Raw genomic sequence first — 139763 nt, 5'->3', positions numbered from 1 at the left:
CTTTTCTCCCCCAACCCTTTCACACACAACACAGAGCTTATGCATCCTATGGAACAACTGTGTGAGCTGTGAAGCTCTTGGGAAGCCATGTTTTTTTCTGCTCCCACCATTGAAGAGGTTCTCAAGCTCTGTTTCTTGAGTTGAGGTGAGTAAAGTTCTGATATTCGTCATTTCGGGTAGTCGATGGAGCTCGGTTTCAGCCATTTCTTGCCGTTACTTCTCTTCCATCTGTTGGGGTTCGCTGTCTCGGTGTCTTCTTTGAGCTCCGATGGGCTCGCTCTGTTATCCCTCTCGAGGCACTGGACAACCATGCCTCCTTCCCTGAGCTCCACCTGGAATGCTTCTGATTCCACCCCATGTAGCTGGGTAGGCGTGGAATGCAACAGTGACCACTCCGCCGTGCTCTCGCTGAACCTCTCGGGTGCCGGAGTTTCGGGTCAGTTACGATCCGAAGTCGGGTACTTGTCCCAGTTGCAGACCATTGACCTTAGCTTCAACTACTTTACCGGCCAAATCCCTCCGCAGCTGGGCAACTGCAGTGGTCTCGAGTACTTGGACCTTTCCAGTAACGGGTTCACGGGAGAAATCCCGGGTGACTTGAAGAACCTGCAGAATTTGCTCCTGTTGAGCTTGTACAGCAACTCGCTCTCGGGGAAGATACCGCCTTCGTTGTTTGAGATCCCCCGATTGGAAATTGTGTACCTTCACCTGAATGATCTTAGCGGTTCGCTTCCCAGCAATGTGGGGAACATGAGCGAGCTTTCGTCTCTGTGGGTTTGGAGCAATCGGTTGTCGGGTATGGTCCCAGACTCCATTGGAAACTGCAGTAACTTGCAGGAGCTTTACCTGACCAATAACAGTTTCCAAGGAGTCTTACCGAAAAGTATAAGAAATCTCAAGAACCTTGTCAATGTGGACGTTAGCGAGAACCATTTCGAGGGCAACATCCCCTTCGAGTTGGGAGATTGCCGGAATTTGCAATCCTTGGTCTTGTCATTCAACGGTTTCAATGGAGGTCTTCCTCCGGAATTGGGCAACTGCAGTAACTTAACATTGTTAGCTGCAGTAAGCGCCAACCTCACTGGCAATATCCCGTCCACCTTGGGCCGTTTACCTAAGCTTGCGGGTCTTTATCTCTCTCAGAATCAGTTATCGGGGAAGATTCCTCCCGAGCTTGGAAATTGCGAGTCACTGATAAGGCTAGAGGCTTACGCAAACCAGCTTGAGGGGGAGATCCCAAAGGAGTTGGGGAGACTAAGCAAATTAAAAGGCCTTCTTCTGTTCTCCAATCACTTGGTCGGCGAAATCCCGATTCGCATTTGGAGGATTCAGACCCTCGAGAGTGTGCTTCTGTATAACAACAATCTATTCGGTGAGCTGCCTTCCAAGATAGTTGAACTGAGACAGTTGAAGAACCTTACTTTGTTTAACAATAATTTCTCCGGAATCATCCCTCAGGGTTTGGGATTTAACAGCAGCTTGACAGAATTGGATTTGACCAATAACAGCTTCAAAGGTACTATTCCGCCCAATCTTTGCCGAGGAAAGCAATTGAAGGTGCTGGACCTTGGTCTGAACCGACTATTGGGTTCCGTACCTTCAGGTATCGGAAGCTGTCCCAGTCTAACACGGCTAATCATTAAGGAGAACAGCTTGACTGGGGCTCTGCCCGACTTTGGTGGTGCCCAGAATCTTACCTTCATCGACATCAGCAAAAATTCCATAGCTGGAGCGATTCCCCGTAGCTTCGGAAAGTGTAAGAATCTTACTAGCATTAACCTGTCCTCCAACAAGTTCACGGGTTCTATACCATTGGAATTGGGCTATCTTCACAATCTTCAATCTTTGAATCTTTCCCACAATGTACTAGAAGGCCCACTTCCAGCGGAGCTTTCCAACTGCACTCTGATGGAGAAGTTCGATGTGGGGTTCAATTCCTTTAATGGATCGATTCCTTCAAGTCTAAGGAGCTTGACCAGCTTATCGACTTTGGTTTTGACAGGCAATCATTTCTCAGGGGAAATTCCACCTTTCTTAGCCGACTTTGAGAAGCTTTCGGTGCTACAAGTAGGTGGAAATATGTTCAAAGGTGAAATCCCTGATTTGATCGACACACTGAAAAGTCTAATGTATGATTTGGATTTGCGCAATAACGCTTTATCAGGCCAACTTCCAACGGAGATCGGGAGTCTCATCATGCTACAGAGGCTTGATATTTCCACTAATAACCTGTCAGGAAGTCTATCAGTTCTTGGAAATCTTCACTCGCTGACTGAGATCAATATCTCTTATAACCTGTTCACAGGTCCCGTACCGGAGAGACTATGGGACATACTAAACAAATCGCCGTCTTCCTTCTTGAGAAATCCTGGCCTATGTGTAAATTGTCTATCCTCAAATTCCTCCATTTGCCCGAGAAACTCCGTTCTCAGCCCTTGTGACAATCGGAGAAACAGACAGGGCCTCACAAAAGTCGATATCGTCGTGATATCACTGTTTTCATCTCTCTTTGTTATTATTGTGCTCGTTGGATTGGTTTGCTTGACTAAGTTGTTCAGAAAACCAGACGAAGACACCGAGATTTCTGCCCAGGACGGCCCGTCTTCTCTCCTAAACAAAGTGATGGAAGCCACAGAGAACCTAAATGAGCGGTACATCATAGGAAAAGGGGCTCATGGCACTGTGTTCAAGGCTTCTCTGGGCCCGAACAATGTCTATGCCGTGAAGAAACTGGTCTTTGGAGGGCCCAGGCAAGGAAGAATGAGCATGATTCGGGAAATTCAGACTGTGAAAGCTTTGAGACACCGGAACTTGGTCAAGTTGGAGGAGTTTTGGGTCCGGAAGGACTACGGTCTGCTTCTGTATCCTTACATGGAGGCTGGTAGTTTACATGGAGTTTTACATGAGAAGAATCCACCGACTGACTTGGAATGGCGTGTCCGGTACAAGATTGCTTTGGGGATAGCTCACGGACTGGCGTATCTCCATCACGATTGCGACCCCGCTGTGGTGCACAGAGACATAAAGCCCAACAACATACTCTTGGACTCAGATGAATCCTCATATATCTGATTTCGGGATCGCTAAGCTACTCGATCAGTCTTCTATTGCAACACCTTCTGTGTCCGTTGTGGGAACAATCGGCTATATTGCTCCAGGTAAAGCAGTTCTTGTAGATACTACTGGTTCTTTGATATTTCATTCAACTGGATGATTGAATCGATTCATTCACATGTTGTAGCTTTCTGAAACTCAGATGCACCAGTAGTCTAATACACTGTCTCATTGCCACTTTTCAAAACTAGGAAGATGCTAACTCATTTTCTTGTCGACAATTTAATTTAAAAGTGATTTTCAATTTCTCTGTACCAGAAAATGCATTCATGACTACGAAGACCAGGGAGTCCGACGTGTACAGTTACGGGGTGTTGCTGCTCGAGCTGATCACGAGGAAAAGAGCATTGGATCCTTCGTTCACTGAGGAGGGCACTGATATTGTTGGCTGGGCTAGGTCGGTCTGGAATAGAACAAGATACATCAAAAGACTTGTTGATTCGGGCCTTGCTGAGGAGTTCTTCGATTCGGGCATTATGGAACAAGTCAAAGATGTTTTCTCGATCGCTTTCAGATGCGTCGAGCCAGACCCGAGCAAGAGACCCAATATGAGGTCGGTAGTGAACCAATTGTTAGATGCAAATGCCCAGAGCATGAGCAAATAAGTTAGCCTTTTGTTTTTGTTTTTTTTAATGAATATTTTTCCACTCCTTGAAATTAAACATAGTATCAAAGAATATTACAAGGATGTAGTGAAATTAAGATATACAATCTCAGGTTCTGGAGACACCATAAAAAGAATTCCTAGGCAGAGTCTCATCAATCTACAATCTAAGACGAGGCAAAGAAAATGCAGAAGAATTATGAGGGGAAAACTGCTTGATATGAATACAAGAAACTGCCCTATCAATGACTATCCGACAACTTTTTTTTTCTTTTCCTTTCGTTTAATTTCTAATTTACAGATGCGGAGCAGCTGTTCCTAGGAACTTCCATGAGATCGGACTGATGAGATCGATTGGGCTGAAACAGAGGCGGTCGGGCTGTTGAGGTCTCTCTCCCCATTGATGGCTTTCGGTTTACCACTCAACCGTTCGATTGCTTCTTGGCAAACTTCATAAAACCAGTCATCTTCCGGTAGCACGCTGTTGAACAAAAGCAGAGAAAGATTATAACCAGGAAAACCAGTGTTTGATTTATCCATGATAGACATACCAAAGCAAAACAAGCACAGCAAAATGCCCATCATAGTTGCATACCTGTACGGGTCTATTCCTGTGGCAGAAAATGCTGTTATGGCTTTTGATACGATCTCATTCACAACCCTTTGCAAATTCCGGGATAAGTACCGGCTTTGGGAAGCAAAGCATACGACAAACTTCATATCCAAGTACAACTGCATAAACAAAGAAAGAGTCATGAGCAGATATCATCACTATATATATGGTAAAAGAATGAGTAAGAGGAAGTCGGTAGTTAAGTTACTTGTTGCAGGCCAAGAGGTCCTAGTGGCCTTTGCCCATCTTCAATGTCATCCCAAAAGCTTTGGTCTTCAGAGAGCCATAAGACAACAGTTTCAGTTAGTTTCATCAATAGCAATATTGCGAATCTTTCCCTGCCCACAAACATTTCCGAGGCTATACTGTGAATCCTAGTAAGCATCATGAAAAGTTCCTGCCACAGAGTCAACAAATAGTCAAACCACCGAATACAGTAAAAGCAAAAAAACCTAACACATAAAAGAGCCATCTAGGCAACTTCCTTTTGGGTCTTCCTCTGTCCATAGAATGATCTGTGAAGACAGATTTACTTCCTCGGTTGAAAAGAAATATACCGGAGAGATACCTGAAATATCATAGACGGGAACCAATCAATCTCATCAGCATTTCTGTCCATGTTTATGTACATATCCGCAGTAAGATGGCTGTCTCCTTCCTCAGTAAAAATGAGATCGAGAACATGTTGACGGCAAAATGTATTTCTCAGTCTCTCAACTGATACAGCAAGCCGTCTCTTCCACTCTCTTTGCTCAGGATAACGATTTTGTCTATCTGTAGGTCTGCGGTGCATATCATCCTTATAGTAAGACTGATTCGCAGGCGAAAGTTTCATCGCCGCACGAGGGAGAAGCTCATCGGCCAATAATGATGCATTTGCGACCAAAGCAATCTGTTGGGTCTCAGTTTCTGCTAATCGTACAATTTTATTTTCAGAGCCTTCAAAATCTGCTTCGTCTTCCATTGAACCAGGTAAGGCTTTGATGAGCATGCTCACATAAGAGTTGAATACTCGGAAAAGACCTTCCAGTGTCTGGCCTCCCAACTGCATACTTAGGAGCGGCCCTACATCCTCAAAGAAGTCCTGCATGAGCAAGCAGCATACATCAGAACAAACAATGGGACTCGCTAATCAATAAAATAAAAATCAAAGATCATAACCAATTGACGACCCAAAGAATCTTAAAGAATGATATTCGAGTAAAAAGCTGAGAAAAAAATTCTCCACAATCAACAGAATTAAATAACTACAGAAACAAAATGAGTTCAGGAAGATCAGTAGGCAGTGGCTGATTTAGCAAAATTTATATAACCACCTATGACACTATAATATCACGAAAGGTAAAAAATAAAACTTCCAAGGAGCATCAAATGAATGTTTCAGAAAGCAACAAAATCTTGTACTAGTCTCTTGGTTTATGCTGGATAAATTTGAGACATGCTCCTCTTGGGATAGGTCTACACTATCTCCTAAGATAAAACTTGACCAAAATAAATATGTCAAGAAAAGAAAGTGCATCAACTGATATTCTGACCTAGATACAATTATTCTTGCATGCTTTACAAAACTGTGATTCAGAGAAATCCTCACCTGGACCATGAAGTTGAACCGATGGGCACTGCTAGTAAGTTTATGTTGGAAGGCAGTAGTACTTCCAACAGTACTTGTAAGCCTGCCAGATTGACGTGTGCCAGTTGGAGGGTATGTAAGAACCCAATCATCGGCAGCTGCAAGCGCAGCAGTGCTCTCTTCAATACGTTTCAAATTAGCTTGGAGGGCTTGCTCGACACTAGGCCTAAACAATTTCAAGAGGGTGGGGCATAAAGCAAGGCCTCGAGCTTCCAGCAAAGAACAATGTCCTAGAGCTATTTGGACACATTCTGCAGCAGCTCTTAGACCTCCTGCAGCTGCAGATGATGCCAAGGCATGCCTTTTAACAAGAAGAGCAAAAGCCTCGATTTGTTTAGTAGCCCAAATGACAAGTTCAGAAGTATAAGCTGGCTCCTTCCCAAATATTGCTAAGGAATCAGTAGCGGCCTGTGCAATGGCAGAGAATACCAGTTGTGAGAGAGCAGCTGTATATGCCCCTCCATAGGAAGTGCTCGATGGACGGAGGCTCTGCATGTTGTATTGATACCTCTGCAAATGTGCATTAAGAAGCAACGTATGAGCTCGAGGCCCATCCCCGAGCTTCTTAAGAGCTGATATAGCAGCACGGAGTTCACTGCCACGAGTTGAAGGTTGACAAGCAGATTCAGAAAGTTGATCTGCCAATTTTTGTCGGCGTTCAGTTATGGCTGTCTGCAGTGAAGTGAGTACAGCTGAGTTCAATGCTTTTGTTTCCTTCGCTTCTTCAACTACATGCTCTCCTTTGTCAAGGGCTGAAAGAGCTTCATCAACTCTCCTCTCAGCTAATAAAACATCAAGAAGATCAGGAAATTCTGTTGCCCATTTCTCCAAATCTGAAGGCTCTCCATCTTCGATATATGAGAGCATGTTCTCATCAGAGCCTTCAATGCCATTGACAGATAAGGAATCAAGGTTGACCCCCTCGGCTAAACCATGAATTAAGGTAGACTGCATTGATAGCAGGTTCCGGATGGAAAAAAGTTCCCCCTCTAAATCCGATATTTCTTTTGATGTACTGCATTAAGAGAAGTTGCAAAATCAGAGAAATCAAATTAATGGATCATCAAGTGAGAAGAAATGTGTCGGTTCCCTTATATTAGTAAGGATTTCGGTGCGGCAGAAGAAAACAAAAACAAAATATCCAAAAACATATTGTTGCTAATTAAAACTGAAGGACTGGAGCTTCTACTTTCATGCAGGGTGTAAAGTGAGTAATCATTTTGTGAGACAAATATCACTCATTCAAAATGGATCTGAGCTAGGAAAAATGCATGCAAGAGACCACTGGTGAAGTCACTCGAGCAAACAGTCGGGGGCATAAAAGAGTTCGTAGGGGTTAGCTAGCTCGGACAGATGTTAGCTTACATACAACAGCGCTTACCGTATAAAGGCTGCATAATTAGCATATACACTTTTTCGCATTTCCTCAGCAGAAGCTTTCTTCAAATCCAACAGACACGAACATAATTGCTTTATTTCCTGCAAGAAAAGCAACAATTTCTAATGAGTCCTGTAAATGGCAACATAGTTCTATTGCAAACATCACAAAATACGACCTGCAAAACTAAACATGCCTGTTGATACGCAGGATTGCAGAAAGGAACAAGCTTCCACAAATAAAAAAGCAAGATGCCACCTTTCTAAAAGGAGCAAATCTAGCAGTCAGAAAATATGCTGTAGCAAGCACAGACTCTGCAGAGACCAGAGGAGTAATCGATGCAAGACAATGTTCAAGACCTAGCTCTATTATGCTTCCACACACCAAGAATACACTATACGACTGAATTTGTTGAATCTCCTCTGCAACAGAGCACTTCAATCAAACGAAATCTAGCCGACTACTGACTATCCCGTCAACGACAATTCAACGTATGCTCAAGAGATGGAGAGAATCACGCGCCAAATAAGATACATAGTCAAGCAACCGCTGCTAGTGCAAACTCGAGCATGTGCAGAGGGATAGAGGGAATGATCGGTTGAGCCGAGGAGGAACCTTCTCGTTGAGAGAGCATTTAGACTGGACGTAAGCTTCGGCGTCGAACTTGTCGGACTTGAAGACCCCGAGGCCTTCCTCGAGCTTCACCCCGTTCTCCTTCACCGGGGCGCCGCGCGTTCGGGCGGTCTTCGCCGTCGCCATTCCAACAAGATCGGATCAGCTAGGGATCTCACTCGCACGCTCCTAGATCTAAGGACCAAACCCGAATATCTACAGAACCAGCAACGATTCCGCCATCACAGCTGATTAAGAAACGGAGAAGGAGGAGGAGGAGGAGTTAGTGAAGGGAACGGAGACGAAGGAAACCGTGTCGCCGCCGTGAGAAGCAGAGGAGGAGGAGGAGGAGGAGGAGGAAGAGGAAGAAGAAAAAGAAGAAGACGACTCGGCTGAGGGGACGGAAGTAATCGTATCTCAGCGGTGAGATGTCTGCGGGAGTTTTTGACTGTGGTTGACGGCGGTAATAACATTCAAGGAAGGGGTAGGGAGGGGATTCTACCTTTCATTGCTGGCCGTCGTCCCGATTCAATCTTTGTATTTTTATTTTTATTTTGTATAATTATGATCCGATGATTTTGCGCGATATTGTTGTTGGTCAATTCAATTCACTGATTTCCCTTTTCCATTTTGGTTAACATATAATGTTGTGCGCTCTGAGTAATGTCGATGGAGCACGGTATCGAGAGGAAAATGGACAATTTATTTCAGTCGGGTAAAGAAAATCTTTATGATTACTCGATTTATCATCGCAAAAAAGAATTACATACCGTGTTGCACTGTGCTCTAGATGTTATTGTTGGCCATTAATGAAGTCCTCCTTTTTACGGAATGCGTATTGCGTTTGTCGCACTCTACCGTTATCGAAGACCGATTGCCTGATCAGGATCTGATGCATTCGCAGGTACTAAGCGGAGACAGCATCAACTGTGATATTGAGAATTCAAGCTCGCCTTGCAGGTTTTACCTATCTTCCTGGCATTATAATTGAATGAATGCATATAAAAATATTCATTATTTTCTATAGGAATTTTCTATTAACTGATTAAGGAGTGCAGATATCTTAAATTATTAAATCACCAAAAATTAGATAACCTTCCACCTGTACGGTGCGCAATATAAAATTAGAATTGAATTATTTATTTTCCCCTGATGCTTATGTTTTGGTTGCGAAAAATTAATGGCATCTGATCCTACCAACACAAACCATGCCATGGCCCCAAAATTCTTTTTCTTTTTTAATGACCGGCGGTGTCCAAGTTTTGCGCAACTAATCTCCGGATCCTATGCAATTCCTATGACACAAGGAATGAATAAATATGATAAGTCATGAAAGATAACCTCAAGGGGACTCGAACCCAAGATTGGATATTAGCCCAAAATACAACTGATTAAAAGTGCAGTAGCCTCCCACTGGTTCCAAATTTATAATACGATAATTGAGGACATGATTAGGAGGCCATCTAGCTGTGATTAGGGGACCATCTAGCTGGTTCCAACTTGCAACACCCCCAACCCCATTAGCGTTACGTCCAGGGGAGGCTTAGTTTCGTTCGGTATTTGGTCTCTGCCCGTGCTCCTTTGAGGTCGGTTTTGCTTGGCAGCGGCGCGGTCTTTTTATTACTAATAACAAAATTTAACTAGTTGAACCGGTAACTTCACTGTGTGTGTTTTGTAGGTAGTTTGTGGATTAGATAAGGAATAGCTTTGAAGGAAAACTTTCGTGCCACATCCGACCAGTAGTTGTTGGAAAACCCACATGGTGGTCACCAAAAAGGGAAAAAGCTATAAGTGGGTGGTCGGATCAACATCATTGTCTGGTCGAGATGCTTACCAAAAGCCAAACGACATGAAACACAAGCGGAAATTCATATAAATACAACTAGCCTAATCCACGGACCGAGCGGTCAAGTCGGTAACTCCCCGTAAAGTGTTAACCTCGCTTCATCAGAGTCCAAGCCGCCGCTCATATGCGAGCAATGTGTGCAGATCAGTATGTTGGTGGGCATTGCTGTATTGACTACCAACATTGGTACGGATTGGAGTTGATGTCCGACCAATAAAGAGGATCCCAATCCCTTTGCAACCAGCCCAGGCAAACATCGCCAGTTGTACGCGCAACTTGCATCGAGAGCTTTGTAACCCTTATGAGACTTTGAAAAGGTTATCAGGAATAGTAAGGTCTAAATATCTAATGCTAATAGCAACCCGAGAGCAGATGAAAACTCTTGTGGTGCAGGCAATACATGACCACATACCATACGACAAGGCTAAGATGAAGCAAGAGAGAGTGAATGAATAAGGAGCAAGTTACGTATTGGATAGGTCGAAAACGCTCTTCCAGTTGTGCAAGTGCTGGTATGCGTGAGATAAATGTTCAATGGGTATAATCAGTAGGACAACAGGCTTGAGTCAACTCTGGAAGGGAGTGTTGAAAAATCTCACTGCATTCTGAGAATGAGACGGCACTGATTACATTATTCCAAGCTCCAACCAAATCCACAAAGTACAAATTTCATCTGTCCAGGCATCATCAAGACATGCAGTGACAAATCTACGGAACTGAAACGAGATAAACCTTCATAAAGAAGCCGACTTCCTTTAAGACGATCCGATGACTCTATCACTCTTCTGGGGTGTCTGAACGAATCACTGTTAACACAAAGGGAAAGAGTGACATCAGGCCATTTAGATGAGAAACTTAGTTCAGTCGACAGAAAGCTACAGACATAAAGCAATTGGTCAGTTAATGTTCCGAACAGCTCGTTCACTCACTGCCTTGCCGGATTATCACAAAACATTTGAAACATAGTGGCAGAAGCTGAAACAAATCAATCTCTTAGCTCAATAGACGTTTAGATGAGGAATCAACTCAGCTCAATCGACAGAAAGCTATAGACATTAAAGCAGACATTGGATCAGTTCTGAAACAAGTAGTACACATCAAAGGATGAATGTCAACAAACATGAAGTTATAATGGTTAATGCTCCGAACAGCTCATTTACTGCCTCGCTGAATTATCACAGAACATTTGAAATATAGTAGCACATGCTGAAATACATCAATCTCTTCAAGAGCAAAATGGTATTGTGCCACAAATAAAAACAAATTAGATTGTAATCTAAGCGGCCCCGTCAAGAGGAAAGTAACTAGAAACAACCCCCAGCGGAATAGGAGTTCAGTTCCTTCATCCGAATTTGTCAAAGAAACTCGAGAATCAAACCAACAGCCCTCAACTCACTGAAAAATCCAAATGTGAACTACAGGAATCTCAAAGTGTTTCGGCGCCATTGTTGAAGAACCGTATTCACCTCGTTTATACTATTGTTTAGGGGTACATCAAAGCTTTTAACTTGATAAATTGCAATAACAGTCTCTCTACAGAAAACTCGACTGGCAACAACAAAATTTTAAACGTTCCGAAGCCTCGAATAGGAAGGCATTGCCAAAGCAACAAATGCCCATTTCTGAGTAACAGTCAGCCGACAGTTCAACAGTCAACTCACAAACAACAGACATTGGGATCAAATTACAGCTAAATTAGTTCATATCAGTCTCCAGTGACATGATCAGACCCCGAGAGTCAAACACATCACATATCGGCACAATGTCAGTAGAAACCCCAACAATTTCAACACGGACTCCGACATCGAAGGAATCGAATCAGGATACAGTAAAATCAACGCGATCGGATGTTCTAGAGAGAGGACAATTACCGGGCTTCTCAGGCTTCCCTTCCTTCCATGTCGCGATGGAAAAGTGGACCTTCTCGCGGGTCAGGGCTTCGGTCTTGTACGGCTCCTTGAGGCAGTTCCTCACCAGATTCGCGCATATGTTCGAGTAGGTTATGTACGTCATCCCTGCCGCCCTCCAGAACGGAACTGCTGCGTTCGACGCCATTTTCTCTCCTCTCTGTCTCTCTCTCTCTCTGCGAGTCCCAATCGATGAAGACGACGAGCTGAGACTAGACTGGATCTGAAGAAACCTAGTGGAAGTAACGGCGATTGCCCATTGGTAAATGGGCCTTTCAGGGCCATTTGTGGGCCGGGCCTGTTTGATTGATCATCCATTACTGGGCCGGGCTATAATGTTTTAATTATTTGTCAACAATATTTGTTTTTCTTAGTAAAATTTTATAATTTATATAAACCCAGTAATCCTTTTTCTCCTTTTTTTTCCTTTTCCCTCCAGTAAGTACTAACTAGAGGTGACTCGCACTGTACGCGGAGTTAAATCATACGCATGTTAAGTGTGATGTTGTTAAATTATATTTTGTTAGTTATATGTAAATTCAAGGAAAGTGCATAATTACTAATTTAGAAATAAGTATGAGTTAGTTTTGTACCCGTGAGAATTGGGTGGAATAAATATGAATTAGTTTTGTACCCGTTGAGAATTGGGTGGATAGTCCCATGAACATCAAAGGATAATATGTAAAATGAATTTTCGAATCCTCTATTTATAAGATGTTTAAAACATTGAATTTGGAAAATCACATATCTCGTGGAGTTCTATTGAGTAATCGAAAAAACTTTTCGATATCCTCCATACATTGAATGTAGAAAATGTCTTCTCAATATTTTACATACGTAGATTAGAGATAATGTACTTACAAAATATTAATATAAAATGGAAAAATATACGAATCTCTGATTTAGAATTAAATTCTCCGAGCAGTCAAAAAGATGATCAACCGTGAGCTGAGAGTTTGCTAATGGAGTTCTCATGATATCGCTGCTCAGTTTTTATATATTGTAAATAGATAGATATGTAGATTAGAGATAATGCACTTACGAAATATTAATATAAAATGGACAAATACAAGAATATACAATTTAGAATTAAATTTTCCGAACAGTCGAAAGGACAATCAACCATGAGTTGGGGGTTTGCTAATGAAGCTCTCATGACATCGTTGCTCAGCTTTTATATATTATAAATAGATTAAAATAAAAAATAACAATATTTAAAATTAAATTTAATTGATCTAATATTACGTAGAAATGTTGATATTTTTTAATTTAAAAATAATATATTATAAGTAGTTGATTTTTGCTTGTTGACGATAACTTTTTTTTTGTTTTTCTTTTATATAAAAATACATAATAAACAATATAACTTATAAATATATACATAAAAAAAGACAGCCAAATAAGTAAAATCATGATGACAATAAACAAATAAATATTCTAGACATATAAAGCAAGCAATATACTTATAGAGAGATCGTAATTCTATAATATGTATAAATACCTATGAAAAGTGGAGATACAATGTCAAGATGTAAGGACGCTGAATAAAATGAATTTTGTTACAAATTTATAGAGAATTCAATACACTAAACTTGGAGAATATTACGTAGTTTGAACAATTCTTTTAGATTATTGGGAAAAATTTTAATTTTTCAAATTTTTTAATTATATATTACTACATGCAAATTATCTACACATATTTCTAGCATTCATTAAATATAATAGCAATATATGCCAAATGCATGAATATCAATTAAGCTACTTTGAATTTCCATCAAATAGAGTAACTCAAGAAACGCATTAACTAGGAGTTGTGGATTATCGAATGAGCTGATTCGCGCCACTAACAGCATTTGACCAAGAGTTAGGAGTTCTCAAATCAAATGCTCACATTTCGCTTTTCCATTTTTATATATTATATATAGATATATAAAAGGCAATAAGTGATTATGTGAGGTCGTTCTTTTAAAACCGTTAGTTTGTGATTAATCGTCTTTTGACTGCTCGAATAATTTTATTTCGAACAAGGAGATTCAAGTATTTGCCTTTTCGAATTTTGGTTCAATGAACTTTTTCCATATTTTATTTTATGTATCATATTTAACGAATTATGAGCCTTTTTGAAAAATTAAAAGTTTTCTCAATTATTTAAAAAAATTCATCGAAATATGATATTTTTTTTTCAAATTCAATGTAACGAAAATTCCTATATATAGTGGACTTGAAAATTCATCTTATAGGTATATCTTTTATATGCTTAAGTTTTCTTGGACCTTTACTCTTACATAATATTTCTTTAAGGTAAATTTACTATATATATATATGTATGCATTTTTAAAATTAGTGGAAGTATTTAGTTATTTTTATTTATTCGACATCATATGTATTGATTATTTATATTTTGTTATAAAAGAATTGATAAAATATTAACACACAAAGTGCGGCTACCACCTAGTTATAATGGCTAAAATTAGATGGGTGAAGGAAACATTCCAAGGAGTTTTCTCGGAAAAAAGAGAGAGAGAGAAATATGAGAGAGAAGGGGGATTATGAGAAAAATAGAGAAGTGGATGTGGTAGTTATTTTTTAAAATTATAATTTCTTATCTTATGGCTGTTATAATTTGGAATTATTTTTGTAAGGACTTTTTGGGAAAGAAAAAGTGAGACGGAAGAGAGACTTTTCTCTTTGTTTTGTTTTTTTTTAAGCTCTCTTTGTATATATTTAGGGATGGCAGTGGGTTTATGTAAATGGGTATTTTTCTTGTCCCAAACCCTGATAGGTCATTAAAGGGTTTTACTCGTTCGATCGTGGGAAGGGTTTAAGATTTTTTGGTGAAAGTCCTATAGGGTTTGGGAAGGGTTCAAGATTTTATGCTAAAACCCGTCCCAAGCCCATGAAGCAATCAAATTACCAAAATGCCATTCATATTTATCCATATTTACAAAGCAACTTTGTCATCAACTTAGGTTTACAGTGTTTACTCGTCTCAATTGATTGCTCTATATCCTTCTAGTCGTGGTCCATGTTGGATATGTTGCATTTCGTTTTTAGCTTCTATTATTGCTATGCAGCTTGCTTTAAATGATGAACTCTATTATTGAAAGAATTTTATATCTCAATATTTCTATTTCATGTCTATAACTATGAGCAGTAAGCATATATTTCTTTCTTTTCATTTGGAATGCTTTTTATGTTTTCTTTATCTTTGTTTTCCTTCAGCTTTAGCTACTTGGCTCATTCTTCCTTGATAAGTTTGATACTGATGCTCTTCATTAGTGGAGCTCAATGTGTTTGTGAAATGTCTGAGCATTTGGATATCTCATTCCAATATAAATTTATGAAATTTTTGCCACATATTTTGGGAATGTCTAAGCACGGTGAGAATATAGGCCACGAAACTTATATATTGTACTTGAATACTTATTGTTATTTTAGACTATTTTATATGAGTATGATGCTATGATTAGTTCGTATAATAATTTTATTCTTTTACAATTTTTGCTAGTGGGCGAAAAGCGAGTACATAGTGAGAACCAGTTAAAATAGTGGAAAGGATTTGAGAATTTCCCTTCAAAATACTGACGGATTTGGAAAGGGTTTGAGATTACTTTTTCTTAATTGGCACGGGTATCGGATAGACTTGGCCGTGCCAAACCCTTCCTGTTGCCATCCCTATATATATTAGAGAATCACTCTGCTTCGCATAGTATTAACAAATATGAAAATTTAGGGTATATTTATTCATTAAAAAAGATTTCTATTAAATTGTTATTTAATCTATATTATTATATAAAGTCAAAACTTCTCTTTTGGTGTCACTTTTTATTTCTCAAAATGTCCGTGATTCATTCTCACTAATAATTACTTATAACCACTATGTATGGATAGTTTAGTAATTTCACCATGTAACTTCTAAGTTCACAAATTCACTTTCCTCTCCACCTCCCTCTCTTTCTCTATTTTTCTCACCCGTCCCCCTTCTTATTTTTCTTTTTATTTTTCCTAATCATTTCTCTCTTTTTCTTTTTTTGCCCGTAATTAATGTGGGTGCATTTGTGTAGTAGGTGATTAAGGAAAAGAAAGAAATGATATAATTGAATGACAGACTTCAAAAGAAAATGTTCTAGCTATCTAATCGGACTCTCGGCAGAAAGCTAGGAAGTGAGAGAGAAGAGGGGAGAGAGAGGGAAGAGGGGGTGTGGAAATGGGTGATTATTATTTTTATTTCACTTTTCTATCCCCCATCTAATGGCTCTTATTAATCAACATGTGTACGTAACGGATACTTTGGGAAAATAAAAGTGAGACCAAAAGTCTCACCTCTCTTTATATATTAGTATAGATTAGTAGATATATATATATATATATATAAAATATAATATATATAATATACACATAATAGTATATATGATACAGAATAGTGTAGATATATAATTACTATAAGTAATATTATAAATACCTGCCATACCGGAGACAGTACAGACACGGACCAAAGGTTGAAAAAGAAACACAATTATAATGGAAGAAACCAAAGGTTGAAAAAGAAAACTTCGGGTGTGTTTATTTTTGGAAAATTAATTTATCCAGTTTAAATGTGGTGGTTTCCATTTAATTAAGTAGATCGATCATCCAACATTTCATCCTCGCTCTTAGTAATGTAATCGCTTCGGTAATAATTTCATGCTATTTCTAATTTCAAACTTCTGTTCCTATGCTTTTTATTGTGTTTCGTCTATATTGGGTCAGCGCATCGGGTGGAATGAGTGGGCTGCTGATGCCTCTCAGATAAGAGAGAGAGTTAAAAATGTGGCATGGAGGGAAAAAGAACCTTGAAGTTGAAGGGGTTTTGAGATTTTTTTTTCTAGTATATATTTTGATATACGAAAGCTCAATAATGAATAAACTGATTAATTTAGTTTGAATCGAGTCTTTTTTTTTTCTCCTTTCCTAAACAAAGGGGAGTCATTTGCCTAGAAGAATAGAGGAAGAAGAAAAATTAATGGAGCATAATAAAAATAGAACTCAAAATTTCACAATCTCAAGTCAAGTAGATTAAAGTCACTGCACCAACCCCTTCTGAGGGTTTTGAGTTTTCATTACGTGACAAAAGTTAAAAATGTTATCCCCCCCAAACCAAATTTTCTTCTCGATAACCATCAATTTCCCCTTGTCCCATTTGGCATATAATTTAAAACTCACATCCTTCAAACAATTATTTTTAACCGGATAATAAATAGGGTACCCTATAACCCATATCACCATGTTTGAAATGAAACCTCTCATTGGTCACTTGGATTTCAATTTCCATGAAATGCTCATACAATTTTTCCTGGTAAATTAAAGATAAGAGTTAATAACCAAAAAAAATAAAATAAAATTTTTCATTTTAAAAATTTTAGCACAAACATTTTTCTTTAACTTAAAAATGCACACCAACTTTCAATTTGATAACAATTCTAGCATGACGTCAAATTTTTTTTTAATTTGGACGGAATTGAGGCTTTAAAGGGCACCAACGATCCAAATCAGGGGGAGGACGCCGCCGATCCCAATTAAGGGTCGGTGGTCGGAGCCGAGGCCCCCATCCCTAGAATCAGGAGAACTCTTAAATTGGAGATTCTCTTGATTCAGGTAGGTGGAGCCACGACCCCTCCCATCATTCCCGATTGGGATCGTCAGCACCCTCCCCCTCGATTAGGGTCGCCGATGGCTTCTATGACCTCGATTCTGTACAAATTAACAAAAATTTGACGTCGTGCTAAAATTGTTATCAAATCGAAAGTTTGTGCATCTCTAGGTTAAAGAAAAAAGTTCGTACTAGAATTATTAAAATTTGAAAAGTTTGTGTTTTTCTTTGTTATTAACCCTAAAGATAATTCATTTTCTATATATTTGGTAGTGTTTAATCAAAGCCAGCAAAACTCTTAGAAAGTGAATGTAATTAATTTCATTTATGTCTTTTTTTGCATGTAATTTGTCAGATTTTCCCCTCATTTACAACAAAGAAAACCCTTTGTAATAAGCCTTTTGCTTCAACCTTTTCCCCAGAGTGTTCAGACCTTTGTAACTGCGTGCAACCCTTCGGAAGCATCCAAAATGGCAGAGGCAAACGCACCTGCACATCCGATCGGAGCTCGATTGGCCGGCGAAAACGTGCCAGATAATACTGATCCGGCAACCCCGGAAGCAAGAGGTAACCCGCTCGAGGGCTACTATGCCGGAGATCATGTTGCTTCGACTTTGGCAGAGGGCACCAGCCATGATGCCCCCGATATTATCCCACCCGGTGCCGCATCTTTTCTCTATATAGTTTCATTCTCATATCATTTTTTTCATTGCTTAGTCCATTATTGCTTTTGTGGATAGGTTTTCATCCTTTTCCTTTTTCCATTAATCGGTTCACTTCAGATGTCCAGTGTACACTCATGCAACTCTTACTAAAACATCGAAGTTAATTTTTTTTTACGGTTTTAGGGTTTTAGGGCTCTGGATCTGAAGTTAGAGATGCAAAGATCTCTATCTATCTATCTATCTATCGTGATTTTCACTGAGATTTATCATTTGAGTGCAAGAAAAGAAAATTATCAAAATTTTAGAAATTATAATTTCTGATGGGCTATGCGATACTTATAAATTGATAAAGAAGAAAAAGAAAATAAAATAAAGGTCAAAATGCGGCAGTTTTATAGATAGAAGAGGAAATAGGAAATCTGAGACCTATTTTCAATAAGCCTAGCAATTTTATCAGCACTTAGGCTGGGCCCATTTGGTTCATGACATTTTGGCGTTGGAACTGGAAACGGAATGACAGACTCCCCTTCATATTTGGTTAGTATAGAATTGATATTCGGTTCCAGGTGATTCTGTTCGGTTACCATTTATTCCGAATGGAAATCGACATTGAAGTCTTGATCTCTGATGCATATCAACTTTCATTTTCAAGCATTGTTTGAGAATTTATTTAACCAAAATAAATTTGGATAAGGAATTAAAAAAAAAATTGTCTCAACAAAGATAGGCTTATTTATGGAATTTACATCCTTCAAAGCATAAAAAAGGGTGCACTTGGAAATTTTCAATTGTTTTTTCTTTGAAATCGTTAAAATTTTCCTTGGTTATTTTCTTCTAAACAAATAATAAACTTTGCTCCGTGTTATATATGCATATGAATATATAAAAATACTATTAGTTAAGAATGGAAGTGAAAAGACAAAACAAAAAAACCTACACTAGCCTGAAATACCTTCTTTTTTTTTGTGCTTAGAAGATAATTCACCTGGATACCATCTGACCGCAAATTAAAAAGCAAAAGGAAATTTTGTACACTTCACCACTTCGGATATATTTAAATTCTAGTTTCAATTGAACAGATGATCGTGGCTTCATTGCTTTCATCTCTTCTTATCTCCTTTTGCCAACCAAGTAATGGAAGAATAACATTATTTTGGTCATTTCGGATAATTTGATGTTTTATTCAGTGAGCAAGCATGTCAATGAATAAAATTATCACTCCAATTTTGGATAACTAATTTTTTTCCCTATTTTTATTTATTGTGATGGATTTTGTTTTTCTATCTACAGTCACGGATGAAGCCAAAGAGCAGGTACCATATATTATCGTCGTCAATGCTAACCAGGTTACTTCATCCGACCTTGATTCTCCTATCCTTAATTTGCTGTATGCATATTAAGTGAAAGTATGGTAGAATTTTGTTCTTGGATTGGTTAATTGTTGACTTAGAAGGAATATCCACAGAATACAGAGTTACCTCCACTTTGTATAAATATCAATTGAGCAATGACACGTTTGATACGTTAGAATGGAACCAGGGAACCAATTTCAAGATCTCATATAGGTCAATATGTTATTCCATTCAATACTTTTTAGGTTCCCTCTTGACAAAATGGCCAGACGCTCCTTATTTATCAGCTCCTACGTTGTATGCATGTTAAAGATTGCTTGCTCTTATATTGATGTTTGTCGGTGTCTGAGAATCTAGATAAAAGTACTTTATTAATGCATTTGAAAGTAGTTATGTGGCTCCATTGTATGTTTTGCGAGCCGTTCGCCAACTATAAGTGTCTTCTGGAGAGTTAATTGATAACTAAGTGAATAATGGTTACCATTTTTTTGGAACTTTTAAAAGAAAAAAAAAGGATATATATATATATATTATAGAGGAAATGGAGGGAATGAGGGAGTCGAGAGGCAGGGATTACAAGAATTTTCGACTTTTCCATTTCCGACAGAATTTTCCCTCGAAAGGAAAAGGAGACTTTTGATGGAGTTCAAAGGGTGGAAAAGTAGAACATATTATAGAAGCTACTATCCATAAGAATTGCTTCCTCTCCTATCAAAGGCACTGCCAAGAAATGTTTTCAAACTCGGACCGTAAGTTGTGGAAGAAAAAAGGACCGTGTGGCGAATTGGATTGGATTTTGATTCAGTCTCCGTCCAGTCCAACGGGATTACGGATTCAACGTTACTGAAATTTTAACTTGAAATAGTGCATCGTTCAGATCCTATCTAGCTACCTTAGCCTCTCTCTTGGATCCTTCCTTTATACTATAGCCCTCTTTGTCTCTCTTAGTCTCCACCTTCTCCAAGTTTTCGGACTATTTTATTGTCCTTAATATGGATCAGTTCCAACTTCATGGGGAGTAAAGTAGAATGGTATTTTGTTTTCATAATAATCAAGACTTCTTTTATAGGAGGCCTCTTTATTATAGGAGATAATGTTCCATAAGAATCAAGTATGTAAGAGTGTTCATGCTTTATGGCATTAAGGCTCTTTCCCTCCCTTTCAAGCCCTTGGGGCGCTGCTGACAATCTCTTGAAGTAAGTACAGCGTGCCGAGAAGAATTTGCTCACAGAGAAAAAAAGAAAGTGAAAAATCTGGTCATCTTTTGTGCCGTTGGATAAACTTGCTTTAGAACGATTATTCTGGTTACTCCTGGATCTCCCCCATTAGCTTAATCCACTTCCTTTGGCAGACTATGAAAGATCTAACACTTTAACAAGAACCAACCAAATTTTTTCAAGGACGACCCATTCCTATGATAAAACACGCCACCCTCGATTTCTTTTACCTATTGTCCTATCTAGACTTCGGGCAAAAAGGAACAGTAGTTGGGCTACGATCAAATAGCGATATTTCATATCTGCGTTGGTCACATTCTTTTATTTGATCTTCTACTCACGTGCCAAATAAGTCATGATTTAAGCAATATTCACCCCAAAAAAATAAAATGAAGCGATAATTGGGATAGATGACTGAAGTTGTCTTATTCGAGTAATCAATTCAAAGTTTTCAATTAAAGCTCATAATATGATGTGAGTGCTTCCTCTCGGATTCTTCTATAAGAGTTAATTTAATGGCGTTACCTAAACTCTTTCAACTTTATTGGATAAAGCTTATATAATATCGTGCTACTGAGGTTTCTTCATTATTGATTGAGATCTTCTAACTTAATGCACAGATTGATGTAATAACTAATAACACCAAATCTGGTTTTCAAACCTTCAATTTCATCTAAGTCGATCTCATATAGAACTAGTGTTCTACCCCGTGCGTTGCACGAGTTTGTTTTAACATAATTATTTACAACTTTTAAAAACAAATTTACTTTTAAGTATATTTAAAACGTTCAATGATAACTCAATATTTTGAATTACAAACCTAATATTAAACTAATTATAAATAGTTTAGTGCAAATTTGCTGCCAATGTCTTTCCTATATAATGGCATATATTTATTTAATCGTTAATATTATCCAGATTCACTCATAAATAAGATGAAGTGTAAGTATTCCAATTTAATTTTGTAAATATCTTTTTCAAATATTATATTGTTAAATCCTTACTTTCATTAGTTAATTTTTTACTCTTTCAGTTTTCTCATTCATAGAATTAGAATAATTTTTATTTAAGTAGTATTTTAATTTTAGTTTTGAAAATTTAAAATTAATTTTTCCTTTTATATACTGGTGAAGATATCACGTTTAGATAGATAAATTTTGTTTTGCACAAATTTTGAAATATTTCAATCAAAATCGTTATTTTCACATTATAAATTTTATATTTTATTCATATGTGATTATATTATATAAATAATATATCTTTAAGTAGCATATTAATTTTAATTTAAGAAAATTAAAATTAGTTTTTTCTGCTTTTCAATTACATGAATAGAAGAACATTTATTGAGTAGCATTTATTACTAAAGTAAATTTTAGTTATATATGTATTTGTATCTCTATGTTTGAGTAATCAAACATTTATGGAGTGATGTACGGCAGGTCTTTAGAATCGGGTGCACTGGCGCAAATAGGAAAGCCTTGACCTTAGGAATAGGAGTATATATGCATTCAACGCAGCTTAATCGGGTAGCAAAGAGACTTTGGGCTTGATTATTTTCGGCGGAATTTTTCATGCTCTTTTATTTTCTTTCCCCAATTTCTTTATTAGGCTTAAGAGTCTCCCCTATTACTAGGGATAAGTGCTAAATCTACTAACCAAGTCAAAATCCAAAAGAATAGAAGAGAACGAGAAGAGATGTTGGTAATTCTGTAGGAGTCAATGTTTAACATTAAAATTGCTATTGGTAGATTCTACAAACAATGCTCCCTTATACTGGGAAAGCAATAATGGAAATGATCAACTTGGTAGTATATTCTATAACTTTAACAGCGGAACCCAATGAAGCCAATATTGACCCATCATATCGTTTGAAGAAACAGAAAAGACCAAACTATTCAAGGTCGCAACTAATAAGAACGTTAATTGAATTGGCATTGACATATTAAGTACATGTTTTTCATAGAGAATGATTGCCCAAATACCTACAGTAGAGATGATGATCAAGTGAATTATTTAATAGTATCCACTTAGAGAATGTCAAGTATATAGTTGAGAAATGTTAATGTTGTAACATAAAGTAAATTAAATCAAGAACCAACATACATCAGTTACAACCCGAGCCGCCTTATCTATTCGTATAACTTTTTAATAGCATCATGTGTAATTCATTGTTGAAAGGCATGAATTTAATGAATGAACAAAATGCTTTTATGTTAGTTATGAGTCTATCAATGAGAAAGGGCCAAAAAATCTTGAAACCAATGCTACAGTGAGAATATAACTATAATTGAAATTATCGGGGAATTAGACATTTATATATAGATATTACTGTTCACAATTTCTTGAAACTCGATTTCTCTCTCGGATAAACCATATAGCGCAATAGGAATCATGAACTGGATTAGGAGAGTTTGCCACCCATAAGTGTGGGATTGGTTTCTGATTCAATTTTGAACACGAACAATTTATCATGCCCTGTAAAGGTCTCAACAAGACTTTCTATTAATTCAATGTATGTTGAGTTTCCCTAGTCTTCATACAAGCGTTTCATTAATCCAACATCGGTCCGATTCCCCTAGTCCTACTAATCCGTCTTAATATTATTCCTCTTCTTCACATAATTGTGATCCAAGTCAAGAGCTATGATGTAAACTTATTTTTTTGTAGAACACCTGAGTCGCCCATAAAAGTAACCAACTTGCCACCGATTAGAACAAAAAAATGTTACATTTCCAAGTAGCAATTCGAGAGATCTAGCCATTCTATTTATACATTTGATACGTATATACCTTTGCTTTTCTAATGAAATTGACATCTTTCAATGATCAAAACTTTTTGATGTGGTGAGTAATACCTCTAGTTATTCACTATTTTAAATTTATCAAAGAGGACGTAGTGTAGTGACATACATCATTGCGCGGGAACCAAGAGATTTTAAGTTTAATATTTAGTGAGACGACCGTACCTTTTATTAGTTATTGGGAATTCTGTTTCATTATACTAAATTCATGGGTCTTCCGAGTAACCGAAAATTTATCATATAGATTATTCATACTATTCTTACACAGTGCATGTGCATTCTAAAATTTCAATTCTTCTATCTTTCAACTAACATATCTATGGTTAATTAATTGGAGATGGGGTATAAATTGGGAAATGGCTACTATACCACTTAAAAAGTTTTTTTTAATTAACTAGGTTTTCATTTCGTCTAGGAGAAACCATTTTTTCTTCTCAAAATGTATATTATTTGATCTAACAATCTTTTGTTAGATAAGGAAAAAAATAGACCAACGTGGGTTAGTTCAAGTGATTTGGTACTTGTTTTCTTTAAGTAAGATATCGAGTTCAAGTCTTGAAAATGGAGAAAATCCATGTTGGGAAAGCTGATCTGGCTCAACTAAATTAGTCAAAACCCTATTAGACTTTCGGATATCAGAGTTTATATATAAAAAAAAAGGAGAGGAAGATAAAAGGAAAAAATATGATAAATACTGATATGGAGTAGTAGCTCTGAAAAATCTGTTACAGTGATCCTGAGGATCCACTTAAGATTGGAGACCCAGCTATCCTAATGACTTTCCTTTTGATTTGTCTTCTTGGGTTAATTGAAAGGCATTAGTCAACAATCTCAACATAAAAAGAAGTGGGTTGACCCCTTGATCATGAAACGAATCATGATTTGGGTCTTTTGGATCGGTTTTTTGGGACCAAAACTCAAGCTTGAAGTTCTAATATAAGAAACAAAATATTTACAACAAATTTTCCTGTATTGTGCCATCTCAGTATATAATCATAACAAGACCAACACAATATTAACGATGCAATAAAAAAGACAAATCAAATAAATGAATAATTTAAAGGAAGCGAGAATTAAAATTGTAGAGTAAAAAACATAGGATTTAAACTATAGACTGTGAAAGTTTAAAATAGAAATATACAATTACTAATTACTCGGGTAGGACTGAGCTTCGTCGGTCCTTTATTTCAGGCCCTACTTTTACTGAGTCGGTTTTTCCATGCCTAAGAAGCCGGCCAAGAACCATTTGAGGTCAGAAAACAAAAAAACAAAAAAACTTTCGTTTTGGGCTTGGTTCGATTTTTCCATTTTTGGGTGTTTTGCTAATTCCTCAAATAGAGTCTTCTTCGATTTTCTTCCAGCTTTTTCTTCGTATGCCCCTTATCATTTTCCATTACTCACGAGATACAATAAATCATGAGAATATCTATGCATATGTTTGACGGGTACATGTAGCCATGAAAATAGTATTATGTGATCATCGGGAATTATATGGGGCTAATGAGATTCTAAGCAATGACATTGTCAAATTTTCAGGATGTCATGAAAGCAGTAATGACTTTGCTTGAGCAGAACAATTGCTCTGGAGTTATACTTTCTGCGAGCGGATTAATTTCTCAAGCAGCAATAACTAATCAAACATCTGGAACAATTTATCACAGGGTTAGTGTTATTAACATTATTATTATATATCCAATTCCACTTTTTGTTACTTATAAAAAATCTACTTTTTGATAGGAATATCTATTTTAAATAGTCCAAAGAAGGAAAACTTCTTTTACAAGTTCATCTTTCTAGGTTTTCTCTCAAGGCTAGTAATGAGTTAAAAGATAGATTAATTGCACTGTTAATGATTCATTTATGGATTGTAGTTAATTGTGTAGCTGTATGGCAACAAATGTGACCTATCCATTCTTCAGATGAATCAAACTATTATGAGCCTCCAGCCTTGCTTTAATACAACATCTCATTGAATTTCATTCACGTCTTGACATGATCTCTCTAAGCATTTCATATGGCTTAATTGATCTTCTTAACCCCTTAACTTGTATTTCTAGGGACTTTTTGAAATTGTGTTGGTTCGAGGAATCTGCGATCCAATTAATGGCAACAAGGTCGAGATAATGCTTTCGAACGATGATGCTGTTGTCGTTGGCGGCATGTTAACTGGTTCCCTCATTGCAGCTCAACCAGTACAGGTTTTCTCTCCTTTCTCTCACATACAAACATTAAGTGCGTTTAGATTTAGAGTTGAGTTTTGATTTTAATTAGTTTGTAATGATTGTATTATTGAATTATGAGAAAAAGTGTAAAAAAAGTAATAAATAATTGAGAGAAAGTAATGATTGTGTTGTTGAATTGTGAAAAAATAATGAATAGTTGAGAGAATTTAATATTAAAAATTGAATTGAATTGTTAAAAAAAATTTAAAAATGAAAAAAAGTAATGATTGTGATGTTGAATTGAAGATAATTGGAGTTGAGTTGAGTTGAGTTAATAAATTTTTGAAAAACAAACACACCCTAACTATCCGCTTTCTTCGTTTTGGAGTCTTGATTAAGGAAATCATTCCATATTTCTCATACAGTGAAAGATTAATCTTAAAGAACTTTTGAAATAAAAAAGAGATTCTCAAAGAATCTGATTTTGATATTTTTTTTTTCCTGTTACAAAGAATGCCCATATACATAGTAAACAAAACAAGAAATATGAAAATAAAGAGATATGGAAAGTTCAACTGATGAGAATCAAATCTCTTGGTTTACAAGCAACGGCATGTGCTACTGCGCTACACTACATTTTTCTTTCACTTCCTTTTCAAAAGTGAGAAATCAATCTCTTATTGAGATGCTTCAAATCATTGCTATTTGACTCGAACTTGTTTTATAAAATAAGAGAATTGAATAACGATTGACTTCCCTAATATATCTTTGTGAATTTTGGTCAAAATTGATCTTTTATTAGTTTTTGCTCAATAAGTAATTACGCATTGCAAATGATGTATCACTAGGTTTAGTTGGGCTAGGATTGTTACAGGGGAGCTTCCTTTTTTTGTCATCACAATTCAGTGCTGAGTAATTTCTGAAAATTTTGACTTTCCTTGTTGACAAAAAAAAAAAAAAGCAACTTCACTCATATCGATGCTTATGATGTCCGTCGTTTGTTATCATGACCAGGATGCATAGAAATAACCTAGTTAAATGTTGATATATATTGTAGGTTGTTCTTCTTGCACAAGTTCCAGCTTGATCAATCATACTGCCCCTAAGATGTCTTCCTAGCTCAACAGAAAAAACCATTGCAAGCACTAGTGGTTTCGAAGCTGCTGAACTTCTCTTAATTTTTAAGCAAATACATATATGGATAAGCAGATGCTTTATCAGATATTTTCATTTTATTTAGATGTTTAAAGTGTGTTGACACTTGAAGTTGCTTAGTATATGTACGGTGAAGTGGGCTTCGAGATCACCTCTGCTAAGTGCAATCTCAGAGACAATTTTCTCTCTCTCTCTCTCTCTCGTTTAAGTAGTTTTTTTTTTCAACTAAGATAATATTAAGTTGACTGTAGTGAAGTGTTGTTCTATCACTTTTATTATGCAAGTTTCTCCCCAAATAATATTGCTTTCATTTTCTTTCTTTCTTTCTTTCTTTTTTTTTATTATATATATTTGCCTTTTAAACTGAGAATAAACAAAACATAAGAGAAAGAAACAGAATTAACAAATGTTGCTACCCAATCTTATGTCGTGTTCAATTGCCTGACCAAATGGCAAGATTTTTGACATGCACAATTGATCTTCTTATTGGTTCTTGTATGAAGATTGATAGATTGGAATTATTCTGTCCGCCTATTGGTTCTGCGACCACACCCTATTTTCAAACTAGAATTTTGTATGTGACTGACCGCTATATATTGGACTTGGTCCAACATAAAGCGAAGACATCTCTTATGCAGCCATCTATATTTTCCTATTCAAAGCTACAATTAAGCTAAATTCCAAAATAATTCATCCAAAGATTTATATTTTAATCCATCTCAATCCAATATATTTTCCATAGCAAGTATTACATTTTGTGGATCATACCAATCTAATAGATATTACATTTTACTTTGAAGTGGTCAAAGTTCGGGTAATCTTACTTTAATTTTAGTTTCATTTTTATGATTATCAATTGTAATCGCTAAGAATTCTTAATCAAATACATATTACATGAATTTACATGCTTTTCATTTTTAACTATATGTAGTAAATTGATTGAAAACTAAATAATACATAATTATTGTACCAATTCTCCTTTACCATTTGTGGGGTGTAAAAGTTAAGAATTCTTAATTAAAAACATATAACATGAATTTGGGTATTTTATTTTACTATATGTAATAATAAATTAAAAACTACATAATACATAATTAATGTACTAGTTATCCTTTACTATTTATCGAGCGTAATAGTTAAGAACTAGTCTTGAAGCTCGAGCATTGCACCGACGTTAGCGGTTGTTCAAATTTTTAACAATACGCCGAAACATAATTCCGAATTTTTATGAGAGAAAAGGATTTTCATAGGAAAATGTAAAATTGAAATTAATGAAATAATTTTCAAAATTCAAATCCATATTAAATAACAGAGACTCAAAGAGTTAGTTGATGGGAAATCGGAAATGCTTAAAAATCCTATGTGGAAGGCTCTCATGTATCGAATGGAGTGCTCTCATTCGCTAGAGACTAATCAATTCTCTTCACATAAAAGAAGACATAGAGAATTAAAAAATTAACTATCTCAATAATTTGAGGAATTAGTTGAGAAATATAATTTACAACTTGCTCGACCATGTAGTATTGGCAAAAGAAGATGCAGTAAAGCATCTAATATAAATAGAATATATTGAATTTTTAATCAATCATAAGTGTATCACATATCTATAACGTATAATAATCGTTTTACTCCATAGAGAGCTTGGGAAACACTCAAGAGTGAGAGGGCTAGAATTCTCGGTGTAGCGATCTTGAGTGGAAGTCGAATGAGACGGATTTCTGTAACTTGTAATGTCCATTCTTCATAGTGAATTATTCTCTAGCGCTGCCCATGGAGATTTATCCTTTCTCGTTTGAAGGGGTTTTACTAAGTAAATCAATCGTGTCTTGATTTCTCATTTTCTCTTCGTTTGATTGTTAACCGCATTAAGATCACGATATCCTCCTCCCCATGAAGCCATTAGGGGCACCCTAGCCATAAGGGAGAAGACGGTTGGTCAAAGAGTGGCGAGGAGGAGGAAGCGACAGAGCTGAACAAGTTGTTCTTGTTCATTTCTCGAAGGACGTACACAATCAAGCTTGAATTCAAGGAGGAGGCCAGAGATAAATGATAGATTCCCACTCTTAAAATTGTTGGTACTGTTGAATGCCATATTTAGTATGGGTTGGTAATGTTATACAAAGATTAATAATCTTGCTGGTAATCTAGATATCAGCCCCGTCTAAAAAAAAAATGTACTTTACGAACTGAGTGGGAAAGTAAATTACGTTGAGCATCCAGATATATCATCAGTAATTTGCTTCAGCCAAAATATGGTAATCCACGGGACAATGAACGATGCTGGACGTGCCTGTTCGGAGCCGGACTCGCCAGGGACGGTGGATGGAAACTAGTGTTTTGGGGTCTGTGGATAGGGAGGACGATGAAGGACGCAAGAGAGAGACATTTTAAATGATAATATGGAATTACGTGATTTTAACTTCTAAAAATAAAAATAAAAATATATTTGGGAAGAAGATGGACATTGATGATTCTCATAAATTGACGATATTCATCCACGTGGAAACTTTTATAAAGTGAACAACACAATTCATCAATTTTAGTTAAAAAAATAACGAAAATATAATGATAATATATAAAAATATAAGAAGAAATGAGTCTTTCGAAAAAATGACATAAGACATTGACTCGGAATCAAGAGGTTTTGAGTTCGATTCTCATCTGTCGTATTTATGGGCCCATTTATTTCAATTTATTTCTATTATTGTGCCAAATCCATAAACTTCTTTATGGTCGAAAAAAGAGCATAAATAAAAATATAAAGCAAGCAAAAGTACGTAACTTAAATGAATAAAATTAAATAGATTAAACAAATCAACATGCAAAATTATAGGACGAAAGTTGAAGAAAGAAAAAGGACTAGTATTCAAAATTATACGACTTCCACATATCTGAAAAATAAAAGAATGTGCTGAAATTACAGCAATATAACAAAGATAAGAGTCCCCATTTTTTTCCTTATCGGCAATAAAAGGGAAAAAAAAAAGAATACCCATTTTTCAGCTGAATTTGTAACACCACTAACTAGTTACTAGCAAAAGGGCTGCGTTGTGCTCCGGCCGGAACTGGGCCTGTATTATTGGTTTTGGGCCCAAAATTCATCGCCGAAGCCCATGGGCCTACGCTGTCATCACGTTCTGTCCTTGAGCCGATGAAGAAATGAGGGCGGAGATGACCGTGGCCGAAACCTTATTAAATATGAGACCCTCGTTTGCCTTCCATCTTCACTCCCTCAGTGCCTTCAAGAACCCCGTCGGCCTCCGCCGTCGCCCGCTTGGAACTAGCAGACGTTCACGGTGAGTTACTGAACCCTCGCCGGACCTGTTTTCGTCAATCCCATGCCATTGTTTATCTTCTGTTCAGTTTACTATCTGTTCACTTAATCTGCGGCTGATCCGTGCCCAAAGTGTAATGGCTCGGAGTTTTTATTTATTGCTGATTCGTAATTGCACGGAGCCTATCTCTGCTTTGAGCTTCCAATTCGCCTATGCCGTTTCTTTGGTTCATTTGGTGTTTGATTGATCTACGTACTCTTTTCGCTTATTGTTATGGTTATGTCGTACAGAACAAGCGGCATTTGTTTGTTCTTGCTTGTATGCTTGTTAGTAAATCAGGAAGTCGGATATTAGATCTATATAGAATGATAAGTTTTATGGCCAGTTTGGATAAATTCAGCTTGAGGCTGGAAGACGTTGATTTATATATATATATATACATACACACACACATACATATATATATATATATATTTGTGGAAATAAATGTCAAATTCTGATAATCTGTGAAAATGGGGAATGTTGCTTACAGAAGAGATGGGTGGACAAGAGGTTAAGGCAATAGTTCCTGAGTCGGTGTTGAAGAAGAGGAAGAGGAACGAGGAATGGGCATTGGCCAAGAAACAGGAGATCGAGGTCGCCAAGAAACAGGCCAGAGAGAAGAGGAAGGTGATTTACAAGCAAGCTGAGAAATTCAGCGCAGAGTACGAGGAGCAGGTTTGTTTGTCTTTCGTTGCTCTTTGCTTTTGTTTTTCGGGTCAAATCTTTTCTCGTTTATTTATTTATTTATTTCTTTTTAAATGTGATTGGTATTTGATATGTTCATCCCTCTGCTTAAATTTTATCTGCATTTGACTATGGTCCTTAGGCTAAGGAGCTGGTTCGCCTGAAGCGCGAGGCAAAGTTGAAGGGTGGTTTCTATGTTGAACCCGAAGCTAAGCTTCTGTTTATCATTCGCATTCGAGGGTATGTTTTTGTGCTTGCTGCACTATTAAGTCGGAATTTAATTTTTTTTTTTAATAGCATTAATCCTTGGAAATGTCAGGATCAACGCGGTGGACCCAAAGACCAGAAAGATCCTGCAGCTCCTGCGTCTGAGACAGGTATAATTGGAGCATCCAATTTCTTTGCTCAAACACTAATAAGATAAAAAAGGGCCGAGTTACACTGCAGAATGAATTTTATGAAACTTCGTGATAGGGATTATAGTTTTTTTGCCCCCAAAAACTAGGTTTTTTATGGTTCAAGAAGCATGAATTGTTTCTTATAATGTTGATTGATATCAATCAGTAGTGACGAGCTGTCCCGAGGATGGTGTAAAATGGCGGATGATTGACTTATTCCCGTTTGAACAGATCTTTAATGGCGTCTTCCTCAAGGTGAACAAAGCTACAATGAACATGCTTCATAGGGTTGAACCCTACGTTACCTATGGGTAAGTGGCGCTTTTTTTTGGAACCCTGTAATGTCATGTCCTTCAGGACTCTGTTTAACAACGTGCATGTAATGCATGTCATTCAGCTATCCCAACTTGAAGAGTGTGAGGGAACTCATCTACAAGAGGGGATACGGGAAGCTTAATCACCAGAGAATTGCCCTCACTAATAACTCGATCATCGAGGAGGTATTTTACGCTTTTGTATTCTGTTTGCTAGATTTTAATGTGGTTTTGGGAGGATCTTGCCAACTAATTAACTGTGGAATGAGAATGTGCAGGCTTTGGGGAAGTGCGGGATATTTTCCATGGAAGGTCTCATCCATGAGATAATGACCGTCGGACCTCATTTCAAGGAGGCAAACAACTTCTTGTGGCCGTTTAAGCTCAAGGCTCCCCTTGGAGGCCTGAAGAAGAAGAGGAATCACTACGTTGAGGGTGGAGATGCCGGAAACCGTGAGAACTACATCAACGAGCTCATCCGTAGGATGAACTGATCATATCTTACTCTTTCATATTTCGAAAAAACCATGATGACGAAAAAAATGAGGAAGTTAAATAGTGTTTCATTTGCAATTCATAAACAACCAACAATTAGATTCCCACAATTAAGAAAAATCACGGTAAGTATTTGAGTGAATAATATCCTTAATTTTTTTATTTGTTGTAATTTGATTGGTGTTTTCCTATTTCACCTTGTGAGTTTTTTTTCTTTTCTCAATTCAAGTTCTTCTAGTGAGGAACTCGACTCACTTTCCTTTGATAAAGATCAGATGGTGCAAACCACACACGTTACAAACTTGTCTCTAACACGCTTGCACCAAGTGACCTTCGCAATATTTTATTTCATGCATTGTTATTATGGCATGTGGGACGCCATGGAAAATCTTGACAATACCACCAGAAGACTATTCTATTACAAATCCATCAATCGATCGAAAACCAATAGCATGATTCGGTTTTCTCACTCTCAGTCGATGGATGCTAATGCGGTGAATTTCGAACAGACGAAAACTTTTTTTTTTTTTTGGGGTAATATGAGGCCATAGCCCTAAGACAGGCAATACTCAGTGAACGGAAACTATGGTCGCCAAATTCAAGCATTGTCCGGCAGGTGACGGCACAACACCTATGGTAGATCTCCATACATTTCACTCGGACTCCTCAAGAGGCGGGGCATTTCTAACCAACGGCGCCAACGAGTACTTCAACGTCCAATAGTTCAAACAGCTCAAGTTTCACTTGCCCTAACTCAATTTGCCAAAAAGGATTTGAGAAATCCATCTCAATGGCAATATCGACTTTCATCATCTTTTCACTAAATTGATACAATGGTATTACGTGGCGTTTGGTTCATTGGAATGTAATTAAAGGGATTAGAATTGACAGAGAATGAAATTTAATGGGAATAGAACTGAAATTCCGATTCAAAACCTTTGTTTGGTTGAGTCTCAAGAATTATCATGAAATGAAAGCAGATAAATTATGAAAAGACTAAAATGTCCTCTATTTTTTGAAAGTAAAAAAATAAATAAATTAAAGATTAAATTAAAAAAATAATGACTGTTCATCTTCTTCGCAAGAAAGAGGATGAACATTGCTGGTCTCTGTAACTCTTGGAACCTCATGGCTTCGGGAGCCACGAGGCTCGGGTGGGTTCATCGAGCCCTCGTGAACCCGGACCAAGGGTCCAAGCCACGGGTGGAGGCTCAAGAGCCTCTCGAAGCAACAATAAATCGGTACCGTTCCCTTTTTCCATATATTATGGTTCGCGAAAAAGTGGATGATTATCTGACAGTAATGTTTGAAGAAGACGGTCAGGTCTGCCAATAGTATATTCGTTCACTTGGCAAGCAAAATGCAATGATTCAAAGATATATATATATATAGAAACTGGCGCCCACAGCTTCCACGAAACCCAACAATACTGAAGATCAGGTACAGAGATAATCCAACTCCCCTCCTCCCAAAATCGAAAGGTGCTATATATATATATATATATGTATATATGTATATATGTATATGAGTGTGTGTGTGTGTGTATATATATATATATTCTATCTAATTTCATACTCATATCCGTCCTTTTCATTGCTTAATTTATTTACGTTTCCCCTTAATTAATACTTCAGGGTTTGTAAGAATTTACTTGAAATTTCATGATTTTAAAGATATTTATGCCTCAAAATTAAATTAGTTTTCATCTTTCAATTAACGATCATCAATAATATCTCAAGTATATATTATTATATCTTCTGAATATCGGATAATTAACTATTGTTATACATTAGAAAAAAAAGTCTATACTCTCTTTTTTCTAAATATAGTCAAAAACGAAAATTGTTATAAACTAAAGCACTTACATTAAAAATTGTCTGGTTTGTAGCTACTTTTAATCTCCGTTAACTTTCCGTGATTTTTTTTTAATTTTAAAAAAATTATGGAAAGACAAAATTTAGAAAATTAAAAAGAAAAAATAAAAATACGAATAAAAATAAAAAAGAAGATGCTTGAAGTGGAGATAGGAGCAGATTTAAAAAAATACCGGGTCTTACAAACTCGACGTCATTGCCTGCCTTTCTATTGAAAAGCTAAAAAATAGTTCTAACATGAAGTTCGTGGAGATTAGAGAGAGAGGAAGAGCGTTAATTAAGCTGATATATTTAGATGAATACCGCACTAGAAAATTAGTTGAAGAAGAAACCAAAACAAGAAAGAATTATACACTATTACCAGAAGGGGTATGAGGTAAGGGTCGGTGGTCGAGCCAGTCATTGCAAGGACTTGTTCTCTAGAACTATACTAGAGCCTTCGAGTCGATCAGCTCTCGCTTGTGATGTAGCTGGAAAATTATCTGGAGGGGTTCTTCAACCTTGCTCATCGTTCTGAACCTGAATCTGTGGATTAGTCCAAGAAGAACTTCTTTGTCCACCATTCTAGAACTTGTCTACCAACACGTCATTATATGTATATAATTAGATATAAGTGTTCAAAAGAAAGTATAGGATACTTGTATGAAGATTAGTTAGAATGATTGAGTGAGCATTAGTTAAGTTTTACGAAAGAATGATCATTCTATCAAGTTAAAGAAAGAAGAGTATCAAAAGTGGAATGCTCTTATTGGACCATCCCATTCTCTTTCTTCTCGTTCAGGTGTACCAAACGTAACCACATATATGATAATCAATATAATTCTCTCGAAAAATAAAACCAGAACATGGACCACCACCTTGGAAGGCCAAGATTCCCTTGCCATGGGAGATTCTTCCATGCAAATCACAAACATATGGAACATCAGCTTTTTCAAGTTCTCGAGCCAAATGTTTATTTAATTATAAGAGAACATCTTTTACTACGTATCACGAGAAAAGGAATAGAACTAGAATTCAAAAGTAGTAGACTACCAACCATAGACATATCAAATACGTATCCGTTCTCGATTTGCCTGCGGAGCATTTTCGATAACCACTGTCGTCTTCATGCATGTCCTGCACAATCCTTTGCTTCCTCTTACACATGCGTAATCAGCGATTTATGCACAAAGGATAAGTGCAGGTATAGAACACATAAAGCTCCCCTTCCACAGATTCTGCACATATGCCAGCCTAATAATAAAGCGACAGAGAAATGAAGAGAAACTTTTGATTAGAATAACGAAGCTGAAGAGAGATTCTATATCATTGCTCGCAGGAGGATATATAACCAAAAATAAAAGAAAATAGGTGCAAGTTGGAGCCATAAAAGGTGGAAAATCACCATCTACTGAAAAAAAAGTGGAAAATCACCAAATAACTTATTATATATATATATATATGTATATATTTTAAAAAAAAGGAAGAGAGATTCCATATCACTGCTTGCAGGAGCTAAGAAAAAAGAAATATGATAAGAAAGATCTTAAGTGACAAACTATTGATCAATCGGTATCTGACTTTGGGTAGTTTTATTTCATTATGAATTAGCTGTGTCAAAAGAAATGGATATTAGGTTAAACGAATAATGTTACTGGGTCCATACTTCATAGATAGAGATAAAATTTATGAGGGAATATTTCTAAAATCCTTGAAAGAATTAGAATGACCTTCTTTTTCATTTTTCTTTCAGAGATTGGTTTCATTGCATCTTAAATATATTATGCGAACAAGTGTATATATTAAACGTGTATCAGCTTTTTGTTCAAGGGCATTTCGGGTTTTTTTTTCAACACATCTTTTGATTTTTGATTATCTGGGGAGTAACAATTCCGTTCACGTCTACTTGGAGAATGAGATTTTACTCTGGGTGGTAACTGAACAATTACTAAAACTAAGGAGAAAGAAGTGGAAAATTTTGATCAACATGTAAAAATTTAGTACCTTGACGGGCATCATTACTTCCTCCGCCACATTTTAGGTTTCCTCCCTAAGATTATGGCCGACCGCCATTCCTGTATAGGAATTTTGTGAGTCGGATATCTGGGGGTGATGAACACATAAGGTTCAAGGGCAGTCTTGGCCACGGGGTGGAACCACTCCAGAGAATCCCACCATTCTCCATCTCCGTCTATTGATAGTAATATCTCCTTTAGAGAAGGCGGAGGAGAAGCGACTATCATTCCATCATGAACATCAAGCATTTCAATCCTTTTCAGCTTCGGACAGTTCTTTATATCAATGACATGTATGAGATCCCGAAGTCCAGCCCAACTGCATATGCTCTCCAACTCCTCAAGGTGGTACAGTTTCAAGGTCAGCTTTCTTGCACTTAATTGATCAGGAGATGCTGCAATTGGGTGCGACAACAAGCTGCTCGTATTGTTGGTTCCGAACGTGGCTCCGTGGTCTAATAATAATTCTTGGCCTATCACCTCCTTCATCTGTCCACATCTCTGGACAGTGATTTCCTGGAGGTTGGGGAGGATCATGAATAATTCAACACTTAGCACCCGCTTCATCTTTTCACTTCCCGAGACATATATGCTTGTAAGGAGAGGAAGAAGGGGGGACATGGCTGGAGGACGACGTGGGGATGGCATTACTATTATCTCATCCATATTGATGGCGCCATCAATGGATATCCACTGGAGGAAATGGAGATGAGGAAGCAATTCAGGCCCTATCAAATTCTTCATCTTTGGACAGTCAATGATGCGAATTGATTGGACTTGGGAGAATGCACCTGGTGGCAGCAGTGGTGGTGGTGGTGGTGATGATGATGATGATGATGCTTCTTCTGCTGCTACTATGCTCTCCAGCTCCTTGCAACCATGTATCCTAAACCATTTTAGTTTCTTAAGGTAGAAAGTACTACTGCAGCTACGTCCAAGCACCAACATATGCTTTAGTTTTGGCCATTTACGGATGACCAGCACCTTGAGATTGGGGCAATGGTCTCCAGGCTGTCCTCGACTTGCACTCCCACTGCCACTCAATGCCGTTACCTCACCGCAGTTTTCTATGTGTAGCACCTCTAGTTCTTCAAGCTGTGAAAAGCTGGACGTATTCCAGCTCCCAGAGAAACCATCAATCCGCAATGCCTTCATGTCTCTTGGGAGATGACAGACTTCTCCTATGTTGTACTGCCCTTCACCCATAATTACGACTTTCTTATCCCAAAGATTGTCATCATCATTATTATGTACAAACTGGCGCATATTATGCCAATACTTATGATTTGCATGAGGTCCTATGAGGAGAATGTATGACTTTATAGTTGTTGCTTGCTGCGCCTGTGTGTACTTGTTCAACTCCTTTACATTTAGAAAACGACATTGGAGTAGCTCCAACTTCTTCAATTTTCCAACTTCTTCTCCCTTCACTTCTATATACTCCACTCTAAGATACTGTAGCTTCTTTAACTCACTGATTACTCCATTTGAAATCCTCTCAATTCTTGTTTCTGATAAGTCGAGATATGTTAGATTAACCAACATTCCCAAACCATCTGGTACTTCTTCAATACCTTTACACCCTCGGAGGTCCAACTTCTTTAGCAATGTCAACTTCACCAGGGACGGAATACGAGATAATTTAGAGCATTTTCTGAGTAATAGTGCGTTCAACTTGTCCAGGTTTATGACAGATCCAAGCACTCTTGTGATGTGAGTATGGCTCAAATCAATAACCTTCAACTCCCGTATACGCTCAAAAAAACATTGTGGGATATCACATAGTCCCGAGCATCCCCTTAGCGATAGAGTTGAGAGCTGGGGACAGTTTGGTGACATGGATGGAACTACTTCTATTTTATTGTACATCAAGGAGACCTTTTGAAGACTAGGGAACCATTCATCCTCATTCGGCACATCTTCCAAACCTAAGCCAGATTTTACCATGCATGGGCTGTTTCCATTCATAATGTACAATGCCATATGTCGAACCACATCATGCATCCTAACTCTTCTCCGACCTCCATAAATATCATAAAAATGATAATTATAAGAGTAATGAGCTACCTCTTCTAAGAGACATGCCTTTACTAGTTCATCTAATACTTGGTGGCCTTCGTTGTACATCTTCCACCTGCTATCCCCACGAATCAACCCCTCATCAATATAAGATTCTATCAATTCTCCTGTATAGATTTTCCAATCCTCAGGATACAGAGCGCATTGTAAGAAGCACTGTTGCTTCTTTACATTCAAGCGGCTGTAACTGTGTAGTAGAATTGGGAAAACACCTGTTCGCATGTCCTCTTGCAGAGCTTCTGGTTTTTTTAGTTTTTCCAGTGTGTCTTCCCATCCATGATCACTGTCCACTCCCCTCATGCTTCCCGCCAAAACATTAATAGCGAGTGGCAGCCCCTTGCACTCCTTTACGATACTCTCTGCAATAGCTATCCGACTAGGAGATAGATCAGAATGAAGTGTCTCTAAAAACAAGTTCCACGATTCTTCATCAGATAGGGGCTTGACCCTAATTACCTCTTGGCACAACATCCTCTGACAAATACCAACATCACGAGTGGTCAATACAAGCTGAATGCCATCTTTCATCACTGGAATTCCTACCTCTTTGAGCTCAAAATGCTGCCAGATATCGTCTAAAATAATTAAAGATTTCATTTTCTTTCTCAAATGGTTGAACAACAATGTTGACCTCATCGCCTCGTCAACGTCCTTGAAAAGGTCCGGCACATTGAGTGCTTTCGCAACCTTGTTTTGAAGGTCATGGATTCTGCAATCTTTAGACACAGTAATCCATAATACATTAGCAAAGGCAGTACTTGCACATAATTTATTATATAGGTGCTTCATGGTTGTGGTTTTCCCCACTCCCCCCATCCCATAGACGCCAATGCGTAAAATATTATCTTTCATTAAGAAGTCCCAGAGCTTATCCACGATGAAATCCCGACCCGTTAATTTGGGTGCTAACATCTCATCTTGTTTAAAATCCGTTGCAGCTGAGATTGACCCAGAAGAAAGCTGTGGGAGAAGTGAAGCAATGCCCCCATTGTTGGGATCTAGATCGATTTGCATTGGATCAAAACGATCGGGTTGCATGATCATAGTGTTATTAGCTTTACATGCTTCAACTAATGGATCATGCTCGCCTTGCACTGGGTTGTCTTCACAGATATTAACCTCTGATGTTCTCACCTTGAGGGTGCTTTCAGAAAGAGGTGGCCGAGCCTTCACAGGTAGCAGAATGGGAGCATCTGGTTGCAAGGATTGGATCTCAGGTGATGGTGAGTTTGCATTTTCACCTTGCAAGTCACGTGCCATCGAACGACAGTGATCATCTGACACAAGGTGCAGCACTTGTTCTGGGAGAGTGCCATATTGATGCCAATCCGATCTGTCAACTGCGGCAGCATCAAAGATTGACCATGGCATGTTACTTTGGTCATTGATTTGAGCATTTGATGGACCTTCTACCAGTATTTCATCCCTGAATTCTTGCATCCTGGCACACATAGTAGATTCCCCAAAACCGGAGCAAGTCGAGATGTCGTCCAGATCCATCAGCTCACACTGCCTTGGCAAGCCGGTTCCATGAATTGCATCAGGACTCCCCTGCAGTAGTGAATCGAGGTTGCTCTGGCCAAGAAATGGCAGAGTAGGTTGCAGATCCGCCACTTGTGGGTTCACTGACGGTGAACTCATACCAGTCTCCAGCCTTCTTCTCTTTGTATTCTTTTTATTCGACTCCAGTCCTTCAAGTGCCTCCTTAGCTGCTTCCATTGTAGCTTCATCAACTGCTTCGCAAACTTTAATTCCTCCACCTCCGGCCTTACTCAAATGTGCTTTTATCCTAGAAGCTCCCCCGGAAAATATTTTGTTGCAGAACTTACACTTCCAACGAGGCCCTTCACCTTCATTAGATATAGCTTCAGCGTGATCCCAGAACTTGTCCCTTGGCTTACCCATGCCAGCTACAGATCCTTAGGCAACTGTAATATCAAAAATCACAGATCTTGTATTTAGAGACACTATGTAATGTTCCATAAGTCATGGCAACTGAAACATATTCTATGAATCTGATCATTGCATCCATGTCAAAAACTACGGGGACCAAAATGGAAACTGAAAAGAAAAGATCATCGCAAGTCGAAGAACCTTTACCTTCAATGGTCTACCACTGATGAATGAAGACTGGCAATAGCAGAGCTGCAATGTAGGAAAAGCCTCGCTAACTTCTCTTATCCCAAATGGTTTGAAATATTTGCAGAGAACATAGACATATTACAGCTCTAAAAACATGGTCCATTGCAAGCAGAAACGCAGTCGGCTGTAATACACAGCTTTATGCATATTCACGAGCAACTTAACTACTATTCTGATAGTACAACAGGATCACCATTAAGTCCCTATTGCTTACCTTAAAAAAGGGTTGTCCCGATCTCCAGACTGTAGATAGTTCTGGGTTATTTTGGAGCGGCATTTTGCAGCGACATGGACAAAGCAAACAATGAACAGCGACTCCACTGCTACTTACTCCCCTTTCATCCTTGTTCCATCCCCATCTGTCAGTGACTTGGTAGACCTCCCCTCACCTGAAAAACCATTTAAACAGAGTCAGAGCATGCCCACAAGATTCACCTCGGATTCCATAACTATTTGTATAAAGGAGCATTTTAGAACATTCACTTTGTTTAGCTTGGTTCCCTCAAGAACAATCTGTCACACCATGTCGTTCTCTACCCAACAAAATGGAAGCACTATCTGAGTTAAAAAATGTACAAAGTAGCCGTCCCAGTGGCTTAACACTCAACTATATAGTTCAATTGAACTATGAATGACTTCCAGAATAGCACATCGGTTCTCTGCAAGTAGCAATATAGGGAACTAAACAAAAAAGTAGCATGAGACGAACAAACCCAGAGCACCTCACCTTCAGCATACACTCTTCGACTGATGATCCCCAGACGCACTACCTGAGCTAAAATGTCGAGAAGCCCTCCAACCTTCGAGGCTTATAGTTTCTATAAATAAACCTCGAGATGCCTGAATATGCAAGAATGTTGGACCCGGAAAAAAATTGGTCCTGGCACAAGCAGTTAGATGCGCAGTACCAAACTTGTCCTTTTCAACGGTCAGGGTAGGTTCAGTTCCGATATCTTAGAACTATCCACTTCTAGATAGATTCAGGTTCCATTTGGATCTGCATAGTGAGACAAAGAAGGAAAAAAAGAGGGGGGAGTGAAAGGACGGCTTCAGGCACAAAAAGCATCACGGGAAGGGCATTAAAACATTTTATTCCTCTTGTGCTGGTGGAATTGCAGTTCTGTCGAGCAAGAAAGATCTATCTAAATCCTGATTACTTGGAAACAACTAGATTGCTCTGCCCAAGTTTGGATGCGTAACAGCACCGAACTTCAAATATTTTAGCCCTACTCCTTGTTCCTTAACAGTACCTATGACTGACCCAAAGGAATGATAAAAAAAACCATACAATGGAACTGGTTTAAGAGATACACGTACCCACGGTTTCCGCAGAGACTGGGCAAGTCGACCTCCATGATCTCGCAGATATGGTATGATCACGAGCGGGAAGACAACAAGCTAGCAGATAGCGGAATTTGGCAAAAGGAAAAAGCTCCAAAGCAGACGAGAAAAAGGACTCAACAAACTTCTGGATCGTTTCTTCTGAAAAGAAGTGAAAGTCTTCTGAGTCCACCCCGCGGCCCTTATTGTCAATGCTTGCACGCTGTAAAGGCAACTTGTGGGAAATGACTTGAAAATTTCTCCTAGTTCACACGTATAATCATATCTGTAGAGTGGGATTTGGCTCCGCTGCAGTCTCTATCTCCTTCCCATTCACATCGTTGCAATTCTCCTCTAGGACTGGGCTGTGTTGTAAGGCAACTTTATGAACTGCACCGGGGCTGCAATTCTCCTCAATCCGGTGCAACCTTCTTTTTTCTGTCATGCATTAGAGCGTAAATGTAACATTTTGCCACCGGCAATTGTTTTAGCTTCACAGTGAACGGTCATAGTCGACCATGGCTAATTGTCGTTCACAATTATGGAGACCATAGTTTTCGAAACTGGATTGAAACCGACCAATTTAAATGATCTAAGCGGGGAGGATGGACCATAACTCGATGTTTTGATTCGAAGGGGACTATTGAGGTGAGTAATTTACATCTAAATTAGTTATGTTATATTGACTAGTGATTTCACGGGTGCATGAAATACTATTTGATCAACTTAAAATACATAATACTAGAACGACAAAATCTATAATATATAATACATAATGTAAAGAAGAATTTGTACATTTTTTGATAAGCAGGAGAATTTGTACATTAATTGTGCACTAAATGCATTAATATAAATAAGTAAATTTCCTTTTTGTTAAATAATTCAATTTCTACATGAATCATTTTCTAGATAATATATAATTAATTTACTTTAACTAACTAATTACGTGTATCGATATATATAAGTTATTCAATTGTGATTTTATTATTTAGAAAATGATTCATATTTAAAATTTTAAAATCTTTCTACACCAAATGAATATAAATTTTTATAATAGAAGTTTCCACTTTAATATTTAAAGAGATGTTGCATGTAGGTTTTTCACTCTTATAAATATTATAGCAATTTAAGTATATATGCAGTTTTTTCATTTATAATGTAATAATGAAGGAATCTGTATGTATTATAATTTATTTTTTTGTCTTTTTCATTGTAGAAAATTTCAGACATTGATAATTCTCTTACAACAAATTTACATATGCGAAGTTATTCAAATATTGACTTTAGTAGGTAACTTAAATTTCTACAAATTACATGTCCATAAATATTATTGTATTATAATGTTGATTTGAACATTTTCATTTTAGAAAAGTTCATCACATATATATTTATTTATTTGTTATGTATATATTAAAAAAATAAAAATAAAAAGCAAATTTATATGATAACTGGTATAGTTGTGCGGACCATAAAAATTTGATTTATAATAAAAAATATCATCTATTAATTATAGAAATTACATGGTAAAATAACTAGAAGTAATTTTACAATAATTGTGTTTCTATATATAAAATTTATGACCTTAAATTACACATACAGTTTTATTATTCTATTAAATCTTAGAATACAAATTTATCAAACAACAAAAGCTTCAACTACATAATAACGTCTTTTGAAAATACTATAGTACAAATTTGATTAAAATAAATGTATGGAAAATCTGTGTATCGCAGGGTAGTAGGTTAGTACATAATCTACATAAGTAAAGAAGAATTGGTGTGTTTAATAAGATGCATTAATGGGAATAAAATTATAAATTAATTTGAATATATGAATAAATATATATAGAATTTTATGGTTGATATGTACAATATTATAAGTTATGATAAGTGCTCAAGGTATAGGATTATAGTATGAAATGTATGAAAACTAATTAAAATTTTTAAAGATTACTTTTATAAATTATATGAGATTTTATTCTTTACCCAAAAATAACATGTTTAAGTCTTTGTTTATTATATACAATATTTTATAATAAAATATAAGGATAGAAGGAGTTAAAAAATTTACCACTTAGTAGATCAATTTACTTACAAACTTACTACTATATATTGTAGAAGTAGCATGAATGGACTAATATTATCATTGGGATTGAGGTATCATATATTCTTATAATTAATTTTACAAAGTTGTATGTTTTATAATTATAGAAGTTTATATGATAATGAAGAATAAAGTATCAAGATATTGCTTCAAACTTATTGTTGCATGTAGTATCTAAAAGTAAAATCGGTGCATCACACGGGCTACTAAATAGAGATGGAATGCAAATTATTTTAAAGGAGAATTGGTATATCAATTAATTTTCAATTTATCATATACAAGATCTTCACCCACGCTATGCACGAAATACACAAAATTTCAATTTGTAATTTATATATCCAATCCAAGTGCATCATATCATAAAATATTTTTTATTTCTACTTTATATTTAAGAATACTAATTTTGGTGAATATATAATTTATTATTATTTTTAATGATGTTGAATTGCATTGGTGAGGAGAGAGAATAGAGGGTGCGAAAGGAGTTATCGTCATGGCATGAGAGAGAGATGAGAGATGGAGAAAATTGTGGGAAGGGAAGAAGTAGTGAGGTAGTTAAAACACGAAATTACGAGGGATTTTTTACTTTAAATGGCTCATGGTTTACTCATTTTGTCAAATATATCTCATAGTTTACTTTTTGCATCAAATCTATCCCGATGTTATCTTTTCCGTCAACATCTAACGGCCGTACTGACGTGGCAAGTGGAGGGATAGTGGGCCACACTTGCCACGTGGGCGCCACGTCAGTACGGCTATTAGATGTCGACGGAAAAAATAACGCCGGGATAGATTTGATGCAAAAGTAAATCATGTGATAGATTTGACCAAAAAAAGCATATGATATATTTGATAAAATAGATAAACCATGGGCCATTTTAGGTAAATTTCCCTAAATTACAATATAGCACCCATAATATAGTCGTTCATTTTTATTTTATATTTTTGAATGGGCATTTCTGGAAACTGAATGTTACACATTTAGGGCCTCTTCCAGTATAAGTAACATAGATAACTAAGAATAAAAAAAAAACATGTAATAGGTGTATTTGATCAAGAATTTTGAAAGAATCATAAAAATGAAAAAGTTAAAATACGACTACCGAAGGGACAACTCTGATCATTCAATTAACAAAAAAATAAATATAGTTGCTTAAATAAGTGAAAACTGAAACAACCAAACCATTTAAACATGAAGATAAAAGTTCAATCTTTTAATTTGATTAAAAGAGATATTTTATTTATTAATTATCAAGATATATTATCAATTTTATTTATAAAATATAAAATTCTAGTAATAAATATAAAGTAGAATTGATACATTAAGTGTACATTAAATGTATCAATATAAACAATTAATTCATTTTCTATAAAAATAATTCACTTTCTTTCTACATTATAGTTCATATTCTGTAAACAAGTAATTAAATGTATCAATACAAATAAGTTAATCAATTCTCATTTTATTATCTAGAAAATGATTCATTTAATGTAATTTGAAATTTTTTTTACACTGAATAAATATAAACTAGCCTATTACCCATGCACTGCATGGGCTTGTTGGTATATCTATTCTATTAAAATATGTACCAGAATATTTTTAAAAGATGAATGTTATGATTGAAGGAATAGTTTTAATAAAATTATGGTCATAAACAAAAATACTTGCATAATGAAAGATCATAAATAAACGTACGAAGAACAAACAATAATGAATAATTTACTTTTAACTCTTGTACAAAGTAATTTTTCTAATGAAAGTCAGACATATTTGCATAACTAAATTGGTTATCATATAAACTATTTAATTTAGTTTTATACAAGTATCATAGTAAATAAATAAATAACATAATAAACTTTTCTAAAATTAATCTCTTCCAATACCAAAAATTATACTATAAATTACAGTCAATAATTACATAACATTTCATATATAAATTTGCCACTCAAAAGTTATTAGTATTTTAAATTTATATAATGAACTATAAGAACAAAATTAAATAAATTATGATATATATGAATTTCTTCATTATTACCTTGTCGATGCAAACATAAATATTGAAATGCTGCAATATTAATAAGAACAAAAAAAAACTACTATAAATTCGATTACAATATTTTATATTTTGAACTTTTATAATAAAAACTTATATTTATTGGTGCATGAAAATTTCGAGATTTTTTTTATTATGAATCATTTCCTAGGAAATAAAATTTAAATTGATTAGCTTTTTATGGAAAATAAAATTATTTATTTATATTAATACATTTAATGCATAATTAATGTGCCAATTCTACTCGACATTATGTATTATTGATTTTTATAATAAAAGTTTACACTCTAAAATATTTAATAATCTATATTTATTTATATCTATATAGTAAAATTTTAGGTTATTTTGATTTTGGTCGGTGGGACCTCACTTCGCGATCCTGATTGGGCAGTAGAGGTAGCCGCAAGCCAAGGAGGCACCCACCACCGCCCCCTTCCCAACCTGTGAATTTTTTTTCTCAAAGTTTTTATTCTTATTGAATTTTGAATTTTTCTATTAAAAACATCAATTGGGCCCACATAGTCAGCTTCCGGGTTCCAGTGACATTGTCGAGTGCCGCATTGGGAAATTCATTCAAAATTGAGGGAAAAATTAACGACGTGCTAGACGCGTAACTAAATCGATAGCTCCTACTTTTCTATACAATTTTTTCGAACGTAGTACTTTTTTAGGTCACTAACTCTATATTAGAAATTTAACATTATACAATTCGAAACTAAAATTTCAAAACGTATCAAAAATTTGGAAATAATACTTATAAATTCCAAAAAATTTGACAATTATTTTAGGTTATTTAAGGGTTCAAAGAATTTAAAATATTTTGCAAATAACCAAATGTTATGAAAAAATATTTATTAACAATTAAAATCATAATTTATTAATAATATTATAAATATAAAAAAAATCTAGATTTATCCTTTAAAAATTGAAAATTTTACTAATTATGCAAATAAATCTTAAATATTAAAATATTCAAAAGCTACTATGAAAAAGCCATATTTATCCAAAAAATAAAATTTTGTTATTTGTGCGCACCCGAATTTAATCTCGTCGGGGCACGCGTACGCGCGCCTATGCAACGCGGCTTGGGAGTGTCCACCTTCCCGGGGACGCGCGACGGACGCACGTGAGAAGGAGTCGCCACTTGCCATTTTACGACCCGAAGGTCGAGGGCCGGCAAGTTACCCGGGTCTAGGGGTACAGGGTACACCTAATTGCTAAGGCATGTGGTCTACGAAACCCGAGGTTCCGAATTCGGGGGTTCTGTTACATGCGAGCCTATATCTCGCATGCCCTATCGGTACTCTAGCTTGTCTAGGCTTGCCATTTTAATTTAATTACCACTTAATTAAGTTCCACTCATCTTACGCGTTTTGACACCGTAAATTCGAAGGAACACTCCGACCGTCCACTCTCCGACCGGGATTCTTACATGAATGAATGTACAATATAAATCATTACATTGTCCTCTCAAATAAATAAAATACAAGTTACAACAACTGAATCCCGGTCGAATTGCATTCGGTTATTATTCCACTCGTGCTCACCGTGTGGTTTGAAAGGACCGAAATTGAAATTAAGATGCGCGCTCAGTGTTAGGGGAATTGAACCCCGTAATGTACGATAGGGGCGTTGGACCCCCTATGAATCGTGCCCTAAAGGATCGGGCTCGATCCGCATAACAAACAAGTGCAAGAATGTTAACAAGTGGACATAAATAAATAAACAATGGGATCTTGTTATTGCCGAATTTACGTGAATTAACCAATTATTAACCGGGGTATCTTGGCATACAAATCCTACCCTAAAGCAAACAAAGTAGGTACAAGGTGTGAATCGATCAAGGATCGCATCGGGAAGGTATTTCGCATTTGGCATTATTTTATGAGGACCTGACGTACGTGATGTCTGTTGTCAAGCCTTGTGTTTGTGGGTTGCTTTTAGAATTGTTCTATGTTGTGACACTACGGTTGTTACAGGTTATTACCGAACATTGATCCCGCCCGTACATCCTAAAACCTAGTGCCTATCCCACTGTTGCCCATTTTGTCTTAGCCAAGTATGCAATTAATCCGGTATTTGTATTTTGAGCCAATCCACCCGAACTAACTACCCGAGACTATGCTAGAATAACAAAAACTCATCGGTCGGATAGGGCGGGCTATGCAGATGAACCTGCGCCTAGATAGGTAGCCCATCTCTATCCTGATACCGTGATGTTTCTCTTATTCTAACCCTAGGGGTGTCGCTAAGTTGCAAATAGACGATTTTGCCCTTGAGGTAAAAATTATTTTCCGGAAAGAGAGATTACGCGGTGCGGGCCACCTCGGCCTGTGACCGGCGCTAACCGATCCCCTGGACCTTCCAGGGTTGTCAAGAACCCTAAAAGAGTCAAAAGATCGGTTAATCTATCCGGAAGTGATCTAAGAAAAATTTCCACGTCCTGACCTGAGTTTCCTGAAATCAGGTGAGGCCTCGAGTCGAGACGCGCAAGTCCTTCCTAGACATCCATGTCACATCGAACCACGTGTCTCGAGTTTTATTAAATTTGCAAGTTTTGAAAAGGGCACCAACGCATGTTTGCAACCTATCAACGCGTGTTACCGATTTATTATCAATTCGTGCAAAATTATTAGGGCCAAGTGTTTTAATTAATCGTGTGAACGTCCCAATTACCCGTTAGTGGAATTGTTGATTAAATTAATTAATATTTTTGCCAAATGCTCTGAATATACGGGTTTCAGACCGTCGATCCGATCATTGATAGATCGTCCGATGCGAATCCTAATTCCCAACTATCTTGGGATTAAAAAATTGATTTTAGGTCTAGTTTACATGATTAATCCGATTCATGCAAGGTTTCGATTAAAACGAGAAAATAAATCATTTAAACACGAATCAGGAGCACATTATCACGTCAAGCACAACAAACATGCAATTTTACACAATCGGTGCCGCCATGATAATGATAAACACATACAAGCATACGCAAACATAATGTTGATAGAATTGATAAAACGACACCGATTCATGGGAGAAAAAAATCATGCAAATGGCACACATCATTACGTTGTATACAAATAATTACAAGAACAAAATATTTAAATGGGGCACACACGTTGTCGATCGGGTATCCAAGTAGATAGGGGTTGGATATTTTTAGAAAATGCCCAGGGACTTATTTGAACGACTTTTAAAAAGCAGGGACTGATTTGAAAATTCGGATAAAGTTTCGGGGATTGATTTGGAAATTCTAGAAAATTGGGGACTGTGTAAGAATTATTGAAAATGCCCCAGGACTCCTTTGAAACGAATTTGAAAGTTCGGGCTGATCTGAAAAGTGAAAAAATGTCCCAAGGACTGAACTGAAACGACACGAAAAGTTCCGGAACTGATTTAGAAAATTCTGAAAATTTTAAGGACTGATCAGGAAATATTAAAATGGCCAGGACTTGACTGGAAATAGTTTTAAAATTCGGGGCAGATCTGAAAGAGGCAAAAATGACCCCGGGACTAAACTGAAACGACTTGAAAAGTTCCTTGGAGTGCTTGAAAAATTCCAAAAAATTCAAGGACTGAATGGGAAATGGTACAAATGACTGGGACTTGGCTGAAAAGAATTTTAAAATTTGGGGCGGATCTGGAAAAATAAAAATGCGTCCTCTGGACTGAAATGAGACAAAATGAAAAGTTCGTAAAATTGAGTTCGGAACGAATTTGATCACCCACACGACTCAATAACGCTCATTTCACATCATATTCATCAAGCAAACATTAATATTCAGAAATGGAGCCCTAATCATGCCACTAAGTCAAGAATTTACCTAGTTCGGGAAGTTGAGGGATGATTCTATAAATAAAAAAAATAAAAAAGATTAAAAATAATGCTGGACGAGTTGGGCCGGGCCGTGACGGGCCAAGACCCGGTGGTGTGGGCTGGGCCGGAATGGGCCGAGTGGGCTGAATTGAGTCGGACTTGGGCTGGGGCCGCTGCTGGACTGGGCCGTCTGCTGCTGGACTGGACCGGCTCTGCTGGACCGGGCTGCTAGTTGGGCTACGGGGCGACTCGCCTATTCAACCCGAAAGAAAAGAAATTGACCCGGTTAGCAGGACACGAAGTTCAGAGGGAGAGGGGAGGCGGTTGGGCGGTCGAGCTGAGGGCGTCGTGGAGCAGTGGCACCGGGGAGTTGAGGGCCGTGAGTTCGAGTGCCCGAAAATTCGAGCCGTCGGCCGAGGTGTGTGCTGGGGGCGAGCGAGAGAGTCGGAGCCGAAGGCAAAAAGGAGTGGATTCCGGGCTGGGGTGTCCGGACCGCGGGAGCTGAGGGCGAATGGAAGCTGCGGGATCAGGAGATGGGTGAGAGAGAACTGAGGGAAAATTTCTTGGTGAGCTCAGGGAGCCGAGTTGCGGGTGTTTCGGGATCGGGAAGCTGTGGGCGTCCGGACCGAACGAGCTCCGGGTTTCCGAGAAAATCAGCGAGCTCCGGGAGAATGTGTGAACTCAAAGCCGAATCCAACTCGAGCTGAGGGTTTTTCGTTTTTTTTTTTTTTTGCTGGAGAGTGTCGGCGAGCTCCCGGTTTTTTTCCGAGAGAATTCGTGAGCTGCCAGAGACCGTCCGAGAGTTCCCCTCTTTTTTCTTTTGAAAAACCGAGCGAAAGAGAGAGAGAGAGAGATGGCGTTTTCGTGTCGGAAATCGTTGGCGTGTGCAGAGAAGTCGAGTGCGCAGAGGAGTTGGCGTGCGGCAGAGGGAGGTCAGGCTCGGGTTCAATCGGCGCCGGGGGGACGAGCAGCAGAAAAAAAGAAAAAAAAAGAAGAAGAAAAGAAGAGGAAAGCTGAAAGGAAGAAGAAGAACAGGGGCCTGGGGGGTTGTCGAGTCAACGGTCAGAAGTCAGACGACTTCTAACCGGTTCAAACCACTTTTTTTTTTTTTTTTTGAATTCGATGCGCGTACAAAATTGAAAATTCTGCCTTCTTGATCAGATGTCGGAAAAATAATTCGAGACCATCATTGTGCTCAGAAAAATTCGTTGATCAATATTATGCGATAAAATTATTTTCAATCTCGAATTTTGTCCCAGATTTTGAAAATTGACGTCGATGTACGCGAGACCGAAAACATTTCAAATAGTATTATTTTTTGAAAAATCATAAAATTAGTGTTAAATTAGGCAAATTTGTTATTTTCAAAAAAGTCGTGAATACTCGAGTAATTAATCGGAAATACTTCCCTCACGAGTGGCAAAATGACGATTTTGCCCCTCTAGAGTCGGTGGGCCAAAATTGGGTGCTGACAGCTTGCCCCTCTTTGGTTGCGTGCTCGAATAGAGGATGTAACCAAAGATCATTAATAGCACCCCTTTTTGGTCCCGGCGACTATCCTGGTATCACTCTCTGTAGTCGCTTGCTCCTTTGCCTTGGATGTGCGGGGGAAATCGTGCAAGCGTACAGACCTGCCACGAAACAACAACGTGGTTGGGGGTGAAAATTATGAAAACGGTAGTTGAGAGGCCTAAGCCCGCAAAGCAATAAAGTGCTAAGCCGAAACCCGTGGAAAGCAGTAAAGTGCTAGGCCGAAACCCGTGGAAAGCTGTAAAGTGCTAGGCCGAAGCCCGTGGAAAGCAGTAAAGTGCTAGGCCGAAGCCCGTGGAAAGCAGTAAAATGCTAGGCCGAGGCCCGTGAAAAACAGTAAAGTGCTAGGCCGGAGCCCGTGGAAAGCAGTAAAGTGCTAGGCCGGAGCCCGTGGAAAGCAATAAAGTGCCAGGCCGAGGCTCGCGGAAAGCAGTAAAGTGCTAGGCCGAGGCCCGTGGAAAACTGTAAAATGCTAGGCCGGAGCCCGTGGAAAACAGTAAAGTGCTAGGCCGGAGCCCGTGGAAAGCAGTAAAGTGCTAGGCCGAGGCCCGTGGAAAACAGTAAAGTGCTAGGCCGGAGCCCGTGGAAAGCAGTAAAGTGCTAGGCTGGAGCCCGTGGAAAACAGTAAAGTGCTAGGCCGGAGCCCGTGGAAAGCAGTAAAGTGCTAGGCTGGAGCCCGTGGAAAACAGTAAAGTGCTAGGCCGGAGCCCGTGGAAAACAATAAAATGCTAGGCCGAGGCCCGTGGAAAACAGTAAAATGCTAGGCCGAGGCCCGTGGAAAGCAGTAAAGTGTTAGGCCGAGGCCCGTGGAAAACAGTAAAATGCTAGGCCGGAGCCCGTGGAAAGCAGTAAAGTGCTAGGCCGAGGCCCGTGGAAAGCAGTAAAGTGCTAGGCCGGGGCTCGCGGAAAGCAGTAAAATGCTAGGCCGAAGCCCGTGGAAAGCAGTAAAGCGCTAGGCCGGAGCCCGTGGAAATCAGTAAAGTGCTAGGCCGGAGCCCGTGGAAAACAATAAAATGCTAGGCCGAGGCCCGTGGAAAACAATAAAATGCTAGGCCGAAACCCGTGGAAAGCAGTAAAGTGCTAGGCCGGAGCCCGTGGAAAGCAGTAAAGTGCTAGGCCGGAGCCCGTGGAAAACAATAAAATGCTAGGCCGAGGCCCGTGGAAAACAGTAAAATGCTAGGCCGAGGCCGTGGAAAGCATAGGGAATGTGGGAGCAGAGTGTTGAAAGAAAAGCAGTTTGCTTGATGTCGAGTCGGGGTTATGAGCGGCCGACGTAGGCTGCCGATCATTGCGCACCGGGCGACCCCCCATAAGACCCTCTTCTTGATTCGAGATTGCGACCTGCCGCATGAGGCAGAAGTGAGCCCGCTAAGGAGGAGGCGCCCCCTAGGGTTCTATGCCGTATCTGCACACAGACGAACAATAGCTAACGGTGGGTATCAGCCGCGTAAAACCACTGAAATTGCGATGTATACAAGAGATCTATGTAAAGATGTTTCAGGGATTCCAACTAGATGACCGTTTGAGGGTGGCCGTGTCCATGAAAGAGAAAGGCTTTTCGTAGAACGGGCATGACCCGCAGAGTGTACGCATAAAGGTAAAGGGAGGGATCTTTTGGGATCCTCCAAATCAAGGATACGACGATTCGACCCCATTTCGAGGCGTGTCTTGAACCCGAAGAGTCGAAGAGAGTTTGCTTGCGTCGAAGACTGCCGAACCACTACTCGTTGTAGCTTTACGTGAAGTGCTGCTGTTCTTTCGTGGTCAAGTCGGTAGTTGCCCCTAATTTTTGCCTAGGCCATGAGATGCGTGACGACCTAGCGGGGTATTTTATTTGACTTTTCTCACATAAATGCTCACCTTTTGCTACGATCGCCCATGTTCGGGTCCGATCGCACCTCTCGGTTCCTCTAACTTTTGCCTAGACCGCCCTTTGCGGGTTTTCAGCCTAGCGAGGAATTGATTTGTGCTCCCATTTTGCCACGACTCCCCTTTGCTGGATTTTAAGTCGTGCCCCTCATTCCCTAACTTTTGCCTAGGCCGCCTCAAGGAGGTTTTCGACCTAGCGGGAAAATTATTCTTTTTCTCTCTGAAGTATCCTTAGACGAGAAGAATTGAATGGACAGGGCACGTGCAGGAAAAAATAGAAAATGTGATGAGGTGAAACGACTTGGAGCCCAAAGGGAAACAGAGGAAGATAAGGGCCTAGAATTTGCGAGAACGTAAAGAAATCGCCAGATGACAAGGAGGTCATTAAGGGTAGTACTTCTTAAAGGCATCGGCGTTGACCGGGAGCTCATTTTCGGTCCCGTCAATTGGTAAATGTCGGGTATTGGCCGGTTTGCAGAAATTGTTTGATGTCCTCGTACCATGGTTGTTCATCGGTCGCCTCGATTGCGTTGCAATGAGCCGGGCCTTTGGCAATCTCAATCTCAAGTGGCTCGATGAGGTTTTCTTTTGTGATGCTCACCATTGATGCCAGTGTCGCAAGTGCGTCTGCAAACTGATTCTTGATGCGTGGCGTGTATGTGAACGAAATTTTTTCGAAGTTCTCCGCTAACTCCTCGAGATACTCGTGGTATGGTACTAGTTTTGCGTCTTTCGTCTTCCATTGCCCTAGTATCTGGAAGATTGTGAGCATTGAATATCCGAACACTTCTAGCTCATTCACCTTGAAATCGTTCGCCGCCTGCAGGCCAATGATGCACGCCTCGTATTCGGCCACGTTGTTGGTGCAGTGAAAATCGACTTTTGCTGCAATCGGATAATAACGTCCGTCCGGGGATATCAGCACTGCGCCGATACCAGAACCGGTGGAATTCACCGCGCCGTCGAAGTACATCTTCCACGCGGTCCCATCCTCCTCCTCATCCACTTGGAGGATCTCTTCGTCTGGAAAGTCGAAGTTGATTGGTGTGTCATCCTCGATTGGAAATTCCGCCAAATGGTCTGCAATTGCTTGCCCCTTGACTGATGTGCGGGGTATGTACTCGACGTCATATTCCATCAGTTGATAGCGCCGCTTTGCGATGTTCCTCATGGAGGATGGGCTACCAAGTATATATTTCAGGGGACCCACTTTTGACAGCAAGCGGATAGTGTGATAGAGAGTGTACTGTCGAAGTCTCTGCATGACCCACACCAGCGCGCAACGCATCTTCTCAATCTCCGGATAATTGGATTCCCCTTCAGTAAACTTCTTGCTCAGATAGTAGATGGCATGTTCTGCGCGTGTGAACTCGTCCTCTTGCCCCAACATGCACCCCAAGGATTGCTGGCGCACCGTCAGGTAACGAATGAGAGGTCGACCTGGTGTGGGCGGGACCAACACCGACGACTGAACTAAGTATGTCTTAATATCGTCAATGGCCTTCTGGCAGTCGTCGTCCCATTCAATTGCTCGAGCACTGTTGATGGCGGAGGTAGCTCCCTAATCACTTTCACCTTATCAGGATCGACCTCGATGCCTCGCTCGTTGACCACAAATCCGAGTAGTTTTCCGAATTTCGCGCCGAATGTGCACTTGGCCGGGTTGAGCCTAAACTTGTACTTCTTGAGACGTTCGAAGAGACGCCTCAGATTGATGAGGTGATCCTCTCCCTCCTTGGACTTAGCGATCACGTCGTCGACGTAGACCTCGATCTCCTTATACATCATGTCGTGGAAGAGCGTGACCATTGCCCGTTGGTAGGTAGCCCCGACATTTTTAAGATCGAAGGGCATGACCTTGTAGCAAAATGTGCCCCACATCGTGATGAAAGTCGTTTTGATCTTGTCCTTCTTCAGCCATCCGGATTTGGTTATACCCCGAAAAACCATCCATGAAGGAGAACTGATTGTGGCGCGCGGTGTTGTCGACCAAGACGTCGATGTGAGGCAGAGTGAAGTTGTCGACGCAAACCCTGACCCTTCCGTCCTTCTTTTCCACGGGCATGATGTTTGCCACCCATTCAGAGTAATTGTAGACTTCTAAGAATCCCGCATCTATCTGCTTAGCGACTTCCTCCTTGATGCGGAGGAGGAGGCCGGCTCGCTGCCGTCGTAGGTGCTGCCGTTTGGGCGGGAAGTTCTCTGTATTGAGCGGAAGAAAGTGCTTGACTATCGATGGATCTAAGCCCGGCATATCAGCGTAGGATCAGGCGAAGACCTCTTGGTACTCCTTTAGGAAATCGATCATCTGGGCTCGTTGTGTTGGATCAAGGCCCGTCCCGATTTTTAGCATGCGGGGTTCTTCTTCAGTGCCCACGTTGATTTCTTCTGTCGGCTCGACTGAGGTGAGTTGACAGTTCTCGAGGCAGTGCAAACTCTCCTCTATCTCAGGCACTCAACCGTCCTCGTTGAGCCCCTCCCCGAAGTATATGGGTTAGAGCTCTTCAAGAAGTTCTTCGGATGGGTTCGAATCGACGCGTCGAAGATTTGGATTCGAGTGGAGCCTGGAAATTTAAATGAGTCGTCTTAGAAACAGTTAAAGTGCTGCGAATGAGTAAGAGAGAAGAGAACAAAGGAGACGCGGAAATTCAAAAATGCATTTAGGGATTTCATTGATAGTATGAACGTGAAGCCATAACAAAATCCCTCTTCCGTCGTGCGGCTTATGACTATGCCAACACGCGGGAAACATCGTATACATAGGTGGCCTTACACATCGGCGATCACAGCCGAATAGTGCGGGACTGAGGTCCAGTTGTCAAGCTCATCGTTCTCCTGCGCGAGGCGGATGTGAACCCCTGAGGGAGTCTCCTCGGTGGCGGTGCACACGGCTGGCAGAGCGTCAGGCGCGTTGTCAGAATCCGAGGAAGGGTAGTCAAGAGTGTCATCGACGATGTGCGGCGGTCCGGGGAAGAAATGGGAGAGCGGGAGGACCGTGATGCCCCTGTTGCCCCTGCGGGCTTTGACGATCTCGTAGCAGGAGGGGGAAGGGTATTCTTGTTCACTCTCGTCCTCCCCTAAGGTGCAAATGCTGATCATATTAATAGAGGGTCCTGAGCTCGACCCATGATCAGGGAGGGGATTGGCCTGCACATTCGGGGGCCTCACGGCATTGAACGAGAGCACCTTCGCATCGATCATCTCTTGGATTCTTTCACGTAACCTCCAGCAGTTATCCAAGGTATGCCCCGGCGCATCTTGATGATATTCACAACGCTTGCTCTGGTCTTGGACGGTTGGATCGAAGTTAGGGCCGGGCGCTATTGTTCCGATCTTGTCGCCAGTACGGAGTTGCCGGTATATGTGGGAGAGCGGGGCCGGCAAGGGTGCGTACTGCCTGCGCGGTTGCGGTTGTCCTATGCTGCCCTGTTGACCTTGCGGGGGCGGGACCTGTTGTGTCGGCTGAGGAGCTCTTGAAGCCGGGGGTCTGTACTGTTGGGCTTGAGGTGGAGCGGGAGTATAATGGTGGACGACCGGTTGTGAGGCTGTATAGTAGATAGGTTGAGCAGAAGGTTGAGGCTGATAATGCGCCGCCGGCGAAGCGTAGGCGGTAATAGAAGGCGGTGCAGGCGTGAAATTCACCGAATACTGTTGAGATCCCGCATGCGTTGGATTAACGGCGTTAACCGAGACTTCTTTCCCTCTTCTTCCGCCGGAAGAGGTCGCCGCTGCAGGGGTCTTCTTCGAGAGCTCCTCTCCCCTTCCCTTCGTAGGGCCTTCAAGTCTCCCCAACTTGATGTCGAGGTCCACTTGTTTCCCGGCCATGATTATTTCCGAGAAAGTGGACTTGTGGCCCATAAGGTGCGAGTAATAGACCCCTTTGAGGGTCCCTTGGAACATCTGAATTTGCTGCGCCTCGCAAATTGGGGGGTAGTGTTTTGCCGCCTCCGATCGCCAATTCGTGGCGTATTCTTCGAATTTCTGTCCCTCCGCCATTTCCATCGTGCTCAACTCGAGGAAGGACGGAGGTGTCTCCATGTTGTACTGGTACTGCTCAACGAATCTCTTAGATAGTTCGGCCCAAGAAGGAATGTCCTCGGCCTGGAGGGACATAAACCAATTCAGGGCAGGACCCGATAAACTCTCCTGGAAAGAGGCGACCACGAACTGCTCGTAGTCCCAATAGTTAAGCATCTTCGCGCGGTAATGGCGGAGGTGGTGTCGCGGGTCTTTAGTCCCATCATACTTTTGGAACTCGGGTACTTTGACCTTAGGGGGTAGCTGCATGCCGGGGAAGAGAGACGAATCCAGGTAGCTCGTGCTGTGGCGGGGGTCACTAGCCTGAAGGGCCCTGATGGTTTCCTCCATTTTCTTTATCCTCCTTTCCTGTTCAGTCTCTGCCTCAGGGAGGAAGTGTGTTGGTGGAGCAAAGGGTACCGCATGGATTGGCGTGCCCGGTTCTGGAAATGTGGTGTTTATGGGAGGTGGGGCTTGGTAGAGGAAGCCAATATGGGATTGTGGAGCTTGGGAAGGGAAATGTTCAGTCGTGTGTGCCGGTGCGTGGGTGGTCGGTGGTGGGACTGTGCATATCGGGGCCGAGGCCAACGTGGAGACAGGTGGGGGCACGGACATGGGCAGTCCTGATATTGCCGTTGGTGGGAAAGGGGCGACCGCCGGAGCATCAGACGGTTGAGGGAAAGCGGGCGGTACTGGGAGATTGCTAACCGGATAGGTCGCCGGTATATGCGCTGTTGTTGGGGCGGGTGCATCTCCGCTCTCCTGAGCAAAGGTCGGCAAGACCCATGGATTTGGGTCGACCGTTGGCCCGTACCCCGGAGGCGGGGTAGAGCTTGACGAAGCACGGTTTGGGCCTTTGAGTAGGGCCATGAGCTCGGCCATGTTGGTGGCCATGTTAGCGGCTAGTTGATTGACTGTGCCCTCGAGCGCTGCAATGCGCGCGTTATCATCGGGTATGGATGGCACTTGCACTGCTGGTGGTGGAACTCGAGGAAGAGGTGCCCCTGAATACGCTGGGGGTGTGCCTGAGGAAGCAGGTGGTGGAAGATGGGTCGAGGGAGCTCCATGATGTGCCAGTGGTACGCCTGCGGGGGTCAACGGTGGTGGCGCATGCATCGTTGGTGGTTGAGAATGAACCGGCGTCGGTGGTGTATTCTCCTCGAAGACAGCGAGTTGATTTTCTTCCACCATTCTTAACTGGAAGCGCGTGGGATACCGGTGCTGCGCCAGTTATAGTTACCTGTATTAACAAGTGTGTAAATATCTACGCAAACGAGTTACGTTCTAAAAATAAAACGTGTGACATAATAAATAAGAGGATGACGTGCATGAGATGCATGGATTTGAAAACTAATGTTGTCACTCGCATTGATTCAAAAGGTTTCTAAGATACAATGCAATTAAAAACAAGCCCTAAATCGTTCTTCCACCGCGCTCAGGGTGCGAGTGACTGTTGCCGTGGAGAGCACCGATTCAGGTGAGGGCCTGGTGGAGGCGTCTATCCTAAGGGGTGTGTGGACCTCCACGGGCTCTCTTCCTGAACCTCTCCAAGGCGACATTCGCTCGTGCCAGCTCCTGCTCGCGCCTCTGCAGCTCGGCGCGGGCCTGGGCGAGCTCTCTCTGTAATTGTCGTTGATCCCCAAGCTGCTCGTCTTTCTCTGCGACTTCCCGACGAAGGTGATCTCTCTCGGCCCTGAGGTTAGCAAGCTCTGCTTGAATGGCCACGTTCGGGGTGAGAAACGCTCCCGTTGGTCCGTTATCTTCAGCTCGTGGAGAGTCGACGAGATCCTCGTGTGCTGTAGGACCCCACCGATAGAAACGGAGGACATATTCCTCGGTAGCCTGGAAATCTTGTTCTTCAAGGGTTGGATGCTCGGGGAAATACGGACGCTCGATGACCACGGTTCGCCACGCGTCCAAAACCCGTTCGATGTCTCTTTGGCGATCCACGGATATCTGATCCTCCCGCCAAGTGTGTTCGAATTTAGCCCGTGCCGTGTCCTCGGGGACTGTCTGCAGGCTGCCAAACTGCCTCATCACTCGTGCCGGAAAATATGTGGTGGACCCCGCATGACTCACGAGTGGTACTCCGTTAAAATCAGGGCACCTAAGGGCCGCGGGTCCGGGTGGCATCCACGCGGCTCGCCACTTAAAGCCCCTAGGTGGTATTTCGCGAAAAATCTTGATCCACTCGGAAACCTTGCGTTCTTCCACACGTATCAGAGATAATAACTGCGAAATGATCGACCCCGAGCGACAGAAAAACAGGACTGGCCTCACGAGACCGAAGGGGTTTGCATGACTTTGAAGCCACATTTGTAAGAGAATTGGGGACCCTCTCAACCTACGTTCAGCTGTTCGTGTGATGCGATCGAGGGACCGGATAGTCTCGGCCACTAGGCCTACCTCATACTCGCGGCCTCCGACCACTTGGAGGACGACGCTAGCTAAAGTTGCGTCTATACGATCAGCTGCGCGAGGGAATAAAAGAGTCCCAAAAATCAAAAGTAAAACTGCATGACACAAATTCTTTTGGAAAAGATCCCCTCGGACCACGCGTGATTGTGAATCGATAAAACGGAGTAGTTTCGCAGTTATTATCTCTGTACCGCCGGAATATGCAAGTTCGGCCTGCAGCGAAGACCTTTGCACCCCGAGTAGGCGCGAAACTAGAACTGGTCGAGTAGTTTGGAAATTAGGCTCCATAATTCCGTGAGTGACTGTGGTCCGGCCGATGAGGGTCCTATACTCCTCAATAGTAGGCGCAAGCTCGGTGCCCTGGATGTTGAAGACGGCGTGTGATGGATCCTAAAACGTTACAGCAGCTCCGAGAAAATTTCAGTCTACCCGACGAGCGGACAACAGAGGTACATCTCCGACGAAGGTGGTGATGTAGTCCTGATCAATTCGGCGCAGGCTTATCCATATGCGGTTGATTTCGACCAGTGGTGGTGTGATCCTGTCGAGGCGCGGAAAGGAGGCCGGGCGCGACATCCCTTACCAAGATGAAAGGAAAATCGACTTAGGACTCATCAATGCGAGTGACACCCTAATTTTGAAAATTATATGATGTATGCATGCGGAAATGTAAATGCCCACGGCTTAATTGAATTACAAGGTGTATGTACATGTCTCTCGAAATTGGAAAAGACTCAAATGGCGCGCAGGCCGACTCAATGGACTGTCGTTGAAGCCGAGTTGGATGATGGCATGAAGCTCCTGCAGAATGCATGGTTTTAGTGCTACAGGGACCGTGCTACGTAAGGATGGGGGCTCTCGACTCAAGGGTGTTAATTCCTTGAAACCGAGCGGGATTCTTTTCAAGGCCTAAACGGCAGTCGAACTGCGCGCCGTACCCCTACTTCGAACCCCTATCTAACCTATGCTCCTATTACCGGTCGTGGGACGCGACCCATAGGTACCTAGAAACTAGTATGATATGCAATGCATGTGCGGGAAATAAAAGTGCGTTAAGTAGATAAGCGGGAAATGCGGAAAGCGGTAAATAAACAAGCAAACAAAGCAAGCGGGAACGAGCCCGAACCCTCTAAGTGTCCCCAGTGGAGTCGCCAAGCTGTGCGCACCCGAATTTAATCTCGTCGGGGCACGCGTACGCGCGCCTATGCAACGCGGCTTGGGAGTGTCCACCTTCCCGGGGACGCGCGACGGACGCACGTGAGAAGGAGTCGCCACTTGCCATTTTACGACCCGAAGGTCGAGGGCCGGCAAGTTACCCGGGTCTAGGGGTACAGGGTACACCTAATTGCTAAGGCATGTGGTCTACGAAACCCGAGGTTCCGAATTCGGGGGTTCTGTTACATGCGAGCCTATATCTCGCATGCCCTATCGGTACTCTAGCTTGTCTAGGCTTGCCATTTTAATTTAATTACCACTTAATTAAGTTCCACTCATCTTACGCGTTTTGACACCGTAAATTCGAAGGAACACTCCGACCGTCCACTCTCCGACCGGGATTCTTACATGAATGAATGTACAATATAAATCATTACATTGTCCTCTCAAATAAATAAAATACAAGTTACAACAACTGAATCCCGGTCGAATTGCATTCGGTTATTATTCCACTCGTGCTCACCGTGTGGTTTGAAAGGACCGAAATTGAAATTAAGATGCGCGCTCAGTGTTAGGGGAATTGAACCCCGTAATCTACGATAGGGGCGTTGGACCCCCTATGAATCGTGCCCTAAAGGATCGGGCTCGATCCGCATAACAAACAAGTGCAAGAATGTTAACAAGTGGACATAAATAAATAAACAATGGGATCTTGTTATTGCCGAATTTACGTGAATTAACCAATTATTAACCGGGGTATCTTGGCATACAAATCCTACCCTAAAGCAAACAAAGTAGGTACAAGGTGTGAATCGATCAAGGATCGCATCGGGAAGGTATTTCGCATTTGGCATTATTTTATGAGGACCTGACGTACGTGATGTCTGTTGTCAAGCCTTGTGTTTGTGGGTTGCTTTTAGAATTGTTCTATGTTGTGACACTACGGTTGTTACAGGTTATTACCGAACATTGATCCCGCCCGTACATCCTAAAACCTAGTGCCTATCCCACTGTTGCCCATTTTGTCTTAGCCAAGTATGCAATTAATCCGGTATTTGTATTTTGAGCCAATCCACCCGAACTAACTACCCGAGACTATGCTAGAATAACAAAAACTCATCGGTCGGATAGGGCGGGCTATGCAGATGAACCTGCGCCTAGATAGGTAGCCCATCTCTATCCTGATACCGTGATGTTTCTCTTATTCTAACCCTAGGGGTGTCGCTAAGTTGCAAATAGACGATTTTGCCCTTGAGGTAAAAATTATTTTCCGGAAAGAGAGATTACGCGGTGCGGGCCACCTCGGCCTGTGACCGGCGCTAACCGATCCCCTGGACCTTCCAGGGTTGTCAAGAACCCTAAAAGAGTCAAAAGATCGGTTAATCTATCCGGAAGTGATCTAAGAAAAATTTCCACGTCCTGACCTGAGTTTCCTGAAATCAGGTGAGGCCTCGAGTCGAGACGCGCAAGTCCTTCCTAGACATCCATGTCACATCGAACCACGTGTCTCGAGTTTTATTAAATTTGCAAGTTTTGAAAAGGGCACCAACGCATGTTTGCAACCTATCAACGCGTGTTACCGATTTATTATCAATTCGTGCAAAATTATTAGGGCCAAGTGTTTTAATTAATCGTGTGAACGTCCCAATTACCCGTTAGTGGAATTGTTGATTAAATTAATTAATATTTTTGCCAAATGCTCTGAATATACGGGTTTCAGACCGTCGAGCCGATCATTGATAGATCGTCCGATGCGAATCCTAATTCCCAACTATCTTGGGATTAAAAAATTGATTTTAGGTCTAGTTTACATGATTAATCCGATTCATGCAAGGTTTCGATTAAAACGAGAAAATAAATCATTTAAACACGAATCAGGAGCACATTATCACGTCAAGCACAACAAACATGCAATTTTACACAATCGGTGCCGCCATGATAATGATAAACACATACAAGCATACGCAAACATAATGTTGATAGAATTGATAAAACGACACCGATTCATGGGAGAAAAAAATCATGCAAATGGCACACATCATTACGTTGTATACAAATAATTACAAGAACAAAATATTTAAATGGGGCACACACGTTGTCGATCGGGTATCCAAGTAGATAGGGGTTGGATATTTTTAGAAAATGCCCAGGGACTTATTTGAACGACTTTTAAAAAGCAGGGACTGATTTGAAAATTCGGATAAAGTTTCGGGGATTGATTTGGAAATTCTAGAAAATTGGGGACTGTGTAAGAATTATTGAAAATGCCCCAGGACTCCTTTGAAACGAATTTGAAAGTTCGGGCTGATCTGAAAAGTGAAAAAATGTCCCAAGGACTGAACTGAAACGACACGAAAAGTTCCGGAACTGATTTAGAAAATTCTGAAAATTTTAAGGACTGATCAGGAAATATTAAAATGGCCAGGACTTGACTGGAAATAGTTTTAAAATTCGGGGCAGATCTGAAAGAGGCAAAAATGACCCCGGGACTAAACTGAAACGACTTGAAAAGTTCCTTGGAGTGCTTGAAAAATTCCAAAAAATTCAAGGACTGAATGGGAAATGGTACAAATGACTGGGACTTGGCTGAAAAGAATTTTAAAATTTGGGGCGGATCTGGAAAAATAAAAATGCGTCCTCTGGACTGAAATGAGACAAAATGAAAAGTTCGTAAAATTGAGTTCGGAACGAATTTGATCACCCACACGACTCAATAACGCTCATTTCACATCATATTCATCAAGCAAACATTAATATTCAGAAATGGAGCCCTAATCATGCCACTAAGTCAAGAATTTACCTAGTTCGGGAAGTTGAGGGATGATTCTATAAATAAAAAAAATAAAAAAGATTAAAAATAATGCTGGACGAGTTGGGCCGGGCCGTGACGGGCCAAGACCCGGTGGTGTGGGCTGGGCCGGAATGGGCCGAGTGGGCTGAATTGAGTCGGACTTGGGCTGGGGCCGCTGCTGGACTGGGCCGTCTGCTGCTGGACTGGACCGGCTCTGCTGGACCGGGCTGCTAGTTGGGCTACGGGGCGACTCGCCTATTCAACCCGAAAGAAAAGAAATTGACCCGGTTAGCAGGACACGAAGTTCAGAGGGAGAGGGGAGGCGGTTGGGCGGTCGAGCTGAGGGCGTCGTGGAGCAGTGGCACCGGGGAGTTGAGGGCCGTGAGTTCGAGTGCCCGAAAATTCGAGCCGTCGGCCGAGGTGTGTGCTGGGGGCGAGCGAGAGAGTCGGAGCCGAAGGCAAAAAGGAGTGGATTCCGGGCTGGGGTGTCCGGACCGCGGGAGCTGAGGGCGAATGGAAGCTGCGGGATCAGGAGATGGGTGAGAGAGAACTGAGGGAAAATTTCTTGGTGAGCTCAGGGAGCCGAGTTGCGGGTGTTTCGGGATCGGGAAGCTGTGGGCGTCCGGACCGAACGAGCTCCGGGTTTCCGAGAAAATCAGCGAGCTCCGGGAGAATGTGTGAACTCAAAGCCGAATCCAACTCGAGCTGAGGGTTTTTCGTTTTTTTTTTTTTTTGCTGGAGAGTGTCGGCGAGCTCCCGGTTTTTTTCCGAGAGAATTCGTGAGCTGCCAGAGACCGTCCGAGAGTTCCCCTCTTTTTTCTTTTGAAAAACCGAGCGAAAGAGAGAGAGAGAGAGATGGCGTTTTCGTGTCGGAAATCGTTGGCGTGTGCAGAGAAGTCGAGTGCGCAGAGGAGTTGGCGTGCGGCAGAGGGAGGTCAGGCTCGGGTTCAATCGGCGCCGGGGGGACGAGCAGCAGAAAAAAAGAAAAAAAAAGAAGAAGAAAAGAAGAGGAAAGCTGAAAGGAAGAAGAAGAACAGGGCCTGGGGGGTTGTCGAGTCAACGGTCAGAAGTCAGACGACTTCTAACCGGTTCAAACCACTTTTTTTTTTTTTTTTTGAATTCGATGCGCGTACAAAATTGAAAATTCTGCCTTCTTGATCAGATGTCGGAAAAATAATTCGAGACCATCATTGTGCTCAGAAAAATTCGTTGATCAATATTATGCGATAAAATTATTTTCAATCTCGAATTTTGTCCCAGATTTTGAAAATTGACGTCGATGTACGCGAGACCGAAAACATTTCAAATAGTATTATTTTTTGAAAAATCATAAAATTAGTGTTAAATTAGGCAAATTTGTTATTTTCAAAAAAGTCGTGAATACTCGAGTAATTAATCGGAAACACTTCCCTCACGAGTGGCAAAATGACGATTTTGCCCCTCTAGAGTCGGTGGGCCAAAATTGGGTGCTGACATTATTATTAAACGATCTTATAAAACTGAAAAAATTAGAAACTCAAGATTTATTTAATAAGGGTATATAATAAAATCTTATGAAATTCAAATTATATTCTGTTAAAAATTTATGACTTATTAAATATTCTATAACAAATTGCATCTCCTTTCAAAATATTCTTTGATCTAAGTCTTATAAGAAAATATTTATTCAAAACTTTAAAACTCGCGATCCCTTAAGAATTTTAAAATCTAAAAAATCTGAGAACATTTTATTTAGAAATCTATGCATTCTGTAGCATTGAAGCCATTAGTCCGTTCAAACAGTAGCTCCACTCTCAATACTAGGAATGGAGGCCACGCATTTCATAGAATAAAGGGTAAATTACAAAAAAAAAAAACTTTTGTAAAACGTCTCAGTTTTGTCCTAAATTTTACTTTGTAACAAAAAAATTACATGTTTTGATAATCATCTCAGATTTGACCTTCATTACTATTCTGTTAAGATTTCCGTCTATTTGCCTACGTGAACTTTATAGGACCCACCAAATTTGCACATCATTTGATCATATTTTCTTTTCTTTACAAAAATATCCTAAGTTTTCATAAAAGTCTCAATTTTATTCGATATTTTAATTTGTAATTTAAAAAAATACATGTTAGCACCCCGTTTTGATCCACCGACTCCAGGAGAGAACATCAACGGCATTTTATGCGATGCACGAGGATCGCAACACAAGAAAAAGTCGAAATCGACAACCTAGCATGATCACAAGGAGGAGGGGCAAAATTGCCATTTTTGTCATCCATCGGTGAGATGTAACTTGGCTAACCCAACTGTGAATAGTAATCTGAGATTTGCTAGGTCTTTTTCTGTAATAGTTTCTGGGTTATAGTCTTTTTTAGCTGAATGTTTCCGAGTTATAGTCAAGAATGCTGTTGATGTTCTCTCTTAGAGCTGGTGGATCAAAACAGGATACCAACATGTATTTTTTTAATCAAAATTTAGAACAAAATTGAGAGTTTTATGAAAACTTAAGTTATCTTTGTAAAGAAAAGAGAAGATGATCAAATAATGTGCAAATTTAGTGAGTCCCATAAAATCCACGTAAGCAAATAGACAAAAATCTTAAGGGAATAGTAACAGAAGCCAAATCTGGGACGATTATCAAAACATGTTGTTTTTTTGTTACAAAGTAAAATTTAGAGTAAAATTGAGACGTTTTACAAAATTTAGGTTTTTTTTTTTGTAATTTGCCCAATTGAAAATATAATCAAGTTTCCTTTTCATCAATTTTATTTTATAATATATGTATGTTTTTAATTGTTGAAAATTGTAATTAAAGAATTTACCGTTATGTCTTTGGGCAGCACTATTATCAAATGCTGGGTGATGATGATTTATGAGTATTTTTTTCTATCTGTAATGCGGTGATAGATCCAGCTTATAAACACATTAGAAAATATTTTTAAAAATTGTTTTATCCGGATATTATCAAAAAATATTTTTAAAAAAATTTGAAGTTTTATTTTTCCCAAAATTATTAAAAACTCACAAACCAAAAATATTTATTTAGCTGAAAAATTCAAAAAATAACATGCTTTATTAAAGATTTTTGTAACTAACAATGCCCTATGAAAAAAAATTAGGAAAATACTCCTTTCTATCTCGATCTTATCATAATATATTTTTAAAATTGAGAAAGAAAATTTTTTTATTAAAAATTATTACAAATTTAGAAAAAGCTCAAAAACTAAAAATATTTATTTAATTTAAAATTTAAAAAATATGCTTTGTTATGTATTTTCATTAATACTAACAGCATCTCATGAGAAAATTAGAAAAATATATTGTTTCGTACAGATTTTATCATAAAATTCTCTCATTTCAACTACTCAAGTATCATATATTTTCTTTTTAATTTTAAATATCTAAAAATATATACATATATATAATTATATTTTGATTAAGAACTCCAATGTTTTCGCGTACCAAACAAAACCTGAAATCCCGAGTTGGGATTGGATTAATACAAATGAGCTTTTCTTTTTTGATGAATAGATACAAATGGGCTTTTTTTTGTAGAGAGGAGATCTTCGTTCCTGGGTCCGTCCAGGGCACGTCCAGGACATGTCCTGGGGCACATCCACGGGTGCACACATACACGTCAAGGGGTGTGAAATCCGGATTTTGAATATCCCCGGGCTACATTGTGCTAAATACCTCGGGACTCGGGGAAGTACATGGGCGTGAAATTCGGATTTTGAATATCCAAGGGCCACGTGGTGCTAATTTCCCATCGTCCTGCTCGGGTAAGTCCTCAGGGCATGACCACGGGAATGACCAGGGTACTGTCACAGGCACATCCAAGGCACTAAGCCTTCACACGGCTTGTTTTCGATATGTATCACTTGGTATACAGAACTCGAATAGGTTTTGATTAATTATGGTCAAGCAGTATCAGTCTACTGGATAAAGCTCTCCGGTCATTATTTTTTCCATTTATAAAACTCGAATTACTTGAATCCGAAATCTTACTTAAGGAAAAAATAGCGTCGAACAACTAGAATGAAGCCGCGTTGATTACACAGGCTTTTAATGGTAAATAATATCCACATCAACCGGCATATTTTAATTGTAGAGTGATTACCATAAAGATATAAAACAAATATTTGCAAAAAAAATTAAATTTATAGAATCAGATGTTTGATTGTTTGTTTCATCCTCGGTTGACTTTTTTTTCGGTGAATCCGTTGACTTTTCACAATAAAGAAAATCTACAATCGCAATTACTTAAATCCAAATACAGCCAAGCTCGAAAAGCATATTTGATCAAATTCCATCTGACAGCTTGTATAAAGTTATTTAATCACTTGCGCAAAGTAAGATATTCTAGAAGCACAATTTAAGCCGAAATATCCTTAGTTTCCCTTACTCGCCGAATTTGACATACTTATATATTAATCTGATTAAATGCCTAATAATTAATAATACTAACTAATAATTGACTCAACTCCGTCAGAGGAGATGACTTTTGGGCGATATTAAACAATGGAGAAATTCTAGCATGAGACATGCTATCACATGGGACATACACTTTTTTACATTTTAGTAAAATTAACATTTTGACCCGCAATTTTTTTAATTTCGTTACAATATCATCGGATTACATTCCAAAACAATCAAATATGTTAGATTAATGATGTGTCGCATTTAGACGCCGACACGTGTCGCAATTACTATCCGACCTTTAACCGCTTTTGCCTGTACCACAAGAAACCCAAGCCGATATTTTTTAACCAAACGGTTTTTCAAGATAACCGGTTTTTTAGAAGGCGGTTTATAATTAAATGGGCTCGGATTTATTGGTGATTCGTAGACTCGGTTTAAACATTTAGTTATTCATATGAAACACCATCGTCGGCCATGCCTCCCATCATTGCCGGAGAATAGAGAGACAGACTTAGGTTTTCATTGGAGAATTATAGCTGAATGAAACAATACATAATCCAATGAATCAAACAAATGAGTTTAGTAATTTTATGATTTAGTTTCATGAACAATTTATGTCTAGCCATGCTCGTACATGCTAATGATGACCATTGGTTGTTGCCTTGTCATGCAATTGGACGAAGATCTGAATTCGACGGACACGGGCATGGCGGGACGTAAATTCATTAAACGACAACAAGATTATGGAAAGGAAACGAGATTGTTAAAATAACTGTTGACATATTTTAAAGATGATGAACAATGTCGTCGATGGTGGCTTCTGGTGAATAAATGGTTGCCTTTTTATTTCAATTGTCTGCAAAACAAATGGAAAAAAATAACTTCCCTAATTTAACTTCCTTAAAATACGGAATGACAGTTTTTTTACGGGGATCACTATCCCTAAAACTATGGAATTAAAAAAGTAAAATAAATTTAGGAAGAAAATGTAAAAAAAAAATGAATAATGCGCTTCTTGTAAACCGCCATTTTAGAATTACTTGTTGTTATCCCTTTATCTAGAATTGCTCTAGCAGATTGAAGAATTGGTCACGGCCAATACGAAGCTGTCAATTTTTTATCCGGGTCCTACAAATTGCCCAGGCGAACGACATAATTTGCCAGAGCCAATATATAAAGACTGCAACTGAGCTGTTTTTCATCAAGGTCCTTATGATGGCTGAAGCGAATTAAAAAAAAATTAGCCCATGCCAATATATAAATACACGAATTTAGCAGTTTTTCAACAGGGTACATAAAATGGCTTAAGCAGATTCAAGAATTAGTCATAGCCAATCTGTAAATGTACCTACTTGGTAGTTTTTTATCAGGTTCCACTTCAATGATGCTTTTGTTTTCCCTCTTAAAGAAATTCATATTACTAAGACTATTTATAATCCAAATAAGCTCTAGCAAACATTACAATTCGATGGAGCCAATATAATAAACAGAAGAAAAGTTAGTCTTATTCTAGATATTTATTTCTAACGGATGGTTGTCATCATTGCTCCATTCATCAACAGCATAGACTATAAACATGAAAAGAATATGAAGATCGGCTTTGGCAAGTCATTCAATCAACCAAAATCAATTTTGCTCGAAGTCTTTAAGATCAAATTTTACTCTCACAAACTAAAGAAATTTAGATCCATAACTTGTGTAGACTGAAACTGGGGAAGAAGAAATTTGAGTCATTAACATGTTGATGACCTATTTATTGAAAGGGGGAGAGGTAGAATGCCGTGGGATAGAGTTTATTGAAGAGATGTGTCATTTATCAATGTCTTTTCTGGAGCTTGGAATTTTTTTCTATGCGGGAATAATGAAGCGTTGTGATGCTTTGTGATAAAACCCCACAAATTGATTGATAGCTCGAGCCAACATCCTAAGTAACCCAAGCAAGACTGAAAAAGTATCAGACATAGAGTATTGGCCATGACGTGTTACATAATAAACCCGGACCAATTTATGATGAACATGTCCTGCCACTAACTCATTCACAAGGAATTATTATATGCACGCGGTGTCCAAATTTATATTTGTCATAATTATTATGTTAAACCATACAGTATTGAGAAATTGTAGTTTGGAGCAGATTGTGCTACGCGCCCGATCCAACAGTTATTATACTATTATAAGCTGTGATTTTTCCGTCAAAATGAAAATGAATCATTATTCATAATTTCTAATGGTTCGATCAATTTAGGCCCATGCATTAAAATATGAACTAATTTTTAAAAAATATCAAAATACAAGAGTAGTTCTTATTCATTGCCACTCAAGTGAACAACGGGGGTTTGAGCCTTAAAACTAGCTTATCCCCTTATGCTCCCATTACACAAAGAAAAGATTTACATATGTCGTCCTTTTTCTTCAAGTTCTCGATTAAGCAGTGACACTCCTTGATGCGGTATTTGAGGGCATGTGTTAGATTGTCGTATTGGGAAAGATATTTCTCAAGCCTCTTCTTTTGTTCAAGTGACTATGTTCTCTCTTGCCCAGTAGAACGTGCACCGGTCTTGCCCTTAAGTTTTCCCTTCACAGTAGAGATATATATCAGTCCAACTTATTTCCTTAAAATTTCCCTTGATTTTAGGGAATAAAATCGTGAGACGAACCAAACATGTTGTGGAATGCATTTCGTGAAGATATCCCATGATTTTAGGGAATATAGCCGGGAAGTTATACTGTGGGAAAGTGGACAAAAAAAAAGCTAAGGACTATATCGTGTTATTGATATACAATATTGGCTTGAGCCAATCAGTTAAACCAACAAGGCAAATAATACTATGATAATGATAAATTTGATTATTCTACAAGTCAATGTAGTTTACCCGAATGTAATGTGCATTTTAGCCTAAGCGAATAGTATAAAACAGTTTTTAAAAGAAAAATTAAATCAATAAACTAATGAAATATTCTTGGAAAATATCAACTCATCGAAAAAAAGGTTGCAAAATATTCCTTAATGTTGGGGAATCAAATAAGGAAATCATCGTTGCCAAAAGAAAAACTGATCCTTGCCGAAAAAAAGTTAGAAAAATCAACACAACTGGCCAACGTCGAACTCTCCAATAATAATATGAGAAGCTTTGGGCCACGGCGCGATTTGACAAAGTGAAGCAAAACATGTTGATAGGACTTGGCCATCATAATTCAAACTAGTTTCCAGTCGCAACAACGAGACGTCCGACAAGGGGGTTATTTTCATATCAAATGTATTGGGAAATTGATGAAGGAGTTAAAGTTTCAATTCCGGTAAAGAAAATTTTCAACTAAATATACAGAGGTGAGAAAACTGATTGTTTGTGGTAGCAATTTGATGATCGAAAAGGCGGAAACCTTTGTATCAACTACTAGATGATGATCAAACATGGTGATCGAAATTGAAAACAATAGGATGAATGGATGAAAGACCTGAAAAACCTGGTTTGCAAATGATATAATGAACCAATGGAAAACCGAACAAACTGGTTTATTAAATAATACCAAATTGGAGTTGCAAAAAATCAGTCTACTGGTTCGGTTTTAATCAGATTAATTAGGGTTGAGCTGTGCCCATTACCTTATTATATGTTGGCCGCGTGTGGACACGTGTGACAAACTATTATGGGCAAAAATCGCGAAATTAATAGTTGAAGGACTATAATTTAAGCGGCAAAATATGTATATTATGAATAATCAAGATTTCATGTTAAAATATCTAATGGATAAAATATATGTCTCACCATGAGACATTATTGAGTGTCCCGCTCTAGAGGCACTATAAACAATATATATGACCAATGGACTTTTTTGGATTACAAGAATAACTCATGAACCTAATACAATAAAATATAAATTTTAATAATTAATAAAAAGACACGGATAGTCAACTGATCGAATTTAAAATTCTTAATTCTCATCGCACACTTTTTTTTATACCACTAATTTAACAATAAAAAACTGGCTGTATATAAATCTCATCAAGAGAGAATCTCACACGCGTCGGAACGAGGATTACTTTGGCTAAGGCAAAGTAAAATTTTTGACCAGGCAAAACATAACTATAATACACGTCTTGGGCCTTTTTGGTTCAAGCTCTCCACGTTAAACATTAATAAATAACTAAACAAATAAATAAATAGTTATGTCATTTGTCATAATAATATTCGTTTCGGCTTTATTAATCCATCAATGGTATAAACAACATTTTTTCGGTTACAATAAGAGGCTCATGGCCTAATACAATGAAATGAAAATGAAATCTAAATAAAGAAATACATGTAGTCCCACTGATGAGAATCGAACCAAAAACATCTAGGTTACTAGGTGAGGATGTTAGCCACTACACTACACCCTCTTTCTCGGAGTACACAACGTTAAAAATACAAAACATTTAGTATATTATATATAATTTTCCTTGTGTATATACGTAAACACATAATCAATCCGCAGAGCCTGTGGATTGGTTCATTTGCATGAAAGGGACAACCATGACCAGCTATGTCATATTAACGCTGTTTCTATTTCTTTCGGCAGCTTTCCTCCCCGCTCAGAATGGTAAGGGTCTAAACATTTTCGAGATCGATTTTCACATAGTCATATACATAACATGTCATATACATATGATTTTCAGAGTTGATTGCAAGCATCAACTGTGGAGCGTCGGGCATGTACACTGATGAGAATTCCATTCCTTGGACTGGGGATGCCGACTTCATGCAGATTGGATTCCCCAAAGTTGTGCCTTCGATCAATGTTAATGATAATCTGCCACTCCCTATGAGGACGCTGAGGGTATTCCCGAATTCGGACAATTACCTTATTTGGAAAAAGTACTGTTATTCGATAGATATAGGCACTGCAGGCTCAGACTTGGTGCGGATTCTAGTTCGAGCGAGCTTCTATTACGGAAATTATGATGGACTATCGAACCCCCCCTCTTTCGAACTTATGTTTGATGGCAACTACTGGACCAAAGTGCAGACAACCTTAGATAATAAGCCCCTCTCTTACGAGACAATATACGTGGTCAAGGCCAAGGCCACAAACATATGCATTGCTCAAAGAGAACCGGGGATGAATCCTTTCATATCCACGCTCGAAGTGTGCAGGTTGCGTTACACGATGTACAATGCCGTCCCTGCAAATTATGCGTTGTTTGCCATGGCAAGGGGTGCTTTTGGAAGTAATAAGACCATCAGGTATGTACGCGAAAACATTATATTATGAGCTAGTTTCCAACTAACTAATATTCTTGTGATTGAGATATGTTTTGTGAGGCCAGGCCGTCGGGACATCATGGATTGTCCTGTGCGTGCGTGAAAACTAACATAGCTAGTGTTATATAATGCACTGTGATTGAATATGAGCATGTTTTGTGAGTACGTTGATCACCAGGTATCCAGACGATACTTATGACCGGATATGGTTCGAGGTGCCCAGCGCCAATGCAGTCACGAGCGATGCCCCATCGATCACAACGGGAACTACTTACAATGAACCTCCCATGGCCATCATGCAAAAAGCGATCACTGGAAGCAATTTAAGCTTCTGGGTACCCGACCCCTCTGCATTCAATGTGTACATGTACTTGTACTTCTCCGAAGTAACTTCCCTATCAGCAGGTGAGACACGATCATTCCTGCTTTACAGGGACAAGATCCTTATGAGCGCACACCGCATCAGCCCTCCGTATGAGTCTGTGCTTGAACTGTCCTACACTAACTTATATCTTTCCAACGACACCAAATTCTATTTGGTACCAACTGCGAATTCCACTCTCCCTCCCATCCTCAATGCCATGGAGACCTATTCCCTTAGCCAGGAACTGAACGAAGGGACCGATCCAAATGATGGTGAGTATATTATTATGCATGACTGGATATCGTTATTCTCGGTTAACAAAGCCAACAAATATATAGTATGTACTTTTCCTTTCTGGATGATCTCTGAATGTATGCAATTACGTATGATGCAGTTCAAGGGTTAGAAATGTTGAAGAAAGCATATTCTGTGCTACGTGATTGGACCGGCGATCCTTGCCGTCCAAGTTCATATTCCTGGATCTGGATCAGCTGTGATTTAAATGCTGATCCTCCTCGTGTAACAGCTCTGTAAGCACTTTGGTCATTGATCGACATTTCAGGAGACAGAATTAGAAACATATAGTTAAAGAATTTTCTTCAATTTTCTGTCTTTTCTCATTGGTCCAACTTATAATCTTAATCAGCTTAATTTTCATGCGTGCATATATAATTGGTTATCGTGCATTTTGAATTGAATGTACGAGTAAATTAAATCTCGTATTGATCGATCCTTGGGGGGTTTCACGGGAATGTGTTTCATGCGTCAGGAACCTGCGCAGCTTTGGTCTGGACGGCCAACTTCCAGATTTTAGTACAATGGATGCCTTAACAAGAATGTGAGTCGTTTGCCAAAATTAGTGCTTCAGATGCGTGTGTTTATATATATATATATATATATATCTTAATTTTACGCATAAACTAATTAATTATTCTTCGATTTTGGGTAGAGACATGTCAAATAATTCGATTTACGGAAACATACCTGATTTTCTGGGTACCAGCTTCCCTCATCTGGAACATCTGTGAGTTTTTCTCTTCTTTTCCTACTAGATCATAGATCGTTTTTTATTGCATGAGTCTCGATGTATATAGCATTGAGCATTCTATATAGTGCATTGTGTAAGTACGATCTAGTTTGATCTCTCAGCGATCAGATTTACATACCTCACCGAGAGCTGTACTTGTATAATAGTTGAACACACGCATATTTTAAGCTAGGCGATCCAAAGTAAAAACATTAGATTGTACCATAAGGTGAAGTGTGTGTACATTAATACGTAGCAGTATTTCCCTAGCTATCTTTAAATTTGCATACAACATAATTACTTTGTTGTGCGCCATCATTTCTCCCGTGTTTGACCTCAGAGACTTGTCGGACAACGATCTCTGTGGACCCGTACCTAGTTCCATCAAATCGAGCAACAACTACAGACTGTAAGTTCCGATAACACATGCTTCTCCGAATACAGAATCACTCCTCAAATAGTCATATTCTTCTATACATTTTGTACAGACAACAGGGGAATCCAAATATTGGCAAGTCATGTTCCCCAGGCAGTAATGGCAAGGACGCAACCGACACAGAGGTTAAGATTAAGATTCGCGTAAGGCGCGGGGGGATAATTAAGATTGGAGTGGGAATAGGAGCTGCCATCATTGGTTGTATCATCGTTACGGTTTTTGGATATTGCTTATGCTCCCCAGGGAAGAAGAAAAAAGGTAACATTCCTATCCCTTTGGAAAAATTACAAACTTTTTTTTTCTTTTTTTCTTTTCTTTAATAGCTCATGAGAAATTAAAATGAAGATACAAAATATAGTTCTGGAAAATCCCAAAGGACAAAACGTTTTCAAAAAAGAAGAAAAAGAAAGAAAGAAAGAAAGAAAGAAAGAAAGAAAGAACGGAAGCAAAGATACACGAAAAGAAAAGAAAACAAGGAAAATCCTAACGTGACGTCAAGTTACAGTAACACGCTTGGTATTTTAGCTCAAATGTTAGTATTTCAGATTAAGTGTTTAGTACTTTTACTATTTGTGATAAATTATAAAAGCTACTAAATACTTCAACCGTAATACTAAATACTTAAATTGAAAGTAGAAGTAAAAAACACTTGTGCTAATCACGATTACTAAAAATACTAAATACTTGAACTGAAATACTAAATGTTTGAATTAAAAGTATCAAATGTGCTATGGTAACTCGATGTCATGCTAAAGTTTTCCCAATATTTGTTGAGCACTTCCAAGCTACTCGCATAATGACTCAATTTGGTTTGGATTAATTCCGGCATCACAGTAAATGCAGCATGTGTTTATTTAAAGTGCAACCACGCTCGTTAAATCTTCCACGATATATGATATAATATGTAGACAATATAGTCCTACCGGATTTATTCCCAAGTAGAATCTGAGTGGCTCGAATTCTTGTTTAAATGTACGAAAATTGCGATTGGAATTTAGGAGACCAAGCCGGAGCAGAAAATGGAGCAAACCAGGAAGAGAGACAGAACCGCAATGCTGGAGCTGAGGAATCACATCAAGACAGAATTAATGGAACAACCTAGGATAGGAGCACAACCTGATATATAATTGAGGGGAAAATATTATTAATGCATGTAATAGAACCTGCATATATCAAAGATGATGTCATGTCATCGTTTCATATAATTTCTGTTCTTATGAGGATATGCATCGTCCTTGAAAATGCGACTCCTGTGTAATTATCTTATCTTATATTATTATTTGAGAGAATTTATTATATTTGTTATATATATAATTACCACTCTATTTTCTAGAATTCAACCTTATAATTAAAACAAAATCCTTTTATTATTTTTCTATTTTTAAGCGAAAGTTAAAAATAAAAATAAAAAGGAAAAAAAAAACTCATGTTCACATCCCCTCATCCACGTTGCTCACTATTTATTAATTTCTTTTTTTCTATCATGAGTATTGATCTCAAATTCTTTTAATTGTATAATAACAAATATTAACAGAAAATTACTCTACATGAATTCCTACATTTCAAATTATAATAATAAATATTAACAGAAAAATTACCCTACGCGAATTCATACATTTCAAATGTTCTATTCGCATTGATATGCTTTGCATGTATGTCTTATATATGTGATAATAAATATTAACAGAGTAGTTAATTTTTTTTCTTTTCTGGGGATTGGAGGAGGTTCATGATTTAATAAGGAAATAAAAATTAAAATAAAATGACATAGTATATAGTCCTACCGAGAATCCAATTTAAAACCTCTTGATTCTTAGATGAGGTCATGTGCCTCTGCATGAGCTTTTTTTCTCAAAAAGACCAGCTAATTAAGTTGCCGGTTAAACCAACCTCAAGTCATCAATTCATCAGTTACATATTACATACGAGCAGATTGCATGTAGAAACAAGCGAATCCTAATTTATTTGGCCAATTTTCAGCTGAAAATTGCAACTGCCTAGCTGCAATTTTCTGTTCATCAAGAGCCAGTCTTGCTCCAAGCTTAGCTAGATTACAATGATTTCCGAGCTAGCTAGGGAGACTTTCTTCGTTGTTATACGTAGTACATATATATTTATGTCGGAATGCCTAAAACCGGTTATTTTTTCCAATACGCGGTCCTGCTGTCTATAGCCAAGAACTTCTCCCCCAACGTACCAAGATAGATAGATATATATATATATATATATATACTCATCGAACCAACAGTATAAGGAATCTGGAAGCACATGCACTTGTGATCATCCCGATGATGATGCGACTTTAGTAATTGGCATGTAACTACCTTTGAAAAATCCTCATCTGTGATTGATTTAATTTCTAATCTAGAGAGCATAAGCAATTTATATGTATCGCAGATATGTTTGAAGAAAAATAGAATATAAGAAGGGAGAAGAGAAGAGAGAGGAGATATCGAAACATGGTAGCCGTAGGCCTAAACCATGGGAGTTCTCATTCTTTAAAAACTCGACTCATCGAATGCATAGTATGAATAGCCTATTTATAGGTTCAAGAGAAACCAAACTTGAAAACAAATAATATCATAATAAAACCTAAATCAAATATTAAAAAATTCTAAAATATCAATTAACCAAATTCATTAATACGATCTTATTTTTAATATTCTATTTCCTAATATGATAAATTAATATCTCCAAGAATGTTTCTGTTGCTGAAAGATGACGTGAGTGCCATGAAGTTTCCACATTTAGCTTATCACCTTCTTTCTTTGAAGTGCTGATCACTTTTCTTTTGTGCTGCTTTACTCCAAAAGCTTAGCTTGATTGAGAAATTAAGGGGGGTTTGGTGCAGAGACTTCGTCATCAATGTGAGACTAATGAGTTAGTTTCTTTCTTTTTACTTTCACTTCAAATTTAAAAGGAACGCACGTGAGTTTTTACAATAAAATTAAATTTTAATAATTAATAAAGGGTACGAGTAGTGTTACCACGAGAATCGAACGTAGAACCTCTCAATTGCTAGGTGAGAGTGTGCACTACTGCATTACACGTTCTTTCTATAGTGAGTTAGATTTTCACTGATGAGACTCCTTACACCAGCGACTCCTTTAATATCCCTTTCCTTCCTCTTTTACATCCATGCGACTTTTTTTTTTCGGTGTGCACTATAGTATTCGAAAATACAACAGGGACCTCGATTATCACTTCATGGTTCGAGCTGGATCGTCCCACCAAAGAGTAATATTCTCACAAATCATGAATTTTCTCTATTAACAAGATTCGAATATAAACTCATTTTGGTCATGCCAACCTCTTTAATAATCGGTAGCTTGGTTCAATTGATTTGAACGGGAGACTTGTGTTTAATTTTATAGTTAAGTAAAGTTAAGTTTTTATTTTAATTGAGTTTTAATGATTGTATTGTTGAATTATGAGAAAAAATAAAAATAATAATGAATAGTTGAGAAAAAGTAATGATTGTATTGTTGAATCATGGAAAAACTAATGGATAGTTGCTAAAATTTAGTATTAAAAATTGAATTGAATGGTTAAAAAAATTGAAGAAAAATGGAAAAATGATAATTGTATTGTTGACTTTTGTTGTATAATGAGTAGAGTTAAAATTAGAGTTAAAATTTTAAAAATATGATTATAAAACCAAACGGATAGCATTTTTATAGGTTCTCTCTCTCCATCTCTCTCCAGCTCTCACATATAGAGTCAAAGTCAACTAATCCAGCAGCATCGGTATCAATTGACCAACTCGTTAACAGTTGGCTAGGCACTTATAAACGATGTCAATAATTCGCTCAATTGAGCTAGAAAATCTTAATTAGCAACAAAAAACCACTTTCTTGGATCTCTTTTGCCGTTATACGCACATATGGATCGCTCTATATCTAGACTAATCATGTTGTGAATATGTGTAGTCGGCTCTATGTTTGGCAAGACAATTTTTAAAGAGTTTTTTGCGAGAGATATGATGCCGAGTATTTTTTAATCAATGGATGTGTTTCGCATAGGTTTAAGCAAATCCTCTTTTTAGCGTCGGTTTGGTGAATCTCTCACGGGATTGGGTTGCCAGACATCCTAGGGTGCAGTTCCAAGGATTATCATGAAACACCAGCCATCCTTACCGTACTAGTGCGTAGCGCCACGGTTCCGGAGATTCGTAGGACTAGTCGGCGGCTAGGTTTAGAAGGAGTAGTATATTGAGTCGTTGAACGTTATGATCGGATCATAATGCGACCTGTGGATTTAGCCGCTAAGGTTCTCCCACATACGAGTGCTAACAACCAAAATGTAATGTCGAGATGGCCCGAGAGCCAATCTAGGATGACAATGGGTCACAGCCCTTGTTGGTCTGCGAAACGATAAAGGATGACAGTGGCTCACAGCCCGAGTTGGCATGTGACTGATAAGGTAGCAAAAAGATAAAGGATCGGTAGGCACAAAGTGCTTTCGAAAGATAAAAGGATGGGTAGGCACAGAGCTCTTCCTGCAAAATAATAAAAAGTGCAGTAAAAGATAAAGTGCGATAAATGTAGAGGTTAAGTAAACGTGATTGATGTATTGGTCGGGACCTTTTATAACAAGTGTCTTACCGATACTTGTAGCCTTAATCTAGAATTGGCAGTAAATACTAAGCTTGACTAATTACTAAGAACTTGTTCTTCCTATGGAAACTCCTAGAATCTGTGGCCACTTGTTTAGCCATGCTAGTTAATAGAAGCAAACTAAAAAGGAATGAAGCGTAAACAAAATAAAGAGCAGTAAAACTGAATCACAACTAATACGGAAAAGGCTTAATGACTGGCCAAGATTGAAGCAACCCGTTGGCCTATCTTTGTTCATGGCATTCGACCACAGATTGACGTCCTGCCATTACTCAAGCCCTTCATCAGCATTGATTCTTCCACGATCGCTTCTGCCGTGATCTTCTTTGACTGGCCGACCATTAATGCCTATCAATTCCTTCATCAATTATTTCCCTTTGGTGCACATCCATTCCTTAGCTGATTTGGAATCTTTCATCAATCTTGTCCAGCTTGCAAGATACCAAAAATCAGTTGCCGATTGCTGCTTTGCCCAATTCTCTGCTTTCCTACAATGGGTTGTGCCATGGGCCTTGGGCTTTGGCTTTGCAAATGCCTTTAATTACTGGCCTCTTACCACTGGCCACCTCTTTGCCTCACCAAATTCGTTTAGATTGTAATTCCTGCGCCTTCCTCTCCTCTTGGGCTTCATTCGCCAATCTCACATGCTTGGCCCACATTTACCGTATGCAGAAAATGAGTGTAAACATGATGATTTGTTCAGTCGATTTGAGTCGACCAATTACTAATTAATAATCAAGATTTGTAATAAGTAATATGATCTATATATTTCGGCCTTCTCGGAGGAAGATAAAGGAACTGGGTCGGAACAACTGAATCTGAGTTAAAATTCCAGTCAGCCACTCGTGTGACAGCCACGGACCACATGCACAAGCTCGCTGACTCTGATATACCATGTTCAAATTTCACTAGACTTACAAGTGGTAGAACCCATATTCAACCCAAAAAGTTTAACTATTAGGTTGTGATACTAAACCCTATTGTACCTAGGATTTCGTCCATAATTAATGAGATGTTATACATATTGATTGTTGTTAATTATGCGATGAGATGGTAGCCGACTGATCAGAGACTCGCTCCTTGGTTTACTAGGGAGTCTTAGAAATCGTAGTCCGGGGCCTATGCAATCTGGTGAATTAAAACAAGGTAAAACTTATATTCGCGAAAGAAAATAAATATGCTATCTTCGGAGACATATTATATGGCCCTTTAATTTCTGCCAGACCCTTGCATTTGTTGCAAAGAAATAATCTACATGCTATATGGAGCTTAACATATCAACGAGATATATGCAACTCTCCACAATAGACGGGACAAAAAAAATTGACCTATTGATTAATTTTGGGTTCATCGGAAGACAAGAAATAGATAAATTGTAAGTGGTAGCGTAAAGGCCCAACTTATGACATTGATATATTGTAATCAAGGACTAGAAATTTTAACGGCATACTTAATTAATTATAAATCAAGTGAAGGCATAGATAAGGAAACTGAAAGTCTAAAAGAATCGACCAACAGAGAAAGAGTGTTTAGTATAGTACACTTTCACCTATCAATCATTAGATTACAATTAATTCTCACTATGGAGCTATCTATGTCACTTTATTAAATACTAGTTATTTGTCCGCGCTTTACATTGATTGATTAGATAAATTTGTTTCGCAAGTTCATTTTTAATATTAAAAATTAATTTAATTTTTTCACTTTTTATTCATGTGCATCGAGAAATGTGAGTATGGTACATTCTTTAGAATGTATTTAATTCAAAAGTTAGAAGAGGGTAATGTATGATATATTGGGATTAATAATTAACTAATTTATAATATTATATCAATTAACAAACCTAATTTCCCACATTCAATGAATCAAAAAATTAAAAAAGAAGCTTGATTTACTAATTATAAATCATGACGTTTTAATATAAATATATATATACATATTTGGAAAAGAAAAAAAAATATAGTAGTAAAACTTAAATATGTTGATAGTCATATAGATATGATGAAGTTTTTAAAAACAATTGGCTATATTTTATTTATTAATCCTAAAGTTGAATTTCTGTAATATTTACCTCTACCAATTTCATGGGAGTAAAACTATTATACATTGATAGATTTATAGATATGATGAAATTTTTAAAAGTAATTGACTATATTTCATTTACTAGGTCCTAAGATTGAATCTTTTTTTTACCTATATATATTTATTATAAAATAAAATTAAAATTATATTAAAATAATTTTTCATATAGTTATTTTTCTTTCAATATTCTATTAAACTTTTGCATTTAATGCATTATCTAAAATAGAATTTATATTTTCCTTAATACTATTTATGAAGGCATTGACTTTTTAATCCTACATTATTTGAATATTTACCTTTTTAACCATTATTTTTATCTCGTTGTCAAGTTCATATATATACTAGTTTTCGGGACCCGTGTATTGAAGTGATTTATAAAGAAAATTATATTGTGAAAGTTTAATTGTGAAACAATTATTGGTATGAATTTTTGGTTAATATTAATCTGTAATAAGTTTATTTTTTATATTTTACAAATTTGAATGTGGTAAATTTAGATTAGTAATAGAAGCATGTATATAAATATAGAGGTTTTTACCCCATATATCCCATGATTTCATCTTTTTTTCAAATCTATCCTATGCTTTTAAAATTATCAAAAATATCCTATGATTTACATTTTTTTCCTAATCTATCCCATTCATTCTCGTGCATAAAGTTACAGAAATTTAAGGCAAGGACTACTTCTGTACAGGAAAGGAAGTAAGTAAAAGCAAACAAATAACCACCGAAAAAGAAAACAAATAATACCATTCACCAAAAAATAGCAAACGATAAAATATCAACGACAAAATATCCTACCTAACTAACCAAATATGAACTAAAATAACAAAGTAAAATTAATGTGGGTTGATTCAAGTAATTCTAAGTTTGTTCCGCTTAAATAAGGTCTCCGGCTCTGATTGGTTTAAGCGATTCGATACTTGTTCTGCTTAAGTAAAGTCTCGGATTCGAGTTCTTGTAAATGCATAAAATCCAAGAGAAGATTAGACTCTTAAATTTGAATTTACCTAATTTATACCAATAGAATATTAGACTGTTTGCAGCGGGGATTTCTGCCCCACGTTTCTGATGAGAGACCAACGGACCACGTGACAGCTTCTGCTCTTTTTTTTTTTGTAAAATTCAAACTATATGACCCACTTTAGAGATTCAAAAATAGAGACTATGGCTGGAGCGATGAGTCTCTCTTTTTGTTGAGTGTATCTATGAATGATGTAGCAATTATGTGGCAATGAGAGACTCACTTCAAAGACTCAATTTAGAGACTATGTCAGAGATAGTCTTACAATGTATATAATCTAATACTCTGTCTCTAGTTTATACATAAATTAAGACTACCAACTTATGCAGTATAGACATGACGATTAGAGCCGGCAATATTTGACACGACATGATAACATGCCATGGATACAAAACATAGTTAAGCGGGTTTGAATTAAGGCTAAATGTATTTTGTGTCAACAGGTTAAACCCATTCAGATACGATTAGACCAATTTATATTATGTGTTATCAAATTTATTACATATTAATAAATTTGTTTCACATATTGTATCAATTTATAGAAGAAAGTACACTAAAATAATCTAAATTTGTTTATATAAATCACCCCTTTATGGTGCATTTGTCATGTCAATCGTGTAGTAACACGTGTAATTCAAGTTAATAGTGCCATATCATGTATGTATAATATGTACCTAAAGGTAATACTGTCATATAGTGTAGGTAAGTATACATACACACTTAGACATGCTTAGTTAAATAAGTTAGACGTTTTGTATACGTGTCAACCCATAGTTAAATGTGTCGTATTCGTGTTTGAAAATCTTGACATGTTTATTAAACGTGTCATGTTCAAGTTTAGAGCTTTTTTTTACACGAATCCGTTTAGACACGACCTGTTTAAATACGACACGACATATATTGCCACCCCTAATGACGATCTCTACTAAGTGCTTTGGTAAAAATAAAATTCCTTCATTTTGCAACGAACCAAACACCCATCAAAAACAGGTTTGAAGTAGAAGATAAAGTAGTTCGGCTGAATTCTTTTTTAAGCAGCGGAGAACTCGAAAGGTAGGATCCTAATGGGGTTGTCACGGATCCTATAGGAAATGAGAATTATAGGATATATGGCCGATGCTTGGCCTCATGATAGTGCGATATATCACCCCTGCCTACCAATATTCAATAGTAATTCGACACGGGCATTTGGCCAACCGGCCCAACGCATTAAGTGAGGTGCACTTTGTAATTCTCAATTTTCCTAACAGGTTACACTTTTATCAATGAAATACGAGGTATTCTCAATCTCCGCTCCAATGTTGTTGACTATACGATACTTTCAACGAGTTTTCTAATTGTTACTGTTCCATAAGAAAGATAAGGAGTGCAATTGAATAGAGTCATCTCTTTCTTTTTGGCCAAAGAGGTCTACAATTGGATTGAATCATTGGGTGGACGGATTAGGAGACTGGATATAACATATATAATTGTGTGCATTCAGGATTGAATTCACTTTTCCTCAGGCACCCACCCCAAACATGTGAAGTGCATGCGCAATAAGTGCAGAAAAAGATTAATAAAGGAATATGCCTATTATTTCAATCAATCAAGAGGGATATGCCATTGCCCGTGGGTCCAATTCGAGAAACTATGTAGAGGTCCTGACCTAACAGTCCGCTCAAATCTTGATCTATATGAGTACACTTTTACCTTACGTCGTGTGACTCAAACTCCTTTTGGAAATAGGGCAACATCAATTTATAGAAGGAGTTTCGCAAATCTCGGTTTAATTAGCTCTATTAGGACGATCCTCAAGTATATTGGCGTTCCATTTGATTATATCAGGCTGTCTCTCTCTCTATCTCTCTCTCTCTGACATTACTTTTCACCCAATTAGACATGATTTAGCCACCAATGGGTATTGGTTTATAGACGATGGAACATCATTCCAGCTACACTTGAGACTTTCGATGGTGGACTCCTCCAAGAATTGTGATGTGGCTATCCGATCTTTTGAATTTATCCACTCAAAAGGAATCTAGGGGCTAAGGTCTTTGGAGAAATTAAACATTAAAGTCAGTGAAAGATATATAAACTAAACGGTCCGGAGAAAGATATAGTCATCTTCGACTTAAAATCAAAAGGTTTTATATTCTATCTTAATTATTGCAAAATTATTTGCTGGCATTTCTTTCGGTGATGTCACAAGATATCCTCAGCCTATTGACTGAAATTCGATGATCCTCGCTCAATGTTAACTTTATATGGCCATTTTATTGTAGGTTTTCTATCTCTTACCAGGAATACTGTAGGAAACGAATAAGCCAGAAGCACGAATGCCAAGAAAGAATATTTTAGCGATAAAAGTATGAAATATTAATCAAAATATTTGAAATTATTGATCATAGTTAGTCTTCGACATAATTAAAATTTTAGGCCTAGTTGACAACATGATGGAATCTTCTTTTGAAGTTATTATATATGAATTTGATTGATTAACGAGTAGACTAATAAAGAAGAGCACCTAACCCATGAAATGAAGCAGCCCCGGCGACAGGAGGAATCTAGCTCGGTACCTGCCAATCACACCTTGTACATAATAAGTAAAATAAAAATAAATATTATTTTTCACATTTTCTGTATATTTTCCTCCTAATTTGTGAAAACTATGTATCTTACGACGTAAGCTTGCATCCGCTAGCTAAGGCAACGTATGCTATAATCAGGGAAACCACTAATTCTTTATTTGGATAGAAGGAAATGAAGGGAAAGGGAAAAGCATTCCATTTCCCTTCAATAGAAACAAGTTATAAAAGTTGAAGGAAAATCCCTCGAAATCTTCATAATTTTCTTCACGCATAATCTATCCATTAGAAACTCAAACAATTACTTATACTATTTGTAATTTACTCAAGATATATGTAGTTTACACGATATATTCAGGCAACTTACTTCAAATTAAAGTAATTCATTTGAATGTATAGAATAAAGTTATTACTTTCAAGATGATTGAAATCCTTGATGCCTTCCCTCAACCAACCAACTAGTTTTTTTTTTGTGTCCACCTTGTTTTTTTCCTGCTAAGTAAAATAATCCTTCATCCCTCCCTCGTTTAAATACTGATTGATTCTCTGTTCATTATAGGTCATAACACTTCATTAATCTAAGATTATTATTGTTGGGAAATACAACAATCAAATCCAATAGGATTGAGATTGACATGATGGTCACACAACACAACTTTCTTGGTGAAGACTCAAGTTACTATGAAAACCACATAGGAGATTGGAGAATACTCACTATCGGACCACCTGCTTAATAGCTATGATAAATAACTTGACTCCTAAACGAGATTATGCTCACCCATGCTCTCACCGGAGTAGAAAGAAGTTCATATATATATGGTTGAATGTAGAGTTATTCATAATCCATCCACATTAGAATTCCAAATGGTGTTAGTATAATTATTTTCTTTCTCTGGGGATAGGGAGTGAGATTCACCTAATCTTTGGGAGATTGTGATGAAATTATTCTTTGTAAGTTGGTTTACAAAACAAATAATTACAAAGTTGATTATTGTCTTTAAATTGATTATTAGCGCCGTCTTACCTATTAGTTGATATGTAGTTCTCATTGAAATAAGTTTGTATTTAATATTACTAACACTAGCACGAGTTTAATATGGTTAAATCATGGGTGCTGCCGATCAAACGAAGACGGAAACAGTATTTTCTCTGTCCATGCCATTGTAGATATGATAGAGAGACGTCGAATGCATGTAAGCCGGATATGAATGTACTGAATATCATATAATTATATATAAAAGGTAAGTTAACACTTAACAGCAATGTCCTTGCTGGTGCGTGCAATAATATATTGATGCTACTCTCCAAGTCCAATCATTGCGTGCTTCGACAACATCACACAACCTACCTTGCTGACAATCATGTTCAGTATGGTCGCAGCAAACATATTGTTGTAGACTATCACTTCATTCGAGAATGACTGTAGCGCGGAGATCTCCTCGTATGCTATGTCCCTACTGCATCGCAGCCAGCAAATCTACTTAAGAAGAATGTGTCTCTCTTTATTTTAATATCATCATAGCAATTTGTCGGTCTTTGTACTCCCAACAGTTTGAGGAGAATATTGGGGGATATATATGTGATATCTTCACATTATGGAGACTACAGTGTAATTTTGCACAGTTGATTCTCTATATATATAGTATATACAACATAGCGACCCATATTGGGTAAGGCTTCACACACACCATATTGTTGATGGTAATGGAGAGTTGGAGGAGCAATTGGACAACTCAATGATTTCTTTCCTAAACTCAATTATACATTATTGCAATGAGGCCACCAGAAAATCAAGACAGTCCATTAAAAAGGGTATAATGAGATTCCATATTTGACTACCGACGCCCTTTATTTCATTTGCTGCCAATGGCCATTCCTTATTAACTGGCCTCGAGATGTTTTTCTTTGTTCCCTTTATTTTATTTTATTTCATGGTAACTTTGCGCGCCGTAATTCTTTTCGGTTTGGATTGTTTTTAATAATTTCATTTGACATTTTATTTGTCAATCATTGGTTCCACATAAGAACTGTAAAAAGGCTCGGTAGGCCCATAAAGGGCTCGTTCTTTGAGGAAAAATGTCTGATGGACCACAGAGACTCACATGCTTTTAACATGCTTGGTAAAGGTAGAAAATGATGGCATTAATATTTGAAAATAGTTGGATCGATTCGAATTACATACCCGATTATCAGTATACTCTAATCCGGAAGAATGTGATTATCTACGTTGAAATGACATCACCAGACCCACCTTATGGAGCCGTGGGGCTCAGAAAATTTCGATTAAAAAGTTTTTATATTGAGTGACCAAAAAAAAATTTATATTAAGGAAAGGAAAAAATGACAACTGGGTGTTTTTGTGTTCTTCTGCCTCTTTGGGTGAGTATTTAATGTTGGGCATCTTGAAGCAAACTGAGAGTGGCCAACCCGCGCTTGCTCCTCTTCAGTCCCTCTCCAGCACTTGATAGCTTGGCAAGCGAGTGTGTGGAATGCTGGGGAAGACAAGAATCAGATTGTCGGTGCGCAAGTCCGGTAATTTCTGGTACGACCTGCCTACTTTAAGCAAGTTCATTATGACTGAACTCATTTTTCCCCGAGAAAAGGCCGGTTTGTGGTGCAATTTGTGCATCGAGAGCTGCTTGTTTATTTTCTTATTTTTATAAGCATGTTCCCTTCGTTTGTTGTGACATTGATTTGGCCATAGTTCTCGCTCTTGGTTGCCACTTCGAGGGAATTCCCTGATTATGAGCAAATAATTATTGCTCCCATTTGAAAGTCCAATCTGTATATTCCAAATATAGATGACCATATTCTTCTTCATTTTGCAAGGACAGGCAAAGTACAGATGATCTTTGTGGATGAGTTTTGACACAGGACACGTAAGAACTGCCGGGTCGTGTTGTCGAGTCACTTGGATGTGCAGCTTGTGAGGCTCTGTGAGGAACAGATTGATGGAGGATCATGGCAAGTCCAGCAAAGGCAAGTTCTTCCTCAGGCTCATTGCAACACTTCTGGCAATTGGTTTGGTTTTTCTGGGACTCGAACTAGTGGCCCACTTGAACTGCTGGGATTGTATGGGCGAGCGCGATTTGGACGAGCACCAAACCTCAGGAACTGCAGCTTGGCTCCGAAAATTCTATGTTTTGTGGTCGAGTTTTCGAGCCGAGCGCCTCAGTCCACTTGTTCAAGCTCTGTTAAGCTTCTACGTAGTCCTCTTCATAGTCCTTTCTGCAGATCGTCTGCTGCAGTGTCTGGGTTGCTTCTGGATAAAGGTCAAGAGGATTGGGCCACAGTCTCAAGGTGACCCGTTTGAATCGGACTACTCGAAAGGTCCCTGGCAAAATTACCCGATGGTCCTTGTCCAAATCCCCATGTGCAATGAGAAAGAGGTACATTTCCCCAACCTACTGCTTCTTGATTTTGGACATATACTAGCAAAACTATTATCTAAGTTCGATTGGAAATCAAACTTCTTGTAGGTATATGAGCAATCTATTTCTTCAGTGTGCCAGCTCGACTGGCCGAAAGATCGCCTGCTCATTCAAGTCTTGGATGATTCAGATGATGAGATCATACAATCTCTTATTGAAGGGGAGGTCTTTGATTGGAGCCAAAGAGGAGTGAATATAGTTTATCGCCACCGGTCTGTTAGAAGTGGTTATAAAGCCGGGAATCTCAAGTCAGGAATGAACTGTGATTATGTGCAGCGATATGAGTTTGCTGTGATCTTCGATGCCGATTTTAAACCGAGCCCCAACTTTCTCAAGCAAACAATTCCCCACTTTAAGGTACCTAATTTGCATATATATATAGTTTTCTGGGGTAACTGTTTGCAGGGAACAATGAGTTTTTCCTCTGACTAGGTTGTTTCCGGCTGAGAAAATAAATATAATGAAACTGATCAATCTTGATCATTCTTATCCTTCTGTTTGGAATTTCAGGATGATCCTAAGCTCGGCTTGGTTCAGGCAAGGTGGGGTTTTGTCAATAAGGATGTGAACTTATTGACACGACTTCAGAACATAAATATGAGCTTCCACTTCGAAGTGGAGCAGCAGGTCAATGGAGTGTTCCTCAATTTCTTCGGCTTCAATGGGACTGCTGGTGTTTGGAGAATCAGAGCTCTCGAGGAATCGGGAGGATGGCTTGAGAGGACGACTGTGGAGGATATGGACATCTCGGTCCGTGCCCATCTTAATGGTTGGAAGTTCATCTTCCTTAATGACGCGAAGGTCCAATTCTTCTTTTTTTCTTAAGGAACTGATTCGAGTAAAACATGATTTCCAATATCAGTCTGATTCTTCTGTAAATCATTCGATCGATCAACATTAGCTTTCCATCAAGTCGTCTCTGCCACTTCCGAGTTTGGTTGAAGAAAGCTTTTCATGTGAATGAAAATCTTTGCGTTTAGTTAAAAGAGTTTGAAGTTTCATTTGATGACAAATTTGCAATTAAAACTTCCAACATGGATTTCAGGTCCTCTGTGAGCTACCGGAGTCCTACGTCAGGTCCAATAAATCTCTTCCGGTTGTGTCTCCCAGCCACTCGAGCCTCCAAGGTAAAATTTCCTGGGGTCTTCTTCATAACTATAGTAACCTCAGTCGTACGCGACTGACCACAAACACATTGCATTCCTGTTTAATTGCAGATCCCGATCTGGAAGAAGGCCAACCTCATAATCTTATTCTTCCTTCTCCGGAAGCTGGTACTTCCGTTCTATACGTTCACATTCACTTGCATATTCCTCCCTCTGGCAATGTTCATCCCCGAAGCAGAGGTCCCCGTTTGGCTAATCTGTTATGCGCCCTTACTGATCGCATTCTTGAACGTGTTCCCAACTCCGAGATCCTTCCCGTTTGCAGTCCCATACCTTCTGTTCGAGAACACAATGTCCATGACGAAATTTGGAGCAGTGGTTTCGGGCCTTTTCCAGCTCGGGAACTCTTACGAGTGGGTGGTCACCAAGAAAGCCGGCCGATCAACGGAGGACGACCTATCAGCCGCTGAAGAAAGAGAACTGAAGGCTGCAAAGAAAGTGAAGGAGATCAATCAGAATGACGAGCCGAAGAAGAAAGAGAACAAGATTTACAAGAAGGAGCTCGTGATGGCTTTCTTCTTATTGACTGCTGCAGTCAGGTGTCTGTTATCGGGACGAAGAGTCCATTTCTGTGTACTAATGTTCCAGGGAATAGCATTCCTTGTAGTGGGTCTTGGTCTGATGGAGAGCAGATAGATGACCTCGAGATTGGAACAGATGAACACGGCAGACACCCGATTTCCGGTGGTAACAAAGTGGCCTATTCATCTGTTTGGCTATGTATTCTCAAACAAGAAAGAATCAATTATATTCCTGTTTGTGATATCAGCGGTCAGCCTGTCACCAATCTACTCTTGTTACAATCACACTACACCGCTAGAGGTCATTTGATAGCACAACGCGTCGATGAAACTATGACTGGATCATGAGAAAACACAAAAATCTTCGATCAGAAAGAGCAGTGTGACCTGATAAGCCATATTCAAGTATAAATCACCTCATAACTTCGGTAATAAAACGAACTTGCTGTGACTAGTCAAGATACCGCGGTTCCAGCACAGAAGTCCTCGAGCCGTAACCTCTTCATGCAGGACCCTCTTTCCACAAAGATTTGGAGCTCGAAATCCTGAAGCTGAAGAAGATTAGGAGGCTTTTGTTTTAAATTCATCATAAAATGGGAAAAAACAATTTAAATTTTGCACCCTAAAGTTTGATCCTGGATCTGAATACCACCCTGAATTCCCAATGTCCAGCCTTGCACCTGTTGTTTGATTTTCCATACCATGTAGCACTATGTCTCAGAAAATTTGAACAGGAAGGTCAGCTAGCTTCGCCGTGGATTATGATCATTATTCGTTAATATAATCGAATAAAAGATTTCCTTTCCTGCCATTTCTAACTCTAAGAAGTAAGAACTTCTAATCCTCTTGAGGACTTTAGTATAGCACATAAAGGGATGAATAAGTCAGGGCTATGGAGACTGGTACTTTTGTGTTGATGATAGAGAGCAAGAGTCGTGTTGCGAAGTTGGACCACTGCCCGAAGCAAAGGTCACAAATATAATAAACAACAACTTAGGGGTGCAAAACATGATATCTGTGAACTTCAGGGTTGCAAAATTAAACTCCCCCGGCGGAAATGGATTATCCAGAAAAAGGCCAATGCCGCAAACTCTCATTTGAGGGCATCGGCCAGAGAAGAATGATGGCACTCACCGGCGGACGCCCGTTGGGCAGCCTCCTGTCTTCTGACCGTCCCCGCCCGTCGCTGCCGGCTTCCCCAATCTTCGCCCCTTTTCCCCGCCAAACCAGCCAGCAATCCCCACTTCTTGCTTCCACCCCAGCCCCAGGTGAACAGACCACCTCATTGCTCCCTCTTCCCTGCACCAGCGCAAGTCAGCCGCCATTAACAAGTTCTTGAGTTTCTGCTCCTTCTCTGTTGCTGGGTACTTCTTCTTTAGCTTAAAGTCTCATATTCTGCAGGACTGAAGCTCTGCGGATGTGGGTCGGTTCCCTTCTCCGGCGGAGCAGTCAAGGCTATCAATGGAAGCGGGGGCGCATACGTTTCGCCATGGGACGAGGAGCCTTATGAAATCCTCCCGAGTGGGAAGAAAGCTTACTTGGACGAGCAGGATGTCGTCACCTTTCTTGATCCTCCCAAGGAGCTCATTCCGCTGGACCCTGCTTCTTATAACCCTGCTGCTTATCTCTGGTGAGGAGGCTGGCTTACTTAGCCGGTGCCATTTATACTTTTAACAACATTTTCATTGGTCTGCTGCAATTCAATCAGTTAATATATACAGACGGAACAAATTATTTTAATCGATTGACGGACTTAAATGTCTGATTTTTTGAGCTCTGTCAAAGTTATTGATGAATTCGGGACGATCCATGCCTCGACAAATCTTGATGGGTCGTGTTTATAGCTGCTTACGAAATCCTCTATGGTGCACAGTTTATCTTCAAAGTCATCTATAAGAGAATAACACAGTGATTAAGCATTCATTCTGATTGAATGAGGATTTATGCTGCAAGAATAATCTGTTTACGATAATGCTGATGCATCGCATCTTTTATCGGCCACGAATTGAAAGAAGATCAATAAATTTCTCCCATGGTTCTTCTTCTTATGTTGTTTTTTATGCGAATTCTTCTGCTAGATGTCAGTTTTGGCTTGACTATATTTGTCAAGTTTATAGACAAGACCGTTCAATGAATATACTTACTGTTACTTTCAGGAAGAAAATTGAAGACATCCCTGAAGAAAGGCGGCATCGGTTGCTGCACTTGTTAAATCCAAGGTTTCTATCCATTGTCAGTCTTGCATTCTTTTCTGATTCTTTGTGCGTATGCTTTTTCTCTCCCTAGCGACACTCTTCTGTAATTTGGCTGCATAATATTTGCAGGCTTATATTTAGAGCTTGGGAGATAGCTGGAACTCGTTACGAGGATCCTAAGCTAGCTAAGAAAAGCTCATCAAAACTGCTATCGGGTGAGACTGGGGCTACACCACTCGAATATTACTACTGCCAAACAAGCGGAGGTAACTCTGATGAATGACTTGCTGCTGCTACTGCAGATTTTTCCTTCGATTTCTTTGCTCTTCTTTTAAGTTTGATGATGTTGATATTTGAATCTTTGATGTGCAGGACCCTTCCCTATATCCTGGATAAATTTCTTCAAGATGGTGAAAAATTTTATCGCCTTTAATGGATTTATTCTAGCACTCATTATTCTCTTGGCTTCTACTTAAGAATTTCTGGGTAGGTTATAACTTCTTGTGCTTTAACAGGCTATATTTTGTTCTAAGGAGGGCCAAACATACGGGCGTCTTATAGGTAAAACACATTTGTTCTTTTACAATATATATTTTATTTTATTATTATTTTTTTTTTGCCACAGTTTGGTAATCAATTATGTGAAGTCTATGGACGTAAATCTAGTTCTCATATGAGAATTGCATGTCATTGACTGACTTTTCTATAGATGCTATAAGCTTGATCATATGGTCCACCAACATGTGCTCAAAATTCAATAAAAAAGAGCAAAGAAGCTTATTGATCTAATAGAGTTATCAACTTGTAAGTAAAATTAATAAATCTTAAAATCGCTCTCCTTCTCTCTATTTTCTGCTGCTTCTCTGAACAGGTGAAACGATTCTAGCTCGATTAGCCAGTTCCTTCCATCCTCTGTATTTTGTCGTGAGACCACACAAGGAAGTGATGTCGACGGAGCAGCCTTGCGATTTGGCTTGTGAATTTGGGGATGGGCTCTTTGATCTCCAAGATTACCCAGAAGGCTTTCCCAAACCTGGTAATCGCAAGATCTCCATTTCAACAACAAACTCAGTTCTGCGTGATATAATGAACAATAATGAGAATTTCTTCTTCTTCTGCTTGCAGGTAAGCATCCATATCCTTTCAATGACGAAGTTGTGGTATATATTCGCCACATTGGACCAGGAATTTCAGTCGGGCAAGCATGGCAAGAAGGGAAAAATTTGCAGCAAGTGCCTCGAAAGTTATGCAGTGAAATCTTGATGGTGAAGGATAATTATGGCTCGTCCTCAGATATCCATTAGCAAGGGTGTCGATAAGGTCAAGCTCATTCTATCTCTCTCATGCAAATATATAAACATACAAACATGCAGAAAAGGCTGAAGAAAACGTTAAGGTGAGCTTGCTTGATGTATAGTTATGTAAATTGATTTTCTGGATGTATTAGAGAAGCCTGCATATTAGTCCAGGTTCTCTGACCCAATAAACCTAAGCTTTTGGGTTCTGATTTTGTGTTAAGTAGGTATTTTTTGCCACCATTTTTGGACCTGTTTCTGGGCGCTACGGTGTCCTCTGCTCAATGAAATCTTCGTCCTTGGGAGCTGCAGCTTTCTTGAAGCTTTGCCGTAGCTTCGAGTCTCCTGGATCACTTACCATCTGACGTTTACTTGCCACCACGGATCCTCGTTTTGATTTTTCTGCTCTTCCATCCTCTTGGATGGCTCTTTAAATTCTCTAATTCCTCATCTTGACACTGTGATATTGCTCCTTCTTGTCCCTGGCATCCATCAACCATAGGGCTGGCACTGGGAGGAGAAAATTTTGAATGATCCTACCTCATAATGATGTGGTGAGGAAGAACCAATAAAATTGCTTCAATTAAGAAGGCTTACCACAATTAATCGAGTGATTAGCACTTATTATTTAGTTAATTGCAATTTAATTGGTTCTTCCTCATGTCATGTGGCGAGGTAGGATCACCCAATAATCTCTCCACTGGGAGGGTTGGGATGGTCAGGTCCCTCCCATATCCAAATGCATCAAGAAAAGTCGATTTCAAACTCTTCCCAAATCAGTTGATATTTTGAAGGAAACTCTTTCTATAGACTTATCATAACGTCATATTTGCACAATTTTTCCAAGGTAACAAGAAGGATTCAATTATTAAATATAAAGAGAAAACTATTTTGATCAAATATCAAAACACCTTAGGTATTCGAAATCTCTAAATCTTCCTCCACATCTTCTTCCGATGCATCAAAGCGACCTATTCTCCAGCAACTATAATAAAGAAGACAAACCAAAATTCAGTAAAATAATTTAGTCAATATGATAATTTAGTAATTTCACTCTTAACAGGTTTGGGATGGGTTCTAAAACAAAATCTTGAACCCTTCTCAATCGGATTTTAACTTCTAATTATACCAAACCCGTTCCACGGTTCAATAAACAAAACCTTTAATTACCTACCAGGATTTCAGGCAGGTGAAAAACCCGCTCACACAAACCCATTGTCATCCCTACTCGGCGACATCCATCGGTGACATCCATTGCGGTCTGTCATTCGTCGCTCCTTCAATTTGACCCACTCTAAGTTCCAACGCCTTGAGTGATGCTGCTTGACTCTGAATGCAACTGTTCTGAGTTCTAATGAGTGCATCAATTTTTGCAGCATACTGCATCATGACCTCGTCAAAGTCAGGCTTCTTATCAGGAGCCGAAACTCAAGGTTGTGTTGCAAATTCGGGTACTTGACTCGCTCCTGCTCCTGAGAGTCCTGCTTTGCTTGTTGCTCCATGAGAAGTTCGGGTGATCCTTCCAACTGGGAATTATAGATGTGGGCAAACTGGTTATTCCTTTGATTGCCAATATGATAATTTGCTGCTTCCATGTTCATCGTACATTGCTCGGTCAGATACTCCTCTCCACTGTTCTCGATCAAAGGTATAACTTGGATGGCTTTAATGTTCAAAGCATCGCATTTCTTGTTCAATACTGCTAATTATGCATGAAGTGATGCCATCACATCAAGCTCGCGTACAGTAGCTTCACTTGTCAGGTTCATTGTCTCAGACGGGCATTGATAGTTGTCCTGAGTCATCTGCTCCAAGAGCTCATATGCTTCATTGACTGTCTTACTCATCAAATCGCCTCCTGTCGCTGCATCAGGAGTGATACGACTGTGCTCTATTAGGCCGTAATAGAATGAATGCAACTTCATCCACCGGGGAAGACCGTCCTAGCACGTCTTCTCTGCAATTGTTTGAACCTCTCCCATGCTTCTGCCAATGACTCGAACTAGTGTGGTGTGAAGTTTATGATGTCTTTCCTCATCTTTATTGCCAATGGTGGTGGGAAGTACTTGGCCATAAACTTTTTTTCGAATTGAGTACATATGGTAATTGACCCAGCCGGCATGGAATAAAGCCAAGCTTTGGCCCTATCCTTCGGGGAGAATGTAAAAAGCCTCAGCCAGACCGCATCTGAGGATACGCCGTCCTACCTAACCGTATCGCATATTTCCACGAACTTATGCAGGTGTATAATGGGATCATCGTTCAGTAAACCACTGAACACAATGGATTTCTGGATGATCTCAATAAGACATCGGTCGATCTCAAAGTTATCCGCCTCGATTACCGGCGCTTGAATACTCGATCGACCGGCCTCAATGCGTGGAACGAAATAGTAACTCATGGGTCTGGATTGCTCAGCCCGTTCTTCCGGGCCATTCTGCTCATTCAACTCGATCTCTGCCATGGCTATTGTTTGGTTATGCGCGCTCTCTCGTTGGCGTCTTCAGAAAGTCCTTTCAATCACGGGATCAAAATGCGCAAGATCCAAGTTAACAAGTGCGTTTTATGCACCTGCAGAGAAAAATAAAATGAAATAAAATAAAACATAATGAAACTTAGAGCTTGATCTATAATTATAATTGCTCTATATCAGTACTTGTAGAAATTTTAAAAGACAAGATCCGGATAATAAAGTGAAACCATGGGTTATAATAAGTAATAAAGTGATGAATCGAACATTATTCTCATGAGAACTTATACTAAAAAAAATTCTGCTAATTATCGAAATTCTTGCGACCTAAGATAGCTTCAAAGCAAATTGAATAATCGAGTTACTAAGAAGGGTGATGGAGTAAAGGGCGATGAAGTAATAAATTTAATTCCAGTTAACAAGTAAGTAATAATCGAGTTACTAAGAGTGACTAAGTAATAAATCTAATTCCACTTAACAATAAAAATTAAGAAGGGTGATGAAGTATTTGTTGACGACGTAGGATTACAACTTCCTCCAATATTTCATTAAAATTACGGGCACTCTCTTTCCTTAACTCGCTATTTACTTATTATTAATTAATTTACTGAAATAAGGGTCTTAATTATTTCTCGATTATCTTTTATTTATCCAAGCCAGTTTTCATATATTCATATTTGAAATTAAACCAGTTAATAACTAGGTCCAACCTTAATTTTGCTACTTAAGATATGTAAGAATATTCATTTCACACCCTAAAGCATCTCGAAACCATAGTCGAATGCCAGCTATTCTATCTATGATCTTAACTTAAAACTCCCTTTTTCGCGTTCATTCAGATTATGAAATCAAACAATTAGTAATCAAGCAATTACAAGCATTAAGAATGGAAAATAAAAGAAGTAAATCAACCTCATCGCTCATTAATTTAAGAGACGATTATAAAACTAACTACATGTCGAGTTCCTTTTGATCCTAGAAAAGAAATTAGCTCATCATTCTAAATATCGTATTCAAAAAACCAAGGTAAAGAAATTCAAGAGATAAGAACAAGGCTACCAACCGGCTCTTGAATATCGTTGATGCTCCTCCGTGTTTTTCCAAGAGATTGTTGTTGTCGATCACTATCCTCCGCCGTCGTCCGGTGCTCGGATCACCCTCCGGCTTCTTTGCGCTCTCCGACTCTACACTTGTATGTCTCGATCAGATGTTCCCTTTATAAAAAGAGAAAGATCTTTGTTGGAATACTTGCTCAGAATCTCAAACAGAAAGCTCTTCTAATCTATTCCCCTTTTTCCCCTACGGTGTTTCCTGATTTGTAAATAGGGAGAATTTCCTTCGAATATCGAAAATTCTGCGAGGGTTTTATCAAGAAATAATCTATTATTACTTTCCCAATTCGTCACTTGCTGCTTTCTACACCAATAGATTAATAATCTAATTGACCACGATTAAAACTGACAAATAACTAACATACCAAACAACTGAATGTGGACTGGCACGAGAAGTTAACCAAAAAATATCATGAAAAACCTAACTATACTCGACAACTAGTCCAAAATTCATGAACGAATGAGAGGCTATATAGCTCTATTTCCTAGAATTTTCGGCCGTGTTTTTTCAAATTACAGTAGCGAAAGGTAATATGGTGGCAATTGAATGATGGGTAACTCAAACCATAGAGTTCAAATTTTTTTTTTTTTAAAGACAATGATTTTGGTTCATTTTGGAAAATATCATCCTCTGATCGAATGCCAATGAATGTTCAGTATCAGTTTTGTTGCAAATATTGGTCTCGTTTTTTCTTTTTCCACCATGGAACATAAGTTTTTTTTTCGGTGGTTCATGGAACATAATTTTTATCCACGGGCTTTGGCATGTAGAAGTACTTAGCAAGATTTGCTTCTGAGATTTTTTTTAAAAAAAAATTCTGAGTAAGGTCAAAATAAGTCTGACATCTTTCACGAATCAGGCCAAAATATTTATTTTTATGCAAATGAAGTTGTGGCATTTGTTAAACTATTTGAATAAGTCCTTTTAATAAATGTTTTGAATGTAATACCCTGAATTCTTTTTAATATGACAGTATCTTATACTATTATTAAGCAAGACTTCAATTTTATAACTACCTACTAAATTATATGATGGTTAAAGAATCCAAAATATCTTTTATTATCTTTCATTACATATAAAATATAAAATCAGAGGTACAAAATGCGAGAGTTCCATTTGATAACCCTCAAAGATTTCCTCGATTTAAAAGGGCTTCAATTTTCAAAGATTTAAAAGGACTTTAATTTTATAACTACCTCCTAAATTATAGGATGGATATAGAATCCAAAATATCTTTTACTATCTTTTACTATATATAAAAAATAAAATCAGAGGCACAAAATATGAGAGCTTCATTTGATAACTCTCAAATCTGATAAGATTTCCTCAATTGCTCAAATCACTCCATTTGATAACCCTCAACCCCACGTGAATTGATATTTCATTTTTAGTTAAATGAACTTATGTTATACTAGTGTTGTGCCTGTGCGTTGCACGAGACATACATAAATTGTTTTTTATGACATAGAATTAGGATAGCAACATATAAAAATACAATTAGTTTTGATTGACAAAAAAATAATAAAGGCTATATATTCTATTAAATAGACAATACAAAAATTACAAACTATGAGCAAGAGTCGAAGAAGAGAAAGTCATGTTAATAAGAAAATATTTACTTTACTATTAAGAAAATGCGAATAACACATATACTAAGAGATAATGGTCATGTACTATATATATATATGCGAAGAGTGATAGATGTCGTGTAAAGATTAAGGTGTTGGAAAAACTATATTGAATTGTAAGATGATGCATAAGATGAATTTTTAAATCTTTTATTTATAGGATGCTGAAACATTGAATTTGAAAAAAAATCAAATATTTGAAATGGTTTTATTCAGTACTTGAGAAAACTTATCGACATCCTACATACATTGAATGCAAAAAATGTCTTCTTGATATTCTACATACTATATACGCAGATTAGTGACAATGTATTTATGAAATATTAATGTAAAAATGGATGAATAACACGAATCTTTGATTTATGGTTAAATTCTTCGTGCAGTCGAAAGGACGATCAGCCATGAGCTAAGGGTTTGTCAGTTTTACGTAAACATGTTGATCTTTTTGCCCTTTTTGTTGAGTTGATAACTTAAGAGTATATTTTCGACTAGAACCCCTAAAGAATAGATTATAATAAGAATCTATTCCTTTTAACTAGTTAAATAGGCATGCACATGCATGGGCTAGAACTGTTCGATACAAAATTACTATTAGAAATTCTTTCGTTAGAACCTCTACAAAAATGAGTTTTCTTTATTCTTATGCAGTATTTCATGCATGCATCTATTATCTTGATACGTTGCGCAATCTAAGTACTTAACCCAATATCAAATAATATCATTTCTCTCTTTGAAAAATCTCAAAATGAATATATTTTATTTTATTTATACAACAAAAAATAACATTGAATAATATACGAAATTTCATGTACTACTGCCAGACTCTATATTACCTAAATAATAAAATTTAATATATTATAAATCTATTATTTAAGATTTTCTTTTGTTTAATAAGATATTTCATGAGTTCAATCTTTTTGGCTTTTAGTATAGAGGTGGTGATGCAATATCGCACCAAGTGTCACGTCTCTATTGATGGCGACTTAAAAAGTCTTGGAATCAAAAACATATTTCGTCCTACGTGACACATTCCAAGCAAGGCATCGCGGTTGACTCTTATTATTTATATAGATTGATAGTCAATAAATTGGTCCTTTAATTGTTTACAAATATCCTAAAACTTCCCCGATTCTCTCTCCTCTGTAATCTTTGAAGGATGGGGTGTGCTATTGAAGTTTTTTCTACCTCCGCTCCTCTTGTCCGTGATACTCCTTCTATATCAGTACTTGTTTTCTTTGGCCGTGTGTTGCGTAGTTGATTTTTATATAAAAACTTTTTGAAATTTAAAGTAAGATTTGATCCTTAAGCTTTACAAATATACAACTTAATTACCAAATTTCATATAGTATATTTTATAAACTATAGATCCAAAAGAAATTAATATGTTTTGTGAGTTTATGAAATTAAAGAAATAAATAATTATTAGTACATTTTAGCTGCTACACTAAGTTTGTTACCTAAGTTTAAAATTGAATGAATTTTATAACACCAATAACAAAGTTTTATCTACCACACTTCAAAATTAATTTTACGAATCAGATTTACTTTTGGTGAAAGTTACCATATAAAAATCTATTTCTTATTTTAATTTTACTCTCTATTATACGCTAAACATTATCAAATTACCCTTCACTTAATCTATGATACTTTTTATTTTGTAAAATTGTAAGCTAAATAAAATTTAAAATATGTGGATTACGGGATGTGAATAGTAATAATTATGATCCTACTAATCAAAGTAGAAGTGAATAATTCTAAAACTCTACCTTTTTTTTGGAAACTATACTTGTATTTTTTTTGGTGGAAGTATAGTGTAGTATAGTATAGTATAACATAACATAACATAACATAATATGTAGACGTGGAATAAAGTGGTTAGATTATTGAAATTAAGAGTCATTTATTGGAATTGAAATTCATTGAGCCCCATTAAACATTATCTTTTTAAGTTAATATTTCATAACATTTTATTCTTACTAATGTTAAAACTTTATTAAATTATTTTTCACTTATTTATATATATATTTTTACTTTTATTTTTGCAATATATATTTACGACCGAAAGCAATTTAAAAGGTATCTTTTGCTGGAGCTTGAAAAATGTAGGGAAAGCAATTTCTCCTTGCAGTCTACAAATTGCAAGAAAGGAAACTTTCTCCTGCAATTTCAGATCTGCAGGGAAAGCAATTTTTAAACTGCAGTTTAATCCACGGTCTTCATCTTCAAAAACCGTGGCTCACTTTCCCTTTGGTTTTAAAGATCGTAAGATTATGTTATATAGTTTTTTTCCCCCTAAAAAACCTATAAACACGAGATTGCATCTACTAAGAATAAATTGTAGAATCCAAATTTATATAAAATAAATATAAAGGAGTGTCGAGAATACACCACTCCAAACTACGAGTAATAACTTGAACAAGACTCTCTTCTCTATCGAAATTAGTCGATACTTCACAACTAAATAAAGAACAAACAAATTCTTCATAAAGAACTAAGTCATTATTAATTTTTCAAGTCGAAACATTCAAGTCTTCTATCCCAATAAGAAGACAAACTAGTCTCTTCTCAATTTGACTCCATCTCAATTCCTATCCTGTTTAATATTTTGGCCTTATATATCTTCCTCTTATCAAGGTGGAGGTTCAAAAATTCAATTAATAGTAATAATAATAATAATAATAATAATAATAATAATAAAAGAAAAGAAATAAAAGAAAGCCACAACTGTGAAAGTGGACAAAGCCACTGATACTGCGTCGTTTTCCGGAAGACTGCACCAGACAAAATTACCCTCAAACGACCACCGTCCGACCAGTCGGACCACCAATCAATCGAAGCCCAACTTCACACACACTCTCGACACTCCCCTCTTCCAGTCGATCTGTTATCATCATCATCATCATCATCATTCATCTCGCTTTTCTCTCTTTGCTTTTTCGTTGATCTCCTCCCAACTGTCCTCTTGAACAGTCTCAAACCCAATCCACTTGCCTGGCTCTGTCCTCTGCTGCCATTGAAGCTTAGTTCCGTTTCGATGCTGCTCCAAGCTCAATCCCTGACGACGACCCACCTGTCCCCTTCCCCCTCCCTCTCAAAACCCACATCCAGAAACGGATTCTCCCCCCAAAAGTCGGTCTCTTTCCGGACTAGGACCCCCTTCGAGGCCATCAAATGCTCGGCTGCCACCGAGGAGAGAACCCATGTGGCGTTGTCGAGTGTGAAGCCATTTCCGGCCGAGGTCTCGAGGACAATCATGGAATTGTCCTCCAAAGGCACCCTCTCGACGTTGACTGAAGACGGTTGGCCTCTCGGCGTCGGCGTCCGGTTTGCCGTTGACCCCAATGGGACTCCGGTTCTGTGCTTGAACGGCTCCGACGGTCAGTTCCCAGTTGACCGGAGGTCTAGCCTTAACGTTCAGGTTCCTCAATCGCAATCATTTATGGGAATTTTTTCAAATTGTGCTTTTGAATTTAGAGATTGATGTGTCAGTCTGATTGTATAAGTTCTTGTCGACTCAGTTAGAGCAATGTGGGTTGAGGACTCCGCAGTGCACGATTCAGGGCTGCATCGTGAAGCCGGAAGACAGGATGTTTTTAATGGTAAGAGTGACATACTCAAGTTTCGGTTTCTGAGATTACTTGGAGTTGTTGAGAAGGTGATGGTGTCTGCTTTAGCTTAAAAATTTGAGATTTATAAGCTTCTGCATTGGAGCTGTTCATCAGTGGCATATATGTAAGTAGAGCAGTCAGCAAGTGGCTCTGCAAAAACAGTTGTGCAGTTCCCTGGGTCTCCATTAGAATGAATCCATGTTTATGCTGCATTGGGCCATGAGAAGTTTTACATTTACTCCTTGTTGTATGATGAGGATCCCTTTTTCTGGAAATTTATATGCGCTTTGATTTTCTACATGATTTGAAGTGACTATCTTGATTGTTGGTGAAGTGTCTGTGTTGACATTCTACAGATGAGATTAATGGGTGATTCCATGTCAAATTGTTGCATATAGCAGAGCCATTTCTGCAGGAACAAAATCGATACAGAATTCAGTTCTCTATTTAGAAATGGAGTGGACTCAGAGGGGATCAGTTTACTTGGGTCGGTCCACTGATTCAAGGAATGTATTAAGTTTGGAAAAATGAACCTTAAACAGGATCTCGGTTGGCTTCATATGAACTGTGCTGATCCAGTATTGAAAAATGCCTTTCTTTTTCCATCGAAGGTTTAAAACTATTTCTTCATATGCTGTTTCTTCTGACAGTTTGCATATGCCTTTGCGAAATAACAAATTTGTCATTCTAACTGGGGGGAAATCGATCAACATTTTGCTTCAGAGGCTTCGTTCAGCATGGACAAAGAGGTTTGGGGAGGAAGTAGAAGAAGACCTCTTATATTATGTTGCTGTAGAACGGGTTCTTCAGATAGAGGACTTTAAGGAGGTATATTTAATTGTTTGCAGTTTCTTCTACTTATTTTGTTCTTTACAATCATCATAGAGATGATTCATTTTGGTGGGGCTTTATGAGGAGAAAATTGACCTTTTTCCCAGGATGGCATATGGGTCTCATCGTCAGAATATAAAAGTGCAAGTCCTGATCCTCTTCGGGACTCTGCAGAGAGTATCGTGAATGTGATAAACACTAATAATATGGATGATGTTCACCGCTTCTGCAATGTATATGTTGACTTGGATTTCCTGGTAGGTTTTTCAATGGTTATATTTCTATCTCCACCCTCAAAGCATTTGCTCCCATTGTTTTGGCTTACAAATTCGGAAAGGTTAAGGTTTTGAATAGTTTGTTATTTCCATAGTCCGAGGGATTTCATCTTGATTTGCAGGTCTCGGAGGCGAAGGTGATATGGGTTGACCGATTAGGCTTTGATGTTAGAATATCTTCATCTGAGAGAGGTATTTTCGAGGTCCGCATCCCTTTTCCCAGAGAAGTTACAGACGAGAAGGGAGCAAAATCGTCGTTCAATTGTATGTCTCAACTGGCCTGGGAGGTTGAAAAGCATTTCCAGGTTCCCGATTTTGAGAAGGTGAAGCAACTCAAGCAGATATCATGAAGAGAAGATGGTCCCCGTAGGTTTATTCTCCTTTTCATGGATTTTTTGCCTTAGTGTTAACTCAAGAAAACATTTAGTTGTATGAATTTTGCAGACTCCTGCATTTGATTGTACTGGGTGATCAATTCACAGAAAAAAAAAATCTCTCCCCTTCAGGGTGGGTTATCTTTGCTCGGAAAGCTTCATTATGTTCAATTTCATTAGTGATTGTATCTTGGCAGAATGTAACAGTTCTGCAAATGACGATGAAAATCACGGAATTTTGAACTCAGTCTCTTGGTGTGCTTTTCTAAATTCCCTTCCAAAATACATCCATTGGTAATGGTGAATAATTTTAGTAAAAGCATTGCACCTGATGAAATAAGAACTATTAAAACGAAACTGCATAAAAGCAATCTTTTACCAGAATTTACAGTGACAGATCTCAAGAGGACGCAGGAACGATATCTACATGATAATTTGACAGAACATAGATTGAAAATTAACAGGCAGATGCATCCCAGATTGTACAGATTTTCCTTCCTGCCGTTCAGGGACGCGAGCAGCACCAGAAATGAAATCATGCAGCAGTGAGTGTCAAAGAGTACTGATTGTTAGTCAAAACATTGGGCAAATCATCAATTGCGTGGTATCTCGTGCCAGTCTCGAGCTTCCTCATCTTCGTCTCAAAGAGGGATCCAATCATCTTCTCTAGTTCCTGTACAGAATACTTGATCTCATCTCTCCAACAGGCGTATCCATCGAGCATGGTCCTGTAAATTTGCAAGTAATCCTGGTAAGCTGGAAGAACAGCTTCCATCACACTTGCCCTTACCTTCTCCCTCAACTTCACATCAGTCACGCTCCAATCGGACTGCTTCTTGTAGGTTTCCTCAAGAGCCTTGTTGAAGGACACAAGCTTCTTCCTCGCGTCATGGAATGAGACACGGGCAGAATTTTCCCTCAGTGGAGCCGAGATCTTCTCCCAGCTCTCCTTCACGTACAGCGCAGCATAGTAGTCCCTGAACTGTTGGTGAGCCCTCACCCAGGAGTCTCCCATCATGTCCCCAAGCTTCGTGCCCCTGAGATCACTGAAATGGCGGTGGTTGTTCATCATGAAGAGGCAGGACAGGGACTGATCGTGATAGGCCTTGGCCCACGTATCCAAGTTCAACCCGATCTCCTTGACCACATTGTAAATCTGATTCGTGAACAGTCCTTCCTGGTATTTCTCCTGTTTCCAGCTCTGGTGAATGACCATTATCTGTAGTAGAGTCGGCCTATAAACATCGCTCAAAAGCCGATTGCAATACTCGGTCACAAAGCTCACAAGCCTCGGCACACTTCCATCTGACGGAGGTGGGCTCTGCCTCTGCAGTTCGACTTGATAGGTCAGTTCCCAAAATATCTCCCAAGATCCTTCCACGACTCTCTTGACTAGATGCCTCGTCATGGCCTGAATTTTCTCGCAGGCTTCCCCCCCGAAAAGCCGAGTAAAGTCTACCCGAAGATCATCCAAAATCAAGAAAATGTCCAAAAGGTTTAGCAGCTTGTTGGGGCTCTTCTTGCTGTCTGTGACTCTCATTCCAAACTGGAGAAACGTGAAGATTCCCGACCTGGAAGCTATCTCGGCAAAGCACCTCAATGAGATTTTCGTCCCCTGCTGCTCAAAGATCTTGTTGCAGAGGCCATACTCGTGCTGGAAGAGAGCCTTCACTGCGAACTTCAAGTCCTCACTCCACTTCCTTATCTGAGCCTCGATGTTCTGCACATCTTCAAATGGCTCGTTTAGGTAATCCAATTCGAGGGGCTCTAAGCATTCTCTCGCATTCGTGCTACGGACATCAACATATACGGATACGCATTTCTCGAGCCTCCTGTTTGCACTTAGCCTCTCAATGATTGCTTGCAGATGCTGTATCACAGGCTTGGGAAACGTCTTCTCATAGTCCTCATCAGAGGAATTTAACCCGAAAGGGATGGAGTTTTCTTTAAGAAGCCGCTCAAGCTCGGCTTCCATTTTTCTGAAAGCGTCGTGCATGACCCCTCCATTGCGGCGGGCGCGCTCCTCGGTTCCTTCCAATTCCTGGAGGATAATCAGAGACTTATTCACATTTGAAACTAAACGTTCACTCGCCATTCCGTTCTCTTCAAGGAACTCGGCCACTCCCTGCAACCACTGGATTGCAAGCTGGCAGCTGTTTCCGAGGAACTTCAGGGCCTGCTCCAGATTCCTCAGGATCGAGAGGTAAGTGGGCAGGTCGGAAGCCGGGGTCAGGGACAGTGAGGCCTCGAGCTCACGAACTGCATTAAAGACCTGCAGGACTGCATTGGCAGGGCGAATCCCGCTGTCCACACGGTCCTCGATGGAAAGAGTCGCACACATTCTGCGGGGGATGGGCCCAAGCTCGGACTCGAGAGAGGGGAGCCGCAGGATCATTTCTCCCAGCCTCTGGCCAGTCCTATCCAGTTCGAGGCCAAGAGCCCTCGACTGCTCTATGCCGCTGCTCAGGAAGTCACGAGCGGCCACAAGGCTCTCAGTGCTCCCCTCCATCTCTTGCCGCGACCAGACGTGTCCGAGCTTCAGACTGTTAAAGGGAGTTAACTTTGTTTGTGATCACAACTTTATTAAGGTACATTCCTTTTTCTTGCGCCTTGAGTTAGTCTCTCTTACACTACACAGCATCTCTTTGTCGTCTCTCTGTTACACATAGCACTTCCTTCCCGTCTCCCTCACCAAACCGAACCAAATCTAAGTAAAGAGGAGACCAACGCTTTCAAACCAAACTTTCACTTCCAGAACAACACAGATCCCCAATTACTTCAACCAAACATGTAACTGTTCTGTCAATCTTTTTTTCTTCAAAAAAAAAAAATTCCTTGTCTTGCAAGATATGCAATGATAGATAAATTTTTGAAAATTTTACGAAGGTGAACCGAAGAAAGATAAGGGAGTCCCCTACGGAGCAAAAGAGTGTCCGATTTGATTAGTCGATTTCGGTAAAATAGGAATTTAGAAACGCACTGTTTTGATGCTAGAACATGAGTTTTTAAAATGGAAATTGAGACAGAATTTTCCGTCTATCCTGACCCAAACTGGGATAATATAAGATCGAAAAGTGAGGGTACTTTCCAAAGGAAGAGAGACACCAACTACCCAAACCACCTTTAACGCCCCGATGGCAAAATTCCTATCCTCTTGCCCTGTGTGTCTCTTAACCGTCCTGACTCAGTTCAACCACTTAATTAAACGCAGCTGATGATATCAGTATCCAAGTTAAAGGGTCAATCATGTCGAAGCAACTCAAAGCCCGAAAATTTATTTGTAGAAGCAAATAGCAAGTAAATGGAAGGAAATAAAAACCGAAATAAGGCACTAACAATTTAATGAGCAGCAAGTCTTCTGTAGAACAAACAAGTTCAAGAATAGCACTATCACTTACATGACGCACCAATATGTCGTATTCATCCCTCTCCATGTGCAGTGACGAGCACGATACAGATGTACTAATATCCGACAAACAAGAAATTTTCTTTAACAAAATTTGGAGTTCTCTTTTACTTAACAGAACAATTATAATCAGGAGAAACTGAAAACTACAGAAAGCTAGACGAATCGCGCAATGGAAGTGAAGAAAACAAGAAGGCCGAGCGTTGTAAATGAGGTGGAATTTCCATACATCATGCTCCTCCCTTCTGCTTGAGAGTGATCTTATCCCCAAGGCTGAGAGCAATGCCTTGAGTTTTACTCCGTATCCTGATGAATCCGCTGAGCTTCTCATCTGACTGTTTCTCAATGCTCACATTCACCAGTGCATCCTCGCCAAACACACTCTTTGCATACAGGTTAGCAGCGAGGAACCCACATTCCCCTTCCAGTGCCGATCTAATAATCCACCGACAAATAAGGACAAGAAAGAAAAATATATATCCGCTTTAGCATGAGTCTTAAATTTCCTTCATCTGCGTTGTGGGACTATTAAGGATGTTTTGAAAATATAGGAATACTTGAAAATATGCAACTTCTTAAAATGCCATCAGTAGAATGGAGAACTGCAGGGTAACAGATAACCCCCTTTCCTAAAATGTGGGGGAAAAAAAATTTGTTTTCATCTCTTGTAACATTATTTCATTTAGTGATGCTAAAAACAGCTCCAGTTATCATTGAATAGAAATCACACCGAATTAGTTGCATGCAATTGCATAAGCTGTGAATATATTGGAGGGTAATGTAACTTACGGTGGGGTCAGGCACTTCATGTTAGTCGACTTGATAATATGGTTCAAAAATTCCTTCTCATCCTGGATCACGGTATTAACAGCAACCTGAAATAAATAAGATGTTAGAGAAAATGCCCACAAGATACAAGGTATGAGCATTTCTAACTTATGCATGAAACCGACCGCTGAGAACAGTTGAGCGTAACTTATATGACACATTAACTATTCAAAACAACCAATGGAGAAGATTAACAGACATCAGCAAACAAGTGTACCTTGTTCTCCCACTCAAACTCTGCCCACATAGTCCTGAAGGCAACATCGGCACAGGTTGCTGGAGAAATGTAGTCCATTATATCAATATGAATGTCATTAAGAACAACTACTGTCCTCTCCAGCACGTTAGAAGACGTTTCATACACAATGTTCCCAAATATGACTCCTGTTTCGGTTGAAGAGACCTTGATATTCGCCTTGATCTGCTTGCTCGACTGAGGTGCAAGAGTATAATTCTGGGGCCGCTCCACAAGTTTGAGATCGCCCATTGTTGCCAGCTCCAAGCATAAATTCTGAAGTGTGTCCTTGGTTCGGTTAATCACAGTGACATCCAGCACAATATCATAGTGATGGACTGTCACATATGCTTCAGCATAAACTGGGTCACTAAATCCAGTAAGCTGAAGTATGCGATTGAGTCTATTTGCATCATCACCATCATTTGTGAACTCCCCTGTGGCACGTTTGAGATCATCCTGAACCTCATCTTCCAATTCAAGCTGACTCATTCCCTGGACAACATGGTTGCAGAATCACTAAGTCAGTCTGGAGGGATAAGAGAGAAGGCAGCTAATTGTATAGATACAGGGAGTGGGTCTGAGTGCACATTGTTAGGTTACCAAAATAGAATGAGAGACAGAACTGCTCTTTGAACACTGTAAGATTCACGTGCTCATTGTTATTCAGGTTATAGCAAATGAACCAACATCATGAAGTAGCCTCTACTTTCTTGACAAATCAGCTAGAGGAGATTGAAATGTATCATGTAGGAAAAGGGGGATCAGTGGGAAAGCCTATAACATCTAGCAAAATTTCAACACTAAAACAGCATGGTTCGTTTCACCAATATCAGCAGAATAAACCAAATTGGCAGAGTAAGAGAACCATGTGGGAATCAATTTCAGGATATTCAGATGCAGAAAGTTTTGCTACTAACTAACATCAACCAGCATCAGCTTCAACATGAAAATAGATGGAAAAGAAACAACAAAAGCTGTTCTACCTTCCTGCTCTTCAGGTGATAGAAGTCGATGAGATCATCTGGCTGAGCATGACATATCTGCGCTTTTGCTTTGATTTCCTCTGTCTCGCGGAGCTGCTTTTCTGCCAGCATTTTTACAAAACTCTCTCTGCAAGACTGCAGCCATATTTTCCTCATCTCATCCCCAGTATTGCATAACAGTCTTATGCAGAGGATGATTCTGTCTTGGGAGTCATTATCAATTGGGTGAGGAAGAACCGAAGACTGCCCGAGCTGCAGCATAGAGACCATGATTAACAAGGCCTGTGTAGTTGCCTTGTTTACCTCAACTTTCAGTGGTTGAACTTCTTCCAATCTCAAAACAAGCTTTGTCAGGGTACAGGCCACGACTGCCCCGAGGAAAAAATCGCCTGAAAGCAGAAGTGATCTCAAGTTTCCTACTGAAGACATTGAGCCCTGAACAAGAGTCGGAGGAGACATGGCAGTTTCCAGAGCCGCACTTTGTGTGGCATAAGTCCCATCAGCAAGAACTGCAGGCCTTCTAGAAGATGCTGCAGCTACATTCACAGGCTGAGAAGTCTTTGGAGCATCTTGTGTTTCACCTTCTTCTGTTGCCGCGGTGTAAAACGGCAGGTCTCCAAGGCACTGTTTGATAGTGGAGATCCCGCTCTCAACTTCCGAGAGTGAGAGACAATACTCACCAATAATCCAAAGAGCACAAGAACACACTCTTGCAGCACGGATCTGGTAAAAGGTGTCCAGGAGCCTTGTTATGATCGAAACCCGCAATTTCGGGTTTGTTTCGATGATCTCCCGAACAAAAACAACCACATCTATAGCGGAAGCCACATTGGTGTCTCCCAGGAAATCCATCAAGAGATGCACCACGGTGCTGGCCACTTCAGGGAACTTAATCGCACAGGTATGGATAGCTTGAACTAGCATCTGCCTGTACTCCCCATTCTTCTCAAGCTCCCCACTCTGAGTCTTCACTACTTCCTTCTTCAACATCAAAACAACTTCATCCACATTTCTAGGAGTTATCAACTCGAGTGCTATATCGAGCGTTTTCCTCCTAATATCGAGATTGGGACTCGAAAGTGCTCTAAGAACATCCATCACCATCTCCACTAAAATTTCTCTATGCGAGCTCTTAAGCTCGTTCAGCCTATCAAGAACAATGAGCTTCACATTGTTATCGCTCTGAGACAGTAAAAGCTGGCAATAAGTGCTAGCTGCTGCCCTGATTGCAGTTGGGGCGGAGGACAGAGACACAAGAGTCCCAGCACATTCATAGATGACAGCACTCGAAGGGGCATTCAGCAACGAGATGATAATCTTAATATACTTCCCCTTCTCACCCTTATTAGATCTACACACCTTCCTAATCAATTCCAAAACCACCATCTGCAACTGCTCACCCCAGTCATTGATTCTATCAATGTGAGTGAAGAGATAGCTCAAGGCCCGATCCTGGGCGCAATTAAACAGCATAAGGAAAGCATTCCGCTTACACGAGTGGTCCTGCTCCGTGGTGAGAACCTTCTCGATGATCTCTGGGGCCTGTTCCAGCAAATGCTGCCCCTCGGGGAGCCTGTAGATCGACATGACAGCGAGGACCGCATTGCGGCGGACGAAGGGGTGCCGGTGCTCCAGATTGGAGACTATCGACGGGATCAGGGGCTCAATGATCTCAGTCTCATTGAGCCGGCAGAGGAACCTGAGGGTTACGCCGCGGATGTACTCGTTGGGGTGCTGGAGATTGTTCCTCAAATTCTGGCAGATAAGGATCATCTCGGGAAGGACCTTGCCACGGGAGTCGGTCTTGTCGATGATCTCCAGGTAGAGCAGGAGGAGCTTCTGGATCGTGTGGTCCTCGCTGGGGAGGACGTAGCGGATGATGGTGATGAAGAGCTGGGGGATAGTCTCCCCGTTGAGGAGGAGCATGATCGCCTGCTTGAGGGCGTCGACCTTGAGGGCGACGTCGTTGCCCTCTAGGGCTTCCTTGATCTCGTTGGCCAAGGACGGGGCGCCCTTGTCGAAGTGGACGAGCAGGGTGCAGGACTTCTCCATCTGCTTCTGCATCTTGACGGCGGCGATCTCAGCAGGAAGCTATCAGCTTCAATCGGGGAAATCGGAAATGGAGGAGCAGGGGTTCGCCGACTGAGGAAGCGGATCCGATCGATCGAGGGGGAATTCAGAAGGTCGGAGCTTTAATGCCTCTCACTTCCTCTCTGCATCTGGAAGAGAACGGGAATGGTGGGTGGGGTGGGTTGGCGGAGTGTGGTGAGAGCAGTGTAAGGAAGGAAGGAGTAGATCTGAAATTTCATTCAAGGAAGATGCAGAGCAGTAACAGATCAGAAGGGAAGGGAAATTCAGCGGCAGGGAAGATGGATGAGCGGGTACGGGTTTTACCCGGGTCGGGTCAATGTCGGTCTCCACGGGTCGGCCCATTGTTGAGTGGGCCTCGCGAGGAAAGTGGACTTGGGCTCATGGGCCCGTTCGGTCTAAAACTAGGCCCAACTATTCGCAGCCTCAGAGTCCATATCTATCGCCTTTTTTCTTCACAGGAGGACCATTTTACAATTTTGAAATTACCATCCTATCCTAATTATTATCCTAAAGCCATGTTTGGTGAGCCGGATTAGAATCCTAATATGACATCTGGAAGCGATGGGATGGGAATTAGGATTGGATATGGGAGGATATAAATATTGAGCAACTAATCCCATGGGAGAGGTGGGATAAACTTGGATTTGGATTTAATTAGTATTGTAAGGATCAAGATACCCCTGCTTTAGTGTTAAATTTTGAAAATTGCCATGGACGGGAAAACGGTGGAGAAGAATGGAGAGGGACGGTGGTTTCCCTATGCCGGCCACCATCACACTGGCGAGGTCGCCGACATCCCAAGAGGTTGTTGTTGACCTTGACTAGGCGGTAGTGGCAGGCATCAAGGCACGATCACTATGAAATCTTCCACAATCTCTATTTTGTTCGTAGAGAGAGATGAGAGGTAGTGGCCCAATGCTGACCACTGCCACCTAATCAAAATTATCGGTGACCTCTAGGGTCGCCGACAACCTTGATTAGCGTGGTGGTAGCCGGCATCGGGCTACCATCGTGCATCTCGCACTTCTCTCTTAGAACAAGAGGGAGACATGGGATGATTTCAAGGCGGTGATGGTCTAATGTTAGCTACATGATTGATGGCGACGTTGCCGAGGTGATGGTGATCGGCGTCCGACCACTATTGCCCTAGGACGGTGTTGTCCGAATGTTCCCTTTTTTCAATTTCAAAAATTAGTTTTCTTTAAAAAAAGTTTTAGAAAACAACTATATTGGCACTTTTGCCATTTCCTTTTCACATATCACATTTTCAAGTCCTGGCCTATCACAAATACATGATCAATATTAAAGATTAATTCCAGCTATACCCCTATGATTCGTTAAAAGGACAATTGCATCTCTCCTTTTAAAATAAGACACACACCATTCCATTTTACTGACGTGGCACTACCACCAATAAAAGAGAAGAATTATCACCACGTGGCTGCCATTTCACCACGCTCCATAAGCTGACCCGATTGACCAACCTTTCTTCTTCTTCTTCTTCTTCTTCTTCTTCTTCTTTTTTGCTTTTGAAGAAAGAAAGAAAAGGGATTTTCGAACCCAGAAGCTAATGACCCATAATCACATTGTTCGTCTTCTTGCTCGAGCAAAAGCCCCATGTCCAATCTCAATCACCAAGAGATTCTACCGTAGTCATTTATGCAGGTAATAATCAATCGCCTGGAGAGTTTCTACCGATCCATTTTCGAAGGTATCATTGCAAGATTGTCGATGCTTCTCTGTTGACATTTCGGCCAAAAATTCAAAGGATTTCATACTTGTGGTGCTGTATTTCTCGATTATATATCTAGCCGGTGCTTCTGCAGAATCAATACAATATTGTAACATAGCCAGCAAGTGCTGAATTGCTTGAGGAAGTAGACGAATAGGTTAATTATGGGTGATTAGCTTCTGGGTTCGTAAATCTCGCTTTTTTTTTTTTCTCTTTTTTATCAAATTCGGGACTGTCAATGAGGGCGGTTTATGAAGTGTGCCGATGACAGGTACTCTTTTATGGTGGCAGTGCCACGTCAGCAAAATGAGGAGTGACGGGTGTCCATTTTGAAAGGAGTGGGTGTCACTATCTTTTTAACAATTCATAGGAGTATCGCCGGAATAAACTCTTATATTAAATATTTAGATATTTCAAATTTCATCACATCCCATCCCAATTCTGTTTTTGTCCTAACCCGACAATCGAACAGAACCTAGTGTTTTACACCCATCTAGTGGATTCAATGTTCTGTTATTTCCGTTAATGATAAAATGTTACTTTTTGGATTAGAGTTGCAATATGTTTTCTCAACATTCCCCATTTCTTTGAATTACAAATCTTCAATAGGCAACAGCTGCCTATCAAGGTTCAATTTCTCATTGAGTTAGGCAACAGGATCGTTCAGAAAATCCCATAGGCCGAGTGTGGATGGACTGCATTTGGATCTTCCGAAAAGGTGAATTAGTCAAGGTACATGCAAATTAACTAGAATAGCATCTGATCACCAAGCGTCATGATTCACATGAGTGATCGTCCTCTCTTCGGGGACAATAATTCAAATGAAGAGCTAAAGATCAACAGATTCCATAATTTCTTGTGTCACATGCTAAGATAGGAGCACATATATAGAGTTTATTCGTGGAGTCTTTATATATGAGAGTAGCATTATAATCTATCCATTCTCATCTCTCCTTGAGTAGTTATACGCTTTTAAGATCTCTCGATCTATATTGGTTGTATCGAGACCTGATAGATTTTTTTTCTGATCTATCAAAAAAGAAAAGAAAGTTTTCTGGAAAACAAATCATACTGCAATAGAAAATGGATGAACGGGGGGGGGCATGCTGCAGGGATCACCTACTGGAGTTGATGCCTGTCTCGACCGGAATCTTGATAGTTGTTGCATTATAAGATACATATGCCGGCTTGACCTCACAGTGGAAATCGTAGCTACTTCAATAATTAAGAGAACTCGAGTTCGTTGCGATATAACTGGCTTGGTGAAACTGTAACAATGACTCTTCAAGCAGTTATGGACTGACGAATATGTGCTTACTTAGGAAATTGTATGGAAAGTTCAATTTTGTAGAATTAGGCCCAGCGGGTTTATCGTTCAATATGAACAAAGTTGGGAAAACACAAAAAGTCCAATATCAACCTTGTCGACCATCTGTATATACATCTGCACAAATGGATAGGATACATATTTTATATCCATTGACTAAGACCAAAAGTATTACGTTTCATTTGCCATGTACGGGTGCAGCAGTCGATAGGATAATGTCTAATTCCCCGCAGTTACCATTAAACCACATGATTATGCACTGATTACACGGTTCAGTTTTTGTCTGTTACACTAACCATGTGGTACAATGAAGGTATGAGATGCCTTCTCATTGACTGAGACCCGTAAAGCAAATTTTCGAATTTGACATGCATACAATAGTCAGTTCTATCGCTTGACAGTTTTCTGGTACCAAACAAAGATCACTTGGAATGACACAAAATTTTATGGGTGAATCGTATGATAAGGTCCTAAAAATTGCTAGTATGTCATATAACCAAATACAAATCGTTGTATGCACTTGCAGATGTAACTACTATGCCGAAGGCTGCATCGTAGTGGAGCAATCAGCACAGTTAAGTTCGGGCAATAAGGATGCGACATATTCGGCACGATTCACCTTTAGTATGTCTAGCCTCGCTGTTATCTTCTCCAGTTCTGCAACTAAGCGCTCTTCCTCATCTCGATCATCCTGAATCCTCATATTTATCCTCTGGAGGCCCAGATCATGCTTGAGGTTTTCTCTGAGCTTAGCTTCCTTTTCGTACTCTTCAATAACTGACGGCAATACCTGATGTTCAAGAAATCTTCAACCCGATATCAAATTACCTATATAACTATGAATCAAGGGAAGGAAGTGCAAAGCTTCGCAAACAATTCTGATGTGGAATCATGGAACAATCTTTTGCATAGGAATCATATGTTTTTACACGGACCGGAACCGAGTATAACAAGAGAGCAATGATGCATACATATATATATATATATATATATATAGCTTCGGTACCAAGATAAAAAAACCCAAATATGTACTAAGAACATTGAAATGTGACAAGAGGATGGAAAAATGATTGACCCTCCATCCAGTATATCTCACAAACTTGTTTCTACTCACATGCAATAAATTTCCTGGAATGTTGAGAATTTACAGCTTATGTACCATCATCATAGATGGCTTGGAGGATTCTGGGAGAAATTAGCAGAGCCCATGTCATGCGTATCAACCACTGGCCACCATCATTGGTGTTCACCAGAAATGCCCAAACCAAGGCTCGTGGACATTATCATAAGATCATGTCTGGTTTCTAGTACAACTACGACTTGTCTAATGGTGTTCCAAACCAAAATGAAAGATGGGATATCATATGCATGTTCTTCCGATAGCCATAGCCAGAAACACTTTCCTGAAAATAGAAAAACAGAACAGCAGAAGGGTAAACCGGCCGCACATACCTCATTGAGTGTGCAACTAACATGAGCAACAAAGCCGCACTCTATGCAGCAGTACACGGGGTGCTTGGGATTCCTCATTTTCTCGGATATGTCACAGTACTGCTTGTTCGCCCACTGCTGCACATAAGAAGCCATGAGACTCAAGGCATGGATGTGGCACGCAGAGTTGATCGCCTTCGGGAACAGCAGCGGGCCACAGTGAAAGTGGAACGACTGAAATCAGTATGGCACCACACACTTGAAGAGGTGAGTGTCCCAGCCGTGGTCATTGCATATGTGGCAAGGGTAATACGTAAATTGCTTTGCCTCCGTTAGGAAAAACATGTGGCCTGCATCCTCGTACTTGGTCGTGGAGTGCCCCGTAGCACAGTGCGAGTCAAGGTAGAATCCACAGGGGTCGCAGCAGAGGTTGAAGCCGAGGATATAAGAGTGGCAAAAGGTGCATCTGTGCTTCCATTGTGCGACTCTGATGGTGAGAGGATGGGAAGGGTGGTAGGGATGCTGGAGCTGATCGCGAGGGAGGTCGGCGCAGGGCTTGTGGAGGCAGAAGTTGCAGCTCTTGCAGGCATAGAATTGGTTGGACCGTCCGGACCCGTCGATTGGTTTGCTGCAGCCATAGCATTGAGGTTGTCCAGGTTTCGGTGTCCGGTCATTATCTTCGCAGTCGGTGGTGTAGCTGCAGAGGGTTAAGGGGTGCTGGTGGCTTCAATGCTCCAACTCCATATCTTTGAGAGGCGGTCGTCGTCCCCGTTAGATGATCTCACAATGACTTTATTCTTCAGCCAGAAAAAAAAGGGGAAAAAAATATGTATATAATATATTTATGTTCAATGGACTGAGCTAGTCAAAGTCAAACAATTCATTGTGAATGAAGAGGATATAAGTTCATGACAATGTATCGTTGACTTTGATTTCGAATTATTGATTTTCTCCGAATTCACTTTGTTTCATTCGAGGAAAGCGAAATGGTAAATAAGGGGTATGGCAATTTCTAATGACGGATGCCAATCCTCTGTTGTAATCCTCAGGCTCTATGCCTCCTTTTTACTACCGAAAAAAAATGATGGATGCCAATTCGAGGTCGAGTATCACTGCCTAGAAGCCTCTTTATTACTTTCACGGGGCGAATGGTACCGCCTTACAGTCGACAAACTTGACTTACAATTTGGTGATCGAATTCTGTTTTCGAAAGAGAGAAATGGATAACTGGAGAGTTGTTGTTTTCCATTGTTCAATATTGAATACAAATAGCAGCGTATGGCTGCAATTTGAGGCCAAAGTTTACGATCAGATACTAATCAAGAAGGCAAGTATATTTGTCTTGCTCTGCTACCAAACCGTATACAGATAGTGTCACACACTAGAAAACGTCTCTATTGTGCTGAAGGCGGAGCTGATGTTGAGCTCTCAGCAAGTTCGGGCGAAGTGGATGAGATGTACTCCGCACGATTTTCCCGTAGCACCTCCAGCCTCGCTGCTATCTTCTCCAGTTCTGCAGCTAAGCGCTTTTCCTCATATCGGGCATCCGAGATCCTCCTATCGATCCTCTGCAGCCTCGCATCTTTTGTGAGGTCTTCTCTGACCTTAGCATCCTTTTCATACTCTTCGAGAATGGACGGCAGAACCTGACGTTCAAGAAACCATCACCAAGTATAATCCAGAGATAATGCTTCACAAGGGGATGAACACTCAACAAAATAAGAACCGTTTTATCGGAGTACCGATCTTATTAAACCAAACGTTTCTTTTTTTATTTTGATTTCTTGTCTCGTTTGGATTATGAATTAAGTGACGAGTATTCCTAGGATGTTCAATATCTGCTGGCGAGAACAAGATTTTCGACGAAAATGTACTATCATGATTGCAATATGTAAACAGGAGAATTAACTAACTACGAATACCTCTTTGACTGTGCAGCTAATATGTGCAGCAAAGTCGCACTCGGCGCAGTAGTATACCGGGAGCTTGGGGTTCCTCGGGTTCTCGCACGCATCGCAGTACTGGTCATCATGCCAATGTTGCAGATAAGACTTCACGTAAGTCACGGGGTGGAAGTGGCACTCGGACTTGATCACCTTTGGGAACGGCAGAGGGGCGCAATGGAAGTGGAATGATTTGAAGCAGGACGGGACCACGCACTGAAACAGGTGAGTGTCCCCTCCGTAATCGTTGCACATATTGCAGTGGAAGATCGTGTTGGGCTCATTCTCTCTGAGGAAGTACAGGTGACCGCGGTCCTCGTACTTAATAGTGGAATGCACCGAAGCGCATCGCGAGTCGAGGTAGAACTTGCAGCTGTCGCAGCAGTAGTTGAAGCCGAGGATCGGGGAGTGGCAGAAGGTGCAGTTGTGCTGCCTCCAGGCGACTCGGAGGGTGAGGGCGTGGGGAGGGTGGTAGGGGTGCCGGAGCTGATCGGAGGGGAGGTCGGCGCAGGGCTTGTGGAGGTGGAAGTTGCAGCTTTCGCAGGCATAGAATTGGCCTGTGATGGATTGGTCACAGCCATAACATTTGGGCGGCGCTTCTTGATCCGATTTTCCGGATTCAGGTCTCGAGGTCGGGCCGTCGTCTTCGACGGCTGCGTAGCTGCCGAGGGCCAAGGGATGTTGGTGGCTCCAATGTTCAATTTCCATTTCTGTGAGAAAGGAGGCTCTCCCTTGGCTGGGTTTGAAGACTCTGAACCTTCCAGATGGGGACAAAATGAAGACAGAGACAAAATAAACCGTTGACTCTCTAGAAAAGATTAAATTCAAAGGATGAATACACATATAAATGAAACAAATGCTCGAGTTCCTTTTAAAAATTATTCTCAAATTTTAAACGATTAAATTGAAATTATCGATGCATGGATAAATAATTTATTGATTATCTAACGAATATGACCCTTTATTATTTACCATAGGATTTTCACTTTTACATGATTCAGTAATATTATCGGGTGAAAAAAAAAAGATTATTATGATTCAGTGTCACGATAGAATGATACTAATTTCACTAGGATTATCCCAAATAAAACCAATATAATCATCCAGAAAATGAAGTCAGGAGTTCATATTCATCTATAGGGACTTTGCATACTTGTGAAGGAAGAGGGATGACTTCACGCAACCTATCGTTGACTTTGATTAGGTACTAATTGTTCATTTCTATTCCACTTCGTCTTTTTTTTGGGCAAACGGTAAACAGATCAACAAGTATTCGCAATAGTCTATTATATGAGATATATTCTAATTTGAATATCGAAATCGTGTTGTCCATGAAGCATATTTAACCTTTTTATGCACTTTTGTCCAATTTTTAGAACTACTCCTTAATTATGCTTTACCCATTTGATAACACCGCTGAATTATGCTTTTCAAATGAACAAAGAAAACTAATATGGATTGGTTCAAATAATTTAGCATTTATTATCCTTAAATAAGATCGTGTGTTTGAATCTTGTGAATGGAGAAAATGAACGCTATGAGAGTTTTATAATTTAGTTGGCCAAACCGAATTAGTCGGAATCCATTGGACTTTCGGAAGCCATATTGTATGCGTCGGAAAAAATTAAATAAATAAAATTGTGGATTTTGAAAAGAGGAAATATAAATTTTGGACAAGAAAAGGTTGCCTTAGCCGGTTATCACCGGCATGGATGGCTGGTAGAGATCCACTAAAGGCACGAGCATCCTCAACCATGCGCTCCTCAACCATGGCTTAGGCGTCCCTGGCCTTGACCTGGCCACAATCTAACAACAGCAGGCACTGCGAGTCATGGCTAGTTTTTGGCGGCGAGGTGATAAAGAATTACTATGCTTAGGATTTTTAAGTCGGCTACCTACCTTGGATACGAAGGGCAAATTGAGGAGCGTGTTCAAGAATGCATTATTATTTCGTCCATACCAATCCGCAAAAGAGTTTTGGATTATTGGGCGGAAGTTACAACAATGGAAAACTTGAGGGGTGTATTTTGAATAAAATTTCAGCGGACCGGATCTCAAGTTTCGAAGATTTTTGTACCTCCACGGAAAAAGACGAAGACGGGTTTGATGCTTCAAGACAACTTATAGAAATGATAATATTCCAGCGTTGCAATTTATGTATAGAAAAAAAAATGACTTTTCATGCGAAGAAAACAGATCTAACGCGCAATCTACATTAAAAAATTTACTCGCAGTTCAGTGATTCAAAATGCCCCAAATAAGATAACTCCACGCCGAGCGAGAATTGATCTCGGTTAGTAAGTTGAGGATACGTATCGGAAAAAAGACAAAGAAAAAATTGAATAATGCGACAGGCCCATTCTTTGGTCCACCCACTCGAAATGGGCCCCAGCTGAGCCCATTTCGCGGGACGCATTTCGTCAAACTGCAATTCTTCGAGGGGCCAAAATGAGAAAATACGATTTTCTGAGGGCAAATATGAAAAGAAGCAGTCTCAAGTCCCGACGACCCCAAGTCCAACCGTTTTGCTGGTTTTTCCTAGGAAAACTGTCGGCGGCGCAAGTGAAAGAAAGGGTCTCACTCACTCTCACACTGTAACTCTCCTTTGCTTTGTCAGCGGTTAGTTCAGCTTTCGATTTCAGCTACCTGTAAATCAGCAAGAACTTACGCTCCTTAATTTCTGTCCTTTTGCGGCCGCGCAGAGCTTCCCCCCTCACATGCTATATAGCCCCAAAGTTGCGGCTTTCATTCAGCCCTCACTCTCTCACTGGCCTTCTCTGCTCCATTCTCGTCTGTACATACAGACACAGAATTCCACATCGAGAGAGAGAGAGAGAGGGGAGAGCGAGAGAGAGATGGGTGTTGATCTGAGACAAGTGGTGGCAGGAATCCTGACTGTGACCATGTTCGTGATGCTGGGGAACATGATCAAGAGGGAGCATTTCGATTCTGCTGAAGTAAGTCTGTAATTGTGGACTCTTGTTTTGCTCCAGCTCCCGACTTGAATTGTACCCTTTGAGTTTTGTTGCTCATACTTGTTTACATTGCAATTCATAATCGGTTATGATTTGGTGAAAATTGCAGATTCCCATTTGCTTACCCTGTGTGATGCTATCTAGTTCTTGGAGTATACCCTTTTCCAGATTCTTGCTTATCCTCGTTCTGCTCTTGGTTTTTCATCTTGATTTCGTAAACTGGTGATGAATTCAGCGATGCGTATGATGGTAGATGTTGATTATTGCATCAAATATGTACTATTTTTGAAGGAAAGTTTCGGCCTTGTGGAGATTCTTTGTAAAAGATTTGTTCTTTCAGCATTTGTTTGGTTGTATATCTGCTCAGTTGTTAAGGGTCGGTCATAAATTAGAGAATGGTAATGCTACAACACCAATTGGTGGTTCCAGTTTTAATGTTGATTGCATTGAAGTAAGTTCCTTTGTGTAAATCACAATGTGAGATCTCTCAGTTGTAGAAGTATTCATGCTTTCTTTTTGTGTAATTGAAGAAAAAGCTCCCTGGAGTGCGAGAGGACACAACTTATGACAGCAGCGAACATGTCATTACTGTTACCCGGAAAAATGCAGTGGGCCCATGGAAGGAGGATGATGAAGAGCTGAAACGATGTTGGAGTAATCCTAATTTGGGTACCTTATTTTCAGCTGTTCATTGTTGGATATACTTTCTAAGATATCATTCTATTGAGCCGGTTCTTGTACCAAATGAATTTGTTGTTCTCTCTCTATGCTTATCCTTGTTCTTTATGACAGAAGCTTCAGATGACTCAAAGGGTTTCATCACTTTTTCACTAACCAACGGCCCTGAATACCACGTCTCACAGGTATTGCTTCCAGGCCCTAAATTTATTCTAGTCTGATCCCGTCATATATGTCGTGGGCTTGCTTATCCACCCCGGGCATGCTTGGGCATCCAACAATTTGGCTCGTTTGTGACTTAACGTGTTGGTTCATGCTTGATAAACTACATATCTTCCTGCTCTTTCTCTATCATTGCTTTCCTTTTTTACCAACAAAAAAAAACTCGTGCTCAAAAAACAAAATAATAATAATAATATACGAGTTTTTGATTTGAAAGTAAAGGAACAATAATCAACACTCTTGATAGAACAAGAATTTGGTTATTGCTCCTTTATTTAGTGTTCTTTTGTTACATCAATTTTTCTATTTTTTATTTCAATACATAAAATATAAGAAAAAGTATTCTTAAATTGAATAGGGTTAGGATGAATATCCTACTTTACTTCTATTTATTCTTCAATTGATTGATTATTGATTAATTTTGTATTTAATTATTTGCACGCTTTTCTGCCTCTTTTCATTCCCTACTGAGCTTCTGTTATTCATTTTTTTCTGGATGGCTTGTTCAGGTTGCTGATGCTGTAGTAGCGGCAAGGCATTTGGGAGCCACTCTGGTACTCCCAGATATTCGTGGAAGCGAAGTGGGCGATAAGAGGTCAGTGCTTATGCCATTCTTGTGACAATATTGTTTGCCCAGAGAAAGTTTTCGCATTTAACTTGCTCAGCTTTCTTGCTGGATAAATATCCAAAATCACCATTCTTGTCCGGAAAAAATGTTACATTCTCTTTCCAAGAGCGATATAAACTTACAAAAATTTCACAACATTTTAGGAGTTTTGGAGATATTTATGATGTGCACAAATTCATAAGGAGCCTCAATGGGGTGGTGAAAATAGCGAGACAGCAGCCTTCTGATTTGCCAGAGACACTTGCAGTCGTGAAGGTCCCCAACAGAGTCACACGAGACCATGTTATCAAGGACGTAGAACCGATATTTAAGAAAAGGGGCAGCATCAGGCTGGCAACTTACTTTCCATCGGTGAACATGAGGGGACCTACCCAGAAGAGCGAAACTGATTCAATCGCATGCTTGGCAATGTTTTCTGCCCTGGAATTGCGGCCAGAGGTTCAGGAAGTGGTCGATTCGATAGTGGAGCGTCTGAGGGCTCTCAGTAGGAAGTCCGATGGGCAGTTTCTGGCTGTGGATATAAGGGTAGAGATGCTCTCAAAGAAGAGCTGCCAAACAGGTAGAAGCTGTTATGGTGCTCGAGAGATCGCTGAATTCTTGCAGAAGGTTGGGTTCGATAAAGATACAACAATCTACTTGACTCAGTCAAGGTGGGATAACAGCCTCAATGCCCTGAAAGATATCTTCCCCAAAACCTATACAAAGGTGAGGCTCTTCTTTCCCTGTCTTCAATTAGGCCGTTGTCAATTATTGGTTTCAGTTAGTCCCGTCCCAATGTCAAGCTCGCAAACATCGACCATTCCTTTAGGCCGCAGTTGGCATTAATGAGTGTAAAGAGAATGGAGTGAGAATTTCTATTAAATTCATCCTGAGATATATTGCAATTTCACTCCAAAACATTACTATTCTTTCAAAATAAATGTGACCTTAGATTCTTGAAAGAAATACTTTTAAGCTTCTGAAATTCGGTTTGCCTCTGAACTCATTGCAGGAGGGGATAGTGCCTGCAGACAAGAAGGCGAAGTTCCTCGGATCTGAAAATTCAGAATTTGAAAAAGTTATCGATTACTATATCTGTGCTCAGAGTGACGTCTTTGTACCAGCAATCTCGGGTCTGTTCTACGCTAACGTTGCTGGGAAAAGAATCGCTTCTGGGAAGACACAGATTCTTGTTCCCACTAATATCAAGGATTCATCAGCACCACCTACTGAATTTATCTCCAGTTACGTGGCCAAGAAGAACCATCTGGCGTATTCGTGTTTCTGCTGATCATCCTTGGGAAAACAAATCGAAGTCTATAAATCTATTGTGTTTTGATTTTTTGTATTAAGTCTATGTCCCAAGCTTCTCTAATGTCCGGTTTAAAGAAATCGATGGCTTGTGATATTTATAGACGACAGATTAGTAATCCTTGTACTTCCTGTGGATGTTGTTAAAGAAAATGAAAAAGTATTTGGTTTCAGAATTCGCACTTGTATCCTTCCATAGCATCAAGCATGTCGCTAGCACATTGACATTAAAATGCGACACTCTGCGGCTTTGTAATTCTTGAAAGGGACTTATTACAACCCAAAAATGCCGCAGTATTTGGGACTTAAAAAGAAATATTCTTCAAACCAAGTAAGCAAATCTGCTTTGGAAGAGATACACATACTATCTACAGTTATTGGCGAATCTGCAGGAGTTGATGATATCACTATTTACACTTGCTGCATACACTCAATCATATATTAGGTATTAGATTCGTTTACATGAAGGCGCAATATTACTTGGTCCTTGGTATTATATGGATGGATGATAGAGATAAATCGGCTTATGCAAGAAATCAACCATGAGGAGCTCCTGTATAAGCCGTATTCTCTTCTACACGGAAGCAATATCTCCATATAATAATATTGCCTCTCAACTTACTAACTTCTGTGGCATTTCATAGCAGACATGACTTAAGAAGCCCGAGAGCTCTTGCATCGCTTGAAGGGCTTCATGCACAACCTGGACATGGGAGTCCTGGGAACCGGGATGAGTTTTCCAGCTACCGCCAGAGGCCAACTGCGCAGTTTAATGCAACATCAGCGAGCAATCTTTAAAGAAAAATGTTAAAATGAGTAGAATTACGGGGACTAAGGCGTTGAACCAACCTCACAATCCCGATTGCTACAGATACAAGCCACAGTGTAAAGCTGAGCCTCACTGTACTAGTAAATTTCCCAAGGAATTCGACGATTATAACCTGGACAATGCAAAAGAGTGTTGGCGTTCATAGTCAATATCCATTTAAGTTCATGGAAAAAAGGGTATACAAGATATATTTGAAGAACAGAACTCACTTGAAGCACAGCAGTCATCCCGACAATGGCCATGAACAAGTTGTTCTTGGTCACTCCAGCGAAGACATTCATCTCCTCGGGCTTTCGGGCATTGAACTCGTTGAAGATCTGTTGTTTGAACAATCAGACTCCATTACGACCCATCATCAGTTTTGCATCATAATGTTTTTCAGTTTCGGGTAGTTGTGGACTTACCTGACAGAGGACAAACGTATTGAATATCATCGTATTCTTTACTTTATTGGCGTGTTCGGCAGGTTCATCGTTCAAGTGAAGGACAGTCTTTCCACAGAAGTTCAGGACAAGGAGGACACAGATTTGGTACACGGCCTACAGGGTGAAGGGTTGTCAGCATTGATCAATAAACTCGAAAAAAGATGGACAGGTCAATTGGAGTCCCCAGAAGGGTATCCATACAAGAGTTGTTCGGAAGAGTACCTGGACAACTAAGTTCCTCCACATGATATTCGTTATGAGGGGTTCCCTGCGACCGCAAACAAAAGATAATCACTCACAAATTGAAATTGTTTCAAAGTCATTTTAGGATAATAACATTTCTCCATAATTTTTTGAAAGACGAGAGCATTGTTCAGGAATGCCGACTAGCTTACCTTCGACCAACTGGTGATCTGTGCATGAGTTCGTCCGTCGGCGGTTCAGTAGCAAGTGCGAGGGCCCCAAGAGTGTCCATAATAAGGTTAACCCACAGAAGCTGGGAAAAAAAAAAAAGAGAGCCCTTGCTGGTTATGCTGTGACCTCTTTTACTTGAACTAATTATTGCACTTTTGATGATTGGGCGAGAGACATGAAGAGCATGATAATAAAGATCGAAATGTAATATTATCTGTTTGTGTATTGGATCGAACGGTATAAGATAACAAACCTGCACTGCATTCAATGGAACATCACCCGAAGTTAAAGCAGCCAAAACATTGATAACTAGAGCTGCGACATTCACAGTGAGCTGGAACTGGATGAATTTCTGGATGTTTGCATAAACAGAACGACCCCATCGAACAACCTACATGGAGGAGAAAAGGAAATGCTTGGCACTCGTCTAGCTTTGAGAAAAGCACCGAACATTTCCTGTAAAAGATGGCCAGTACTGTTTACTGACCTTTACAACGGAGGCAAAATTATCGTCTAGGATAATGATGTCGGAGCTCTCTTTCGCAACTTCAGTTCCTGATATGCCCATAGCGAGACCTATATCTGCCTACACAACCATATAATCAACATTCAGTCAGCTGGAATTAGGAAGCCTTATAAGATTTATCAAACTTAGGACTGCGGGACACTCGATAATTTTGCGCCAACCTCATGAAGTGCAGGAGCATCATTTGTCCCGTCCCCAGTAACAGCAACAACATCTCCCCCTTTGCGTAATGCTTGTACGAGCAATAGCTTATCATTGGGAGAAGACCGTCCCATGACCTACGAAGACACAGAACAATATCATCAGAGGTTCGTCACAGATCTTACATACTCAAAATCAAAAGCTGGGACTTTTCATCCCCAAAATACCGTTATTTTCTTGGCGATTTGTTCTCTTTCCTTCTCTGGAAGAGCACGGAATGTCTTTCCCTCGATGACAACAGGCTCGGCAACATCAGCTTCTGAACTGAGGATTCCACACTCGAGAGCTATTGCCCTTGCTGTTTGGATGTTGTCGCCAGTGACCATCCGGACCTACATCACGTAGTTTATACCATCTGAGAATCATATAGAAAGTATTGCAGAAGAGAACATAGAAGAGCAGTTGCATAAAATGACAGAAAGAAAATGAAACACTTACCTTGACCCCAGCGAGTGTACATATTCTCACAGCTTCTTTGACACCGGGACGGCAAGGATCCTGCACGTGAATGCATAGGTTATATCATTACCAGCTGCCGGAACTTACGGCGCAAGAAGAAATTTAACAGATTGAATAGAAGTTAGTTAAAAGCTTGTAACAATTCTGTTAGGAAGAAGAATCAGGGGAGGAAGGAGGAACAAAGCAGGTTAGCAGGTATATTATGAGTGGTCTAAATCCAAGAAGTACTTAATACATCCGACGAGATTCCATCTATGATATTGTTTTAGGTGATCCTTCACTTGATTGAATCTCCATATACCCTCCTCACCCATCTTTGGCTCCCATTGGTTTCTCTTCTTTGCCAACTCCTAACTAATGTCTAAGTCAGGCTATGGAAAGAACCGGTTGTTATATGAAGTGCACACCTTAATACCAACAATGGCCAGAAAAACAAGGTTGTCTTCGGGGAGCTCCCACTTGTTTAAGCTCTCTTCATCCGATGGAACAGTGTCGGCATCTAATGGTCTGTAAGCAATCGCAACACACCGCAAACTTCTTGAGGCCATGTCATCAATGGCTTGTTTCAAGGATTCCTGCAGCGATAAAGGATCGTGGATTTAATGGAGGGACCTTTTGTGGGTTGAATTCAAGAACAGAATCTGGCAACGGAGCTAAATAGAGCAATTTCTAACCTTTTCTGCACCCATGCTTTGCAAGTTACCTTCTAAATCAAGGTACCTTGTGCAAGAGGCCAAGACTATCTCAGCCGCTCCCTTCCAGTGTATGTAGACATCAGAGTTAGCCTGCAAAGGAAACAGAGAATTCATTGTATTTTCTTCCAGAATTTTTAAGAGGCGTAGAAGATGCAGACATGTTTCTTGAGGGGACTAGTTACCCGTTTTATGGCAACACCACCCCGTTTTTTCTCCGAGTTGAATGGGAACACATGGATATCTTTTGAATCTGCTCTAACTTCGTCGAACTTCATTCCCAACTGCAACAAAGGTTCAAACCTCCTAAATAAAGGCCCAAACAAAATATTTCAGGAAAAAAGATCGATACATTATACTTATAACAAGGTACCTTAACAGCCCATGAAAGGATGGCTTTTTCCGTGGGAGATCCAGTAACTTCAACATCTCCACCGCCCTATTAAGAGTGACAATTCACTTACACTTTGTTTTGATAGAAAATTACTCATTCCTTACATAAATTCAGTGGATAAAGTACCTTCGGTGTATAGATGTTCCCCTGGGTGTTGTGGGCAATGCCTTCATAGAGCAGAGAAGAGACAGATCCATGCAACTGCGAGGAGCTGTCGAGTGGATCTATCTTTTTCCCGCCTACATACGCCTCGACAACCGTCATCTGCAATTCATAATAACAGTACTGTTATTACTCCAGAGACTCCTGTAAAATAAGAGAAACACAGGAAAAAACATCAAACAGCATTTGCAAATGACCTGGTTTAGAGTTAGAGTTCCTGTCTTATCACTGCAAATCGTTGTGGCAGAGCCCATGGTTTCACAGGCCGAAAGTCTACGAACCTGCAGATCCACTACTGTCATGAAAGGGTAACAATGGGACAGAAAATTTCACAACAAAGGCTGTGAATAGAAATTAGTAAATTTCTGAATAGAAGAAATGAAAGCGAAAAACTTGCCAAGGCTTTATCGGCCATCATTTTCCTCATGGAGTAAGCCAGTCTGTGACACGACGAAAATTTAATGACTTAGAGACATAGATATCGAGAAACAATGCTCCATTAAGACTAGTACAGTGAGTTAGAGAGTAGAGACAGATTCACAACTTACGTTAAGGTAACAGCTAAAGGAAGTCCTTCGGGCACCGCAACGACTACAATTGTGACCTGAACAGTACTAAGTTAATTCGACAGTGCAATTTTGCATTACGATAAAACAGAGAGAATGATATAACAAGACATGGAACTTACTGCAATGGTCACGATCTTTATCACTCCATCTACGATGTCACTAACACTAGTCTTGCCCCTGATGAACTGAACTTGCCCATCTGCATTCCTTGTATGTCCGGTGAAGTATCTGAAAAATCATACGTGTCAGTGAGATAAGATAAAATGAAAAATTATCTTAGGGCGAGCACAGAGAATATATACACTGAAATGAGAAATTATCTTACCGGGCGAGGAGTATGGTGAGCACAGAGAGAGCTACAGCGAGACCTACGATGCCTATAAATGTGGCGACTCCGTTCAACCGTACCTGTCATGTAAAATCCTAGAGGCATGAGGAATGCAGCATATTGGAATGAGACTAATTGAAGAGGATATTGAATGTGCTTGTAATAGTTTCGTTAACCTGCAGAGGCGTCTCTTCACCAGTATCCTCAGATATGGTAGCCATCAACAGACCCCATTCCGTATTAATTCCGACACCGGTCACCTGATATGAAAATTTCAATGTTGGTCAGACGTTGATGGATTAGTATATATAACGCATCAGTTAGACTCCCTACAATTTAGATATCAGTTATCTTTAATGAAAAAAAAAAAGTTCAGATATTATTTATATGTCATGCACTCTGATGCATTTTTTTAATTCGGGCTCTATGCAGATAAATGATGGCTCTCAAAAGCTCATTCATTCGCAGAGTGGATCACAGGAACAGAAGTAACAATTAGCAGCAAGACAGATGCTGTATCTTACCAGCATCGTGCCGACTCCATCAGCAACTTTGCAACCTGACATTAGAAAGGGCGACTTATGGTCTTTGTGGACCTGCAAAAATACCACTCATTAGAAGAATAAAGGGCAAGAATTTGGAGAACATCAAATGAAGTGTTACAGAGCTCACAATCTTGCTTTCTCCTGTCATGCTTGATTCATCAATTGCGAGAGAATGGCCATTGATTAAGATTCCATCTGCCGGGACCTAGAGTTAATGGCGAAAATTCGTAGTCAGATTAGATAGGACAATAATAATTCATAGAGTTGCTGATAAAACAAGCTTGGTCTCGGATAGAGTGGCTGATAAAAAGCTTGGGCTCGGAGTCACCTGGTCACCTATTCTCAGTGGCACAACGTCCCCAACAACAATGTCGAATATCGAGACATTCACCATCCTCCCATCTCTCATCACCTTCAAGGAATTTCCGCATTAAATTATCTATGTGTATGCCCAGATTGAAGGATGAAAAGTAAAAACTTAGACTTCAAGTTACGGGAACAGACCTCCAATTGAATGTTTCGTTTTTCTTCATTCAAGTTCTGAAACTGCAAAGACTGCCGGTAGTCACTGATTGCTGATTAGAGGAACAGAAAAATGCATTGAGAGCCCCGAAAGAAGAATGGATGGCACTATTTTTGTATTGGAAGAAATAATAAAGAAGGGGGTTTCAGTTTTATCATAGACAATTTAAAAAACCATTTGGTTTGAAAAGATCAGAATAGATTACAACAAAACCAACATCCAATGTTCAGGGAACTGATCTGATACCTGTGACAAAAATAACGAGAAGAACAGCGAATGCTATGCTTCCACCATCATACCATCCTTCTTCAATACCCTGAAAGAAATGGAAAGAAGAGTTTATTAGAGATAGGACTTGAACAGCTTTTGCCTACGTGCTAGTTTCCCGGAACTCAACTTGCTTTCATTTTTCGCCCGCTTATCAGAATATTAATGAAGAAGAAGAACTAACCTCTGTCTTAATTCCCAAGGCCAACGAAGCTGCAGCGGCTACAATTAGTATGATGAGGGTCAAATCTTGCACAGCATCCCAAAGGAACCTCTAGAAGTACAAAACGATATCCATTTAGAATGACAGGGTTACGTAAAATATCCCCTCACTGGGATGCCTAAGGACAAAGAAAGAAGACAAGAAACCGACGTACCAGAAAGCCCTTCCCCTTCTTTCGTGGATAAGTGTTGGATCCAAAAGCGATCCTCCGCTTCGCTATGTCAGCCTCATCCCCCGAAATGCCCGTCTCTACATTTGTCTTCAGCAAATCTGATATACCTCTAACCTGATGCAGGAAAGGGATATATGCAACAGAGAGTTTTATCACATGAACTAGTTCAGACAATATTTTCACCTTCCATTAAAGAAAAGGAAAATTAATTTTATTCACGGTGGACTTACCCCTCCATATCGCATTAGAGTTGATACGTTCTGATCACGGTTCATGGAAGCAAGCTGCTCAAGCCCAACTGCATAGTCGCCCCCAGCACCTATATCAGTTGGAGTTGCCACCTTCGCAGCTAAGTCTAAGATACATAGAGATTGAGACTTCAGAACGAGCATAACACTCGTGAATGACTATCTCAAACTTCAACCCGAAAGGAGCAGGAAGTAGAAGCTGAAACCCATTATGCTGAATTTAACAGAATAAGAGCCATGTTTTACCGAGTTGTTGCTCCCCCGCCATTCTGAAGAGAAGCGCTGCCTGATGTAACAATTGACAACAGAATTAGGCAGTAATTTACTGTGTGGAGCTTGAGAGGAAACATCCATACGCACGAGGAAATTACTCTTATGACTTGTGCATGCGATCTGATCATTCTCCTCCTCTGATCCTTTTGTTCTTCCATCTTTAAATCCAAAGTGTACCGGAATCTCCGTGTTGCATTCAGTACGAGTGCTGCTTGCTGTAAAAAGGATAAAGGAAAGGAAAACTCAGTTCAGACACACTCGCATTTGTGATGTAATATTGCAAGTGCAAGAAGTTGATGATTCAAGAAGACTTGAATATTCCCGGAATTAGATCCAGCGGTAGAGTTTTTAGTGGCAATCAACCAGTTGTGTCGTATTGAATTAAGCTGTTGCGTCAATGTTAATGAAAATCTTCTAGACCTTAAACTCCCCTAACCTTCTGTACCATAAGTTTCGGGATCACTCTCTATTGCCAATGCCATCATAGCCACTGTGAAATATCTCAACTGAAATCCATTTGCATGGTAACACAGAAGTCTGCATTTTTTGCGTTGATTCCCTAATAGAATTCATATTCAGGAAGGTGGCTCATGTATAGAGGCATTGTTTCTAAAATATAAGGGAAATCAATTCCCTTGTGCACGGGTTCTTGACAACATCAAAGGACGTCCACGGAATTCTGATAAATCCTCGAACAAAGTCATTCCTCGCGTTGTTTAATCTACTTTCCTTCTTCTTGCTTCCCATGATCTTCGGAAACCCCCTAGACTTGGTCCTGCTGCTTCAAAATCCATTTTCTTTCGTCGAATACTGTTTTTTACTTACCACATTGCAGTTCCTTAATTCCTTTCCGAGAAAAATATTAAATGTCTGTTCATCCCAATGGAACAGAACAACACAATACAAATGACCGTGCAACAAGAAACCAGCATGCGAGAGTTGAAAGAAATGCATATCGAGTAATACAAACGTAAGTTTGAAACTTTTAGCGCTCAAAAGTCGCGCATATACCCATTCTGTTATTGCCTGTCCAGAAATGTAGATAATATGCTAGATGTTTGATATCAAATAAAGCTTATTAATTACCCGCCATCTCCTCAGAGTCTCGTGGGAGGCATTCTTGGTGTCAGCGATGTCAAAGGGGTCCGCCAGAGCTACTTCGCTGTTCTCCGGATCCTCAAAACCAGGTCCAGGACCGGACCTTAGGCCCGCTTCCAAGTCTTCACGCTGACCGCCCGGCATTGCAAAGGGATACAAGTTGCCCGGGTTTGACTTCGGCTAGCCGTCCCACCTGCCCTGAGTCTCCAAGTCCAAGAGATGGCTCACCCTGCGTGGAACAAGCCTCTCGCCTGATTGCCCAAAGAGAAAACACACGAAAATGAACAAAAGAAAAGAACAGAAAGTCTGTCTTTTCATGTTTTTGAATGGGGTTCTGTTTCGCTATGGCCAAAAATAGTATTAGCTTATTAGCTGGAATTTGTTAAACACGACTGGTGGTGATGCAAAGAGAAATGAAACCTCAACGTGTGAATCAGTTTGAGTTGTAATATTCAGAACAAAATAGAAATCCATTAATCTTTAATTTACATTGAATCATCGTTGTATATGAATCAGCCGGATAAAGAGTTATCAAGAAACTCAATCTCGCGCCGACTTGTGGGAGCCGAGTTGTGGTCGGCAAAGGGCCTCCAGTGAATATGCACGATGCAATACATACATGGGGAAAAAGAGAGAAGCTTCCCTGCAGAGCCTCCTTAAAAGAAGGTGTTTACAGAGGCCAACCATTGTGTCATATCACAGTTTGTCTGATGATTGTCCATAACGAGATGATAAAAAACTTGTTAAATAGTGAGAAATTTGTTATTCAACAAAAAAAAAACTTATTGTTTTTGATATAATATAGTAAGAAACTTATTATAACTCTTATTATTTAGCAAGTTTTCTTTCACTTTTAAGAAGGCTCCTTACATTAGCAACACTTGTGGAAAAATATGATAAATTAAGGTAGTGTTTGATAAATTAAATACTTAAAGTCAAGAAAAGAAGTGTATAAGAAGATGAGAGGATTGATAAGGATGAGAAGACGTGTTTTGAGGAATTAAACGTACCAATAAATGAAAAATGACTTATTCTAGTAAGTCAATTTTTTTTACTTAATTCAGTAGTTTTTTACTTAATTAATTTAGACACTCATATCTCATCTTTCCCACCTTCTCCCATTTATTTTCCCTTATATCTAACTTGTAACTGACTTTGAAGTACTTATTTGACTAAATTGAAACAAACACACCCTAAATGTTGTTCAGACTTATCTGCGGAGAAATTATACGCATGTAAAGTCATGGCGGAAGACCCCCCACCGAATGCATGAATCATGGCATAGAATGAGGAAAAACAACTTCTATGACAAGCTTTTGTACGAGAATAGTGGGGAACATATATTCTAATAAAAACACAAAAAAAACACACACACACACAACATGAAGCTTCGTGGAAATTTCCCTATAAATCTGGTCCAATCTGAGCCATGTGAGTGTTGGACAATCTTATTCCCGACTTGACATTCCTGGAATTATCGAGATTCCAGTGCGAGTCATTCTCCTCCTCGTACGGAAAATTACTTGCATGATACAAAACCTTTTAAGTTGTAACGCGGACGGAACAAATTTTTTTTAATAACAATTTGATACAAAACGTATCAAATTGTTTCAATCAAGTACAATCCATCAATTTCCGTCAATGCCATTAAGAATTTCTAACGTGGCACGTGACGTGGCAAGCCTTATGACACATGGCTTGATGCCATTAAGAATATCTGACGTGGCACGTGACGTGGCAAGTCTTATGACACGTGGCTGAAAACTTTTAGCATGATGTAACAAATGAGTACAAAACCTTATAAAGATATAATAAATTGGTACAAAATTTTATTAAGATATACCAAATGGGTACAAAACTTTATTAAGATGTAACGAAATGATACAAAACGTTTTGTATGATGTAACAAATTGATATAAATAGCGGAACAAATGATAACTACACCTAATTAAACTAATAAAAGGGGAGATTCTTATTAAATGGTGCTACGGGATTTATGCATATCCAACGATGGAAAGACTCGTATTATGATAATATGAAGTCATATTACCATGAGCGAAAAAAATATCTGGTAGTATGAATTTGCATCATAAATTTTGGTCTCTCTGGATTTCGAGAAAAGTACATAAGTTCGAAAGGAAATATTGGAAGAGAAAATAAAGGGAAGATCTTTCATTCCAAAAATTTCTGACGTGGCACGTAACGATCTCGTCGCTTGAGAATTTTGCCATTTTTCATGACAAGTCAAGTTAACCCAATTAACGTCACAATTATGGACAAAACTAGGGGATGTCCCGTTCCTTGAAGAGATGGCTCGCACTCGGACTCATGGCTAGTTTTTTATCCGAGCGCCAACAAGAAAGCCTGCCTCATGAGCCATCTCTTCAAGGAACGGGACATCCCCCAATCTTGTCCATAATTGTGACATTAATTGGGTTAACTCGACCTGTCATGAAAAATGGTAAAATTCTCAAGCTACAAGATCGTTACGTGCCCCGTCAAAAATTTTTCGAATGAAAGATCTTCCCTTTATTTTCTCTTCCAATATTTCCTTTTGAACTTATATACTTCTCTCAAAATCCAGAAGAACCAAAATTTATGATGCAAATTCATACTACCAGATATTTTTTTCGCTTATGGTAATATGACTCCATATTATCGTAATACGGGTCTTCCCATCGTTGGATATGCATAGCAGCACCATTCAATATGGATCTCCCCTTTTATTATTTTAATTAGTTGTAATTGTCATTTGTTCTGCTATTTGTATCAATTTGTTACATGATACAAAACATTTTGTATCATTTCGTTACATCTTGATAAAGTTTTGTACCCATTTGTTACATCCTAATAAAGTTTTGTACCAATTTGTTATATCTTAATAAGGTTATGTACCTATTTGTTACATCATGCTAAAAGTTTTTAGCCACGTGTCATAAGACTTGCCACGTCACATGCCACGTTCGAAATCCTTAATGGCGTTGACGGAAATTGACGGATTGTAATTGATTGAAACAATTTGGTACGTTTTGTATCAAATTGTTACAAAAAAAAAAGATTTTGTACCATCGGCATTAAACTTAAAAGGTTTTGTATCATTCAAATAATTTTTCCCCTCCTCGTAGGGAATTGAATCATCAGCAGGCATAAGACAAAAACTAAAAATGGGGGGAAAGCAAATTTTTTTTAACCGTATAGGGATACGAGTTTATCCTAATTGACCGGCTTTATTGTTTATCGAAGAGAAAAAGGAGATTTGATTTGTTTCCTTGAGGAGGGAGATTTGATCACTAAGGGTAAAACTCTCACGGCGTGAATTTTCTACATTCAGAAAGAATCAAACTCAAGACCTTGTTTAAGTGGAATACGCGCCGAACCACTTGAACCAATTCATGTTGGTGAAGAGTGACTTTCTTTATAATAATAATATGGAATTTAAGTATATTTATATGTTTTGCTAAATAATGGATATTATTAATAATTAATATGAAGTAGCAACTACATTGTTATGAAGGTTCGGATACCCTTGGGAAATATAAAGTGAGTTAAAATTTGACGATGAGCCGAATTTCCCCAAGTCATGAGGAAGGGTGTTATCCGACCTGAGAATCCAGGAACAAACTCATTCCGTAATCTCCCATGGTGAGCTATGTGGGTGCAGAATGGCATCCACTAATAGTAAGGTGTCACAACGTAGCCAGATCTTTATCAATCTTCTTTCTGTAGCTATTGATAGTGTAAGGAGCACTGTTTGGGTCTCTACTTGAAGTGGCTTGTCTTCGTGTGAGATCTTGAATCATGAAAGTGTTGGAAGACTATTCGGATGTTGAAGAACTCCTGATAGGCATGAGATGATATTATTCCAGGATGCATCCGAGCTAATAACGCTCCAGTGGGGTCTTGTGGGTTCTTTGATGGTTCGAGCTGCAGGGGAAGTGTGGATGAGTTTCCTTCTTGCTTTCTTGCATTTTGTCCTCTTCTGTTGTGCTCCATGTAACGGCTTTTGATTCTCTTGATGGTTTGGTGGAAATCTCTAGGTTTTTCTGCATGCAAGACATCATTGAGTGAGTTCCATAACTGATAGAGTGGTTACTGCATATAAAGAAAACTTGGCCTTATCCGAAATGTTTACTATCAGCGTATGTGATGGGCAAGTAATGAAATTTATTAGATCCTTAATAGAGGTACACAGGATAACGCTTGACTAAATATCCCAGAGTGATTCCCTCCAAGCAACACGATAAAAAATACAATCGCCTTTAAAGATGATCTAGTTTATTGGAACCAGTTTGGCAAAGAGGACACGGGGTGTTTTTTTCACTAAACCAGGTGAGACATTCACTAGCTATTCCAAAGATGAAGATTGAAACGTTCATGGATTTTCATATTCCATATGGCTTTCCACACAATTTCATTATTATTATGGAATCTGTGTTTTTGATCTGTTAAGTAGAAGGATTTGACAGAGTGCTTCCCTAAAGAGTTTGGAGTCCATTTTGCTACGTCTTCGTAGTCTTCCTAGGCCAAGTGAACTTAGAGTATGTTCTCCATTGTACCTTGCTCAAAGAGGTTAGTGAATTAGTGGAATGTTCCATCTTTTTTGATAGAATAGCATTAGATTGCGTACCTTGAGCTCCGGGTTTAAAATTACACTTAAATTAGGAGAGGTTTACTATCGTGCATACTTGGGATCCATGGGTCAAGCAAGCTGAAATAGATGAACCATTACCTACAAAGAAGCATGCACTTACCCGGATGGTGTCCTTACACCATTGGAGGCCTTTCCATATTGGTGAAGGAGAGCTGCGGTTGAAATAGTTTAGGAAGTTTCCACACTTTGCCTTTACAGCCCTATCGGCAAGGCTATTGTTTGCTTTTGTTAGTGCCCAAGCTAGTTTAGAGAGCCTTGCGTTGTTTGAGTCTTCCACTCTTCAAAAACCTAGGCCTCCCTCTGTTATTGGTTGGCAAATGGTGTTCCAATTCTTTGGTGCATAGTAACTTCCTTTTTCCTTTGTTGTGCCCCACCAGAATCTTCTTGTCAATTTGTCAATGGTATTTAATGTGGATTTTGGTAACCGGAAGAGTGACATGGTGTAGATTGGGGTATTGTTGTTAACCGAGTTAATCAGAGTAGCTTTACTCGTCCAAGAGAGTGCTTTTGTCTTCCATGATGCAAGCTTGCCTTTAATCTTGTCAATGAGGAATTGAAAGGATTCATTACTTTCCCTTTTGATGAACAGTGGGTTTCCCAAGTATTTGGCATCTTCCTTTAGTTTCCTCATACCAACAAATGGTTTTTGCGCTTCTTTTGGTGTCTATCGATGTGTTCTTGGAGAAAAAGAGGCTTGCTTTGGAGCAATTTACTGTTTGTCCTGACGAAGAGCATAATTTGTCAAGTATGAGCTTCACATTCCTAATGTTTACTTATGTTGCTTTGGAGAGTATAAGAAGGTCAACTGCAAACATTATATGTGAAATTTATGGTCATCCTCTACTTATCTGGATGCCTTTAATGTCTCTGTTGGCTTCTGCCCTATAGAGGAGTCGAGACAATATTTCCATTGATATTAAAAATAAATAAGGTGAAATAGAGTCTCATTCTCTTATATCTCTGGATGGTGAGAAAAGTCTGTAGGGCGAGCCATTAAGTAATATAGAAAAGGTAGATGTGGAGATACATTGATAGATCCAGGATATGAAAATTGAATGGAAATCTAGATTTTCCATAATCTTGATAATAAAGCTCCATTCTAACTTACCAAAGACCTTCATAAAGTCAATTTTCATCTCGATCCATCCTCTTTGCACTTTTGTTTTCTTCATCGAGTGGAGTATTTCTTGCGTAAGAAGGCCGTTCTCATTGATCCATCTTCCTTCAATAAAAGAGGTTTGGTTCGGGGAGATGATCTTGTTGAGCAATAGTTTGAGTCTGTTTGCAATGATTTTTGAGATGACCTTGTAGAATACATTACATAGGCTGATGGGTTTGAAATCTTTAAAAGTGAAGGCTCCTTAGCATTTTTGTATGAGACAGATAAAAGTGTTGTTCCACTCTTTGAGTATGTAACCTGAGGTGAAGAAACTCTTTATTGTCGAGAGAAGTAGTGGCTTTACTGTTTCTCCATAATGTTTGTAGAACAATGAGGAACTCCATCTGGGCTCGGTGCTTTGAGGCTTGGAATTGAATTTATGGCCATTAGGATTTCTTTGTCATCTGGGATTTGGATTAGCATTTCATTTTCGAGTTATGTGATGGTGCGGTTGATCAGGCCTTCCATATCGTCTCATATAACTGGGTGGGAAGTGTTGAAGAGATCTTGGAAGTTCCTAAGGAAATAATTGCCAATCCATTCATGGTCTTGGGTCCATTCCCCATTATTGTCTTTAATGGCTACTATGTGATTTGATCTTCGTCGGATGATGGTTGAGAGATGGAAAAATTTAGAATTCCTATCTCCATCTTTCAGCCATAGCTCCCTCTACTTCTGTCACCATATAAGATCTTTTCTCATAAGGGTTTCTTCAAAATCTGCAATGAGTTTTTCTTCTTGCTCCTTGATCTCAGGTGCGGGGTGTCTTGCTTGAATTTCTTCAAATTTCTCCATAATTCTTACAATGTTAGTGTCACAGTACCCAAACTCCTCTTTGTTTCATTTCCTAAGATTTTTTTTTACCGTCCTAATTTTTTAAGAGAGTTGGTAAGCCTTAGATCCTATCACAATTTTATTCTAGGTATTTCTAACTATATCCTTGCTAGAACGATCTCGGGTTCAAGCTTCCTCAAATCGAAAGAGTCTAGGTTTGGTTGACGATTCCATCCATAGTTTTAGCAGTATGGCATTATGGTCGGATCAAATTTAAGGGAGGTGGAATACTCCTACTCTTGGGAAGGTAGTTCTCCATTCATCATTTGCAATTGCTCTATCTACGTTGTTTTAAAGAAGCTAGACCTAGTCTCTTGTTTAGCCAAGTAAAGGGGTTACCAATGAAACCCAAATCAATACATCCTGAGTGAGAAGATGAGGCATAATTACAACCACCTCACTTATCCGATTCAGCACAAATTTCATTAAAATCTCCTACAATCAGACATGGTTTATCAATATTCTTCCCAATATTAGCAAGTTCAGCCCAGAATATAGGTTTTGCATGCATATAAGGGGGTCCATATACAGCTATGAATATCCAAGAGACAAGCTAAACATGATGTTCAATAATAGCATGGATATAGTGAGGAGAAGATTTTTGAATGGTTACCTTCAATTCAGTGTTCCAATGTAAGCAGAGACCACCTGTTGCATTTGAGGAATCGACTGTGAAGATACCATTGAGGTTATAACGTTGTGCTATCTTGATGCAGTGCTTGGAGCTGGATTTTGTTTCTGAAAGAAAAATCATACTAGGCTGATGCTTCCATACGAGGAGATGTAAGGCTCGAATTTTCGGTTCTCCCCTCATTGCCCAACAGATCCAAGCCAGTAGACTTATGGCTTTGTTAGGGGCATGATAAGACCCACCTCCTTGGCCATTTGGACATCGTTGGTACTGACTTCATCTTCCATCTCATCAACGTAGTATTAAGTCCCTGGTTATAATATTTGCTGGTGTGGGTAAGTCACTGGTTCTTGCGGGGGTACCAGTCTTCCATTGTTTCCATTGCTTGCTGTGTGTGCCAGTCTCTATACATCTCTTCTCCTAGAGTTCTTGCCATTTTCTTTAGAATTCTGGAGTAGAGAGCTGCTAGTTTGAGGTATTTTTCCATAGTCATTCTGTTTTTCCTTTTCCTCCGTGGCATGGTGATCAAAGTTTCTTTCTGTGGATCCCTATCAATTTCTGAAGTTTGCTGGAAGATTTGGCCCCTGGTCCTGCTGAAAGAGTCAGCGCTGAAATTTGGCTGTAGAAGCAGTGGGCCTT

The 139763-nt window shown here is 39.3% G+C and overlaps 17 protein-coding genes and 1 long non-coding RNA gene across 25 annotated transcripts in view; 9 read left to right on the top strand and 9 right to left on the bottom strand.

Moving 5' to 3' along the window:
* LOC116199743 (receptor-like protein kinase) overlaps positions 1 to 3964 on the top strand; it is a 4353-nt gene extending 389 nt beyond the window's left edge. Inside the window, 4 exon segments of the mRNA XM_031530213.1 lie at positions 1 to 1756; positions 2003 to 3053; positions 3055 to 3158; positions 3373 to 3964. The exon segment at positions 1 to 1756 is cut by the window's left edge and continues 389 nt beyond it. Of these exon segments, the coding sequence (XP_031386073.1) occupies positions 184 to 1756; positions 2003 to 3053; positions 3055 to 3158; positions 3373 to 3719 (3075 nt within the window). The 5' untranslated portion in view covers positions 1 to 183 and the 3' untranslated portion in view covers positions 3720 to 3964.
* On the bottom strand, positions 3772 to 8388 carry LOC116199744 (exocyst complex component EXO84B). Its single transcript, XM_031530214.1, has 7 exons — positions 7955 to 8388; positions 7343 to 7440; positions 5923 to 6976; positions 4900 to 5415; positions 4540 to 4728; positions 4314 to 4450; positions 3772 to 4199 (listed from the first exon to the last, which is right to left on the bottom strand). Exons 1-7 carry the CDS (start codon positions 8096 to 8098, stop codon positions 4037 to 4039), a joined length of 2301 nt encoding a protein of 766 aa, XP_031386074.1. The 5' UTR covers positions 8099 to 8388; the 3' UTR covers positions 3772 to 4036.
* Positions 8389 to 10273: 1885 nt separating this feature from the next.
* LOC116198458 (ATP synthase subunit epsilon, mitochondrial) lies at positions 10274 to 11926 on the bottom strand. Its single transcript, XM_031528607.1, has 2 exons — positions 11669 to 11926; positions 10274 to 10603 (listed from the first exon to the last, which is right to left on the bottom strand). The coding sequence occupies exons 1-2, from the start codon at positions 11850 to 11852 to the stop codon at positions 10575 to 10577; spliced, it is 213 nt and encodes a 70-aa protein (XP_031384467.1). The 5' UTR covers positions 11853 to 11926; the 3' UTR covers positions 10274 to 10574.
* A 5811-nt stretch (positions 11927 to 17737) lies between these two features.
* On the top strand, positions 17738 to 26968 carry LOC116201532 (AT-hook motif nuclear-localized protein 4-like). Its single transcript, XM_031532796.1, has 5 exons — positions 17738 to 17993; positions 19289 to 19344; positions 24904 to 25029; positions 25425 to 25565; positions 26587 to 26968. The coding sequence occupies exons 1-5, from the start codon at positions 17804 to 17806 to the stop codon at positions 26614 to 26616; spliced, it is 543 nt and encodes a 180-aa protein (XP_031388656.1). The 5' UTR covers positions 17738 to 17803; the 3' UTR covers positions 26617 to 26968.
* A 2877-nt stretch (positions 26969 to 29845) lies between these two features.
* LOC116198708 (60S ribosomal protein L7-2-like) lies at positions 29846 to 32115 on the top strand. The gene is made up of 7 exons (XM_031528931.1): positions 29846 to 29980; positions 30492 to 30676; positions 30828 to 30925; positions 31005 to 31062; positions 31315 to 31394; positions 31481 to 31583; positions 31676 to 32115. The coding sequence occupies exons 2-7, from the start codon at positions 30497 to 30499 to the stop codon at positions 31889 to 31891; spliced, it is 735 nt and encodes a 244-aa protein (XP_031384791.1). The 5' UTR covers positions 29846 to 29980; positions 30492 to 30496; the 3' UTR covers positions 31892 to 32115.
* A 2377-nt stretch (positions 32116 to 34492) lies between these two features.
* Positions 34493 to 41509, bottom strand: LOC116201928 (disease resistance protein RPS2-like). Of its 4 annotated transcripts, none has more exons than XM_031533390.1 (6): positions 41299 to 41509; positions 40709 to 40978; positions 40196 to 40370; positions 39940 to 40010; positions 35750 to 39767; positions 34493 to 34999 (listed from the first exon to the last, which is right to left on the bottom strand). In XM_031533390.1, exon 5 carries the CDS (start codon positions 39742 to 39744, stop codon positions 35764 to 35766), a length of 3981 nt encoding a protein of 1326 aa, XP_031389250.1. In that variant the 5' UTR covers positions 39745 to 39767; positions 39940 to 40010; positions 40196 to 40370; positions 40709 to 40978; positions 41299 to 41509; the 3' UTR covers positions 34493 to 34999; positions 35750 to 35763. The 4 variants fall into 4 exon arrangements, with proteins under 4 accessions (XP_031389250.1, XP_031389249.1, XP_031389251.1 ...); XM_031533389.1 differs by having other exon boundaries at positions 39940 to 39984; positions 41299 to 41508; XM_031533391.1 differs by lacking the exon at positions 39940 to 40010.
* A 30626-nt stretch (positions 41510 to 72135) lies between these two features.
* LOC116200397 (uncharacterized protein At1g24485-like) lies at positions 72136 to 73476 on the top strand. The gene is made up of 3 exons (XM_031531243.1): positions 72136 to 72688; positions 72885 to 73383; positions 73465 to 73476. The coding sequence occupies exons 1-3, from the start codon at positions 72156 to 72158 to the stop codon at positions 73474 to 73476; spliced, it is 1044 nt and encodes a 347-aa protein (XP_031387103.1). The 5' UTR covers positions 72136 to 72155.
* Positions 73463 to 75774, top strand: LOC116198473 (probable LRR receptor-like serine/threonine-protein kinase At1g05700). The gene is made up of 6 exons (XM_031528625.1): positions 73463 to 73600; positions 73840 to 73908; positions 74020 to 74094; positions 74438 to 74506; positions 74586 to 74791; positions 75532 to 75774. The coding sequence occupies exons 1-6, from the start codon at positions 73479 to 73481 to the stop codon at positions 75633 to 75635; spliced, it is 645 nt and encodes a 214-aa protein (XP_031384485.1). The 5' UTR covers positions 73463 to 73478; the 3' UTR covers positions 75636 to 75774.
* An 11406-nt stretch (positions 75775 to 87180) lies between these two features.
* Positions 87181 to 90187, top strand: LOC116200008 (probable xyloglucan glycosyltransferase 5). The gene is made up of 7 exons (XM_031530651.1): positions 87181 to 87364; positions 87657 to 88211; positions 88302 to 88610; positions 88764 to 89054; positions 89299 to 89380; positions 89471 to 89599; positions 89685 to 90187. Exons 2-7 carry the CDS (start codon positions 87774 to 87776, stop codon positions 90053 to 90055), a joined length of 1620 nt encoding a protein of 539 aa, XP_031386511.1. The 5' UTR covers positions 87181 to 87364; positions 87657 to 87773; the 3' UTR covers positions 90056 to 90187.
* Positions 90188 to 90968: 781 nt separating this feature from the next.
* On the top strand, positions 90969 to 94032 carry LOC116200009. 2 transcript variants are annotated; one of them, XM_031530654.1, is made up of 8 exons: positions 90969 to 91208; positions 91342 to 91570; positions 92097 to 92159; positions 92265 to 92401; positions 92508 to 92545; positions 92651 to 92696; positions 93007 to 93171; positions 93261 to 94032. In XM_031530654.1, the coding sequence occupies exons 1-8, from the start codon at positions 90998 to 91000 to the stop codon at positions 93437 to 93439; spliced, it is 1068 nt and encodes a 355-aa protein (XP_031386514.1). In that variant the 5' UTR covers positions 90969 to 90997; the 3' UTR covers positions 93440 to 94032. The 2 variants fall into 2 exon arrangements, with proteins under 2 accessions (XP_031386514.1, XP_031386513.1); XM_031530653.1 differs by having other exon boundaries at positions 90969 to 91253.
* Positions 94033 to 94440: 408 nt separating this feature from the next.
* Positions 94441 to 97279, bottom strand: LOC116200010. Its single transcript, XR_004155641.1, has 2 exons — positions 96964 to 97279; positions 94441 to 96001 (listed from the first exon to the last, which is right to left on the bottom strand). It is a non-coding gene; the product is annotated as an uncharacterized LOC116200010 (long non-coding RNA).
* A 4173-nt stretch (positions 97280 to 101452) lies between these two features.
* LOC116201450 (glutamyl-tRNA reductase-binding protein, chloroplastic) lies at positions 101453 to 103884 on the top strand. Its single transcript, XM_031532697.1, has 5 exons — positions 101453 to 102059; positions 102160 to 102240; positions 102973 to 103077; positions 103188 to 103337; positions 103478 to 103884. The coding sequence occupies exons 1-5, from the start codon at positions 101676 to 101678 to the stop codon at positions 103703 to 103705; spliced, it is 948 nt and encodes a 315-aa protein (XP_031388557.1). The 5' UTR covers positions 101453 to 101675; the 3' UTR covers positions 103706 to 103884.
* Positions 103885 to 104066: 182 nt separating this feature from the next.
* Positions 104067 to 106275, bottom strand: LOC116201449 (exocyst complex component EXO70A1-like). The gene has a single exon (XM_031532695.1). The coding sequence runs from the start codon at positions 106236 to 106238 to the stop codon at positions 104265 to 104267; it is 1974 nt and encodes a 657-aa protein (XP_031388555.1). The 5' UTR covers positions 106239 to 106275; the 3' UTR covers positions 104067 to 104264.
* Positions 106276 to 107037: 762 nt separating this feature from the next.
* Positions 107038 to 111517, bottom strand: LOC116201448 (coatomer subunit beta-1-like). Its single transcript, XM_031532694.1, has 4 exons — positions 109185 to 111517; positions 108181 to 108693; positions 107925 to 108010; positions 107038 to 107570 (listed from the first exon to the last, which is right to left on the bottom strand). Exons 1-4 carry the CDS (start codon positions 111246 to 111248, stop codon positions 107366 to 107368), a joined length of 2868 nt encoding a protein of 955 aa, XP_031388554.1. The 5' UTR covers positions 111249 to 111517; the 3' UTR covers positions 107038 to 107365.
* Positions 111518 to 114522: 3005 nt separating this feature from the next.
* On the bottom strand, positions 114523 to 115938 carry LOC116198591. The gene is made up of 2 exons (XM_031528777.1): positions 115787 to 115938; positions 114523 to 115124 (listed from the first exon to the last, which is right to left on the bottom strand). Exons 1-2 carry the CDS (start codon positions 115919 to 115921, stop codon positions 114870 to 114872), a joined length of 390 nt encoding a protein of 129 aa, XP_031384637.1. The 5' UTR covers positions 115922 to 115938; the 3' UTR covers positions 114523 to 114869.
* A 929-nt stretch (positions 115939 to 116867) lies between these two features.
* LOC116198590 lies at positions 116868 to 118464 on the bottom strand. The gene is made up of 2 exons (XM_031528776.1): positions 117688 to 118464; positions 116868 to 117411 (listed from the first exon to the last, which is right to left on the bottom strand). Exons 1-2 carry the CDS (start codon positions 118414 to 118416, stop codon positions 117160 to 117162), a joined length of 981 nt encoding a protein of 326 aa, XP_031384636.1. The 5' UTR covers positions 118417 to 118464; the 3' UTR covers positions 116868 to 117159.
* A 1939-nt stretch (positions 118465 to 120403) lies between these two features.
* LOC116199646 (protein MANNAN SYNTHESIS-RELATED 1-like) lies at positions 120404 to 123677 on the top strand. 2 transcript variants are annotated; one of them, XM_031530101.1, is made up of 6 exons: positions 120404 to 120665; positions 121214 to 121352; positions 121479 to 121546; positions 122093 to 122178; positions 122355 to 122916; positions 123203 to 123677. In XM_031530101.1, the coding sequence occupies exons 1-6, from the start codon at positions 120426 to 120428 to the stop codon at positions 123479 to 123481; spliced, it is 1374 nt and encodes a 457-aa protein (XP_031385961.1). In that variant the 5' UTR covers positions 120404 to 120425; the 3' UTR covers positions 123482 to 123677. The 2 variants fall into 2 exon arrangements, with proteins under 2 accessions (XP_031385961.1, XP_031385960.1); XM_031530100.1 differs by having other exon boundaries at positions 121476 to 121546.
* A 121-nt stretch (positions 123678 to 123798) lies between these two features.
* LOC116199645 (calcium-transporting ATPase 9, plasma membrane-type-like) lies at positions 123799 to 132558 on the bottom strand. Of its 3 annotated transcripts, none has more exons than XM_031530097.1 (34): positions 132339 to 132558; positions 131838 to 132100; positions 130850 to 130966; positions 130725 to 130764; positions 130461 to 130585; positions 130213 to 130344; positions 130020 to 130109; positions 129815 to 129884; positions 129550 to 129620; positions 129374 to 129457; positions 129173 to 129250; positions 129025 to 129096; positions 128677 to 128760; positions 128498 to 128580; positions 128292 to 128400; positions 128152 to 128207; positions 128001 to 128043; positions 127801 to 127884; positions 127568 to 127705; positions 127421 to 127486; positions 127233 to 127331; positions 127030 to 127140; positions 126763 to 126930; positions 126335 to 126394; positions 126064 to 126228; positions 125857 to 125973; positions 125657 to 125755; positions 125423 to 125560; positions 125151 to 125251; positions 124978 to 125023; positions 124735 to 124869; positions 124540 to 124647; positions 124351 to 124442; positions 123799 to 124261 (listed from the first exon to the last, which is right to left on the bottom strand). In XM_031530097.1, the coding sequence occupies exons 2-34, from the start codon at positions 131991 to 131993 to the stop codon at positions 124156 to 124158; spliced, it is 3243 nt and encodes a 1080-aa protein (XP_031385957.1). In that variant the 5' UTR covers positions 131994 to 132100; positions 132339 to 132558; the 3' UTR covers positions 123799 to 124155. The 3 variants fall into 3 exon arrangements, with proteins under 3 accessions (XP_031385957.1, XP_031385959.1, XP_031385958.1); XM_031530099.1 differs by having other exon boundaries at positions 131838 to 132078; XM_031530098.1 differs by lacking the exon at positions 132339 to 132558 and having other exon boundaries at positions 131838 to 132255.
* Positions 132559 to 139763: the final 7205 nt, after the last annotated feature.

Source organism: Punica granatum, chromosome 3 (assembly GCF_007655135.1).
Source record: "Punica granatum isolate Tunisia-2019 chromosome 3, ASM765513v2, whole genome shotgun sequence".
Taxonomy (NCBI): Eukaryota; Viridiplantae; Streptophyta; class Magnoliopsida; order Myrtales; family Lythraceae; genus Punica; species Punica granatum.
This window is presented reverse-complemented; position numbering and strand designations above follow the sequence as displayed.

Coding starts and splice junctions, on each gene's coding strand:
- LOC116199744 (XM_031530214.1), bottom strand. CDS start 8,098: ATGGCGACGGCGAAGACCGCCCGAACGCGCGGCGCCCCGGTGAAGGAG. Junction 4,451..4,539: donor GACCTCTTGGCCTGCAACAA/GTAACTTAACTA, acceptor TTGTTTATGCAG/TTGTACTTGGATATGAAGTT. Junction 4,200..4,313: donor ACAGGAATAGACCCGTACAG/GTATGCAACTAT, acceptor TTTGTTCAACAG/CGTGCTACCGGAAGATGACT.
- LOC116198458 (XM_031528607.1), bottom strand. CDS start 11,852: ATGGCGTCGAACGCAGCAGTTCCGTTCTGGAGGGCGGCAGGGATGACG. Junction 10,604..11,668: donor AGGGAAGCCTGAGAAGCCCG/GTAATTGTCCTC, acceptor TTGTGTTAACAG/TGATTCGTTCAGACACCCCA.
- LOC116201532 (XM_031532796.1), top strand. CDS start 17,804: ATGGCAGAGGCAAACGCACCTGCACATCCGATCGGAGCTCGATTGGCC. Junction 17,994..19,288: donor CCCCGATATTATCCCACCCG/GTGCCGCATCTT, acceptor TTCTATCTACAG/TCACGGATGAAGCCAAAGAG. Junction 25,566..26,586: donor TTGCAGCTCAACCAGTACAG/GTTTTCTCTCCT, acceptor TATATATTGTAG/GTTGTTCTTCTTGCACAAGT.
- LOC116198708 (XM_031528931.1), top strand. CDS start 30,497: ATGGGTGGACAAGAGGTTAAGGCAATAGTTCCTGAGTCGGTGTTGAAG. Junction 30,926..31,004: donor TTTATCATTCGCATTCGAGG/GTATGTTTTTGT, acceptor TGGAAATGTCAG/GATCAACGCGGTGGACCCAA. Junction 31,063..31,314: donor AGCTCCTGCGTCTGAGACAG/GTATAATTGGAG, acceptor CCGTTTGAACAG/ATCTTTAATGGCGTCTTCCT.
- LOC116201928 (XM_031533390.1), bottom strand. CDS start 39,744: ATGGGTAAGCCAAGGGACAAGTTCTGGGATCACGCTGAAGCTATATCT.
- LOC116200397 (XM_031531243.1), top strand. CDS start 72,156: ATGTACACTGATGAGAATTCCATTCCTTGGACTGGGGATGCCGACTTC. Junction 72,689..72,884: donor GGAAGTAATAAGACCATCAG/GTATGTACGCGA, acceptor GTTGATCACCAG/GTATCCAGACGATACTTATG.
- LOC116198473 (XM_031528625.1), top strand. CDS start 73,479: ATGTTGAAGAAAGCATATTCTGTGCTACGTGATTGGACCGGCGATCCT. Junction 73,601..73,839: donor CCTCCTCGTGTAACAGCTCT/GTAAGCACTTTG, acceptor TTCATGCGTCAG/GAACCTGCGCAGCTTTGGTC. Junction 73,909..74,019: donor ATGGATGCCTTAACAAGAAT/GTGAGTCGTTTG, acceptor GATTTTGGGTAG/AGACATGTCAAATAATTCGA.
- LOC116200008 (XM_031530651.1), top strand. CDS start 87,774: ATGGAGGATCATGGCAAGTCCAGCAAAGGCAAGTTCTTCCTCAGGCTC. Junction 89,381..89,470: donor CAGCCACTCGAGCCTCCAAG/GTAAAATTTCCT, acceptor GTTTAATTGCAG/ATCCCGATCTGGAAGAAGGC. Junction 89,600..89,684: donor TGTTCATCCCCGAAGCAGAG/GTCCCCGTTTGG, acceptor TCCCGTTTGCAG/TCCCATACCTTCTGTTCGAG.
- LOC116200009 (XM_031530653.1), top strand. CDS start 90,998: ATGGATTATCCAGAAAAAGGCCAATGCCGCAAACTCTCATTTGAGGGC. Junction 92,402..92,507: donor CTACTGCCAAACAAGCGGAG/GTAACTCTGATG, acceptor TTTGATGTGCAG/GACCCTTCCCTATATCCTGG. Junction 92,697..93,006: donor AACATACGGGCGTCTTATAG/GTAAAACACATT, acceptor TTCTCTGAACAG/GTGAAACGATTCTAGCTCGA.
- LOC116201450 (XM_031532697.1), top strand. CDS start 101,676: ATGCTGCTCCAAGCTCAATCCCTGACGACGACCCACCTGTCCCCTTCC. Junction 102,060..102,159: donor GGTCTAGCCTTAACGTTCAG/GTTCCTCAATCG, acceptor TTGTCGACTCAG/TTAGAGCAATGTGGGTTGAG. Junction 102,241..102,972: donor AAGACAGGATGTTTTTAATG/GTAAGAGTGACA, acceptor ATTTTGCTTCAG/AGGCTTCGTTCAGCATGGAC.
- LOC116201449 (XM_031532695.1), bottom strand. CDS start 106,238: ATGGAGGGGAGCACTGAGAGCCTTGTGGCCGCTCGTGACTTCCTGAGC.
- LOC116201448 (XM_031532694.1), bottom strand. CDS start 111,248: ATGCAGAAGCAGATGGAGAAGTCCTGCACCCTGCTCGTCCACTTCGAC. Junction 108,694..109,184: donor ATCACCTGAAGAGCAGGAAG/GTAGAACAGCTT, acceptor CATGTTGTCCAG/GGAATGAGTCAGCTTGAATT. Junction 108,011..108,180: donor AGTTTGAGTGGGAGAACAAG/GTACACTTGTTT, acceptor TATTTATTTCAG/GTTGCTGTTAATACCGTGAT.
- LOC116198591 (XM_031528777.1), bottom strand. CDS start 115,921: ATGGCTTCTTATGTGCAGCAGTGGGCGAACAAGCAGTACTGTGACATA. Junction 115,125..115,786: donor TTAGTTGCACACTCAATGAG/GTATGTGCGGCC, acceptor CTTGAACATCAG/GTATTGCCGTCAGTTATTGA.
- LOC116198590 (XM_031528776.1), bottom strand. CDS start 118,416: ATGGAAATTGAACATTGGAGCCACCAACATCCCTTGGCCCTCGGCAGC. Junction 117,412..117,687: donor TTAGCTGCACAGTCAAAGAG/GTATTCGTAGTT, acceptor CTTGAACGTCAG/GTTCTGCCGTCCATTCTCGA.
- LOC116199646 (XM_031530100.1), top strand. CDS start 120,426: ATGCTATATAGCCCCAAAGTTGCGGCTTTCATTCAGCCCTCACTCTCT. Junction 121,547..122,092: donor CTGAATACCACGTCTCACAG/GTATTGCTTCCA, acceptor TGGCTTGTTCAG/GTTGCTGATGCTGTAGTAGC. Junction 122,179..122,354: donor AGCGAAGTGGGCGATAAGAG/GTCAGTGCTTAT, acceptor ACAACATTTTAG/GAGTTTTGGAGATATTTATG.
- LOC116199645 (XM_031530097.1), bottom strand. CDS start 131,993: ATGCCGGGCGGTCAGCGTGAAGACTTGGAAGCGGGCCTAAGGTCCGGT. Junction 129,251..129,373: donor CACTGAGAATAGGTGACCAG/GTGACTCCGAGC, acceptor CATTAACTCTAG/GTCCCGGCAGATGGAATCTT. Junction 124,648..124,734: donor ATACGTTTGTCCTCTGTCAG/GTAAGTCCACAA, acceptor TTCAAACAACAG/ATCTTCAACGAGTTCAATGC.